At 38.8% G+C, this 127,362-nt stretch overlaps 2 protein-coding genes across 5 annotated transcripts; one reads left to right on the top strand and one right to left on the bottom strand.

The window, feature by feature from the left end:
- Positions 1–10,139: 10,139 nt before the first annotated feature.
- Positions 10,140–15,569, bottom strand: esm1 (endothelial cell-specific molecule 1). Its single transcript, XM_017713621.2, has 3 exons — positions 15,160–15,569; positions 12,950–13,090; positions 10,140–11,859 (listed from the first exon to the last, which is right to left on the bottom strand). The coding sequence occupies exons 1-3, from the start codon at positions 15,467–15,469 to the stop codon at positions 11,759–11,761; spliced, it is 552 nt and encodes a 183-aa protein (XP_017569110.1). The 5' UTR covers positions 15,470–15,569; the 3' UTR covers positions 10,140–11,758.
- A 2,754-nt stretch (positions 15,570–18,323) lies between these two features.
- On the top strand, positions 18,324–121,548 carry LOC108436580 (probable E3 ubiquitin-protein ligase HERC1). 4 transcript variants are annotated; one of them, XM_037545768.1, is made up of 83 exons: positions 18,324–18,608; positions 26,472–27,085; positions 27,501–27,641; positions 27,854–28,099; positions 31,525–31,620; positions 32,953–33,135; positions 34,693–35,004; positions 37,159–37,255; positions 38,776–38,919; positions 39,909–40,036; positions 40,448–40,592; positions 41,247–41,418; positions 41,906–42,040; positions 44,359–44,524; positions 45,046–45,171; positions 45,613–45,831; positions 46,420–46,572; positions 46,841–46,973; positions 47,375–47,566; positions 48,017–48,229; positions 48,683–48,856; positions 49,957–50,071; positions 53,059–53,185; positions 53,707–53,875; positions 55,200–55,497; positions 56,232–56,316; positions 57,129–57,177; positions 58,611–58,726; positions 59,364–59,486; positions 59,627–59,827; positions 60,737–60,857; positions 62,221–62,461; positions 62,971–63,137; positions 63,256–63,417; positions 63,733–63,830; positions 63,916–64,014; positions 64,218–64,385; positions 65,789–66,028; positions 66,288–66,371; positions 68,127–68,346; positions 68,692–68,992; positions 69,728–70,035; positions 70,436–70,954; positions 73,553–73,754; positions 75,532–75,689; positions 77,544–77,627; positions 79,035–79,227; positions 79,399–79,526; positions 80,174–80,382; positions 80,831–81,099; positions 81,537–81,589; positions 81,712–81,897; positions 82,450–82,624; positions 84,404–84,653; positions 85,700–85,916; positions 88,244–88,506; positions 89,196–89,320; positions 89,502–89,626; positions 94,225–94,449; positions 97,377–97,504; positions 97,864–98,063; positions 98,750–98,864; positions 99,316–99,447; positions 99,541–99,642; positions 100,075–100,248; positions 102,337–102,642; positions 103,234–103,299; positions 104,320–104,445; positions 104,957–105,095; positions 106,062–106,243; positions 107,649–107,804; positions 108,793–108,915; positions 109,905–110,007; positions 110,435–110,604; positions 111,649–111,784; positions 112,650–112,816; positions 113,736–113,905; positions 114,166–114,331; positions 114,475–114,551; positions 115,326–115,578; positions 116,741–116,893; positions 117,156–117,461; positions 120,144–121,548. In XM_037545768.1, the coding sequence occupies exons 2-83, from the start codon at positions 26,510–26,512 to the stop codon at positions 120,327–120,329; spliced, it is 14,460 nt and encodes a 4,819-aa protein (XP_037401665.1). In that variant the 5' UTR covers positions 18,324–18,608; positions 26,472–26,509; the 3' UTR covers positions 120,330–121,548. The 4 variants fall into 4 exon arrangements, with proteins under 4 accessions (XP_037401665.1, XP_037401667.1, XP_037401666.1 ...); XM_037545770.1 differs by having other exon boundaries at positions 69,752–70,035; XM_037545769.1 differs by having other exon boundaries at positions 53,707–53,860.
- Positions 121,549–127,362: the final 5,814 nt, after the last annotated feature.

Consider the following 127,362-nt stretch of genomic DNA (forward strand, 5'->3'; position numbering starts at 1 on the left):
TTTCACGATGGACCGAAAAAAACACCTCCATTTACTTTTTATGACCCTAAAATTGAGGGTGTATTTCCACCTAGTGTTAGATCAAAAAACTACACATGAAAAGAAGTTTGAGGCATAATTCTCTTTGCAATGTTTAAAGGGGTTCTTGTACTTACAGCCCACTTTACAGTTGGTATGAGGTTCTTCTGATCAAATGCTGTCTTAGTTTTTTGTCAAACATGGCTTCTGATACTGTGGCCAGAACTCTATCTTTGACTCCTTTCCAGACTCATATTACTCTACAATCTTCTTTCTAAAGGCCTTGGACAGCTCTTCTGATTCAGGCCTGATGATACCACACACTTCAATAACAAAGAGCAAACCGGAAATCTAAGGTTTAAATAAGACAGATTCCTTCAATATATTCTCTAACATAATCATTAGCTCCTGATCGGGTGCTCTTGATAAGAATTTGACCCAGCAGGGATATGTGTGGTTGAGAATTTACATTTTTCACATAATAAAATTGCATTTCTATTTATTACCTTTGTTTAAAGGGTGACAGAAGTGTTGATTTTAAGTGTCACTTGTTAAATTAACAGGTGGCAGCAAACCCACCGTTATACCCACTGTTTCTCCTACAGAAAAATGGTCTAATAGACAGAATAGTATATATATGCATATATCCATTACTCCACCAGTTTCTTTTCAGTCTTCCCATTATTTGTCCAGCCCCACAGGTTGAACACAAATGAAGGTGGAGACACTTGTGTTTTTGTCCTTGAGGGATTTTAAGCGCATAATCATCATCGTCATCTTTAACCTCTTAGTCCAGATAGGGTCAAGGTAGCAGCTGGGAGAACAGAGAATCCCAGACAACCCTGTCTCCCGCAAATTCCTCCAACTCATTCCGGGGGGCCCCAAGCCACTTCCAGGCCAACTTGGAGATATAATCCCTCCAGCAGGTCCTAAGATGACCCCAGGGTCTTGTCCCTGTAGGCTGTGCCTGGTACATCCCCACCCGGAGGCATCCAGGGGGCATCCGGATCAGATGCCTGAACCACCTCAAGTGGCTTCTCTCAATCCCTTCCTGGATTGGGGCCTTGCCGTGACAGAAGGGTTTGTGTGGTCTCCGGATCTTCAGAGCTAAGTCGTTGGGAGCAAAACGCTCCTGGTAGGACCTCCTAGGGCGAACAAGTTTGGAGTGAAGACCCAGACTACCTTGATTAAAAAATCCTCCATAAAAAAAGGACACAGAAAACCATGCACCCTGCCCTAGAGAGGGTTACCGGGATCTATCCCTGGAGCCAGGCCTGGGGGTTGTGCCGAAGAGGCAACATGGAAGGACCATGTGGGCCCCACCACCCGCAAGGTCCAACATGGACCCAAAACTAATAGTTTAAAGGTATGCATATGTGTTATTTGTGTTACTCTGTGTCATGGAGCCGGGATGTTTCGTGTTGGGGTGGGTCACCACAGCGTGGAAGTCTATGGCTAGTGGTGACCTTTCCTGTGAATGCTTTTTATGTGCCTTTGTGCCCTGGTGTTTAATAAAAGAGCAGAAGAATCATGGCTCCCCTGCGTCTTACTCTGTGCTAACACCACAGCATGCTGTCCTAGACATGGTCAGAACAAAAATCCATAGAGCAATAGTAAGGATGTATGAATCAACAACATAATTTGCAACTGGTTACAGTTCAATTGCAGTCCTTCAAAAAGTCATGATTTTAATTTCCTTTGCTTGTGTGTTAGTAGGCCTAGTTCATGTCTAGGTCTTCTCAACACATTAAGTTATACAAATGTTCTTAAATATGACATAAATCAAGGTGAGCAAGTGACACAACGTGCAACAAGTAGTTTAGGATTAGATTCTAGACCAGGATGTAAAACTGGGTTGCTTCCAGGACACAGCTCTGCAGAGATGAGCATTTTCCCTCTAATAAACCTCCGAGTTCAGCTTATGAAGGCCTTGCTAATTAACTGATGAACTTAAACCAGTGTGTTCAATGAGGAGCAATGCTAATGCGGCATTTAAATTATGACATGAGTAGACAGACAAATAGACAATTAAATGCTTTTTCATGCACCACCAGTGGCAACAGCAGAATGCCGTAGCGGTCAGTGGATGGTTCTGCCAAGAGTTCAGTGTTCCCAACGTTTTAGTTAGACACAGCAGAGGAATAATCCATAGATTTTTTTGCTGACATATAGGAATCTTCAGAGTTGAATTCCAGATGTACTTTTTCATGCATAACAACAACAAAATACTTCAACAGAAATACACTATTAGAACTCACATGTTCAAAATATTTTTAGGATATAATATTACCTAACATAACACCAATAATGTTATCACCATGGCAACGTTTACATGGCTGCATCCTAAGAACAGTCACATACCATCACCAATTCTCCTTTAAGGCATGGAACATTTGATACCCCTGTTCTGAACCACAGAATCTGAATGGCTTATTTTACATACCATTTCTGTGGGGTCTAACAGTAAGGAGGAGGGAGCTGCACAGTGCCTTTTTAACATCAAAATATGTTTTCCATAATAATTTTGGTTAATTTTTGGAAAGTTATTTGGTTTTCAAAAAAGAGTGCACAGGAAGCAGAAGGTAGAAAGCAAATGTCAACATGAAAGACCAATTCCTGATATTTCAGACAATTTATGAATCTTTTTTTGGCCCTGAAAAAAAGGTCATACCCTGGAGAAAAAGGGCATATGGTCACCTCATACGATTCATGTATTACATTTGTAACTATATCACTGATGTCACTGATAGTGTAGTGTGGTTTCCAAAGCTTTTCTTTGTACAGGGCTGGAAAACACAGGCCTAGCCTACACTCTTAAAAAAGAAAATGGTTCTATATAGAGCCACAAACACTCAAAGAACCTGTGTATGACTAAAGGGTCCTTTATATCATGAAAGAGTTCCTTAGATTGACAAAGTATGTGTTGTATATGGTTCTATATAGAATGTTTTTGAAAGGGGTTCTATATAGCACCCAAAAGGGTTCTTTTATTGTTAGGATGTCAAGCTTGTAGCAATAGAAGAACCCTTTTTGGTGCTATTTAGAACCCATCTCAAAAATGTTCTATATAGAATCATATACAACACATTGTTCATCGATCTGAAAAAAACATTTCACCATGCAAAGAACCCTTTAATCATGCAAATGGTTCTTTGAGTGTTTGTGGTTCTATATAGAACCATTTCCTTTACTAAAGAACCCTTACAGAGCCATCTTTTTTAGATTGTTCATGGTCAGGATAAGGAAAGGGTATAGTAACACATTATTTGGATAGTCCACTTTAGATACTTTGTAGATGCTTAATTTAATTTCAAGTTACATTCAACTATATATCTGCTAAACTGACCATCATTGTCTTGATCATCATTGTCTATCTCTAAACCTGCACTAACCCTAACCCTAACCTTAACCTCAACCCAAAACCTAAACCCAACCCTTTCCCTGGTCCTAGCCCTAACCCTGGTCAAAATCCGAACCCTTACCCCACCACTGTTTAGGATCAACAGATAGTTAGTTAACAATTTGAATATTTATACATAATCTACAGGGGCCTGTAGTGGACTATCCAAATAAAGTGAGAGTGAAGATAATGATTTGGAACATACATTTTTCTATAATCATTGCCATGGCTCTGAGTATCCTATAAGAACAATATGTATAACACAGGGATCTAAATGGAGTTGGGTCTATTTTAGTCCTCTAATGCTGCTATTAGTCTATTCCTTCTTGCTGATGATGCTTATGACTCGCCTCAAGCTTCCACTAGATGGCCCTAACTGTGCACATCACAGGTTTCATGTTTGATTTCTGAGCACATTGTATGGTTGTCATTGTGTAACAGGCATGTTTGAAAAGACAAAATATTTCCTCATATAACATTGTGAAGTCGTTTAACCTAAAAGCATGCATTCTGAAAACATATTTGTTTTCTATTTTTCTTGCACCTCAGGAAAACCTCAGAGCAAAAAAAAGTTTAATTGTGAAAATGGTCTGTATCTTTCTTATTTTTGGACATGTTTTGTACCCCTTTTTTTCAAAGTGCTTTAGCACATTGGTCATATTTGTGGTTGTATTAGCAATGTATTACTTTGTTACTTCTCATTGTAACACAGCAAAACTAAATCTACCTAAAACCATGAAAAAAATACAATATTACCAAATCAAACACTGAGCTAAACAAAACACTAAACAAAAGAATGGACTTTTAGGCTGGCAGCAGCGATGATGTCCTTGGAGCAAACAGGCTCAGTAAAGCTCACGCAGCAAGAGTGACATTCATATAGACAGTGATAAAGTGGAATGTAGAGTGGGAGTTGCGGCTATAAATGACACAAATCAGATTCACATGTCTAAAAGTTTGTAGACTCCTGCTTTAATTGATTGAATTAATTGATTACATTTTTACTTTTATGAGTACCCTTGCTCTCGGAAAAAAACACTGAATGAGCAGGTGGCTTTTAAAAGTCAAGGTAAAGATCATGATTGAATGGTTATGTCAGTTCAACAGCACTGATCTTGAGTCTTGTGTATGTTTATTGGTCCTGCTTGGTTCTTGGTAAGTGTGACATAGCCCACCCTTTATTTGTGCACATTAGATCAACAGTATGGTGCACTTTTGGGTATGGAACCATCCCTGTGGTTTTATGAGGTTCCCACCAAGCCCACCTAATCATTGCTGTGATGTTGTATATGCTGCTGTGTTTGTCCCCTGCTGTTGTGCTCAATAAAAGAGCATTTACTTAAAACAAAAAAGAGCATTCACTGAAAACAAACAAAGAGCATTCGCTGAAAAAAACATTGTATCATGTCTTGTTCTCCATTGATACCACACTGGTGTCAGAAGTAGTGATAGGGACCAGGGCTCACCATGTCTACAACATGAATGTAGCCATTTAATTTACTATCCAAAATCACCAGTAAAACTATACATATTTTCTGAGGTTTTATATGCAATGTTGAAAGTGGTAAATATGTGCTAACTAATTGGGGATTATTTTCTCTCTCTTTTTAGACAAAAAGCTTCTCAAAATTATCATAAAACAATGTGTCTGACATTAGGTGGGGTATTCATATTCACTTCATGTAATAACTTCATGTGATGGAGCTTTCAGGGCCATTACCCTCTTTGGATGCTTTTCATCACCACCACTGTAACAATTTTGACTCCCAAAGTTTCTCTACAAAATTTCTCATCAGCTTGCTTTGAATGACTTTGTTTACATGTAAACAACTGAATTATGGAGAAGATCTGCAGAAGAGAACATAAAACAATCACATGACATTTCACTCCACACATTAGGATCTGGTTTCCACACATTAATAAGGTGTGACGATGCATTATTTTTATTTATACAGGATGTCACCAGCAGGGCTCCATAGAAATCCTCTATAGCTCTGCCTTTTTATACTGAATATAAAATGTTATAAATCTAATTTTTTACCGCTTCTTTTAGGTTATTTGAAACACGCAAAGTAGCACAGTTTTGGTCAATATCATAATAGAATTTGTATATACGTTTATCTGCTCTAACAGTGCTATAATCTGAAGTTCTGTCCCGGATTTTAACAGGTTTACAAGATATTACAGAGAAGTGTTTAAAACATAGACATTTGTATGTACCGTATATTTGATGAATCTGTTGAGATGGAGCTGATATAGAGATTTGTTGTCTTCACTGTATTGTTGAAGGAAAAACTCACCTATAAACCTATACCAAAGCAAACTGGTCACCCAAATCTTCAATGCGGTCTGTTGGGTTTATAGCCTTGACCTGAGCATAACCTTCAACCCAACCTTGAACTTGTTACAGTAAGTTTAAGCTCTACCTGCTTTGCAGATCACTGACATTCCTCTGATAAAGAGAATTCCATTGTGTTAGGCATTCTTAGGGTGCCACAGCATCCAGGTCTGCGTGCAAAAATGCGGCCATATAGCCATCTTCAAAGCCAACCTCGAGAACTTGCTGGAAGGGAGTGCAGTGGAATTCCACTCCTCTAATCAGTTATTTTCACCGCTCAATTATTCCCAAATTTAGATATCCGATTCATTGTTTTTCAAGCAGGGGACCCAGACGTCGCTTCATTTCCTAGAAGGTCATGGCCTGCTGCTTGTGCGGCTCCTCGTTATGCGCAGAACTGGGACTAATAAACAAGTGGATAATGTCAGAGGCAGGGCTGCAGGCTTTGCCGTAAATCAATCTTATTTACTGGGTGCTGCACACACCTTTGTTTCTGAAGGGCGATGTTGACGTGTTTGGGGAGTGCGATAATGGGTATTTCTCACCATGGCCTTCCTGTTATTGAGCGCTGCCTCTTTGTTTGGCTGCTCTTCGGTTCTCTGGGGAACAAACGGGAGCAAGCGTGATCGAGAGATTCCAGCAGCAGCACAGGGGATCAGCATTATCAATGCCTCACCTCCACTCACTGCCTCTCTTTCTTTCTATCTCTCTGTCCTTCTCTCTCTCTATCGTGCCTCATGGCATAAACTATTGTTCTAAAGTAGATGTACTTGTAATCTTTGTTTTGAACATTTCAGGCATATGGGGAACAGCATGAAGTTATTAGATGATACATAATACACAGGATTGATCTATTTCCAGTAAATTCTTGTCATTTTATATACCTTCAGACTTGAATTATGAAAGAATGTATTAGTTTAGCTTCTATTAATTTGGGTGCTCTTTGATGAATTTTATGTTTTGTTGATTTTGTAGTGAAGTGTAAATAAGTGAACATCCTAGAAGATACTTCTGCACATGTTAATACACAAAAGTTTGTTTGCTGAATTCAACATATTGAGTAAACAAATTCTAACATAAAACATATGCAAATGCAAAGGTTATGGCATTTTGTGTTTTATGTCCTCTAAGTACTCTGTAGAGAAAAGCCCAATGTCATTAGTAAGAAAGAAAGGTTTTGTTTGATTAAATATTGATCTAAATGAGCAAACATTTCAGATGCAAAGATTAATATTTAATCAAAACCTTTCTTATATATATATGTATATATATATATATATATATATACATATATATATATGCAGCAAGTGTCTGAGTCTGTACTGCTGAACGCTGCATTGTGCCAGTCAAATCTTATACAAACACCAAATCAATGCTTATTACATCCAAGCACAGCTCCTTCCAGACTGACTGGCTCAAACCCTGATTCTGAAGTTCTAAAACAATGTGTTTGATGTATGTATTACTCACCCAAGGACATTTAAATACTTTTTTCAAGAGTTTAATCAAAAATCAAGATTCTTTGTTTTCTTTAATGTAAAAAAACAAAAAAGTAAGGTCTGTTGAGGAAATAAGGCATGAAAGGGAGGAAAATCTTAGCAGAGAAGCTGTGAATAGACTTTCTTTAAGACAAGCAATATCAGGAAGGAGATGTTTTTATTGGAAATGTATTATTTATTTGATAAATTAATTAAAGCCCAGATTACTCAATGCAAACTTTTTTATATGCACAAATGTATTGCTCTGTTTACACTTTTATGTGAACCTCATCAATGAATCAGTTAAAAAAATTGAGTGCTATGAGATGCATTTATTTATTCATTCATGTTGTTGGTACACTTTCAGTTTTGTCCAAGTTTTGGCCAAGTACAAACATATTTGCAGCAAATGGAAAATAAAAAGTGTACAAAAACCATGTGTAGTGACCATGTGTAACCAGCATTATGTTGAATGAAAAGACACTATTTCAGCTTTTCCAGTGGCAGTCAGTGTTTGCAAACTGGCCATTTAAAAACATGAATTAGTCCAGTAAAGCTGCGCCTGGCCATAAATAAAGCCCTCAGTGACCTGCAACGTGTAACATCTTCCTGGCTAATTACTGTGAGCTGGTAAATAAATCCGCTGTGTGAAGCGCTGTGTGTTTTTCCCATGTCAGTGAAGCTTGTTTATGCTTAGGTGTTTAGATTTACGCTCTGGGAAGGAAAGTCCAGTGATCGGCGACTCCGGAAGGTGTGCGTTTCTTTCGGCCTTGCCTGTCCTGTGACGTGTGTCACTTGACAAATTCCAGGAGTTTTTTCTCCTGCGACGCAGACACAACAACAACAGGAAGTAAGGCCATTTTCACAGGTGTCAGGAAGCACAGGAAATAAACAAGTGGGCTGCGGGAACACAGCCTCGTTCGAGGGGCTCGGTGAGGTGTGGGCTCTGCTGGGTATTTATAACCTTGGGAGGGTATTTTTGGACCTTTCTGATCAAGGTGCATCATGTTTAACTGGTGAGAAAGAGGAAGTGAACCGGGAATGATGGGCTAAAACCCTGTGATGCTGAGACAGTGTTTGAACTTCAGTCAAACCTCAGAGGGTTTATTCGTTTATGTTATGGTTAGGATTAGGGTCGGGGTTTAGGGTTAATTTTAGAATTAAGTTCAAGATCAACATCAGGGATAGAGTGAGTGTTAGATTTTGGGTTTAGGGTTAGGTTTTGGTTTTGGATTGAAGTTAGGTTAGGTGAGTGTTAGGTTTAGGGTTTAGGGTTGAGAATAGGTCAAGTTTAGAGCATGTGCTAGGTCTAGGGTTTAAGGTTAGGTTTAGGGCAAAGAAGGAAGGAATCAACTAGCTTCGTAAATTCCGCAAAATTCTAGGGGCCCCACCGAGTTTCGAACTAGGGCCGCTGAGCGGAGACCCGAGAGCGCTGGCCCATTACGCTACAACCGGCTGGAAGTAACGGGGAAAGTTTTGGATGGTCGGGGCTTCGGAGCTCTGGAGCTCCATGGTAAATTCCAGCCAAAAAAATAAAACGCCCGCTGGCCCTGGTTGCGAACCCGGGTCGCTAGACCCTTAGTCTGGAGCGATAACCGTTCCGCCACCGTGGTTTGGAGATCGCACGAAGCCACAAAGCCACAAAGCCACGAAGCGCCACTTAAATTCCCTAATTTTGGCCCTAATGGTTCTGAGGGTCCCCGCGACCCTGACGGAGAAGCGGATTAGAAAATGGATGGATGGATGGATGGATGGATGGATGGTTCTGAGGGTTTAGGGCAAAGAAGGAAGGAATCAATTAGCTTCGTAAATTCCACAAGATAAAAGGGGCCCCACTGAGTTTCGAACTCGGGCCGCTGAGCCGAGACCCGAGAGCGCTGGCCCATTACGCTACAAACGGCTTGAAGTAATGGGGAAAGTTTTGGACGGGGCTTCGGAGCTCCGGAGCTCCATGGTAAATTCCAGCCAAAAAAATAAAACGCCCGCTGGCCCTGGTTGCGAACCCGAGTCGCTAGACCCTTAGTCTGGAGCGATAACCGTTCCGCCACCGTGGTTTGGAGATCCCACGAAGCCACAAAGCCACGAAGCGCCATTTAAATTCCCTAATTTTGGCCCTAATGTTTGGTTTAGGTTTTAGATTTAGGATTGAGATTAAAGTTAGAGTAAATGCTAGATTTAGGGTTACGCTGAGATTTTAGATCGAGGTTAGGGTTAGAGTGAGCATTAGATTTAGGGTCAGGTTTAGGTTTCAGATTAAGGGTAGGGTTCAAATGAGTGTTAGATTTAGGTTGAGATTAGGTTTAGTATGAGTATTAGTGTACAATTAGGTTTCTGTCTTGGATTTATGGTTTAGGTTCAGATTTTTAATTTTAGGTTAAGGTTTTGGATTAAGGTATGGGTTAGACTAAGTATTAGATTTAGGTTCTTTTCAGGTTGAAGAGATAAAAACATGATTTAGGCTTAAGTGAAGTGTCAACTTTAGGGTTCAGGATTTAGGTTATCTGGATTGAGGTTAGCGTCAGATTGTGTTTTAAGGAAACATTTAGTTGAATTTAATAAGTTGCCACTGTAGATGCAAAACCTTGTATATCCCTGACTACAAATGCACAGGAGAAGCATAAAAGTTCTTAATGTTTAATGTAGATTTTTTTTCCAAGTATTTTTGGACCGTTTCTATTGGTCTTTTGGTCATTTATTTTTTTACACAATGTAAAGGGCAGCAGGCATTTTCCATCTTTTTCCATTTCAGCATCTTTTTGATCATTAAAGTGCTACTGAGCATTTATACAGATGTGTAACACAATACAGAAGCTTTGTGAGTCTTTTTCATGAGTTCAAACAGCATTTTCAATTACATATTCATAATGTGGGAATTTATATCTATGCTCAGCAAGAAAACAAAGCATTTTTTTTCTCATGTTCAATTTAATTGATTACTGAAGCCCGTGCACACTGCATCAGACCAGGATAGCAACATACAGTATCTTTACAGATGTCACAAAATATCAAAGGATTTAAATGAGGATCCAGAAGTGTAATTCCACACAGATTAGAGCAGATACAGAACTTTGCATGGAGGAAGAGAAAACACACACCGACATACAGGCCCTTAGTTCGTTTCTTCATCTCTTCAACCTGAAAATGCCTTCAGGACAAATTACATCACATCCAGTAACCAAACTAAAGTGGACTGGCTGATGCAATGATTCAAAGAAAGGTACATCAGCAGACTATGATTCAAATTAGTAAGTGTGTGGCTTCACATAATTATGAATATTTGATTATATAAATAATATAATACATTTACATTCATTGTATGCGTGCGTTCGCATGTGCCTATAAAAAAATAATAATAATAAAATAAAAATGACACCTTGTGACACCTGGTGACATCTACAGTGGATTTTTTCCAAACTTGTAACCAAACCTTTAACACAGTTTGCATGTAAACATACAGCAGGATCCAAACGTCTGTTGAAAATGATTCTAGTTTTCATTCTTTTCTTCCTCATTTTAACAAGAATTTATGAATTTATTAAGTACTTGGTTCCCCTTTTGCTTTAATGGCAGCAGATCAAATCTGTGTTGATTGAACACAAGCTTCAATGGATTATGGCCTTAACATGGTAAAGATCACAACATTGTTTAAAGGGGATTTCCATTGTTTTGTTTTTTAATTTTAATAAATCTCTGTATAATTTAATTATTCAGATGTAAACAGAGCCATTCAGAGTGGTTTTGTGTGAAGTGCTCCATTCTAGAGAAACTTACTGTGACTGAATCATTCACAGTGGTGGTGATAGGAACCAGATACACCACCTGATGCCTGAAACACTGCTATGATAGTTTTGAGATAAAGTAAAACTTATATTTCAAAATCCATTCATAGTGGAGAGATGCATGCAGGGCATTGTAAACCAAAACAGTAACCAGTATTTTTCAAATTTCCTGCTATTTAACCATTCTAATGATCCTAACGTGTGCCCACGACTTAGTAAGCCATGGGAACAAGATTATGTCTTACTTAGTTGTGGCCACACATTAGGATCTTAATCCTACGCCTTACGAAGTTGTGGATACACTTTAGTTCCCATGCCTTACAAAGTCATGGACATGGTTTAATGATCTTGCTTTACTTCCCATGCCTTAAGTCGTGCCCATGCATTCTTATTCATACAGGATGTCACCAGTAGGGCTGTGTATTTTGCATCAAACCACTAGAATTATTTTGTTTAAAACTCAGTGACTGAACATTTTGGAGTCAATAGAATTCCCCTTTAAACTGGAATAATGAGATAGAAATAGTGCAGACTCAGACTTTGAACCCCTCTGTATGTTTAAGCATAGATACACAAAATGCTTTGGCATAGTCTGACATGGTATTAACAACGTATCAAATATTGTACAAAAAACAATGATATAATATTTATACCTTTTTAAACATATTAAAATATATCCCTTTTCTGTCTTTAATTTACTATGCTACATGTAGACTGATTAGGCCAAGAGTAAATGGGGTTATGGTCAGCGGGGTGCGAGTTTTGGAGCAGGTGGCCGTTCCGTGTGTCCAGCGTCAGTGCTGCTGCTGTTGCTGCTGTCTCCATCTCCTGATGCCACCTCATTACCTGCAGAGTAAAACCAGCTGAACTTTTAATATGTATAATTTACACAATCTATATACAGTATCTGTCTATTTAATTTATTGTCTATTTATTTATATGATATTTTGCATTGTGTTAACATTTCATTATGAACGGACCAATAGCAATGGTCAAGAATTTCTATAATATTATTACATAAAATCTTCTCGTAAAATATCATTTAGACATTTGAGGTTTTGTTACATGTAATGTAGCAATAACTACACAGTGTTACACATAGCCTATGTGTCACTATATATACTCACTTTCACTGACTTTATGTACTCTGTCTGCCTTCTAGGTCCATTATATATAGACGGATGCAAAAACATTGGTCAAATGGCATGTTTTGTGGATTTTCTAAGTGCAAATAATATAGCATCCTCTATAGAAAACACACTTCTGCACAGTTTAATGCACCATTACTATTTATTGACTGAATTTAATATATTGCTTTGAGAAAACTAAATGTAACAAGACAACATCTAAGGAAAAAAATTAAACTGGAACATTTTTAGACATTTAACATTTATGGAAGATGTGTTATGCCATTTGCCATTCCATTTGGTCAAGACTGTAGCCCATGTGTTGCTTCACAATTTATAAACAACCCCCTACTTTATTCACTGTGGGTCAGTTTCTGACCACAGGACTACTGCTGGCTCGGTATTATTTGTGTGATGGATCATTGTCAGCACAGCAATGACACTGACATGGTAGTGTGTCTAGTGTTCCGAGAACACACGCAAATGTCTAGCCAAAAGTGGCTCTGTGGTCAGAAACTGACCCACAGTGAATAAAGTAGGCGCTTGTTTATAAATTGTGAGGCAACGCATGGGCACTGCAACACTGACCACTGATGAAGGGCTACAGTTTCCAACTGTACATCAGCATAGTAAAGCTTCAGTAGCAAGACTGCTAATAACCCTGCGCAGTAAGTGTACCTTTGATTTCATGTGGATGTGGATAATATAGTTAAACACAGCAAAATCCATTTGCTCATTTAAGTCTTATAATGTACATGTAGACATACAAAAACACATATTTTGGAAATATATCCTAAAAGAAGGCTCACCTTCATGTGCCTTGAGCTTGTTGGTCAATTTTGTGAAGAATTTAAAGCTGAGGCACGCTCCAGTCTCTCTGTCACACAGCCCTCCACCTTTACAGTTGCAGGTTTTCCGACACTCAATGCCGTACGTGCCGTATGTGCAGTCTGGAGAAGAAAAGAGAAGTGACAGTAATTGATCATCAGCTTCATTATTCTTCATTTAATAGAATAGAATACAGATTCAGTCACTGCGTCTCTCACAGGAGTGAAGATGTGAAGATTTGCAGTGGCATAATTCATGATTTATGTAGATGTCTACAGTATGTGTACTACATACATTACATGATTTGCTATTAGCAGTAGGTACACATGCGTTAGACATATGATTTAGACAGTAGTTAGTGCTCCAAAATTTATGTACATATCGCTGCTGACAGAAGAAAATTCATATCTCCATTTTTGTCATTTTTCAGTTTTTGCCGTAATTTTAAAATGCCTCTTGCCCTTTACATTGTGTGTAAATTTCATGAAGAATGGACCAAAACAAACAGCTCAAAATACTTGGTTCCATTGACTTACATTTAAAGTAAAGGAGGTTTTTTCCTTTTGGAGACACAAGGTTTTCTTCCCACAACAGCGATATGGTTGTGTGTGTGTGTGTACATGTATGTGTAGACATATATGTATGTATATATATATATATATATATATATATACCGTTTTCCTGGAGGATAAAATTTACTTCAATAGTCATTACAGTTTGTTGCATGTTGCATGATGCTACATGACCATGTTCAGTCTCAATATGCACAACAGTGCCTCTGTTTAATCCTCCTTGTAAGCTTGTCCTGCTTGTATCATAACTGCACTATAATCTGGGGCAGACCAGAGGAGGATAGGTCCCCTTTTGAGTCTTGTTTCCTCTTGTGTTATTGTGTTTCTTCCACATGCTCAAACAGTTTTTCATTTCACTCTGTCCCTGAGCAATGCTTAATGTGGGGCTACACAAACACCTGCACCTATATTTTCAGGGTGTTATTATTGTTCTGAGGATTTTCTCCATCACACCTTTGAGTTTATTGCTTCCTTTTTAACAAATAACTCATGGTTCCCAAATTTGTGGTTAACACAATGTTTTACATGATGGCATTAATGCAGTTCCATTGTACAGCACTTCAAAGGGAGTGTGGATTTAGGCCCCTCTACCCTCTTTTGCCAGTGTTTACAATGGATTCAGGCATTCTGAGACACTTTAAGAAACGTGTTTCTCCTAATTTCAATTTAATAAAAGAATGGCTTTATTATTCAGGGCCTGGTGTGGCCCAATGTGATGTTCCACAGTCCAAGATGAGTAATAACTAGTTCCATTTACATAGCCAGAGAAGAACAGCACCTTATTTCAATACCTATGTTGATAGATGCTGTAGCTCATGTTATTCTGTGCAATTTATCGACTACCCTCTACTTTATTTATCGTTGTTCAGCTTCAGATGTTCCACTGCGGTTCTGTGGTGAACTGAAAGAGCCTCTAGACCTGATGCTTACTCCTTCTACTTGAGTCATTATTCCATTGAAGTAACATTAGGCTGGTTTAAAGCAGGACAGTAAGTTAAATGGAAATACACTTTTAAAACAGTGTTAAAAAACACATCCTGTCTCTAACTAGACACATTGTGTTCATTTGTCACTTTTAACAGTTTTCTTTAGCACAGTATAAAGTATAAACTTTATAAATCCACACTGAACACCTGGAGAGGAGCGCAGACTGGGTAAAGTTTAGACAAGACTGTTAAAACTGAAAAATGTGCTTGAAAGAACCATTTTGCAGGTTTCAATCAGAACTTTATGCAGGATTATCACCCCGCTGTATTTTTACTATATTTCTACTGTATTTTTACAGAACCTGGCAAATCATACAAGATTTAAAAAAAATTAATAAGATAAGATTTTATCTTATTTTTAATTTATTTTTACTGTGTTTTCACAGCAATTGTACACAGGTTTTGACCTGTTTTACAGAATTTATACTGAATATTTAACAGATTTTTATAAATTCGTAAACCGACTAACGGTTTTTAATGTATTTTTATTCCATTTTAATATCATTTGTAGCAGAACTTTTACTGTATATATTAATTTATTTGCATTTTCGGTGCTAAATCTGTATATAACGCCGAGTCTTCCTCCCTCTCTCTCTCTCTCTCTCTCTCTCTCTCTCTCTCTCTCTCCGTTACCTCTGCACACTCCGTACTCCTCTCCATACTCGTCTTCATCCTTGTAGAAGTGGCAGTACAGTCCTGGTCCGCACTTCACGCCGTGCATGCCGGACACGGTGCGGTAACACGCCTCCCCGCGTCGCGCCGCGCACACCCTGCAGCAGCCGCAGTCATCCAGCACCGTGAACGCGCAGCGCGCCACCGTGGTCCCGCAAAGATCCGCACGGCAGCGCTCCGGGCAGCTCGTGGCGTACTTGGCGCTCGCGCTCCACGCGAGACCCCGCGGCACGAGCGCGACCAACACGGCGGAGAGAAGCACGTGCATCATGATGGAGAATAGAGGGATGGACGGGTGAAGGCGCTGAGTGAGGGCGGTGGAGCGGTTTTAAGCACGCGGGGTGTTTTTTACACGTGGCCGCGTCAGTTTCCTCAATCCGGTGTTTGCCAACCACCCACCCCAACATCCTCCCCCAACACACCCTGCTGCCCACCCACCAGCAAGCCCACCATCAACACTCTGCCCCAGTACCACCAAGACACACCAGCACACCGCCCCCCCATTAGCAGAAATCCGACCTGGAAGTGCAGCTGGAAGCTCGACAGGAATTGAAGTTCGTGCAAAAATGATGGAGTTGTTTCAGTTTAGCGCTGTTTGTTTGAACCATATGTTAACCCCCTAACCCCCCCCCCCACCTAACATCCACCAATACACTCCCCCAACATCCACCAATACACCCCCCACACTCTCTCACACACACACACACATGCACACCCCACCCTCCAACCACCTCCACGAGTTGGTCACCCGTTCCTTGTGTAACATGTACATAAAGCAAAAGGGGAAAATAATATGTACACATTTAAATGTATATATTCCCCATTTTTGTGCATTTTTTCACTTAATTTTGCACATTTTAAATGTCCACTATACTTTAAATATCCAAATACCTGAATTAAGTTATTGAATAAAAAAAACCCCCACCAAATTCATAGATTTCACTGATATTTATTATAACCTCCTGCAATACTGTTGCACTATTGGAATGAATTGGAATGATTGCTGTTTTGATGATTGGCTGTTTCTATATGTATATAATCAATTATTTATATGTATATCATAATAATCTATTATTATTATTATTATGACTGTATGTGTCTCTCTGTCTGCCCTGCGATGGACTGGCGACCTGTCCATGGTGTATCCTGAGTTCCGCCCGATGACCGCTGGGATAGGCTCCCCGCGACCCTGACGGAGAAGCGGCTTAGAAAATGGATGGATGGATGGATATTATTATTATTATCTCCATCACTATGCTTGGAATGACTTCGTTCCTCAAACTCCGTGGCAGAGCGGCGCATGCGCTGTGCGCGCTATTCCTCCCATGGAGTACTGATGGAACGTTCACTTCAGTTTACCGAACCGATTCTTTTACACTGTCCATTTAAATGACTCGATTGCCTGATTCAAAGATTCATTGATTCAAGTCAGCTTCATTCTCATCTCCTCCATGTACCACGAAATCAAACTGGTCTAAGAACAGTGTGAGACAAGGTTGGGGAGGGGAGGGGTGAGAGGAGTGAAATTTAGAAGCCGAATAGCTCACTCTGTGGCTCAACAGAGCGTAGCATAGTGATGCTAACATGTTTGACAAGAGTACTGAAATCTGAACAACACTCAAGCATAAACATTGTAATCGTTGTAACAGCAGAATAATGATTCAAGCAGCTGTAAAGGCAGCTACCAAAAACAATTTGAGTAAACCTTATAATTCATTACAGAACCGCAGTGGACTTCTATTGTCTCTCAGCAGAAGAGCTGAAGTTTGCTAGGCTATATTCTTCTCATGTAGAGACATTTGTGATTCAAAATAAATCACAGGAATGTAATACACATACCACAAACATAAAAGCCAGCTCTGTTTACACAAAGAAAGTAAATTAATTCATTGTTATTGCTCTTAAAGTACAGACGTGCTACCTTTTTCAATAACTTTAACATGTTTCCTTGAGACTGGCGACCTGTCCAGGGTGTATCTTGCCTTCCGCCCGAAGACTGCTGGGATAGGCTCCAGCTTCCCCCCGCGACCCTGACGGAGAAGCGGCTTAGAAAATGGATGGATGGATGGATGGATGTTTCCTTGAGGTCTTCTTGTGGTGTGTAGGTGGTTTTGTTTACCAAAAACAGTCTTAATCCATTTTTATATCACAATTTCCAACCTCTTTTTATCCCTTAGACTTTAAAAAGCAATTTTTTGTTACTGTACATTTAAGATTGATATATGTAAATGACTTCTGTTCAGACTGACTGCATCATTCAAAAAGTAGTCCACTCCCTATATTGGGGTGCACAACTCCAGTCCTGGAGGGTCAATGTCCAGCACAATTTGGGTTCCAAAACACCTGATAACACTTATATACTTATTGCAAGGTTAAGTGGGTGTATTTGAGCAGGGAAACCTCCAAACTGTGTTGGACACCAGCCCTCTAGGACAGGGTTTTGCGCCCCTGCTCCATATCATCAGCATAAATGAATGAAGATAAACTGCTATTGACAGCTTGGGTGAACATACACAAATGCACTGATTTTCATGACACTACAGTGGATTCAAAATGAGCTATGTTTGCACCTTAGTTTGCATATATGGAGCGTGAGGGGATGAATGAAATGTTTTGAAACTTTAACAATGTTTACATACTACATCAAACTTTTTAAATTTAATAAACAGTGAAGAAAAACAGATGGCCTTGTTGTCTATATTGTGTAATAGGTCGTTTTGGAATAAATTACTTGAAACATGATATTATTGGTTAACGTTAATAGTCCCCGCCCACTGGTGCGCAGTGACGTATTCAAGACTCAAGACTTTTCAGAGGCAGGCTAAAGTAACTGTATTTACCTTATTTAAAGGTTTATGGGAAAGCTTGAACATCTCAATGGCCGTTAATTAAGTCAATATTACTGTATAATGCTTAAACTAGAAACTATAACATGTATTTGTGGCTATGAACAGTGATCTCGAGCGCTACTAGCTGTCTCTGGGCTCCTTACAAATAAGCAGCACCTGATAAACCCAGAGACATGGTTATGTAACATGAAAGTTCATTCAGTTGGACTTGTGAATCGATGTGTTGAGACGAGTCGGTTCAAAAGAACTGATTCGCTCAGAGTCGTTCATCGCTGCCATGGAGCCGCTATTCATGGCAACAGTCACGGCTGTTCTCACTAAAGCTACCGGCTAGGTAGGGATCAGTTAAGCCTCGTTTCAACAGCAAAAGCCCACAACTATATCCTGACATCATTAATTAGCACTTGTGGCTAATATTTACGCTCACCTAAACCACATATAGCTGGCTTGCCGCCGGAAATGACCCGTTTGTAAGAGCCGTTCCTGGTCTGTCAGTCGGCTAACCTAGCTGTTAGCTAACTACCGAAGTCTGACTGGGTGTGAATGACACAGGGACGAGAGGTAAGACTGGCGGTGGGTTTTTCCTAATATTGGCTAATTTTGAGAGAAATATTATTGGGGATATCTACCTAGTTGTATTAACCGCTTTAAGGAGGTTCACTGAATTGTGAATTTTGAACTGTCACTTGTCATTTGCTGTGTTTTTCGTCCATGTCTCCTAGGTTATAACTTAACCTAGCGTTAGCTGTCTTGTTTCTCGTAGTACAGCTGTCATGCTATTGCTTCATGCATTGCAGGTGTGCCTTGCATCTCGCGTCCAATATTTCTCTGACAGGTTCAGATTGTGATTAGATTTCTCTATCTCCCCAGTCTGGGGTCGGGATTGGACTATGTGAAATGTGACAGTGGTCGCTGTGTTTCGGTGTTTGTGCTCATCTGCCCAACTGCGAGTGGGTGAGAGGAGCAGGGTTGCAGCTGGTGTGCTTGTTGAACATGGAAAATCGTCTCTGCACCCACATAAGCATAAAGAGAATGAAAAATGACATCAAAATGGTTGCATAGCCTGACCTTGCGGTTAGCATAGTTGGCATGAAAGATATTACGCCAAATGAGCCAAAAATGACAGTGTTTTCCGTCATACATAGTATGTAGGAGGGTCTCCATTGGTGTAGTGTAGAGTAGCTATGCATGATAATAGTGCTGCTGTGCTGGTATAGAGTCACCGTAGCTGAAACAGTTAGCTAAGCTAGGTATTGCGATACTAGTCTTGTGTTGCGTTAACTAGGCAGTCTTCCCAGATGTGTGGTTGGACCACAAGTTGTTTTTTTTTTTTGCCCTGCTGTACTGATGTTGCTTTGATAGTGAGCTTTATGTCAGTTCTACTATATAAAACACATTGTTATGTATCTGGAGATATTATGTATTAAGACTATACAATACAGTATATATACAAGCTTGTCCACTTTGCTGCTTTCCTTTCTATTTACATCACCATGTTAAGGTGGGCGATGTGGCACAAATATGATTTCATTATACTTGAAAGCATTTTCATGTTATAGAGCACAGCTCAATAATCTTTTTTTCTGAGGTTTGATAAGTTGGAAAAAGGCCATGTAGTGGACAATTAAAAAATACAATCAAACACTAAGAAAACAGTGATTTGTATGCAAAGCTTCACATACTGGACTACAGTAAATCCACTTAAACAGGGGTAATTATGCTCTCTTTGTAACATGTAATACATAGTGGGTCAGTATTAAAGTTAAGGATATCCACATTGTTTATTCTCCATAGAAAAGCATTGGCAAGACAATGTAACATTCTCTGGACTGGCGGAGCTCCATCCAGCAGCATTGGGATGAATTGGAGTGTCTCTTGTAATCATCCAACATCTGTTCCAGTTCACTAATACTCTTGGGGCTGGATGCAATTAATTCCTATCAGCAATGTCCGAGCGTGTGCACTGCCTAGTACTCACCAGAATAATGGCACTTGAAGAATTTGGTATGAGTTGTTGTGCTCACCTTCCAATGTGTTCTGTAGTAGCAGCCTACTAAGAGAGCCCCAAGCTACATATGCAGCACCATATTTGATTTCCGAACCACGTTACTGGTGTAAATCCTGATATTTTAGGATAAAAGTTACCGTTAGTGTTTTACTGTAGGTGAACTTGTCTTTGGTGTGGTGCTTCCCACAAGGCCGAAGACCTAGCTGTCACAGTTGCAGAATCTTTGTCAGGTGTTAAAGCATTCTGTTCTTCATTCTGTCTGGCTCTCTTAGCTTGTATTGGCTTGCTGTTAATAGTGTGCAGTAGGCTCATCCTGCTTCAGCTCTGTGGGTGAATGACTGGCGTTTGAACAGCTGATTGCTCTTGTAGATACCTTCTTCAACCAGATCAGACTCAGATCATGTTTAGTTTAGCTCTCTGAGGCCAGTACATGGGTTATCTGCACTGGTTGTTGTAATTAACACATTGTAATTCCACAATTTTTAAAACCAGATTGTGTTTTTAAAAGTTTCTGTTTTTCTCCTTATTTTCCTTCATGCATATACTTACTGAGAGAAAACAAAAATTCAGAATGAATGACGATGTGCCATTATACACAGTTTTTTTCAGGGATGACTGATGATAATGGAATCAGCAGATAATTGCTTAACAAAATATTGGCATCAAACAGATGTTTAGATTTTTGTACTCAATCATCTACATTTTATGCTTACCTCAAATGCTAATCCAGGTGGATGTAACCCAAGTTTTCTACATTTTATAAATGTTTATGTGTTGGCTTCAGCAGATTTGTACATGAAAAATATCAGATGTCGTCATCCTATTCACATATTGATGGATCCCTAGTATTTTTCAAACATAGAAATTCCCAATATATATAAGCACCATCCCATTATTGATGTTAGAAATTTGCATTTAAAACGCTACAGGTATGTACATGTATTATCCTATACATGTAGTGTTTTTTCTTAATCTAGTTGTGATAAAAAGATCATTTCTAAATTAATTTATTAGATTAGCTGTTTCATTTTTGCATCAGCACACTTCTGTGAGCCATCATTTTTATCCTTTTCTAAAGTATTTTATTCATGTTTTTTCTTGTGAAGTACAAAGCTTGGTCTCTCTCTTATTTTTCAAATATGATCTCAAATTCACTGTTGCTTAATCCATCCATCCATCCATGGATGGACTGTTGCTTAATATTAGATATTTATAGTAATGTGGTCTTGTAATGACACAGACTGTAAAAATATATGGTTATTAGGCCTGTAATGAAGTTAGTCCTGTGAGACCCTCATTAGAGTTTTTAAAAGATTTTTGTACAGTTTTTTTGTGATTAAATAAAAAATATAGATATTTCTTTTAAAGGGTCCTTATAATGAAAACCAAATTTTGTGTTTGATGTAGTGTGTAAACTACAGTATTTCCACTTATTCGGTTAAAACTCGCCCTTTTGTGCTAAAGGTATAGGTTATTTACATATTATATTCTTATAGGCACAGTAACAAAAACAGTTGTTTAATTCTTAGGGATAAAGAGAGAAAATGGTCATGCAGAAATGAACGATGCCACACCATCAGGTGTGGACTTTTGGGAAAATATTTAATCCCATAAAAATGTAGTGTCTCAAAATACTTGTATTATTGAATCAAATAACTATCTGTATTTTAGAAGCAAACCCCCCCCCAAAAGTCTGTTTCACTCTGATGTTGTATTTACATAAACTGTGCTGCGGTTTATGTTTTGAAAAGATTCTGTTTTTCCACTGTTTAATTTACTTTATCCATATGTTAAGATGCAGCCTTAATCTGTGTGAATGAGTGTGAAGCCAGTGGAGATCTAAACTAGTCTGGGCTCGTCCCGTTGTGAAAGCTTTGAGATGCTTGGTGTTATATTTTTATACATTAGGAAACCGTATAGCAGCAGTGGTGCAATAAATTCCTGGTACAGTGATAAGCTGTGGGCGAAGAGAGAAGGAGTGACATCTCCAGAAGTGTCTGGAGCAAAGACTGCTGGGTCATGTTCCCCTTGGCTACTGACCAGGGGACAAGAGGAACTCTTACTAAAGCTTGAGAAGGGCATTGGGTCCACCGACTGGACACAGACGAAACAGAGATTCAAGGCTGCAAATGACTAGTCCTGATAGCCAGCTGCAAAAGGATAGTTAACCTGCAACTGAAACTGAATACATTTGTATTCGCTGAGCTTAAACTTTTTAGTGTCTTCTCTTTCTCAGTCATTTATTGACATATAACGTCTCTACTGGATGGTTTGAAGTAGGTGTAGTGCTTTAAATTAGGCTAACTTCCAAAACAGATTGCCTTTCTGACATTACTTAAAATGATCTGGGACACAACGGTCCTTCATAGATGTTCTGTGATTTTCATGTTTTTAGTTAGTTTTAATTTCGGTTTAGTGTATTTTCTCATCTTGACACCACATAAAAGGTCTGTAACACATTGTGAGGCCAGTTGTCAACCCCCTGTTTCAGTACCAGATTAAAGAAGCCCTTGGCCTTGTAATTTCTACTCAGGGGAATCCCATCTTGGGGGCTGTTCTATTACTGTATGGCCTTAAGTAAGAGGTGTTAGATAAGTCCTCGGAGGGGTCGAGGGATCAAGTGAACACCAGTGCTGACTTCAACAGAAGAGCTTGCCCACAAATCATTGCAACCATGGCACATTTCCCTTTTCAAACCAAGAAAACAACAGTGGACAAAGGTGATAATAAGCCATAGCAGTAAACTGCTTTAAAATGCTTAACATTTCAAATCTTTCTTTAACCCATCATTTTATAACCCAGTTAATGTTTTGGATGAGGGTTTATATGTGTTTCTAGATTTAAGGAATTTAACCACTTTTACATGTAATGATCATGCCCACAAATGTTCAGGTTTTTTGATAGTGTTATGTATAAATGAGTGCCATAATTCAAATGTGGGTAGACTAAATCGTGTTTGAGGTCTAGCTGCTTCATATTCTTGAAGCAGGATTGAGAAGGATTTAAAGAGCAAAAAAGTAATACACCTTTGGTAATGCACCTGTAAATAAAAAAGTATAAACTTAAGCTCTAAACATAGATTCTGAATATTGGCTGAACAAGCACTAATTGGTTCAACAAAGCACAGTGTCTTGCTGAGTTTTCCAGCCCTAGTCTTCTCTCTCCTCACTGGAGAGCCCATCTAAAATTGTGTCCTCCTCTAATCGTGCAGAGTAGCACTTGGCTTGTGGATCGATGGAAGCTCCAGCCACAGTTTATCTGGCAAACTTAACAGAACATTGGCAAAAATCCTATAAAACCTAATGGGAAATTGAAGCATTCTTTATTTATATCCCCTGCTTAATGTTGAGTTTCTAGTTTAAAATGCTATGTAACTGAGCTGGCCTGTGTTGGTGTAGCTGTTAAAACAAGGCAGGCTTGAAAAGACACCAGAAAATTAGTGAGGTCAGATCCTGATGTTGGATTATACTTCTGGATCACAAATGCTACTCCAACTCATACTATGTATTGGATGGGGCTCCATCACAGTTCCACTGCTCCCCAACCCATAGTGGCATTAGACTCATGTGTGGCTGTTCCAGGAGTGTCCGAATGAGTGCTCATATGTGTGCTAGAGACAGACAGATAGAGAGAAGTGAAAAGAAAGGAAGAAAGAAAGTGACTCAGAAGGTCAAAGGTTTTCAGTGCATGTCCATTGGGTTTATCCCAACATTCCTGTGTCACTGAAGCTGACAGGCCAATTTTTGCAATGGTGGCGACATCTGAGCAAACAAAGACCAAATCAGCAGAGAGTAGTACACACTTGCTGACTCCTGAAATATAACTGTGCTTTCAAAAGACAGCATTCACTAAAACATAGAGGTATGGCTGAAGAGTGCTTTCAGCCCTGAATGTTTTGCAAAACATTTTAGCTTTTGAAACATGTAGTGTGAATAATGCACTATGATGGCAGTCAAAATGTGGCAGTTCACCAGTTCTCTCAATGAGGAATGTAAATTAATAATTGATTAACTATTAACCTATAAATAAACAATTGTTTGACCAATGCAAAATCAGTTAAAAATGCTCAAACAACAATTTCTATTTGTATAGGTGCATTGAGCCAAAGCTAGACATCATGGCATTTATGTGCATTTTAACTTGGTCTAGTAATGTGAATTAAATGTAATTCTATAACTAGAAACGTTTCTTTAACCCATCATTGTATAACCCAGTCAATGTTTTAGTATTTGGTCTTTTAATATTGAACATTATAGTTGTCAGCCCCTCGGTTTCAGCAAAAATATGTTTAGTACTGTTTTGGGCCATTTCTTCATATACATGCTTATGCCAGTTTCTACCCATCAGTAATACAGTCCACGGTCCATTAAGGAAACACTTTTTAACATCTTGGTACCTTAACCTCTTCAACACTTTGAGACCATGATATATATTCTTCATAATTTTCATATTTCATAAGCTACATTCAGAAAGTGGGTGTTACACAAGAGCTGTAACGGTCTTCTTTCCAGTCACATAGATGGATAATGTAATTTTAAACCCTTATAATAGAAGAAGCTGAGCTCAGAGTTTTTTTGTCTACTGAAAATCAACCCATTTTTCCATAAATGTGGGCTATAAACTATAAACAGATGGTATCTCTTCAGTGATATACTCTGTGAAAATTAAGTTTATAAAATAATACAAAGAGCATCTAAGATTTTGGCTTTCAGCAGTAAATTGTAAGCATATAGCAATATGTGTATGATCATAAAACATTTTCTGTTAACAAAAAAAAAAATAAATAAATAAATATATATATATATATATATATGTATATATATATATATATATATATATATATATATTTATATATATATATATATATATATATATATACAATGAACATTTGTTTCTTTCTTGCAGTTACTGAATAATTTGCCTTGCGATTTGGTCATGTAAATTCAGATGGAAAAACCAAAATATACCCTGGAATTCAGTTGATCTTTGATCTTTGCATTCATAAGCATGTGTATGTTTCTAGTCAGATTTTTGATCTGGACGTTTTGATATTATAATTGATATTTTAATGGGTCCTTGATTTTAGCTTCACTGGTTAATTAATGGCTCAGAAGAAGTGCCAAAATTTGCATGTTTGCTCAATGATAAGCCCAGCTCTTAGGTGGCTCAAAGAAATGAAAGTAGTATCCTCTTTGCAAGTGCAAGCTCTGTAGTAATGGATTAATAGTACGTTGGCTCATGGGTGGCTTTTTGAGAGTTGAGTAAGCTTTCAGAGAGCTGAGTAAGCTGCAGACGGATGCTGTGCCAGATTAAGGTTAAATCTAGTGTCTAGTGCGTCAAAAAGCTAATTGTATGAGGCCTTGTGTCCTAATTCTTCATCATCAGAACCATCATCATCTCCTTTGCCTGATGGAGGAAATGTAGTCAGTTCATAGGTCTTTGCATCCAAAAGAGTTTTTTGGAGTGTGCCCCTGACTCTCTTTGTATATGCTGTAATTGGGACACAAAAATTTGTTTGTTCCAAAATTTCCTACTGTAGGGAAATCTGGAGTGAGAATTTGTTCTTCAGAATTTTTTGTCCTGCTTGTTGTTCACGCTTACATTTTGGACCTGTTTAAAGAATCTTGAAAACAAACACGGCTTTAGTTGTTACACATGTTGTTAGCTTTTACAAAATCCTGGTGCTTTTATAAGATTCATACTTTTCTACACCCTACTTGTCTTATTTATTGTAGTGTATTATTTATTTTATTTATATTTTTATCACGCTTCAACTTTTATACTGTGGTCATTTTATCCTGTTGTCGGCTTTTGTTTCTTGTTAATTGTAGTACTGTGCTTCCAGAAGTGCTATATTTTGTTCTTCACAAAACACTTTGAATGAGAGGAGTGACAGTAGTTGAATGACATATTTAGTTGCATATACTTTGGAATGTTAGAGTTGTAATTTATTACCATTGTAATTTATCATTTATAATCATTATTTTAAAAGAAAAATAGAAACTGTAAATAAATTGGTGTGTATATATATATATATATATATATATATATATATATATATATATATATATATATATATATATTTTTTTTTTTTTTTTTACACTGTATTGTGCATTAAGTCTTGGTTCAAAAACACAAAAGCACTCACACATTGGAGTAAATAGCCTACAAATGAATAATACATTGTGATTTTATGACTGTTTGTGTGTTAGCTTAACCATTTCACAGCCTCTCCTTCAGGAAGACCAGTGTTTAGAGTTACCATCCAATACCTAGTCAATCCTTCCTTAAGTTAAATCAGGTACTGTTGATAGAATTTAACAAGTCTATACGCCTGGAGTGCAAAAAGAAGTCAGGATCTGTATTCTAACCAAAAACTTTTTTAAAAAACAAAATAATTTTCTCTCCCTCCCTAGCTGCCTGTCCCCTGTGTGCATGAGGATAATGTGCAGCGATGGTGCCTTGTCAGACCCACGTGATGTTGAAGTGGCAGGAGCACTTGAACAGCTCCTGGGCGGCGGAAGACAGCGTACAGACGGCCACACGCTCTGGCGCCGCCTCGCTCTATGCCAAACTGCTCCACAGCAAGGAGGTGCTAGGCTTGGCACAGCCTGTGCAGGACCTGATGGGCCCACGGCTGCCTGACTTTCAATATGAATCTAGTGCCGAAGAGGAGAGGGAGGAGTACCTTTCGGCTCTGCTGCATAGCCAGCGCTGCCTAGCCCACCGTGTTCTCGCCCGCACGCCTTATGCCCTGTCCCTCCACCACAGGCTGGCTGTGCTCCAGAGGGTGTACTATGCACTCCACAGCAAGTACCATGACCGTTTCCGCACTCCGCCTCCTCCACAACCAGCCTCCTCTTCCTCCTCTGGCACAGAAGGGGGTGCACTGGAGCCCATTTCAGAGTCATGGCAGGTGGCTGGATCTCGGGTGAAGTCCGGCACAGATGTTCTGATTGAAATGGGTGTGCGGACGGGCCTGAGTCTGCTTTTTGCTCTCCTGAGGCAAAGCTGGCAGCGTGGGCGAATGGTAAGGGTGGGAATCATAGGGTAACTTAGTATAAGATAAGATACTATCACTCACGATAACAAGGGCAATATACACGCAATATTCGTATTGTAGACAAGCATGTAGTAACAGTTGTGGTATTATCTGGCTACTCCACAAGATCAGGATAATGATGAATGAGGTGAATATACATTGCACTCTTAGTTTCATGAAGCAGTTTATTCATCCCCTCATTGTTGTTAAACAGAAAGTGTGGGCAAATCTAAAGTTGCCAGGGCCCCTTTCATTTTTCTTTTGTTCCCCTTCTCAATTTCTTGAGCACCCACTCAAGGAGATAAGAAGTATTAATACTGTTTGTGTGCTAAGTGGTGAAAAATTTATATCATTGAAGAAAAATTGTGATATATTGCCAAAAAAACTTTTGTCCCAACTCTAGAGTCTGGAAGATGACCCACCTGATGTTGCCCTGTGTAATGAGGTGCTGGGCACTGCCTCCTCTGTTCTGGCTGCCCTGCCACCGCTCTCGCTGGCTAATGAGAACAAAATCCCAGCAGTGGGCTTGGATTGCTTGGCACAGGTATGATAACATAAGAGAAGCCATAGTAACATAAGACAACATTACACTGAGCTGTGTTAGGAAAATAAAATCTTAAAGAAGCATGAATCATACATTCTGAAGTAGCAAATGTAACAAAAACAAAATTTCTACATTTTCTTACAACAAAAATGAGATAAACATATGAACAGGACCCTACAAACATATACATTCATGAGTAAACAAATGTGAAGGTGAGCGACTTCCTGAAGAAGACAGCGGTGAGTGGTTCCTGGGCAGACCGGGCCGGACGGCGCTTGGCTCTTGAGCTCTTGCTGGGACTGGCCGTGCAGAGAGGATCCCTACGCTTCCTGCTGGAATGGGTGGAGGTGGCACTGGCAGCATCGGCTTCATCTTCATCCTCCTCCTCCTCCTCGGAGCCTTCAGGTGTGGGCTATGAGCTGATTGGTCAGATCCTGCAGCAGATGAGACAGTATTCGGTAAGTTTCAGTTTGAATTACTCAATAGGCCTGGACAATAAAATGTGAAAAATAGGCCTGGGAGATAATATGATAATGATCATTAAAAATGTTCTGGTATTAGTGTATTTTTGATAAAATGGTTGTTCTGTTAGAACCAAAGGCTTGTAGTTCAGAACAGTAGGTGGCAATGTGTGCCGTTTACTCACTAACTTGGGAGGGAGAAAAAATCTAGTCATTCATTCACAACAGAGCAAACCAGCGAGACTGTTAGCAGAGTTAGATTGTGGTAGCTGTTTTAATGGATGCCACCAAGGCTGGGTTTAAACCCTGAATGTTTCTAGCAAAGCACCAAGTCCTTTTTCCCCTTTGGTTCATTAATTACGATGCACATTCTTCCAATTCAGTAAAATCCTTTGGAGCTGCTCCTCGTCTCAGCCCCACCCACTACAGCGCAGGTTCATTGCTGTGGTAATATGCTAAGGTGGGATGGAAAGTTTAAATATGAGCTGGTATATCAGGTCTGTACTCGCTGATGCAAATAAAAAATTTTAATATGAAGCCAGTGCAGCAGTTGTATTCTAGTGACTTAGTGGAGAAAGACAGGAAATAAATAAGGAAAAGAGGAAAGTAATAGATATTTTCCAGAGATAAAATACAATAAAGAAGGCACGAGTTATGCGTATATGCAAAACTACATTAATGTTTTTTATTTTGTGACGTTGTAAATCAGCTTTTTCTTAAACTTATCCAAACAGAGTCTGCAAACTATCTGGTGTGTTTGGGGTGGTCAATACCTTATCCAAAATAATGTTAATCAATTAACACACATAGCTTCCTAATTTTAGGAGCATATGGTAACTTTAAATTTACAGACAATAGAGTTTGGGTAAAAATTAGGGATAATTGTTTCAGTGTATCAGGCAGCACCAGGGAGGGGCTTGTGGAGTTCAAACTCCAGATATCCACTAACCCTAACTCGCACCTGGCTGTGTTCAGTGTTGAAATTTTGTAGACTAACAAGGCAAGAGGCATGAAGCAAGAGGATATTGTGGCAAAAAAAGAGCACACACCCTCCGCGGTGTGGATATGTTTTGGTTTTCTTACATCAGATCCAGTGTACCAAAAAATGTTTTATTTTTTTTAAACAGGGTTGAAAATGCTGCTTAGACATAAAATTGACCCCTAGGTAATGCATGCAATAAATAACGAAAATTATTTGACATGTGAAAATGTATTGTGTATTAGAGGTGAGCAATCTGACAATATTTTAATTAATTTTCAGTTTTAATAAATGATCAATTTTGTTGTCGTGATAAACAGCAGGCTTTTCAGATCACATTGCGATTACATAATTAAGAAACCCTGAATAACCGCATACTTCTTTATAAAGAGAGTTTGATTAGTTCTTTTTAACTTGATTTAATGTAGTACAGTATGTAAAATGTTAAATAAAAAGCATTGCACCCAGAGGTTTTGGTGGATGATTTTAAAAGAGGCAGTTCCAGTGCATTGTATCTGAATGTCAAAATATTGTGATATTGCGTATTGTGAAAATGGCTTTAATTATCGTGAGATGATATTTTGGTCATATTGCAATCCCTTATTGTGAATAGACATTTGGCTAAATAGTCCAGCCCTGGTGCAGAGCCGCTGTAGTGGCAGCAGTGGTTTACTAATGTACACTGATGCTGATCAGATGTGTGGCTAATGACTAATGTTATGTAGTGGATGTTAAATGATATGTATAATGGATGCTGTATGTAAAATGCATGCACACACAAACCCACCCACAGTTATACCCAGTATAGAATTACAGGAAACATTGTTATTCTCAAGCTAAGTCCTTGAAAGCACTTGGTGTCCTCTATAGTTATTGGCCCATTAGTGCATTAGTCCCTTTACTTTTCTGTATAACATACCCACCCACTGCTGTGAATCTTACGGAGTGCAGGCAAGGCCCAACATTTCTCCTTATTCTAAATCTGATTTTGCCTTTTATTTGGCCAAGATTTCTTGGCTGCATGCCTGGTTCTGAAAGCCCCTGGCCAGAGCTAGTCTTGGCCTGCTGTGTGTCTTTTCCAGAGATTTATTCATGTCTTAATCAATAACAAACGCTCTGGCTGCCACACGGCTGTTTGTGCAGAGTTCAGATGCCTGCCACTGTTGTTCCCCGCTGAAGAAGCGCATTTTATAGAACCGAGTAAGAACAGGATTTATATATTGTGTGATAAGATACTGCTACAAGTGCTATAAGTGAAGAGTGTCCGTATTAATCACCAAGAAATATTTCTGTAACCAGTTCCTCTTTTGGTAAAATTGCAAACCTGCTTAAGCAGAGCCAAGTGTCTGGTGAATTAAACTGATATCTTGTGCAACTGGCATAAACTCAATTCTGAAAACGCTGAGTGATTTGTAGTGACAGATCCACTTTGACGTGATGCAGTATTGAATAGATATAAAAGGGGCATGCAAGAAAGGTTATGAGCAAGGATGGGTCAAGGCTCTTGATGTTGCCAAAAAATGCAGCAGCAAATAATCCATCTGTTTAAGTACAGTGTTCCTCTATCAGCAATTGAAAGGATTTTAGCTATGTCTGTATCTACAAATGCACGTTTAGACTGTGCTTTGCACAGTGGAAATCAAATATAAACAACATCCTGAAAAACAGCTGACTTCTCTCAGCTCAAGCTCTTCTAAAATCTTACAGAACTTTTACATTCACACATTGGAAATGTGTATTGTCTGATGGGTCAACCTTTTAGGTTGTCGATGGAAACAATGGGTGAGCTCATTAAACTCTTTGTTACCAGCATACAATTCAAAAGCCAGAGTCTGTCATAGTATAGGGGGTGTATTAGAGTGTAATTATGTTCAGCACAGCATTGAAGGCACCATTAATGTTGAAAGGTACATAGATATTTTAGAGCAACATATCTGGATACAGTGTCTGACTTAGTGGAAGAATGACAGAAAATTGCTCTTTTAAAACTGGATCAGTGTTTTCAGTCCCCAGATGATTAGTAAGTTTTGTTGAAAAGTTTTGTTGAAAAGTAACACTCTGAAACATACTTCTGTCTCCACTTTTTTGCAATGCATTGCATGCATCAATTGGAATAAGTGTATATTCATAAAAAGGCAATAAAGTTCGTATCAATTATTATGTTTGTTTGCTATTTTAATACAGGTAGATTTTATAATCAATTCTGTTTTTATTAGCATTTCCCATACTGTCCCAATTTTTTTGGAATTAGGTTTCTGCAATTTAGTAAAGAATAATAAAAAGGAAGACAGTATCAAATAATTGTTTCAATTATTTTGGTCATTTGAATGATAATCCTGTTTGATGGTTTATATTTGTGATAGAAACAACAATTGTTATAACATAGTAATAAGCCATTATAACAGTTTTTTGTTTGTTGTTGTTTTGCTGTTTATCCTCACAGGGTTTCCGTGGTGACTTTGTAAACACTCAGGTGCTTAAGAAGGACGCAGATGGACTCTGCAGTCTTTCACATGTAGCGCTCTGTCTCTTCGAAGAGGTGTGTGTGTGCTGTGTGCTTGGCCTGGATTAAGGCCTCCCACAGTTTCCTTATGTTGTTGCTTCATTTAGAAGACTTTGAGGATCTGACACATATAATAAACATTGCCAAAATCCTTGGCATGCTCTGTCAGGCGTTTCTCATACTTTGATGAGAGAATTTAAAGTGAAAGTTTAACTAGGCAGAAATTGATATGACCATTTTTTTGTATTTTGTGTAAAGTATGTGTCCTGTACATAAACTCTAAGCTTATTATTCAGTTAATAACCTAAAAGACTTGTCTTTTATTCCAAAGACCAGGAATGCCACTTCTGATGCAGCATCTTGTAGATATAGTGATAAACATTGTTTAAGTTTCAAAACCTTTCACGCCCAGTTCATACACTCCGTATATGTAAACTGTTTTGAATGAATCATTTTTGTGATGTCATGAAAAATTACTACATTTACATATACCCACCATTCAGTCTACAGCAGTTTAGCATTGCCGACTCACATCGAGGTTTTGAACTGGTCTGCCTTTTGAATGAGGCATCATTTATTACATGTATTCTTCTTAAAGACAGTAACAAAAACAGCTTGTTCAATGCTAAAGGATAGAGGTTATAAAATGATCATGTAAAAATTAACCATAACTGACTTTCATATAGAAACATACATAAATGGTGTCTGTGAATCTCGGGAGAAAATTGATGTGGGTTTTTAAATCTTATTATTCAGTAACTAGTAGGATTTAATTAGTAACAACTATGAAACAAATGTAGAAGTTACATAGTTATGAAAGTGACGAATTGAAGTACATTACTACATCTGTGAAGCACACCTACTTGCATTGGTGCCACAGCAGTCTTTAAAGTGAAATATGCTGGTTTAAAGACTAGAAAACCCCAATCTAATGATGAATCTTGAAGGTGGAAGTAAATTAAGAAAGACTATAAAATTGGTGTGAATATTTAAGGGCAGGCTGTTTGATATATATTTTTTTTAATTCTTAATTTTTTTAATTCTTCATCTGAATTATTTTTATGACAAGGACATCAATGACTGGTTGTGGTTCATTAATGTAAACTATCACCACAGATTTATTAACCTCTAGATCAGTGGCCATCAGTCATTGTGTTATGTACATTGCATCCTTTTTTGTGTTTTCGTACATATCCAGCAATTGTAGTGAGTGAAAACTGATGTACGAAAACACAAAAAAGGATGCAAAGTTGTGAATTTAAACCAGTGAGGCTGAGATGTTCTGTGCTGAATATACAAAATATTTTTTATGCCAGAGTAATTTTGTTGTTGTAATACAGTCTCTCCATTTTAATATGTGTGTTCTAGATTTGTGCCCTGGCGTCTAACTGCCTCTCCTCGTGCAGCATGGGCTCGTCCTCCCCTGGCTCTGAGGGCGATGCGGTGAAAGTGTATGTTTGGGGCAGTAACAGCAGTCACCAGCTGGCTGAGGGAACTTTGGAGAAGATCCTACAGCCCAAACTGGCACAGGGCTTCTGCGATGCGCAAATGGTGTGTCTGCCTGAGTGTGTATACGGCTCTGCTCCTCAGCATGCATACACATGCTTATGTATTAAAGCGATAGTTCAGTGAAAACTCTTCATTTACACAGTTTCCACCTTTCCTAAATGTAAGATCAACCAAGACATGTTTGGTGTCTGAAGATTGCTTCCTTAGTTTTGCAGTGGAGCTTTGAGGCTAACAAGTAATGAAAGCTAATAGCCACCAATGGTCAACATGCGAATTCCGTGCATGTGTAATCGCAAACTTGCCTCAAACTGCATTTTGCTGCTAAGTAATCCTGAATAATCTTGCTTATGTGGTTCCTGAACTCCTGTGTTCATACATTTTGTCCATTTTAAAAATTTCTATGGACAATATGTCATATTTTGGATGATTGATTACATGTAGTGTACAAAATATATATTTATTATAGAATACAGTATATATATATATATATATCTGCTAATAGTTGTAGGATCATACAGTCGTTTGCGAAATTTTTTTTTCTTGGAGAATAAATGAACACATCCTCTTCAGAGAATGCTTCTGTATATTTTAAACTACTGTTTATTTGCTGTATTTACCATATTGGGGGGAAAAACATGAAATGTGGCCTGTGCAAAAGTTATTGCACATTTTATATTTCATGTTTAATGGGTAATTTGATGAGGGGTGTTCAGACTTTTTACTTGACTTTTATCTGTGACCATGTACCCCTCCTGACCATGCTTCGTAGATTTAGTCCAAAACTTTGCACTAATGTTTTTGTCTCCCACGTCCAGATCTGCAGTGCTATCTTAAATGCATGGTCAGCAGTGGATGCTAAACCCTTCATCATTTTCATTGGATCCGTGAGCCATAGCTCTGTAACACTGAACCTTGTCCATGAAACAGTCATTAACCTTGCCCTAGTACAATTTGAACACAACAGACTCATCAGCCTCAATTGAATTTACTGATGCACACATGTACAACAATAATTTTTAAAAATTCAGTGAACATCTACCTTATGAGGTCATATGTAAACGTTGACTTACATTTGAGCACACATTTGTAAATCCTCAGTTGTTTAAATGTTTTGCTGCTATCTTTTCACTAAATTCTTTTCACTTGCAGACCTACAGTCTCTTTACTAAATTGAATATATTTGGGGGAAAAAAAGTAAAATATAACACATTAAGTGTGTTGTAACCTTTGTACAGGCTTCACTTTCTTATTTTCAGCAAATACATAGTAACCATGAGGAATGTGTACTTTTGCATATGACTGTATCCACACTCAATGCTGTTTCTTATTCATAATCATTTTTTTCTAAGCCTTTTAGAACAACATAACTTAAAAAATAGATCAATCCTAAAAAATAATTTGTTGTATAACTTAAAAAGAATTTAATCCTTAAAAAGAATTTGTTGAATAAGTCTTTTCCATGGTATGTTATACTCTGCTATATTCATGTTTATGGGCTTTTGTTACTACAAAGCATTATATATTAAGTGCTTTAACAGAGTGAGGGTTTAGGTTAAGGTTAGATCAATACTTCCCTAATATTCATCTGTCTCTTTACAGATTGAGGCAGGTCAGTACTGCACCTTCTCTGTATCAGCTGATGGCTCAGTGAGGGCTTGTGGGAAAGGCAGCTATGGCCGTCTGGGCCTGGGAGACTCCAACAACCAGTCTGTTCCCAAGAAGCTGGTGCTGGATCCTCCTCGCACCATGAGAAAAGTTTCCTCTTCCAAAGGCTCGGATGGCCACACATTGGCTGTAACTGCTGAAGGGGAGGTGTTCAGCTGGGGAGACGGAGACTACGGCAAGCTTGGACATGGAAATAGTGCCACACAGAAATACCCCAAACTCATACAGGGACCCCTACTGGGCAAGGTGAGGGAAAACAGTCCTAGAACTCATGGCCTTCTTTTTTAATATTAAATCTGTGTATACAGATGATACTAGCTCCAACATCAAAAACGGTCAAATAGTTTAGCCAGAAGTGAGCAAACAGTTGACAAATGCCAAATGCTGTTTTGTGGTGATCAGCAAAAGTTGGAGAGCCATAGCTTTCTCAAATGTTTTTAATACAAATTTCCTTATTTTCTATATTGTTTTACAGAAACCTCGCATATTAAAACTTTGCAGATTTATCAATAGAACATAAGTAAATATTTGTGAGAACTCCAACAGAAGACCAGGTATTCTGGAGAAACTCTATCCATATGGTCACCAGGAGTCGGAAAGGATGACACATACACTACTACTATTACTACTACTACTACTACTACTACTAATAATAATAATAATAATAATAATTATAATAAAAATATAATAAAAATTTCTCTTGCTGTGATGTTAGCACTCATTAGCACTAAAACCCTTCAGGTGTTTATACCACCATTGGGCTTAAATGTGTTTTAATAAGTGTTTTTAAAAGCAGTTTGGGAAAGAAGACTGTCATATGATTTAGGCAAAACCTGCTGTTCATACCAAGGTGGCCACTTTGATGAACAGAAATGTACCCAAAGAAATAACGTGTAGCTGTTGCATGCTAGCAAAATCTTTTTTTCTAACTTAATTGAATGTAATCTATGATTATTAAGCGAACATTACACAGAAAAATTCAAAATGTGCCCACGTATTTAATGTGTTGCATATTTTTTCTGTCTTGTCCTTATACAGAGAGAGCTCATGTTTTAATACATTAAAGACTGAACATGCCGAATGGGCTCCTATAGCCAATCCTCATTTACATATATTACAAACGGCACTATGTGAGCAGAAGGATGTGAGGGAGTGTGAAATGCAGCCAAGCTGTAGGCTGGCATGCTCTGATCATTGTAAAGTTACAGGAGTACTACCCAGTAAATAATACCAACATGTTTCACAACAAATAACATCTACTCAATACCAGTTAACATGAATTGCTTTGTGTGATTCTCACAGGCCCTCTGCTAAGCTTCATGAATTATTTGTAACATTAGCCTTTTTTAGGGATGTATTTTATCAAGGTGATCAATGGTGTTCGGAACAGGCTGCGGGCCGTTTAGACAGCAGTGACTGATGAGCTTTTTTCTGCTCATTTGCAACCAAATGGGTTTTTATCATTGCAAACTCTTCTGTGTAGCCTATACATGTGTTTGTGTGTTGTCTATCTGGGTTGTTTACTTAATTTGCTCACTTTCTGCTTTATTACCCTTTTTTAGCTTTTTTAGAACAGTTTATGTCACCATCCTCTAGCCTTTCATCAATAATCAGTCAGTTTTTGTCTAAGCTCTGTCTGCTCTAAGCCAGATGTTTTTGGGATCCTACCTAGCAGTGACAGTCGTACTAACACCCCACACACTGCCATGCCACTCACTGCTGTGCTGATAATGGTCCACCACATAATTAATATCTGGTCAGCAGCTGTCCTATGGTCAGAAACTGGCCAATAATGAATTGAGTAGAGGGGACCTCATACATTGTGCAGAAACAGGCATGCTGAAGTTGTAAACCTGAATTGTTGATCAACATAGATTGACATCTTGTACATCTTATATCCATATCTTGAATAATCTGGAAGATTCTATGTCAGTATTCTGTCCCCTGTGTACCTATTTCTAATTTATTATCTAGCTCAGACTAACTGCACATACAGAATGTGTACAACAGTACATTTCATAACTTATTACTGTACAACTGTACATTGGAATAGTGCAATATTAGTATATGTTGTGTATATGTGTATATTCAGAGTTAGTGTATATATACAGTATATATTTCTTTTCTTCTTAGATATTTATATTTTTTTTGTATTTAAATTATAAGATTTTTACTCACTTTCCACCTGTTAAAATGTGATGTGACAATAAACATGATTTGATTGATTTGATAAATTTTTTGGAGCTCATAAAGTGGGCAACGAATGGTAGTACAGCTTGGAGGTGTCTAATGAAATACTGAACTAATGAATGAACGAGTATGTTTGTTAATTTCAGCATATTTTTCTGAATGTATGAGAATGTATCTGACTGTGTGTGTGTTTCTTCCTCTTTGTGCTAGGTGGTAGTGTGTGTGTCTGCTGGTTACAGACACAGTGCAGCAGTAACCAACGATGGCGAACTGTACACCTGGGGAGAGGGCGATTTCGGCCGCCTGGGTAACTTTTTCTCTCTCTCCCTCTCTCGCTCGCTCGCTCGCTCGCTCTGTGTGTGTGTGTGTGTGTGTATATATATATATATATATATATATATATATATATATATATATATGTATGTATGTATGTATGTATGTGTATATATATGTATATATGTGTGTGTATATATATATATATATATATATATATATATATATGTGTGTGTGTGTGTGTGTGTGTGTGTGCGTGTGTGTGTGTATATATCTGTGTGTGTACAGTATATGCAAAAAAAAACAAACACTGTACATGAAGGATTTCATTCTATAATCCATAATGCTGTATATCCATTTGTAACAATTTTAGGTTTTAAAATTAATTACATGTTAATGGAAAACATTTACATTTCTCTAATAAATGCGCTTTTAATAATAATGGCAACAACATTTGGCAATAGCATATGTCATTAAAAAAAGTCAGAGGTGGTCTATAATGCGTTCTGCAAGGAAACCCTTAATCTTTAGCAATATTCAGACAGGCGGGACTGTGTGCACATGGAGAGGTGAGATAATGTATATCTTACTAGCGTTTGATGATTTTAGTCCTGCCATAATACAAATTGTCAGTAATTTTTACAGTGTGTGCATCCCGTTTCAGTAAAGATTATGAAAAAAAAGTACAGAAATAATTCCAGGATATGTTAATCCCTTGCAAATTGACATGTCAGTAAAAATTCTATTATATTCTGTGGAAACAGAGTTATGAAAAAGAGAGCATAGAGGCACTTGTGTTCTCTGTGGCTAAAATCAAGCCGATCGGTATTGTCCTGCATCAGGTGAACATTAAAACATGAACATTAAAACATGCAAAAAAATTATAAAATTGCAATTATAGTTTTATGCAGGGATGTTGACTATTGGCTGTTAATTCCCACCCAAATGGTAATGCTAAAGATACACTGCCTTCATTTGAGACAGTAACACAGACGCTTAGTATATCGTGGTTGGTGTTAAAGAATGGATCATTTAAATGTGCTGTGGCATTTACATCAAGATTTCTTATGCTGTACACATTGCTCAAACATTACAGACATCCTGTGTGTCTGTAATGGATTGGATAATGTCTTTGTTCTTAATAAAATATCCAAATTATTATAAACATTAACCCTCTTAACATTAACATTAAACTCTAGGGGTCCATGCTTCAATTCCTTATACTCATAGTTACAGAACATTTGTTTAATAATATTTATGACATAACAAAACTGGTTTTATAATGTAATGTTAAGTGGCTAACAGAATCTTCTTTATGCTTAAAAAAGCAATGCACTCAATGTAATGTGTACATATTTGTAATATATTTTGTTCATGTAGAAATGATACATACACTTTTGGATCATGTAAAGTCAAAATTAATTGATTTTATAATTTTTTTTTTCTTTTCAGTGTTTTAAAAAACATAAATAAATGGTAAGAGCTCTGTGACAGTTGGGATAAATGCCCATTCTCTTTTTCTTTCACTCTCTTTCACTGTCTCTGTTTTTTTAGGCCACAGTGACAGTCACAGCCGGAACGTTCCGACACTGGTGAAGGACATCAGCGGGGTGGGCCAGGCGGCGTGTGGCAGCTCACACACCATTGCTGTGGCTCTGGATGGACGCATCGTCTGGTCATTTGGAGGAGGAGACAACGGTCAGCTTTTACACTGCTGAATATGATCCAATTTACACAAATCACTCAGCAAGACTGAGTCATCTTCTTTGTGCATGTTTCCCACCAAAAACATGTTTTAGAACAGCCTTTAAAACAGTAATTAAAACATTTGTACATTTTATCTGTATTTAAATGCTGAAGCCAAAGTCATTAAAATGATTTAAAAAAATAAGAAAATATTTCATAATTTAATGTCAAATGAGTGATAAATGAATAGTTCAGTGAAAAATTTAATGATTGTAGTTTTGTAGATTGTAGTTTAATGAATAATTTTTTTTTCTTCGACAATAAATGCAGTCAGTTAGGGATGAGGGATGCATGATGCACTTTTTCATTTCATTTGTAATAATAGAATGGTCTTTATTGGGGATTTGCTGGAGGTTAGGGAACCAGCCCTGTGACCGAAAGGTTGCCAGTTCAATCCCCTGAGCGGGCAGTATGTGACTGAAGTGCCCTTGAGCAAGGCATCTAACCCCCAACTGCTCCCTCGCACTGCAGATAGGGCTGCCCACCGGTCCGGGCAAGTGTGCTCACTGCCCCCTAGTATGTGTGTGTTCACTGGTGTGTATGTGAATTTTCACTGCACTGATGGGGGAAACCACACATTTGAGAAACTACCTATTTAAGATTACTCAACCACTCAACACAGTTTGTTGCAAAGTGTTGTAATTAAGACATGCAGTTTGCACAATGCTAGTTGATGGATTGTTAGTCCCCACTACTTGTTAGCTACATTGGCCTTGTGGCTCAAGTATAAAACTAAATAGGCACAAAACCCACCTTTGCTGGTCAGCTACATTACGGGTAAGGGGCCAAACCACTGCTTTAAATGAGATTAAAATTCAAAGAGTAGTTGTAGTTAAACCTGCTGCAACATTGCTGGCACATTGGAGTCAATAAATCTGAGCAGGAGGTTCCAGATGGGATTCCCCTGAATTTTGAATGGTGTCTTTGTATTTGTTTTACAGGTAAACTGGGCCATGGAGACACAAACCGTGTGTACAGGCCCAAGGTTATAGAGGCTCTACATGGCTACATCATCAGGAAAGTGTGTGCTGGAAGTCAGTGCTCACTGGCTCTCACTTCTGCTGGACAGGTATTTTTTTAACAAAAAAATAACAAAAACAATATAAATAGTCCAGAGTTACTTAGAGTACAGTTTTGTTCCTTTAAAGTTCATTAAAGTTATTCTGGTATCACTGTAGTTGAACCCTGCTACGTATTGTTGACATAACCATGCCATAAACATGATATCATGATGGATTTTGTTGAATAAATTATGTTCTGTTACTATTTCCAGTAATTTTGATAACAGATGCCATGATGTTTCATATCATTGCAGCTTATGCCACAAGCTTATTTTTGCTATGCGCTCTGGATAGCTGTTCAGACACAGAATTGCAGGATTTTACAAAACACTGGTATACACTCATGTTTTTGTTTTTAATTTTAGTTTAGTTTTTAGTTTTCAGTCTGTGGTTTTGTGTGTATGTATTGTCTTTTTTAGGTGTTTGCCTGGGGCTGTGGCTCATGTCTGGGCTGTGGTTCTTCTGAAACTACATCTCTCAGGCCTCGTTTCATAGAGGAGCTGAGTGTCACTAAAATCATAGACATCTCCTGTGGAGACAGCCACTGCCTCGCACTGTCTCACGGTGAGAGGAGTGCAAGAATGACGATGTTACTGCTTGTTATTGACCCACTACACAACTATGACAGAGAGTTCATCAGGAATTAGCTGTGTAGTAATTATGGAATGAATGGGCTTTAGTAATTGGTTGAACTTGTAGCCCTACATTTAATAGTCGTCCTGTTCCAAGGCAATTCACAAAAAAGTAATAACAAAACCCACTAATAAACACAGTTGGGTGCCGTCTTGTTATTGTTATTGAGCGTGTCCAGAGGCAAAACTGTTGAACAATTGAGCTCTGACTTTTCAATCTAGACTGTCTGTAAGAATTTGATGAAATACGATATATTACCCTGAGCCATTCAACCAATTGAATCCTGACAGATTACATTACACTACTTTCTGTTGTCAAACTGAGAGAGAGTGTAGTGGAGTAGTGCTGAAGACTACTTAAGAAATTGAAGCATCCAGTTCTTGGAAGCCAAGTAATTGTAGAATTTAGCATTTGACCTGCTTTAACACATCTGCTTTTATGACATCAAACCTTTAAACAGATGTGTTGACCTGGGTGTGTTAGAGCAGGAAACATAAACCAGTAAAAATGAAACTGCAGCCCTTTAATAACTGAATTTGACAACATTGGTATATTTTATGTCTAATTTGTCACATTTTGTCTCAGAAAATGAGGTGTATGCATGGGGTAATAATGCCATGGGTCAGTGTGGGCAGGGCCACACATCAACACCAATCACCAAACCTAAGAAGGTGATTGGTCTAGAGGGGCTGTCAATCCAGCAGATCACTGCAGGAACCTCCCACAGCCTGGCTTGGACTGCTGTCCCCACAGACAGGTAATAACTGAAAAAAAAATCTGGTAATTGGATCATTGGTGCATAATTTACTAATCAGTTTTGTCCTATAATACCTTATGACCAAAATAAAATAAACAATATTATGTTTTTGTTATAATAGTATAGTGTATTGTATTATTCTATTGCTACTACTGCTACTAATATCATCACCACTACTACTACTACTACTACTACTGCTACTACTAATAATAATAATAATAACAACAATAAAATAATAATAATAATAATAATAATAACAATTTGGCCAAACCAAATCCATCTGGCCTATGAAACAAAATGTGGCTCAGTTCCAATCTGTTGCATCTGGCCCAAGTTCCTGGCTCTGCTGCATTAGTGTAATGGATACAGTTTCTAGGATTATGAATGGCAGTTCATTGAGCTCATAGCTCAGTCTGAATTATTCATATTGTGTGTGCTTTCGTGTGTGTGTGTGTGTGTGTGTGTGTGTCTGTCTGTCTCTCAATAGGCAGCTGGTGGCATGGCACAGGCCATTCTGTGTGGACCTGGAGGAGAGCACATTTACATACTTACGCAGCTTTCTAGAGCGCTACTGCGACAGCATCAGTGGTGACACACCCCCAGCTCCTTTCTCCTCAAAGAGGTACCACACAGACACACACAGTGGGGCCTGACCAATATATTGGTTAAAATTGACCAACATTAATGTCCCATGTCATTTTTTTTGATACCTGTGAAAATCTTGCTGATAAAACTACTTCTTCTGTACCATAATTAAGATACAGCTCTAGCATGAGGAAAATAGCTTATTTCTAAGGATTTAAATACTTTTAAATGGCCCATATTGTAGAAAGCTAATTTTCAATACAGTCTCTGTAAGTGGAAATAAGTTAACATATCCTCTACAAATAACAAAATTAAATATGGTGTTACAATTTCTATGTACATGCTGAGTTTACTCATTAGCTCTATGATAACATGTTATGGGGAAAAAAAAGAAACGAGCCAAACTACTAATAATTTCAGGAAGCTCTGCACCTGGTGCTACCAAATATTTGTCACTCTGTTGTTGTTCAAGAATTGTGACAGTTTACTGGAGTCTGTTTCACTTTTGACCATATTAAGTTATTGATTATAGGAATAACCTATAGTATTGATTTTATGAAAGTAATACTTTTTAGCTCCTTAAAATTGTCATCAGTTTCGGTGACATTTTTCAAATTGGCCAGGCTCTTCTCAGTACATACAGTGCTCTTGGGATACATTCTGAATACAATTTATGTTTTGTTTATTTATTACTGTCCTGAAGTACTAAAATTGTATTTATTTATTTGTGTCTGTCAACAAAATAATAACAACCAACAATGATGACCAGTTTTACTATTTGAAACCCATTTGAAATAACCCATTTGTTGTTTTATTACACACTTCTATTAGCTAAGAATAGCTGAACTGGTTTGCATTGAAATCCCTGTAATTACTGACTAATAAACATTAACATTTAATAAGCCTGGAACTTTAAGCGGTCAGTTAATTACTAACTGCAATAAGGTAGAAAAAGTACTTAAACTTTAGTGTTTTAAATGTTAGTCTCTCTTTCTTTTGTGAGGTTGGTATTTAGTTTTTTATTTAGGTTAATATTTTGTTACATTTCCCTTTTTTGGATAGCAGCTTGAAGTCTTCTCGCCATGGAGTGTAGAATTTGAACAGTTAATACTCAGCTGTGGATGTTCTCTTTCCATCTCTGAGTGTGGCGGGGATGACCATGTTTTGCTTTACATTTCAGTACAGTTTTCGCACTTTATTTCAGAATTTTCAATATATCTGCAGTCTATCTGAAATTATGTTCTTTTGAATAAAGCAGAATTTCCATGATACATTTATAAATAAAATTATTCTAAAAAAATGATTTTAGATGTGTCCCAAGACTCTTTCTGAGCACTATACATACAGACCCCACATAAAGGTCCTCAACACAGATGCAAACACTCACCACCTAGCAGCCTTGAGTGTAGTTATTTCTGTTTTTAACATCCCTTCTAATGTGTTACCACCTTTCACCACTCAAACTGTTTACTTAGTGCCATTTCTGTTGGAAGAAGATTTGTTTCTGTTGAAACATAAATAGTGTTCTCCCCTAACTATTGACTCTTCCTAAAAATAAGTCAAGAGGTGGCACTACATCATCCTGTGCTGAGTGGCGGTGTTGTAGAATGACAGCTGAAGCTCAGGCTCGCTGGCTCAATCCACTGCATTGCTGGGTTGCTGTCAATGTGTATGTGCTTTTACCTAATACAAAGTGAATTGTGTTGTCACTCTGATGCAGAATGCAGACCAGCTGACTGCCTGCTTTGGCATTTGCGCTATGAGTGGACTGTGGACTCTGTCTAAAAAAAAAATACGCAAAGGAAAGGACTCACAAGAGAAAGATGAAACACAAAAACAGAAATGTTGGCCACTTTAAATTTGCACCACTTGGAAGTACTTTGTTTATACCTTAATAAATTTACTATGCAGAAAATTAGAAAAATTGGATGTTCTCTCATATAGTGCCGCTCTAAATTATATTAGCTTTCTCCTTACCTAAGTGTAGTTGATCAGACTAGACATTTGTGGTGTCTGAAATTTGCTATTGTATTTTTACACAGAAGCTACAAGGTTAATGTAGATAAGAATTATTGGACGCTTGTGTACAGCAGTTGTGATGTGTGTAAGTGGCTCCTGACACCTTCCCATTGACTCTGTGCCCAGAGTGATGCCACTAATGAGAAACCCCTCATACCTGCAGACAAAATTGAGAAACACGCACACACACACACACACACACACACACACACACAAATATGGATGGAAGACACACACTCCTCCATAGAACATATGGCCCAATTCTGCATGAAGGTCAGCCCAAACTGTTCTTTTAACACTGACTCCCTTCCGTTTTTATTTCTCTTTCTCTTTCAGGGAGCATCACCAGTTTGTGTTGTTATGTATGAAGCTCTTGTCTATCCACCTGTCCTTGGCCCATGCAGGAGGCACGGGGGCTACTGTTCTCGGAGCTCAGGGGAGACCCCTTCGGAACCTCCTCTTCAGACTCATTGACTCAAATGTGCCCGAATCATTGCAGCAGGTTTAATGACTACTTTTCCAGTGTTAATCTCATTTAAAGCAGTTGTTTGGCCCCTACCTCAATCAGACATGTTTGCTTCTTTAGTTTTGTACAGCAGTTATAAGGCTAATGTGTAGTTAGAAAGTAATGAAATATTATAGTCACCTATTTAGTTAGTATTTCAAAATTTTGTCTGCAATTCCTTCTTGACTTCTTATTCAGTTATTAAAATCAAAGTTTATTACTCACTAATTACTATGAATTACCCATAATTACCCATAATACTATAAAAATACTATGTAACTATGCCTGAATTGAGTATAAGGGAATAATGAAGCTTTTAGATAATCTGTTAGATCACTCAGTAAAATGTCAGTATATTCATCTTGTTAAATGTTACTGTTTGCTGTTATTGACTACTTTAGTATGATAATGAATGTGTAGACGTCAATCACAATTTTGTGGTCTAGCAGTTTTAAATAAACAATTTCTTCAACTTTGATGTTAAAGTCGTGTGTGTGTGTGTGTGTGTATGTGTGTAGGCAGTGATGAACACATTGTCAATAGGAGCATCTCTCTTGCTGCCTCCTCTCAGGGAGAGAACAGAATTGCTGCATTCACTGCTACCTCAGGGCCCAGAGAGCTGGGAGAGTCTCTCTAAAGGACAGGTACACACATATCATACATTTGTTTCATATATGTTATATAGTAATGTGCAAAGTCAGAGATCACCCTTCATTTATTTAATTTCCGATCAAAATGACCAAAATGACTGTAGAAGGAGAATCAAAGGAAAATAAGTGAGAAAGCAAGTTTCCAAAACTGGACTTCAAAAAGTTATTAAAATATACAGGAGTAAAGGGATTCCTAGCTTCCTGATAGACCACCAAAACTGTCACCATCAGATAAACAGCACTTAAGATGCAATAAAAGGAAAGGGTGGACACAGTAAATACTTTAAAGAATTTATTATGTTTAGTGGTTGACATCTTCTGTGTAATTTTCTGTAACAAGCTCATTAAAAAACACATAAATTAACAAATCTACCTGTGTCTCAGTGTCTCTAGACTCTAGCCCTGCTGACCCTGTCTGTCTGTGCTCTTTCCCAGCGTCTGCAGTTGGACATGGTCCTAAACAGTCTCCAGGAGCAGAGCCATGTAGCTTCCCTTCTGGGCTACAGTTCCCCAGGGGATCTAGGTGCTGGCCTTTTGCCCCCCACACCAGATCGGCCTGTGGGCTCCTCTACCTCCAGCACTGAGGCCCCAGATCACCTTCACTTGGCTGAAGTCTTGCTTAAGACCCTCTTGCTGAGCATTGGATTCTATACGGTCAGTCTCCAACCCTAGCACAGGTTTTCATGGTGGCAACTTTGGCCAAAGCAAGCTTTGTTGATATAGAGTTTAAATTAAGAGAATAATTAAATGGGCAGCAGTAAATTTATTAAAGGTTGCATTTGGCAAAAAAATGAATGCATGTAAATTTCTTTTTACCTCAAACATAATTGGTCATCCAAGAGTAAGTCTCTTTAGGTTTGGACATGAGCTACAAGGCTAGCTTGTATCCTACCAATTAAATCATACTTACATCAAACCATGTCAAGTTGTTAAGTAATCTCAAACAGATTTCTGACACGGTATGTCTACAAACATGGGCAAAAGTGTCTTTTCTGAAATGTGTCTATACTTTTGTTCACAAATTAGCAGTCTCTGCCAGTTTGTTCAGCAGCAGAGATTCTGGCTAATTTAGTAAATGGCCTGTCTTGGAATAGTTCCACCACCCTGAGGGTGTTAGTGTAGGAGACAAGGGGTAAATATATGAACTACTTCATCTTCTGTTGTGGGTAATTTTATGACTGAAAGCTCTTGTGCTAATAAGCTCCTTTGCTGAGAGACTGTGCTTTGCTGCTGTATGTGTAGGAGCGTGCCTTTGGTGAGCTAGAGAAGAACAGTGACAAGCAGCAGTCCAGTTCAGCTCAGAAACAGACTGAAGCTCCATCTCACTTCCACCATCTGCTGTCTGCCCTGCACAAACACTTGCTGGCACATTGCTACATCTACACCAATACTGAGGTACATTCATGTTCTTGTGTTTGTCATTTTATATGGTAGTGTGGGTAGTTGATTGATTAGAGTGTATGCAGACTTCAACTGCAGATTAGCCTTATTGTTCTGATACCTTTTAATTAGAATTGATGTTTACTCTTATTGCTTTTGATGCAAGTCAAGTGTCAAGTAGTCTTTTGTCTGAAATTGTCAGTCCTTCATATAACTTCTATACATTGGAACCAATGCTTTGTATGAATGATGTGTCCATCAGTGTTTGTTTCTCTCAATGTAGGATGACAGCAGTGTGACATTGCTTCATAAACACCTGTGCCTGCTGCTGCCCTATGCTGCTGAAACTTTTAGGAGGTCCACCATTCTGCTGGAGGAGAGCTCACTGGATAAACATGTCATTAATAAGCTACACAGTAAGAAAATAGCACAATATAACCTCCAGAACAATATAATATCCAGAATGAAGTTATAATATCCAGAATAACAACATGTTGTTACATCATCGAAAAAGGAGAACACACCTTCTATAGAAGTCCATAAGATATCACCATCTACTGATGCACCAGTTAGCTCTAGTGCTAGTGTTAGCTCTGCTGAAAGAACAGGGGGCCCATGCTTTTGGAAAGGGATGTCCAACAAGCTTATATAGATATCAGATGTCCATATACTTTTGAACACATAGTGCATATTATGCAGGCATGCTATAACAAACAGATAATGCATAATTAATCATAATAATTGTCCCTAGTATTGACATTCATTGACACACTTTTTATTATTTACATTGATGAAACGTGTGTGTGTGTGTGTGTAGTGGTGTTGTTTGGCTCAGTAGCAGGCAGTCTCCTGTGTCAAGTAATGTACTCTCTGCTGCTGCTGCCTCTGGCTGTGGTCAAGCCTCTCCTGCCTCACCTGCTGTCGCTACTGGAGCATCTAAACGAGCTGAACTGCTACCTGCCCAACACCAGCCTTCTAGAGTCACTCGAGCTGGAGGGAACACCTCAGGGTAAATGCACCCCCATACACATACACGCAAGAAACATGCAGTGCATATGTGTGTGTATATAGCATTTTAGTTTGCTTAATTTGCTTTTTAATTCATTTTAGTTACAGGTCACTACCAATTTACAAATTTACCTATCTGAGAAGTTTTTTTGTGAAGTGATTCACTATGAGCCAAATGTATATTTCCAAAAGTACAACATGTTTTTGCAACTTACTTTCTATATATGGATTCTATGGACTGTGGAGTCAGTGGTATGTTTAGAAAATTTAACAGGGTTAATGCTGTTCATCAAACTGTTTTGTTTGAAAAAAACAAGGAAATTCAGTTTTCCATGATATTGGCCTTACTGGTCTTTCGGTGTCGATGAGTGGGTTCATTTGAAGCTAATGGAACTACATGCTGTCAGCTGTAAGATGACTAACACACTCTGTTTAACTCTACCATAACCAGAGATTTCAGAGGTGACAGATGCTGCTCTTGGAGAAGAGTCACATGACTGGGCATGGCTTTTGGACCTGGAGAGATCAGTGGCTCTGGCAATTGGTCGGTGCCTGGGAGGGATGCTGCAGGGCCCTCCCCCTTCCGTTCAGGAGAAGGCAGCCGAATATTGGCTCTGTAACCCACTCCTGAGGAATGGACTAGAGATGGACTTTGAACAGCTGGGTAACAAAATTCTGTTGTTTTGGGTGTGTGTTGGTCACATGATCAGGGTTGGTCAGGGGACAGGATTTTGGAACTGAGGGCCAGAATCAAGCAGAGTTTTGTGGTTTCCCTGCTCTAACACTCCAGCTAATCCTAGCAAATTACTGATGAGTAGAATCAGGTGTGTTTAAAAGGGAAAGTCACCAAACTGTGCAGGAATCCAGAATTCCAGGTCCCAAGTTCTCTACCTCCAGTATAGGTAATGGGGAATGACATGATTACTCATATGTGCATATACAGACCTACTTGGCTAAAGGGTTCATTTGCAAATTGCTGCCTTCTGCGATACCAGTATTGCAAAGGCAATAAATCACTATAGATCGTCATAACAATTAATAAACAATGTATTATGTAACCCAGTCTTAAACTGTAAATTAATGTTGTGGGTTGATGGAATGTTTTTGGATTATGCAGATTTAGCCATGGGCTGGCTGACGGAGGCGATATTGCTGGTTTCTGGAGATGCTAGGCTGGCTGACCTTCAGCTGTCTGAGGAAAATGCCACACTGGTGGAGTTGGCCCTTGGCTCCCCACGAGAGCCAGCTGCCAGTCTGTGGAGGAAGATGAAGGAGTATGCTGCCAGCAGAGGTGAAGCAGAGAAGGGTCATCATGACACTAAAGCAACAGCTGAGGGACGTTGATGCTAAAATAGCCACTATCGTTTTCTCTAAGAACTGAGATAAAAAACATTAGTTTGGCTGTTCTGTATTGTGTTTCATTCAAAAACTGTCCTGGCTGAAACACTTCTTATAACTTCAATGAGTTACAACTTGAATGAACAGAGCTAAACTGCTCTAGACTAAAAAGGTGAATATGTTCATTTTTAATGTCACCAAATCAGGTAATACAAAAGAGGTTGTTTTCACAGCTTATTTTTAACAGACTTTAAAAAATATTTACATACTTCATTAATATCAAAAACTAGGGACATTTTTGTTTGCCATGATATGGGCCCTTTAGTGGATTTGTTTTTGTTTTTCCAAAGGTTTTTCCATACAAAGGAAATTGCTTAAAAGCAATAACTTTATGATAAGAATTTGTACTGTTTTCACTTTACCTCAAGTATAGTGAATCAACCAAGACATATTTGGTATCCAGAGTTTGCTTCTTTAGTTTCTCACTTAAGCTATGACTCTAATGTAATAATGGAAGCTTATTCCCCACCAATCAGCATTGTGTGAAGTGTATGTTTAAAATTAGTCAAAAGTAAGCCTGAATTTATTTCTATTCTGTAGTCTGTTAATAGAACAGCATGTCATACGGTGACAAAACCCACAAAAGGGTGTCTATTTGAGATTACTTAACAACTTGTTGTGGTTTGAGGGAACTATGTGATAATGTAGGCATATAGTTGGCACAGTGGTTAATGGTAGAGTATAACCTTCCATTAGCTATACTACCTTTGTAGTTCCAATGTATAATTAAAGAAGTACTTCTTAAAAAAATAATAATAATAATAATACATTTGTGATAAAAGGAAACTTTTTTATTTTCTCAAAATAGTGCTTAAAATCGAGCTGGAGGGTCAAAATGGAGAGGGAGGATCTCAGTCCTGGCTGCTTAAAGGCTCAGAGAAAGCAATCTATTTGAGTAGATTATATTAGTAATTAATTTGTACTTATTGTGTTCACCATTCCTGTGTTTGTGTTGCTGTATATGTGTTACATTGTGTTTATGTGTTATTTTAGACTGGGATGGCGGAGCTGCTTTAGGGGACAGTTTGCTAGAGACGGCGTGTCGCTGTAGTCTTGCTGCTCTGCTGAAGCACACAGGGCTGCAAGATGATGCATACTGGCAGGACAGGTGAGTCTCTGCCTATCCACCATCAGCAGCCTCTTTATTCTTCCCTCCTCACACCTGTGTTCCTCAAATGATTAGAATGTACAGTTGGAGCAAGGGCTACACGATATATTGTTTGTTAATTGTTGGCACAATATTGGCCATTTCATTACCAATATCATAGAAGACTGCAAGTGCAGTCACAGTGGGTTTACTGTCTTTGCCGTTCTTGATGACTTTTATGCTAGTGTTTTGATGTTTCATCAATGAATTTTTAATACATTTCAAGGCCTGATTAATTGTGTAGCCTTAGAGGATGCAGCAGTGTAATCCATAATTGGAATGCTGCATAAATGGTTGGGCTGGTATGTGTGTAAGAAACATATTTTCAATCTTTAATGTTACATGATGAAAAACTGAAGTGCAGATGAGTCAAAAAGAGTGAGCAGAGACACTTTTTTCATGAGCAAATTGATGATAAATATGTCTGAAACATTTACTGAGTGACCTTTATCTCCATAATTAAATTATCATTTCTCTGTGTTGTACTTACTGCCCTTTTTCTGTCTTTTCCTCTGCATGCACACACACACTGTGTCCTTCATCTCCATAATTAAATGATCATTCCTTCTTTCTCTGTGTTGTACTTACTGCCCTTTTTGTCTTTTCCTCTGTGCACACACATTAGGAGTGCACGATATGGACTAGAATTGCGATGTGCGATAACATTGTTGGATATCCCGATATCGATGTGAAACGATAAATTCAGATTAAAATACAGAAATGTAGTGTCTCTCTGAACAGCAGCACGTTAATTTGTTTTGTTTTTTACTGTGTAATGAATCCAGAATAATTCCAAATATTTTGCAGGTTTATTCAACAATAGATGAAATCTAAAATTAGATAACACGTGTACAAGTAATAATAGTGCAAACATTTTGTGCGGTGCAAGGCTGTTCTCTCAACATTTAGTAATAATAAATAATAATAAAACAAATTAATAAATACATAAGTAAATAATAGAAAAATAAGGTTAAAAAATAAATGAAATAAAATACAAACAAAAGCTCTTTTCGGTAATAGCACAAATTTATTATAGCTAGAGCTCAGCATCACAGAAGCAACATAGCCAACATAAAAGCACAAAAACTTGCAGTTTTTTCTAAAAGGTATACTCTGTAAAATGCTGTTTGTCCGTACAACCTAAAAAAAGACATTAAAAGTATTTATTTAAAGTTGATTAAACACAGTTCAATCTTATTACCACATTAAGTAATTTTTAGGTTGAACGGACAAACCATTGTTTACGGGGTAGAACTCCAAAAACATGCCAACAGACCGCAAATAAGCTCAGCGATCCGTTTTCATTTTTTCTACTAATTCTCCTGACTTCTACCTAGTCTTTTTATTTTCCATTTAGTCACGCATTCGACTTTTCAGTTCAAAGTCCTGGTTAATGAAGTGAACGGTCAAGCTCACGTAGGGCTCCGTTGTTCTGCTGGACCACAGATCCGTTGTACACGCAAAGAATCCAATTTGCTTCAGTTCGGACTGTCCACTTCTAACGCATTGAGCATGCATCTCTGGCACGGCAACATGGGAGAAATGCCTTCGTGACGGAATCTTGTACCGTTTATCCACCTTGTTTAGTAAGTGCACAAAGCCTTCTTTGCTAACCGTTTTAAATGGCACCATATCTTTAGCCAAGTAGTGTGTGACGGCATCGGTTATTTCTTTGTGACGCCGTGAGCCCACGTCATATGGAGTTACGCTTTCGAACATTCGAGCGATGGATTTGTTTTACACCTGGAGCTGCATCGTGACAAGAGGTAGATCTAGCCGTGCTTTCAGACTTTTTTGCTGAACACTCCTCATACAGTTGTTTGTGGTTGTGTTTTAAGTGATGGTAAAGGTTTGTCGTGTTCCCCGTGACTGTAGCCACAACGGCTCGGCATTCTTTGCACAAAACCTTGGATTGAGCATGGTCATCTCGACTAAAACCAAAGTATTCCCAGACTACAGACATGCCTCCCCTTTTTGGAACCAATTCATCCTCACGCACGTCTTCGCTTCTCGAAGATTTTTCGGCACGTGGCCTGGCTGTGCTCATTTTTTTTCCGGACTAAGAAATCGCGTGTCTGATGAGCGCGTTCACCTCGCTCTGCCTCTTAAGTCACGTGATCATAGTCTGCAGCGCGAAGAGCTCCCTCTATTGCTGGACGCGGATAATGCACGCATGTGATGCAATTTGAGTTTGCTGTTATTCAAGGCGTTATCGTGGCTCTTTCGATGTGTTTATCGTGAAACCTCATATCGCGATAACGATAAAAATACGATTAATCGTGTAGCCCTAACACACACACACACACACACACACACACACACACACACACACACACATATTCCACTCTCTTCTTCTCTCTCCCTCCATGACTGTACTGTACTTCTGTTGTCTGGCTGTCTGTATGATAAATGCATTAGCTATAATGACTCATTTGAAAGAGTGAAAGGTCTGTGGATATAAACTGGCAGTTATAAATTGATATAAACAGGCTGTGGTAGGAGAACTTGCTATGTCTTCCTTGTTATACTGGCTACAAATCCAGTGTTTTATAAAGGATTTTTCAAAAAAGCTGGATAACTTAAGCCAGTGTCCTGTTTGGTAGCATAGGTTAAATTTTATTGGCCTCCTCCTCATCCCCTCATCCCCCTGTAGTAAATCTTTATTACTCACTTACAAATGCAGATGTTTTTTTAATGAGGCGATGCTAATAGTAAGCAAGTAGCTTCTGTGTGCATTATTGAAAGAAAAGGAACTGACAAGACCCCACACCATATAATCTTCATTTCACCAATTATTTCTCAAAAACAGGATAGCAAAGAAAGTAACCCTCAACTGGAGCAGCAGGGTGTGAGGGGTAGGAGTCACATAATATTGTGATGCAAAGTATAATCCTAATTTTTGACCAAGTACATACATATTTTTTTTTGTTATATGTGTGTGATTGCAGGTATGAACCATGTGAGATGCTGATAGAGATCTATGAGGTGGTGTATAAAGTCCGCACTACTCTTCTGTCTTTAAAAGAGAACATGGCAAATGCAGCCAATATCCAGCCTGCAGCAGTTACTAAACAGGTAAACACTTCAGCACATTTAGTTTTTAACTATTTTATTATGGTAACTGTTTATTCATTTAAATTTGTACTCCTTCCTCATGATTTAAATGTATGAATGTGCAAAGTGTTTTGTTGTAATGCTGCAGACAAACTAAGAAAGCAATACGTAATTTTTGGTATCCTGTTAGTCCATCAGTGGGAACGTTAATGATTAAATAAGAAAACATCAATACTTGAGCCTCCATGTATCAGTAATATTTTTTCTGTCAAAATATTGCAGTAATATCTATTTTTTCCCTCCCACCCCTAATCTGTAGTGTTGGACATTATTTTCTGAGTTGAAAGAAATATTGTATTTGGAAGTGTTTCTCTATGATCTCTATGAGTTTTTATGTGCAATGTGTAATTTGTGAAACATTAACATGATCTAGAGATGCTTCAAGAACTGGTTTCTGTATAAGTTTTTGGTTTGAAGATGAATAAGGACCATACTTCTCCTGATCCTACTTCTCTCTCCATGCTGTGTCTGTGACCCTGCAGGGTTCAGCAGGTTCTCAGAGCCCTGGAGAGGAGAAGCTGGAGCCCAGCAGCTCTTCAGAACAAACAGGGAGAGAGCCAGAGCCCACTGGCCAGAACACACAACCTGCCGAACACAATCAAGACGATCCCACTGAGGATGAAACCCCCAGCATCAGTATGTACCTGCCGGGTAAACACATTGCTTTTTGTGTTTTCACATTCACCCACACACAGGTTTCTAAAGTGTCAAGATGTTAGGTCGTCTATATATCCCACATGAATTTTATACCTATAATACCTTATACTTTTTATTTTGTGTTAAAGATTAATAATGAATGGATTTGTTTTAGGCTATAGCCTATATATGTAGTATATGTATACTGATGCAAACGTTTGGACACCTCATGTCAAATACATGTTTTGTTGATTTTCTATGTGAAAATAAATTGACACATCCTTTACAGTGGGGACATAAAAAAGGACATTTGCACAGTTAAGGGCATCATTTTCCAATAATTTCTTGAGTTTAACGTGTTGGAAAAAATATATACAGTGCTGTGCGTTAGTTTTAGGCATCTAAGCACATTTTTCAACAATTTACCTCAGCAATGAGTTGATCATAATATACATTAGAATAAAGTCATATTCATAATTAAAATAAATATAAAAACAACAAAAATTAACAAGAATTTCTTGGTTCCATATTTTTCTAATATCCATAAAGTCCACTATTTATTATTTATATGATGTATATAAATTAATCTATACATTTTGTTTATTCAAATATTAACCCTTTTCCCAGCAAATAAACACATACTACACAAATAAATAGATTTTGAAAATGTGTCTTGGATGCCTAAGACTTTCGCACAGTACTGTATATAAAATGCATCCTAACTTTTTACACTCCACATTATATATTTTCCTCAATATGTTAAACACAGCAAATAAATGGTAATCGTACATTTACCTAAAAGTGTTTTATGTAGAGGATGTTTTATTTTCTCTTTTACAGTTAACACATCATGTAAACATGTAATTTATCCAGAGGTGCCTAAAGCTTTGCTGAAAATTCACTTTGCTTTTAAAAATAGACAATGATGGAACCGTATTCTACATACATATGATGGAGCTGCAGAATATGTAGTCTTTTAACTTGCATGGAGCCTTTTGGCTGTTGAGGCTGTTTGTATGTGTATGTTAGTTTCTTTACCCAGAGAACACATAGGGAGTACACAATAATGTGCAAGAGTACATAATTTGTATATTTTGTGCTTTTATGTTTTTTGTGTCAAATGATTTGGGCAGCAGTTAAAGTGATGGTTTGGTCAAAACTCAGAATGTGCACAGTTCCTCTTTTATTACAATTACTCAAGACATATGTGCTGTTTAAAGTTTGCTTCTTTAGTTTTGCACTCTGTTCACATACCAAGTAAAATTGCGTAAGTTTGATTTTTTTGTAGAAATAATGCTTTAAGGCCCTGTGTTTCTGTGTCTGTGTGTTTGCTCTGCAGAGGTGCTGCAGTGTTTCCTGGCCACACGGGAGGCCATGCAGCTGCAGCAGAATGAGACAGTTTATGAGTCTTCAGGCACCAGCACTCTGCCCAGCAGTACAGAGAGTCCTGGGACCCCTGAGAGAGAGCCCCCTGCGCGACCGTGGGACTGCCCTCAGAACACAGAACACTCACTCACCTTCCCTGCAGCCTGCCACCTGGTGGTCAGCCGGTGCCTGTTTCTGCTGCTGGGGGTCCAAGCAGCTTGGCAGGAGCAGAGCCAGCTCTTTGATACATACACTGAGAGTAACACAGCCAGGTAAGTGTTTGTGTGTTTATTCTATGTCTACCCCATTAGGACTGTCTACTGTACCAAGAATTTTGACCTTTTGTCACTTAAATTTGATTATGACTCTTTAGGTACTGATTCATTGAATCAAGAAATTATTCTACTTCTTGCACACTTCTGTAACCCAGAAATAACTCAACCTCTTTGCCATGAAGTCCATGTAGTTACTGAATAATAAGCCTTTGTATTATTTTATGGGGTTAAAGTCACAATACCCAATGACAAGCATCAACTAGAAGGATATAAATCTCCTCAGCATTGGAATGTGGAGCAGTGAAAGTTCTCTAGAGTGAACCTTTGGGCTGAGATGGAGTGATCCAGAACTAATCATCCAACATAAGTACCTGAGCTCACAAATGTTTTTGTGACTGAATGCCATAAAATCCTCACTGTGATGTCCCAACAAAGCCTTCCCAGCTCTATTATTAACTTTCAGAAGAAATGCTTAATAAGCATTTTTGGACATGTAATGTTTTCACACAATGGTGGAATATAGACAATAAAAACAATATTTTTTTTTTTTAGAATTCATTATAATCCATTCTGACATTCTAAAATCAGTGCAGTAATATCGCCACTTTCAGACTGATGTGTCACAGTGCTTTAATATATTTTGTACCTCTATTACTAAGCTTTTCTTAAGAACCACATGGCAATAAATCAAATGAAGATTAATTTATGTGCTCATATCGGTTTCTCCACAGAAAGTCAACATCCTCTTTTGAAGGGCAAGGCACTAAAGCAGAGTTTCACAGTTCTTCAGATAGTAGGAAACAGAGTGAGAGAGAGGTATGAAGAACATCTTACAAATTAACCCTTAAATGCATGTCTTGAAGTGACCCATGACCATTTTTCTTCCTCTCTGCTTTGTCCAGTCAAGTGAACAACAAAATATCTTAATGAATATATTTTATTACTGTTGTTATTTTCAGTAAAATGTTTTGACAATTTTATAATATCATGATCAGTGTGTTCATGAGCTGGATCATTAAAACCAGAGATATGTATGAACAGGTATTTAAGATGCACTGTCACTCTTTGCAAATGCTAGTGGCCACTTGCAATAGACACTTTAACAGTTTTTATTAAGTTAGGTACAATTAATACATTTCTAAGCTCTTCTTAGTTAAGCCTTACACTTAAGCCTTTTGCAGAACCATATTTTGTTGTTTGTCAACACTCAGTGTTTTCTATTACTTCCCATTTAAGTGGAAAATGCTAAATAATCTTTAAATGGAATGATTTTATACAGTTCAATAAAAGTAAAGGGGTGTATTAATGAAAGGTAAAAATTACTTTGGCCATGCTGAAGCAACATCTCCAGGTCGAGTAAGTTTTCCACTCGCCATTGCTGTTGCACTTTAAATAAGGCATAACCCAGACGGACAGATTTTCCAAGGCAGTTTAGTTATCTCTCCCCTTCTGCATTGGGTTTAATTTCTACAATAGCTAGTAAAATTTGTTAATCCAGTCCAGAGGACAAAATCATTATGTAACCTAAACCGAAGGTTCCTGCAATATGAGGTCTCCTCCTTAATCCAATGTGCTACTATTGTTTGATGTCATATAATAATTTTCAATGTCTGTTCTCTTCTCTGAAGGTGAATGATCAGTCTAGGAGTTCCTCAGGATCCGTTAAGAACAAGATGGGTACGTAGTGTGTGTCTAACAATAAGTTTTTTTTTTCTTTTCAGTAAGCATGTGGCTTCATATGACTAAAACATGAGTGAGAGTGCTTTTTTTCATATCTGCTTGACTACAGTATTGGACAGAGGGAGGACAGATTGAAATATATGTAATACGATATTGTTAGAAACATGAGAAAGTCATAATATCTGTGACTGTATTCACAATGTCAAATCAGCTTTACACACAGAATGTCATTTGTTTGAAAAAGTTATTCTTAATTTATATAAATATGTGTATAACTTCTGAAATCTTGCACACAAAGTTAGATTATTTCAGTTTTAGCAAACTTGCATACTTGTTCATACAGTCAAAATGGTCAAATAGTGAAAAAAAAAAAGTTTTGTTAAAATTGCATTTGTTGATATTTGTATTTTTTGTGAGGTGTCAATGAACTATTTGGCACTTATGTACCTTTTGAACAGGGCTGCAAAATAAATTGTATTTTTATCCTTATCACAATTTCACTTTCTGTTATAGACACGTTTTCAAAGGCTGCGATAACAGAATGAATCAAATTAACTCCCATGTGCAACATCAAAGTGACATAATTAGATTGGCAGGACTGTACCATTAGAAGCCCAACAAATGCTTCGCTCTACTGGGTCTGATCCCTGCTCTCCCAAGTGGAGAACGAATAGCCATTCAGCTGAACAGCCAAATGCAAAACAGCTACAATAGCTTCAGATGTGGTGACTGTTCTTACTCTGAGTACAGTAAAATATATAAAGCACTAAAGCCTTCTGTCACAATAAATCAGCATCATCAAAATTAATTTGGCTATATTTATTCATTTTTGAAGCTGTATATTAAAATAAAAATATACATATTTATTAGTTTGTAGCCTGATTGAAATAAAAAAAGCTGTTTAGGGAATCCTTACTGTTTTTAGACTGAAGCGCCTCATAGAATTCACATTTACATTTATGGCATTTGGATGACGCTCTTATCCAGAGCAACTTACAGTTTGATCATTTTGCACAAGTAGGTGAAGGTAGTGTTAGGAATCTTGCCCAAGGACTCGTATTGGTATAGTGTAGGGTGCTTACCCAGGGGGGGATTGAACCTTAGTCTACAGCGTAGAAGGCAGAAGTATTAACCACTACACTACACCAACCACATTTCACATTTTGCAGGTTACAAATTCTTCACAAAGGGGATCCATTAGCTTTTGTTGCTTCATAAGAGTAGTCAAATTGTTATAATGTACATCTATTGTTTCCTTGTTTAGCTTGTTTACATGGTTTTGTGAAGTGTTGTAAATATTTCACTAACTTGAAGTTTTCCTTTTGGTCACCAAGGTTAAGTTTATGTGCAGAGAGTAGCATTTAGATATGCTAATGTAGACATAAAAGGAAACTCTGTATAAAAATGTTTTTATGTGTGTGTTTGTGCAGGCTTGCCGCTGTGCTCTCTGGGTATCATGAAAGACGTGTGGGAGCGACTTCGGCAATGTATCAGTCCCAGCACAGTGCTGGGCTCAGGGGCTGTGGGCTCACCCATGCTTGACCAGGTCACAAACTACAAACATTAAAATTCTTCTTATATATTAGTGCTTCTCTAGATCGGCATTATTATTTTTAAGTCTTGTTGGACATAGACATTTGATTTGTTTATTTTAAGTGACTATCTCCAAAATCTGTGGTTTTAATCCAAGGCAATGTGTCTAGTTTTTACAGTCTGATGGTAATAATCATGGACTGATTGTAACTGAACCTGGATGTCATTCACAAATAGTGGTCTAACAGAATAATAAAACCTGCTAATGGGCAAAACTGTGCACCATGTTGCTGTTGAGTGTGTTCTGTGGCATACATAAAAATCTGGACCATGAGCTTCTAATCCAATCTGTGGAAAACCAATGAACCATTTGATTGGTTTATTGGTGTTCCACAGATTGAATTGGATTGGAAGCTCATGGTCCAGATTTTCATTATTACAAATTACAATACACAGCCTCCTGTAGGAAAACTAATCCAGTTCTAAAAAGCTGTAGAATGAGGATCTTTTCTAATGTTTTTAGTACATTTTTTGTCTGTAATTGAAATGTCCACATTCTTTGTACTATTTTTTGTACTATTATTTTATTCAGCAAAAGGCTACTTTCATTATAGATAATGATAATATGTATTAATTTGTAACTACAATAGGTCTTCCACTTCCTGTGCGGAAGCCTGGTCAGGACCTCAGTTTTGGTGGAAAGAGCAGCAGGGGTTCAGGCTGACCCCAGAGCCATCACTTTGGCCATGGCCCAGCAACAGCAACGAGCTGAGGTTAGTAGGGCTGTTGAGATAAATTTTGAATTAATTGAATGTAGGGATGACTTTTTCCAAAATAGTCTCAAGACAGTCTTCAGTCTTCAGATGTCTTTTCTCCATTTAAGCTTTGCTCTTTTCCCCCTTCCTCTGTGCAGGTGCGTCTAGAAGCTTTGTGTCAGATTTCTTCCTTCCTGTCTGAGATGGAGGAGAAGAGCAGTGGCAACTCTCTGGTGCCCCCACGGTTCCCGGGCCTGCTGCAATCAGTGCAGCTGCATTTCCTCTCTGGCTGTTTCGGACTAGGAGCTCCTGTCACAGGCAGTTTGGCCACACTCACTGACAAGCTGAGCCACTACACTGTAAGATACAAAAATTGTTCTGCAGATAGAACACTTTAACCCTCACTACAAAAACCCAGCCGTCACCACACAGGATTTCTCAATTGGCGAGATAAACAAAAGCCAGTCCTCTCAAGTAAGAGAAGGGCTCAGGGGCATTTCTTTTGAACAAATGTCAGTTTGGGCTTACGTTATCCAGCTTAACTGAGAAGTTCTGCTGTTAAAAATGTCCCTCTAGGACATTAATACAAAAAAAACTACAAATGGTCAAAATATATCTGCTTTGTGAAATGTCAATATTTATTTTTTTTAGGGTGTTCAATATTTAAAAGGTCATTCCACCATCTACAATGCAAATAGCAATTTTATTTACTATCCAAATTGAGTTATGTGTTTAAATGCAATGTAATGTTTTGTATTATAGAGATATAGTGTAGTTTCTTTTGGTACAATTTTGGCTTACAGTGCCGTGCATGTACCTCTCTGTTGTAAATGTTAAAAATATATATGTTTTTATTTTATGTCAGTGGTATTGTAAAACAATGTCTCAGGCATCAGGCAGCATATTCATAATCATTTCTTGTTATCTCTGTCTGAGAGGTAACTTTTAGGTATAAGAAACACAGACAATCTGGTTCCACGTCTGGTTGCCACTACTGTGAACAGTTCTGTCTGAAGTTTCTCTAGAATGGAGCATTTCACATTAAACCGCTATGGATGACTTTATTTGCATATTAACCACTAAATTATCTAGCAATCCAGAAAAATGAATTCCTCCCAAGTTTTAATATTATTACAATGGAAGTGTCTAAATTGTAAATATCATTCTACCCATGACACTGGCCTTTGAATGTTTAAATTCGTGCAAGCATGTAATGCCTCACTGAAACAGACCTATTTACAAACACGTGTGCGTGTGTACTCTTGCAGGCTGGCACTGAGTCGGCCTCTATGAGCGCCCAGAGAGAGCTCCAGGCTGCAGCACACACTCTCTACCAGCAAGTGGTCCGTGTGCTCAGGCAAAAAGTAGCACTGGAGAAGGAGCACAAGGGTAAGTCTAAAACCATTTCCATTATTTGTATTTTTTGATTGTACAGCCACACGGTTCGTACTTTTAATAAATTCAGTGTAGTGAAAAACAGTCCAATGTAGGTGAGACTATACTGGGCTGGCATTTACTTTGAAAACTGCAGTATGCTCATATGTTATTTTGGGCAGAGTTGTAGCACTGTATGAACCCTGCTACATAGCATTGACAACCCTGCCATAAACATGTAATGAAAGATTCAGTCACATTCTGACAGATTTTGTTCAGCAGTATAACAGTGTCATGACAGATGCTATAATGTTTTATGTTATGACAGCTTATGTCACATGCTAATGTTTGCTAAGTAATGTCGACATCAAACATTGTGACATCTGCCATGACAATTAAGGGTAATGGTAACATTACACTGTTGTATTACTAAACATAATCTTTCATGAATTGCATCTGCCATGACATGTTTATAGTATAGTTATGTACATATTATGAAGCGAGTTCAAGTAAAAAAAAAAAAAAAAAAAAAAAATATATATATATATATATATATATATATATATATATATATATATATATTATATAATATAAACAAGCCTTTACCACATTACAGCATGTTGTTGAACATGTGTGTTTATGTCATGTGTACAACAGCGATGTAAGTAGATAATAGTGGTGTAAAATAGGCTTTGTATACATATAGTATATACATATGTATATAGTTTGTATACTGTAGCTCATACTGTATCATTATAATGTACATCTATTGTCTTTGATATCAATTTTTCATATTTTCAGATCTGATCTTTCAGATTGGATCCCTAATAGATATGGCTTTACATATATAGGATGATATCTTTTCATTGCCACTTCAACTGGACCTCACAAATTAAGCTTAATTTGTGCCCTAAAATAATGATTTGTACTACTGAGACTGATGGGTGTATATCACAGGTTCTGAGGAATGTAGAAGGAATATATGGTAAATTAATCCTTACCCTTATTGTCTTTAATTTACAGGCAGTTCTCTGATAATCTTGTTGTTATATTAAAGTGATAAAATCACATTTAAACAGTTTTGTCTTTTACATAGAAGGTAATTTATCATCACACACTTGCCACAAACTGTGTTAAGTTGTTTAAGCTTCTAACTCTGTATACTGTATAATATTTGTTATATAGTTAAAAGAATAGTAGCAACCATTTTTATAAACCACATGGGTGGGTGGGATTTCGACTTGTATTACATGTCTGTTGCATTAGCCTTTTAAACTAAGGAGAAGCCATATTGGATGGTTACCTACATTTGGTGTAAAATCGTATAAAATCAATTTTTCCCTTTATCTATCAAGTTAAAAATTATTCCCCTCTGCAGGCTCTTGTCAGCACTTGCTCTTGGCTGCAGTGTTTGCACTGACCTTCCACTACCAACCAGCGGACCTTGTGGTGGTGATAAAGAGTGGCCTGCTGGAGCTGTTGGCCAGCATCACAGATAACTCCTGTGTTCTAGTCAGCCAGCGCTGGCTGGCTGCCTCAGTCTCAGGCAATATGCTGTTGGGTGGAGCTGTGAAGTTGGCTTCTGCCAGACTACTCCAAAGCCTCGTCATCGCAGCCAGGTGAGAAACTAGGGACTGGAATTTGAACTGTTTTCACCATTTGATTATACTAATTTTAAAATTAATAGTATTCCACTATCCCAGTAAGAAATTCTTATAAAATATTATGGGTCAAAGAATGAAAACATTCATTTGTTGAGTGCATTTGGCATAAGAGGTGTGAGATGCAGTGTCAGCCGCTTTTGTGTCCATGTTCCTGCAGCTTTGTGTTACACATTCAGACAAAGGCGATTTATTTATCTCATCTTCATACTTAGATCAGTTTAGACATCTGTATATTTGAATAGCACATGTTAAAGAACACAAACATTGGAGGAATTGTGTGTGTCCTGCACAAAGTTTGCCAATCTTATCCACAAAGGATATTTTCCTTTCAGTGCAAATCTCCATTCAGAGTCTGTTATGAATCCTTGGCTGGTAACTGGACCTTTGGTTAAATGCTTTAAGTTAAAAATAGAGTGGAAAATGGCAGTTTAGCACAAAACGAACATTTGTGTGTATTACTCTAGCTCCTGTGAAGGTGCCTTACCACTGGATGTGTCTCAGGCTCTGATGGATGTGATGTGTGAGCAGCTGCAAGGTTTGTTGCTCACTCTCCACCAGCAGGAAGCGCTGGAGAACAGTGCAGAATACGACGGAGAGCTTGATCCTAACACTAAAACTCCCAAACCAGAGAGTGAGTCGATAGTCTTTTGCAATAGATTTTTCTCCCTTCTATGTACAAAGTACCTTGTATTTGATCATTTAACACAGTAGTGTGACTCGCTGTGTGTGTGTTCACGATGTGACATTAGATGCAGAGGTGCCGCACAGTAGCAAAGTTGTGGAGTCCCAGCTTTCGGACTTCCTTGTCTTCCTCAGGCGCATACTATCGCTAAGGGTAACCAAAAGAGTGTCCTCATTCTCCAGGTGGATCGACCCACTAATGATAATCATCTCCTACCACAGCAGCTCAGGTAACAGCATTATCTGGTTTCAGTCAGCCAAAACATTGTATATTGATATTGGAAGTTCAGAGGCTAATGTAATTAAATTATGAAATGTAATTAAGTAATGAACACTTACCCCAAACATTAGTACTGTGTAAACTGCATCAGACAGTTGACTTAAACCATATCAGTTTGTTAAGCCACTTCAAATAGATTTGGTTATGTGGTTTCTGACACTGATGGTCTTAAACCATATTAAAATAGCCAAATGAGTAGCACCTTGAACACTCTAGTTAATCAGTTCTGAAGACTTTGTGAACTAATAGTGAATCCTTATTTCAGGTAATCCTCATTTCTATAATCTCCGCACAAAGCTGTTAGCCTTCCACATTCTGGAGGCTTTACTTCCAGCCTGTTCAGACCCGCTTCAGATGAAACAGGTGAAAAAGATGGTCAAGTGAAGTGAATTCATTCTCGTTTATTTGCAGTGATAAATTTTTATTCATGGTTTATTTTGTGTTGCAGATTGTTGAACAGCTGTTTGGGCTTTTATCCACCTACATGTGGGAGGAACCTCTGGCCATGAGGAGGAAACTAGAAAAGGCATCCGAGAACTCAAAGAAGGTACAGTGTATTTCAAACACGTTCACTAGATAATGATAAATTCTACAAGTAGGTAGCAAATGTAGGAACACTCACTTGTGATAATCTTTTATACATAAATGCTATTTCTTTCTGAAAGCCTTTTCTCTCCTGGTAGATTTAAGTATCATGTAATGTTTTATTTAATAATTAAATAATCAGTGTTATTTTTGGCCATATTTCAGGAAATCAGCAGTGAGGACGAATGTATTCCTATAGGTGATTTCTCCTTCGATCCTCATAAGCTGGTCTGCTGTTCTCTGGAGAGTGGAAATGTTCTCTCCCATGGCTCTGGAGGGAAAGGTTATGGCCTGGCCACCACAGCTATCACCTCTGGCTGCTTCATCTGGAAGGTGTGGAATGTGTAATACAGATCCTTTGGTTAAAAAAACAAAACACTTGATTCCTCATTTTAATTAAATAGTCAAATAAAGGTTTATTATATTACATATATTCTGTTGTAGTAGTACTATATTAGTATCTAGTATGAGCTCAGCAAATGTAGAAATTATGAGTTATTAGTTAAGCAGTGGTGGGATGGTGTTTAGATACATCCTTCATGTGCTAGCTTGTGTTATTGTTTAAATGCATGAGTTTTTGTATATGCAAGTAGTAGTAACTTATGGCGACTCAATACCTGACATAAATAGATCTATGCCATGACAGTGTAAAACTGAAAATTATATTGACAATATCAAAATAATTATAGGAAAAGGCTGCAATTCTCTCTATTCTCAGCAAAAGGGTAACTTTGGTTAAGAGCATAACATTTTGGCCCACATGCAAGACTTTCATCAGATGTGGAAAATAAACAAAATAATGCACCATTTTAAAAAGTTTCTACATGTCAAATTTGGATATACAACCTAGGTACATTATGTCCAAATGAGCTCACCCTTGAAATAGATTATATGGTGTTCTCTGAATCCTTATCCTCTATCCTCTAGGCTACTAAGAGATGAGGGGATGAGACTGTTCCTTTAGTTAGATGGCCACACCTGTTATTAATTTGAGAATCTTTTAAATGAGTGTCCTTTTTTGTTGTTTTTCACATCTGATGAAGGCCTTGCATGTGGGCAAAAATGGCATGTTTTTAACCAAATAAAGTCAGAGGATAGAGGGAGTGTTACATCTTTTTACTGGTGTTTTTTTATTATCAGTAGTACTTCATCTGTTGTTGGTGGAAGCACCTTTTTTCTTAATTTTTCAATAACAAAATAATAAAACATATTCAAGATACAGCATTGCCACTCATAAAGACATGCAAAAGTTTGAACACCTCCTCTCAATTTATATGTTTTCTAGGTGTTCTCTGTAGAGAATGTGTTAATTTATTTTCACATAGAAAATCAAGAAGACAAGTTAATTGCCCAGGGGCACCCAAATTTCTGGCCGTGACTGTATAGAAAAAATGGACAAGTTAAAGAGAGGGATATGTATTGTGAGCTTGAAGTCATATAATTTGGCTGATAATATCAGACACCATTAATGACACACAGTTTCATCAGTATTAGTAGCTGCACCACCACTGTGGGTTTAAGATATATTATACTTGAGTTTAACAAGTGTGACCACCAAAAACTGATAATCATATGTGACAGTAAAGCTTTGTTAATTTGAAACTAAACTATCAGAGTAAGTTCACACCTTTGTTGTTGAATTTGTTGTATCAAAACTCTGTACACAGTGTCAATCAAACAGTCTTCAGCAGATTTCAAGTTATCAAGAATATGCCCCCTGTCTCTTCTCTTCCTAGTTCTACATCACTAAAGAGAATAGAGGAAATGAAGGTACATGTATTGGAGTGTCACGCTGGCCCATTCGTGACTACAACCACCGCACCACCACAGACATGTGGTTGTACCGGGCCTACAGCGGCAGCCTATACCACGGAGGTGAGCTGGGCCGGGCTCTGCCCTCCTTTACCCAGGGAGACACCATCACCTGCATCCTGGACATGGAGGCCAGGACTATCTCCTTTGCCAAGAACAACAGGGTCAGTTTGGTTATCTGGATGTGATAAATGCAGACATTCAGTGATGTTGTAGTTTCAGTATTGAAAGGATGTTTCAGTATTTTATAAATGTTGCAGTGAAGATTTGTTTCTACATCCTTATTAATAAGACTCATAAATGGTTTGGATGTACAGTTGTAGGAAAAACCTTTAACTTCTGAAGAAACATTGCGTAATGGTTAGATGGTAAGTGCACTTTGTATGTGGATGTTGCTGAATATAGCGAATCTCTGATGTGCAGGAGCCCAAACTGGCATTTGAGGGGGTGGATGCTACAGAACTTTACCCATGTGTGCTCTTCTACAGCAGTAACCCAGGAGAAAAGGTCTGTCTGTCACTACTAATAGCTTAAAAGGAACCACACAGGGATGATTGGACTGTTTAAGCCCCTATAGGCTGATATATGGTGATTGTGTGTTCAAGAACCTCTGTAGGGAGACTGCCTTTGATTTTTTTTAAATGCCAAACAAAATATTTTAAAATAATTATTCATTTCATTGATTAGTTTTTGTCTCACATTTCTTTCCACTTGTTTTTATTGACATGTATATTGCTGAGAGGTTCAGTGTCTTTCAGTTTACACAAAATATATCTTTAATAGCTATTTCTTGAACCATCTGATTGGGTCTTTGTCATTCCACCTACAAACCCCATTTCTGGAAAAGTTCTAAAAATGTACTAAAAATAGAAAAGAAAAAAAAAGAATCTGTGATTTGACAATTCTTCTGAACCTTTGTTTAAATGACAAATAAGTACAAATAAATGACTATGAATATTTTTGATGAGCAACCGGATTGTATTTTAAAAAATCTTGAATTGGATGCCTGCAACACACTCAAAAAAATTGGGATGGGCAAAATAAGAGTAAAAGGTTTACAGAATATTCAGGATACACTGTTCTGAAACATCCCACAATAAGCAGGTCACTAGGTAACAGGTAAGAGTATCATGACTGGGGAAGGAGTGTCCATCAGAGGCTCAGTCTTTGCAAGCGTAGATGGGTTGTGACTCACCACTCTGTGCAAAACGTTGTGGGAGAATTGTTCAACAGTTCAAAAAGAACATTTCCAGCAAGATTGCAAAGAATTTAGGTCTTTGACCTTCTACTGTACATAATATTATATAAAGATTCAGGGAATCTGTAGAAATCTTAGTCCTTATAGTGCAAGGCTGGAAACCGCTGTTGGATGCACATGACCTTCAAGCCCTCAGTTGGTGTTGCATGAGAAACCATCATGCTACTGTATTGAAACTCTTAATATGCAAGGAGAAATTAGTAAATCAGTTCTATGCAGAAATTCTGCCATGTTCTCTGGGCCCAAGCTTATCTCTGATGGTCCAAAAGACAGTGGAAAAGTGTAGTGTGGTCAGATGAGTCCATGTTTCAGTTTTTTTGGGGGGAAAAATGGACGTTGAGTGCCAACAGATGAAATGGATCATCCAGTCTTTTATCAGTGAAAGATGCAAAAGCCAACATCTGTCATGGTATGGGGTGCAACAGTGCCTATGGCATGGGTGACTTGCATACGTGTGAAGGTTCCACTGTTATGGAAGTGTTTTGTTTTTTTTTGAGGTTTTTAGAGAAGCATGCACTGTCATTAACATGATGTCTTTTTCCGGGACATCCATGGTTATTTCAGCAAGACAGTGCCCGGCCTGCCTGCAGTCCAAATTTGTCTTTGTCTAATTGAAAATCTATGGCACTACATAAAGAGGAGAGGAGACAATGTTGACCATGGACCATTAAGCAGCTGAAGTATCAATGAGCAAAAATTTTACTTCCAAAGTTGCAACAATTAGTATCGTCTGTTCTCAAATGATCAAAAAGTGTCATTAAAAGGAAAGGTGATGTAACACAGTGGAAAACATGCCTCAGTCTTTTCTGAGTGTGTTGCAGGCATCAAAATAAATAAATAAAATAATAATACACAATAAAATAAATACATAAAATACAATAAATTCATACAATATAATAATAAATATAATTAAATAATTCATAGTTAGTCTTTCAGTCAGGAATTTCTCTCTCCAACCTTTGATAGTTTCAGTGTTTTTAACATAATTCTATTTCTCCTTGAAGGTGGCACTGTGTGATCTGCAGATGCGAGGCATGCCCAGTGACCTGCTGCCAGGTGACCCCCTGTGCAGTCCTCGGGCCACCGTACTGGTCGAGGCTACAATACAGCTCCTGCGGCGGCTTCACCAGAGTGACGATTGGGCTTCTCACATTAACCTGCACATGAGCCGCAGACTGGACCTCATCGGCCCCATAATGAGAGAGGGAGCCCACTGCAGACACGGTCAGTGTGAACAGCTGGGGAGAGTGTGGTTGGCAGTGTTGATTTCTGGGTTAGGAAGGGACATAATGCCAAAAATGTAACAACGTCTGCTGTGTTCTCTCTCTGTTTTTCTGATAATTTTGTTTTAATTTAAAAGACATAATTATTTCTGTTTGTTGTTTCAATCTTTAAAATGTTACAGCACCCTAATGTTGTGCCAGCCATTTCAATAATGTCTGCTAACCAATCCATTGTAACTGAGAGCTTCACATTATCAAATCTCGGCTCTTTCTTGTCTGTGAGTAAATGTTAGGACACTAATAAAGATTTAATTGTCTGATGTATGACGTGCGCTTTTCTGAGCAGGTCATGGCAGTAAGGATCAAGCAGAGTGTGGAGTGGTAGAGGGAGAGAGGAGTCCAGGGGAGACCTGGAAGAGCCCTGAACTTTTCTGTGGTCCCACGGGTCTGTCTGAGCCCCAGCTCGGCGTGCTGTGTACCGAGGTGTGGCCAGTTCTAGCCCTGATTGGAGGAGTGGACAGTGGGCTCCGGGCTGGTGGCATCTGCCAACACAAACCCAGCGGCCGGCGGGCCACTCTGTTAGGGGTCCTTAAGGAGGGAAGCCCCCTGGCTAAACTACAGTGGGAGGAGACCGATCTGACTGTGAGGTAGGCATATGTAACCCAACACACATGTACACAATACCACAAACAATAGTGTGCAAATGTTTGAATGTTTGATTTTTCTGTTTCAAAACTTATAAAAAGTAACAAATATATACTTTTTCCACCTGGAAAAACTTATTTAAGGTGCACAATTGGACCTTAAAAGCACTTTTTTACATTGCTTGTACCTTGATGAAGGAAAAATGTACCTGCACAGAACCTTTATTTCTAAAAGTGTAGTAATGCTTGATTACCAGTGTTCTTGACAACTTTGATTTCTTGAACTCTTAGAAGTCTTGTGTTATTACGGTTGTTTTGCCATATTATTTAAATTTAATTACAATTATAACTTATAGAGTTATTTAATGAACTACATTTACTCCTCTTATACTGACAAATGTGGTGGTTTAGAATTTAGAATAAGCCTTTTCAAAGAAAAATATTAATATCAGAGTGCACTGTGCTTTTATCAGCAACAATAGCTATGACTTCTAAGGGTTAATAGATCTGTGGTGTTTTAATTATATAATCATTCTCCTGAGAATCTGTTCAGTGTCCCTCTACAACTTCATTTCTTTCATTTTTCTATCATCTGTTTTCTTTCTCTTCATTTCTGCTTAATCATATTTTCCTTTCTTTGTTCTCTTTTTTCTCCTTTTCTGCTTTTCCCCCCTCTTTCTCTGTCTCCCCTCATCTCCGTGTTGCTGTGTGCCCTGCCGTGCTCACACTAATCTAAAGCTTCCTGAATTCTTGGTCACCCAGCGATACTCCTCTGTCGTTTCTGGAGCCGTGTGATGTGCCCCAGCTGGATGTTTCCCGCTGCAGTGGACTCACTCCTGCTGTTCTCTTTCACCTCATCCTGCTGACTGGTGTGCTGGAGGAGCCAGAACTTGAAGCTGGAGCAGGAACCAGAACGGGTGGAAGGGTCTCAGGGAAGTCCCGAAATAACTCCCAGAATAACTCTGAGGGTGGAAGCCGTAGCGAACTTGAGCAGAGACTGGATGAGGACATTGCACGTGTAATGATGCTGGAAGAAGGGGTGAATGGTAGGACTGGGCAATATTGGGGAAAAATCTTGACAATATTTTTTTTTTACATATTATTTGTTAGTGAGAACTGCTAATAATTTAGCTCAAAGAAAGTCATCAATATCATGAACCATTAAGGTGTTGATTCAGCTGCATTGATATTGGAATGTTAGAATCAATTTTAATTATTTTAATATTAAATTAATATTGTGCAGTAATTTTTTTAGCCATGTAAAAATGTACTTTTTTGAAAATAGTTTTCCATTCATGTTATTTATTGTATTCATCTTTAATTGAATTATAAATAGCAAGTAAATAAAAACGAAATGGTCAATTTAGAGATTTAATTATGAGATGGAATCATTTACTGAATACTTACAATCCATTTGATTTTGATCTGGTCATTTTATTTTCTTAGGCCTAATGACCACCGAAGAGGACAAAAACAAAGGGGATGAGAGAAAAGAGGTGCACCATAGTGAAGCAGAATCCCCCAGAACCCCTAAGCCCTCTGTAGAGGAGCAAGAGGGTTCCCCCTGTCCACTGACGCTGTCACTAGCACCAAGAACAGACCTTTTTGCTCTGGAGCTTCATGCCATCCGTGTATCCTACCTCCTGCTGGGGGCGTTGAAGTCCCTTGCTGTGATTCTGAATTGTGGGATGTTCACAGACCTGCTCTTGGTGCCTAAAGCAGAGACAGCAGCTGGCCTGGGCAGCCCTGATCCAGCCAGATGTCCTGCAGCAGCTCCTGGGGAGGAAAGTGCTGAGCTGCAGTCTGTTGTGCAGTTCCTGGTGCGCAGCATGGTGAAATGGGCTGTTAGACCGAGCCCTATCAAACAGTCTGTGGCTCTGGCAGACCTGGAGAGAGCTCAGGTCATGATCTTTAAAGGTGCCCTCTGCAGACTTCAAGAGGATGGTGCTGGCAAAGAGAACAAAGGTACGTAGATCACATTTTTTTCAGCTTTTCAGACATGCAAATGTTTAAACACCCCCAGTGAAAATAACGCATCCTCTACAGAGAACAGATATAAACATACCATTTTTCAGTACATCATACGTTTTAGTGCACAATTTCTATGCATTTGCTGTGTTTAACTACTGGGAAATTTTTTTTAAATAAAATATAAAATGTTTCATAACTTTTCTCCAGGCCACATTTTGGGTTTATTATGTAAAATCCAGCAAATTAACACTAACTGGGCATTAAAATGTGTAGAAATGTGTTTTCTGTACAGGATTAATGCTCATACTTTTTCACTTAGAAAATCAACAAAGCATGTAAAAAAGCATTTGTCTGTCAAAAGTGTGACTTTTCAAATCATTAAACCAAATAAGCATGTTTTAAAGCAGTGTTTCTCAACCCAGTCTGTTTTGTGGTGACCACTCATTTCAACAGTTCTGACCTCAGCTGGAGCAGAGCTAAGTCACATTAGAAAATCAAATGTAAACCCCGGAACACTCACACAGACACTAGAAAAAGTGTAAGATGGTGCTTTTGTTTACACATGCTTTAAACATAAATTTCTAAATTCAAGCAAAATATTCAGAGGGCTTTATTTTTGCATTTATGTTTTTCACTCAGGAGAATTTCATGCATCACCCTTGTCTGCACAGTTATTGGAAAATGGTAGATTGGGGCAGCTTTATTGCTGTTTTTGACAATACATGAATAGCAATTGATAATGGGCTCATACCGGTTATCTGATGTGTGATGTCTTCATCACCTGCAAACAAGGAGCCGTTCTCACAGATTTTTAGCCATGTTGGAAAGCATCCGATGTGCTTTTTATATGATACTCTCAATAAAATTATTCGAACCACTTTCTGTCTCCTTTTCAACTCTTACAAATCTTTGAATCAGGTAGTGAGGTCAGATAAGACACTGGATGATGACACATTGGATTGGGCCGAGGGTTTTGTAATGAAACTGGAGGATTTTGAATTTGTGTTCATGTTGTACACATATGAACGAATCTTCTCAGAGACCGATGTGGTCTTTGATATCATCCAGCAGAGGGCCATGGATGTTCTCTACTGCAAGAAAAGAATTGAGTCTCTTCTTGCTTTTGTCAAAGAGAAGATTTCAGAGGGGGCTTTCCAAGCTGTTTATGCCAAAGTAGCAGGTCTCACATCAGACCCACACGATGAGCCCATGAGAAAGCAACGTCTCTCCCAATTCCAGGATCCCCAGGAACGCTACAGAAATCTGTACTTGGCCATCCTTGATAATCTCATGGAGCAGATTCCTCTGCATTTTCTAAAATTTGGAAAGTTTGTGCTTCTTAGAATTAGTCCATCCAGGGAAGTTTGATGACATGAGAGAAGTGTTTCCAGAGGAGGCATTCCAGAGTGTCCTGAAAAGTTATGGCCAGTACTTTGATTCAGGGAGACTGAGGTCTGAATCAGGACTTACAGGGTAACAGGAGAAAGCTGTGTGATTTCTTGGTTTTTCTAAAAGACATGGAGTTGGACAGTGCAATGCCTCAGCTGTACAAACTGTTATCATTAGTGGCAACAACTGGAGCTACATCTGCAGGTGTAAAAAGGATCTTCTCTTGTTTAAAAGGTCTTAATTCTTACACCCGCAACACATTGGGCCAGGGCCGTCTAAACATCCTAGCTCTGCTGGCCATTGAGAGGTGGTCAAGTCCCTGGAAGAGACGCCTATTTGGTACGATAGGATCACAGGCCATTTTCTTGAAAAGGAACGAAGGGCAGAATTTATGCATAAATAAATTGACAAATTTTATGATGTAAGCCGACAGTGAGCTTCCCCTCTTTGAAAGACCAGCAGCCACCACTGGTACTTAGCGAATGAAAAAACACCTGAAGAAGGGGCACAAAGGCTAAAAACAAACCAGACAGCGATCATAAGAAAAATGACAATAATGAACTTTAAATCCAATAAAGCTAATTCTTACAAAAAGGGCTAAAATCAGCATAATCATTTCTGATTTGCTAAGGGCTTTTATTACAAAAGTGGAAACTGGAAAATGTGGGCTGCATGAGACTGGGCTTGATTCTCTGGACCTCTCTGGGTTTAAGCTTTCACACTCAGCCAAAGAACTCTCAGGGCTCTGGGTCTGGAAAAAAAGAAAAGCTTAAGTGTGAAAATGCCTTCTGTCCCTCTTGATTCTCCAGTCTCTCTGGTCTCTGCCGATGGCACCATGCACCTCCCCTTATTGGCATGCAGAAGGGGCACTCCACATGTGATTGCAGATGTTGGACAGCAGCGCTGCCTTCATGCTGTCACAAAATAGTTTAAGAAAGAAAACTGTCCACGCATTATTTAGACAAAATCTCCTCTTCATAACAAGAAAGACACTTTTTGAAACTGAGCTTTGAAGCTAAATTTATCCGAAATATAAGCACAGAGCTGTTTTATGCTAACAAAAAACCTTTTGGAATTATTACCTTTTGGATGATTCCAAAATGTGGGCACCTTTAAGACGTCTATCATTTTAAGGTTAATCCCAGTGCTTCTTTGGCAGTTGTTGTAGATGTTGTTAGCTCTGTGATCTTTTCTCCTTTGTAGATTCTGCAGGCCACGGCTCATCTCAGCCTGTATCAAAGTCTTCCAGTTCTGTCTCGCTGTACAGCAATGGTTCAGATGGGACAGCCATCTTTGGCCAATCAGCTTCCTCTTCCACCAATGACCTGACGACCTCCCTCCTCTCCGCCCTTCAGGCTGACGGCTTGGAAAACTTCAACCCTTTCCTGCCCATCAACCTCCTACAGTGAGTACTGCTTGGAGACTACAGTACTAAAAAAATACAGTGATCTAGGGCCATCTTTATATTAACACAATTCACCCTGCTGGAATTACATAATAACTACAACACAGCTGTATTTTGACTGAAGGAAACAGGCAGAAAAGATGAAAGTCAGAAAAAAAAGTCACACTCTACTACTATACCACATATTTCTTTTTCTGTGTACTTGAAATTATGATGTTAATGTTAATCCATGACAAATGACTAATTATTGACTATTAATATATTGATTGATTTCTAACCACACATCCAAGACAGCATACACATAATTAACTGTATTGGTGTCAAAATTAAGCAAATAAGTCAGAAAGTCTACATTTAAACATACTCCTAAACATAAAAACCATTTAACAGATAAAATGAAGAGGGCATCACTCTTTCAGAAATTAATTTTGAATTTAGTGATCAGTAGCTATTGTTTTAAACGATACACTGTCAATCTGCATTTTTATCAGCCAGATGATTATTTTCTCATTACAACTGAAACAGACCAGTTTTAGACTTGATGTTTATTCATTTTATAAGTAAAAACATTTCACTTTATTTTATAATGTATTGGTTTCAAAGGTTTGATTGTGATGATTATTTTCATCTTGTTTCAGTTTTTGTTTGTTTACCTTTTTTCCAGTTTACAGTTGTTTGTTTGTTTTTTTTGTTTGTTTTATTTTAGTTTACTCTATTATGCCTTAAGCACACACACCCACATGAACACGCTTCCAAAACACACACTCAATGAGCTCTGTGATGTGGCTGGATGTTTTCACTCCAGATCACTGTCAGACAGCGACACATCAGAGCCTCAAAATTACACTTCGTCAACTACAGGTGCGAATGAGAGAGCAGGTGAGTGTGTGTGTATGTGTGTGTGTGCATATGCATATGTGTCAGGTAGAGAAGACATGGCCATGTTTAAACTAACCTCTGTAACCTCAACAGCATGTTCACCTAACTGCTGCTGTACGTTCATCCTGCTTAGCAAAGAGGAGTTGAGCAAAAGGCCTCTATTCACACCATCATAAAGGATTTATACTGCAGTAGGCCCAAATTCCAGATTTAAGATTTGTCCTTGTCTAAAGTGATAGTTTGGCATAAACTACCCAGTTTTCCCCTAGTTTTAAGAAAATCTAGTTTTAAGATGACTATTACTGTCTTTTAACTATTTGTAGTAGCTACTTAGCTACTTTTGTCCATTTTACTTTGATCCAGTGCAGTGTGGGGAAACAACATAAGCAAATGTATTTAAAATTACTTTAAATAACAATAAAGTGTTATTTAATATTAAATATTATATATAATATTTAAGTGTGTGATGACTTAGGCTTTTATGTATCTTAATGCTAATTGGTGGGTTATAAGCTTTCATTGCTGGTTATCTGTATTAGTGTCATAGCTCCAGCGCAAAACTGAAGAAGCAAACTTCAGATAACAAACATTTATATGAGGAGAGGGGAAAATTACATAAAATAAACAATGGTTTCAGAGCAGTATTATTGTGTGCATTCAGGTGAAATGTGTTTATCAGCAATATATTTGCTGGTTGAAAATGAAATGTTAGCCTTTTCTTTCTAATGAGAATAATTAGTTCTCAGAGTGAGCAAGTATAGCCACTTCTGGCTAGATGTGGATTCTGTGTGAATTGCTGGTGTTAGCTATCCTTTGTGGTGTGTGTGTGTGTGTGTGTGTGTGTGTGTGTGTGTGTGTGTGTGTGTGTGTGTGTGTGTGTGTGTCTGGGCCCCTCCAGGCGGATGGTGCTGGCCCGGTTCCCCACGCTGGCTGGTTTTGTCCACAGCCCTGTGCTACCCCCTGGTCTCAGCCTGGCTGGCTCCGCCCCCTGTGAGGGATACACAGAGCAGCAGACCAGCTTCCTGGAGCCCTGCGGCCAGACCAGAACCCCCGTGGGTAAGACCAGGGGCAAGAACAAAAAGGGAAATGGGTCCAGTGATAGTAGAGAAGTGTCAAGGCTGCTTTGTAGGGCAGGAGATCCAGATCCTCGTCCTGTTGCATCCTTGTCCTACATGTTTTAGTGTTTTCCCTGCTCTGACACACCTGGAGTATATTCCACAAATTAGGATTTTTCAGTAAACTGGATAATGTAAAGGCAAAGTAAGGAGTATACAATAGAAGTGTCTGTATTGCTCCTCTCCTCCTAACTCTCAATTGCAAATATTAAAAACATCTCGCTGGTCTTAGACATGTTTATCGAAGTTCGTTTGGGGGAAAAAAAATCTTCTCAACCATAATTCAAAGTTAAAAGCTAGTGTCAGTTCAAAACTTTAGGTACTGCACTGGAGATTGCATGATAACAGATATTAATGTGATTATCACAACAAAACTCTTTTTCTTACTGAAGACAGATTTTGATTCTGCGTGAGATACTGGATTACAGAAGAAAAGTTATGTACGGTGACCTGTGACTAATGCAAGTAGAAGTTTCGCCAACATATCATACAAAGATGAACATTTACCATGGTTAGGTGCCTATGACATGGCAAATTAAGTATTGGTAGCATGTGTTAACTGAAGTAAATTAGCTGACAAGATATGCAGAAATAGCTTACCTAATTAATAAAACTTGCCTAGAAAAAAGGAAAGGAGTAATTAAATAAAAATGGGAAATAATGCTGTCTATAATATGCTCAAAATTCTAGCTAGCTTGTTCACTGGTAGTCACTCAGACTTGACCAAAGAGGCTTTGGTTTGTGTGGGAGAGGGTTGTGACTGTATTTCTGAGTGGTACAAAGGAAGCACAAGAAACTCATTGTTATATTGTTTTACATTCAGTAGTAAATTGATGCGGGTGTCTATGTTTACCAGCAAAAAACACATTAAGGAAATCAGCTCACAGCTTCTTCAAGATATGTAGCCAACTGAGGAAACCTCCTTTGTGAAACACTTATTAACTTATTAACAAACCCTTCCTGAAAGCCATCTGTAGCTTGGTAGTCCAGGAGAGCACAGTTTGCCTTAATGCTTACCTATGCAGCCATTTGTTACAAAGCATAACAGAATTGGCCAGTGTTCTCCTCCAAACGTGTTGAGCTGTCCAGTAATCTTGCATTAGCAGCATTTTAAGAAGTTGTAGTGGCACTTCAGTTGTGCCAGAAGCACATGCTAGCATACATGCTAGCCAGAGACACATATAGACAGGGAGGACTGGTCATGAGTAAATTTGGGAGATAGCTGCCTAAATAAATAAATAAATAAATAAATAAAGCAGAGTTAAACAATACAAATATATAGGGTAGGTCTACTGCAGAAACAGGGTTAGGAACCACTGGTGTAGGAGAGAAATTGAGTGTCTTTAAAAAGAACAGGCTTATTTTATGAACAATAGCTGTGTCAAAAAAGAGATTGGCTTTTATTTTGCCTGTCTGGCTGTTTTCATGTAAAACCTTTGAAATGTGAATGCTCTTTTGTTGGGTGGTTTGAAGGGGTATGTTACTAATTTACTCAATGCATGGAGTTAACCTCTGAACCTCCTCGCCCTTGCATGGGTTTCATTATTGATTTTAAAATGGCATATTCTAATATCTAAAAATTCCTGTCAGTCTGATTCATGACGAGATGTTACATTATTTCACCTGTTATTTTATCTATAGATTGCAATTATGATGACTCACTTGTCTTCTGTGATAGACTATTGCACCGTTTTCTCTCACTGATGTTTGTAGTTATTTTTCTCCCTTGTTTAGGTTGTGTTCTGCATGTTTTATTTCACTGTTGGATGGCTTCATGTTTTTTTCCTTCCTTCAGACCATCCCCAAATGTTTGTCCCTGTTCGATTGTTAGAAATGGGCTTCTCTGTGAGACACATCTACAGAGCCATGGAAGCTGCAGGTACCTCCAAGCTGTTTGTGATCTATGTTCAAACTATTTTTTTTCCAACAGTCTTATTCAGAGTCTTATTCAGATTTTTTTTATGACTGTTCTTAAAAGTGGACCTGCTCATATTCTAGCAATATGCTGCGAGAGGCTGCGTGTTACAGTGATTTTCTCATGGTTAAATGGTATATAATATTTAGGTATGATGTACAGTGGGGTAAAATCACTGTAAAGCATACATTTGAGTGGCTTAATCATTTTATAACACTGTACACTAAACTACACCATGCTCAATAATGTGTACATGTATATTGAGTATTAAACAACAACTTTGAATGTTGGGCAATTAGGTTTAGAATATAATTTTTAAATTAAATTTAAAGCTTACAATTATGTTGCGTTAACATGTTGGCGCTGGATAAAAATCCTTTTGTGCCTCATAGTGTCATAGCGGTACCAAACAATGTCATTGGTGAAAGTGGACGATTTTTAAAGGAAAATCCTTAGCAATATTGTTTTTTTTGTTTGTTTGTTTTTTTGTTTTTATTATTAATGTAAATGGGGTGGGGGGGTTTGTTGTGTAATACTGAGTTCCTTTGAACTTCAACGGTGAGATGTTTGGCATCATCCAGTTTAGAACTCTTAAAGAAACATTTTGCTTACCTCTGCAGTACGCTGCCTTTGCCACTGGTGATGACGGAATTGTCCATTGTAAACAACAGAATATCTGCTTTATCATTTACCACCTACCACCAACATGTAAACACTGCATTAGACACATAAGGGCAACAAGAGAGATGCAAGTGTTCTGCATTCCTTACTTCCTTCACATCATTTGTTTTCTTTATTTGCCTGTCTTCCTTTTGTTTGTCTTGGTTGAAACACCACATTATTGTTTTAATTGAGCCTGTGACCTCTTTGTCACCATCATAATTTGCTGTCTCTTGAATAAGTTGTTGCTTGGTAGTATAATAAATCATATTCTCCCCAAATCTTGGTCATATTGACAGAATAAACTCTGTTAGTGCTGGATTTAGTTTACCAGAGGAGCTACTGGAATCACTACCTAGATCTGTGTTGTACTCTAGTTCAAATCTGTATTGTTATGTTAATAATTCAGAAGATATTTCCTATAATTTGGTGAATGAGATTTTAAAAATTGCTAATGCTAATGGAATAACAAAATCTGATTATGCAGTATGTTGTTATTGTTATTGAGTGTGTGATGTGCATGCTGATGTGTACAGTCAAACTATGGTATTTTAATCCAGGCTTGGAGGAAAGTACTCGGATACTTTATCTTGAACACACAATACATGACACAACCCTCTCTGCTAAAATGAATCCAGCTTCTACAGAGTCTTTCTGTTTGTGTTGAATCTTTGGAGTGCTTTACTGATGGACCCTTGACTTGTGACTCAGGGGTCACGGGCGAGGTAGACTCTGCTATGATTGAGGTTTTGGCGAGCTGGATGCTGGAGCACCCACTGACTGAGGAACAGCACACAGGAGAGGGCTCATCAGCAGGGGGCGCCACTGATACACCTTCATCAGAAGGGCCAGAGACAGTACAGTGCCCGGAGTCTCCAGCTACACTTAGAGAACCCAGTGAGAGGTAGGAATATACACACATACAAAGAGCAAGAGAGCCTAAAGAGGATAATACAGATACAAACAGAAATACAAATACATGTTGTATGCAAAAGCTTGTGCACTACTGGTACTGAGAGATTGCTACTCATTATAGTTCCTCATATTTCTTTGTATGTATGTATATTTTTGATAGTCTGTTAGCCGGGCTGGATCTGGTGGAGAGAGAAAACTTCTTGGACGTTCATCTAACACGGAACAGGCCTCCACCAGCCCGAAGACAGCGCTCTGGCCTGAGTCAGCGCACATCCTTCAGGAGAGCAGGTCCACAAGCACAAATAAGCAAACCAGACTTAGAATCTTTAGAACAGTAAACCAATAAGCAGAGTTTGGACTCACTTGGTATATTAATATGATTTGTTGTCTCATGGACAATAATAATATAATATATAATAATAATAATAACTTACACAGGGAGGATTGCAGCACAAGACACTAGACACCAAAATGTATTATTAGGCATGTCATTCAGTATTTAAAATATTTTAGAAACAAAAAGGAGCTATTGAAATATGAATTACGTACTGTAAATATCTATTTACAACCATTTTGTCAAGATTTCTACCTCAAAATTTGTTCAACACTTGTCAAATATAAGGCGTTCTATGTATTAGTTTTAATATAACTTTATTGTTGTAATTGGTGCAGATATTTTAGAATCACAGCTCTGTTCATCTCTCTGTAAGAATCTACATTTTTTTACAGCTTCGTAGCTCCTTATTAATTACTGGAAGCCTGTAGTTGTGTATTCCTCATCGTTTTTGTACATTTACCTGCAACTAAACTTGTTGTATATTATAGAAAATGGATATTAAAAACTTTTGACTGGTAACGAGCAATAGATTGTAGATAGAGATAATTTTAAGTAATACATAACGTGATTAACATTTGTTCTTACTGTTGGTGTTTAGACTCTCCGTCGCCTGGCCCAGTCCCAGCCCTTTACAGACAGGAAATGGCCGTGTCTGAGTGGCCAGAGCGGGCGGAGACTCATCCATTTGCAGCAGAGGAGGAGTCTGAGCTGGGCTACATGGATGACCCATATCAGGAGGAGCCATATGAGGAACTGCTTACACCTGAATTCATCGCCTCTGAGAGAGACACACTCTGGATGGTGGAGGTGCTGAGCAACATCTGCTTCAGAATGGGCTTCTGTGATGATGATGATGATAATAATAATAATAACATCCTAGGCACTGTAATGACTATCACTCTTTACATTTTCTATTTTTTCTTCAATATCTCTTTCTTCTTTCTTTTTCCCTCTGATCTTTTTTCCTCTTTTTTCATACTTTATTTCCATTGCACTCCCTCACTCGGTTTCTGTCTTTTGCTTTTTCACTTTTTTTTCTCTTCATATTCTTTCTCTCTTTCTGCTCTCTTTTCATATGCACTCTTCATGCTTCTTCTCTTTTGCTCTTTTTACACTCTACCTGTTTGATTCTCTTTTTAAACTCTCTTCCCTCCTTTTTCATTCTGTGTTCTGTGTCTGTCTGTTTCTCCCTCTCTCTCTCTCTCTCTCTCTCTCTTTTTCTTTTTTTCTTTCTTTCTTTCTCACACACACACAGGCAGGAGAAGAACATACTGAAGCTCGTGAGATGGTGGAGTGTGAGTTGTGTAACACCCTCACTCTGCAGTTTAACACCCACATGAAGCGTCATCACCCAGGCTGCGGTCAGAGTGCTGGCCGCCGTGGTTACCGCAGCAACGGGGCTTACGTGGATGGCTGGTTTGGTGGCGAATGTGGCTCAGGTAGCCCATATTACCTGCTGTGCTCAACATGCAGAGAGAAGTACCTGACTGCTAACCTGGGAGACCTCAGCTCCAAACACGAAAGGTGAAGGACGTTTAGAGAGGTAGTTAAAGATACCTTATATGGTGGGAGAGAGGATAGCAAGGATAGTAAAGCTTGAGCTCTGAAAATCAGCTCTGTTGAAATAACTGCTTAAAATAATTACTTTATTCAGCTGTTCCAGTGTCATTTCATTATATGTTTAACTGAAGAGGAGAAAAGATAAAAACTCTACATTCACTTAGTTTGGTAGTAAACTGAGATCTCACCAAAGAAAATAAGTGAAATGATGATATAATAATTTTGCAACAGCATCAGGCTAGATTTAAGATGATTTCACTTGTTTCAAATACATCACAGTATTTAATGTTTTCAACACATCAGTGTTGTTGTATGACACTAGTATGAGTGTACCAGTACAGACAGTATGTATCACCCAGCTCTAGATTACAGGTTGTAATGTATTGATGGTGTTTTTTCAGAGCTAGAGGTCTGGCGTCTGATCTGATTGGCCGGTTGGACAGTACCTCTGATGGTATGTGTGCTTTTCTTCTGACCATTGGCTAAAGCTCTGCCAAAAACAGTGTTAGATGAATATGACATGACTAAAAAATGTATTGTTTATTTTTTGTTTATATCTTTGTGTGTAAACATTAGATGAATGGGACCCTGGACACCAAGAGGACTCTGACTCAGACAGACTGACTGGTTTGGAGGATTTTGGAGTGCTGTTGAGGCCTTTGGGGCTCAGTGAGAAGAAGCTGATCCCCGATCCCATTCCCTTCATTGAGCCCGATCCACTTGGAGCCAATGATACTGGCGAAAAAAACCTGCAGTACAGAGGTAGCAGTGATTGCTGATGCTGTCACTTATACCATTTAAAAGTTTGGAATTATTGTATTCAGTAATTTGAAACCAGTTTTTTTGCAGTTATACGACTAAGTTTTAATATTCTGTTCCTGCACAATTTCACAGGTTTCAAATAATTTGTAAGAAATGTTAGATGTGTCCACAAGGATGAACAGAGCTGTAGGGGATTCTAAAATGACTGAGAAAGTTGTATAAGATCAAAGAGTGAAGTTATAATAAATATAATATCAAGAATGAAGCTATAAATAATATTACTATCCAGAGTGACATTAAAATAATATTAATAGCCAGATAAATGTTAAAATAATATGAATATCAATGAACTGAATATCCAGAATATAACAGAAATATAACCAGAATGAGGTTGTAATGTAATTAATGTCCTGAATGATTTTTTTCTTAAAGTACTAGGAACTTTGATCTGACCATATTTTCTGAAGGCAGTTTATACAGTGAGAGAGCACTGCAGACTGTTATTTAGTGACTCTGTTTTCTAACATATTTTAATATTGTGTGTATTTCTAGGTGTGGTGAGCACAGAGCTGAAGGGCTCGACAGGTTTGATGAGTCTGGGGGAGCAGGCTGCATCTCTGAGAGAAGCTCAGGAGAGACTTGTGGCTCTGAGGAGAGTGACAGCCACCGCGCAGATCCTGCTGGCATATAGCATGGCACTGAGGGCCCTATCCCAAATCTCCTCTACGTAAGACACCTCTGTGTTATGCAAACACATGCTTAGGAACTATATAAATAAGTTTTATTTATATTATTATAATTTTTTATTCATTATTGTTGTGTTATTGGATGTAATGTGAGTGTGCATTTTAGAACTTGTTTTCTATCCCTGTAAACTACACTAGGGCTAAGGATTGAAATTTAACATCTTTATAGTACTGACCGAATTACATCAATACTATGAAGTATAAAATGTGATTTAATACTATGAGCCAATAAGTATGTTTGTTTCAAAACAATAATATAGACTGCAGAATGGATGTCTATATAACATTCTATAACATTGTATTATCGCCAGTGCTTCTTGATTAGTCTGAAGACAGAATTATAGTGTTACGATGTCAACACAGATCAGACGCTCACAGGTAAAAGGACAAGATTGAAGTTTACTTGAAGTTTTGATGGATGTACAGAGCGTGTAGTGAGAATAGGCGAGGGTCAGAACCAGAGAGCAAGAAAACCAAAACAAACGGGACATCCAGAGAGTAGACAAAAACCAGTCCGAGTTAAAAAACCAAAATCTCATACAGGATCCAGTGAAAAAAAAACAAAAAGGGCAGGTCAGAAATATGAAAAACAGGTCATACATGAAAGAACTTAAAAAGAACGCTCAGTACGTAACGAAAAAGGTTGGCAATACTTCGCAAAGTTCTAAAGCCCGGGCTTTATAGTAGTACCTGGCTAATTAGCTGTAATGAAAAACAGGTGTGACAGTTTAGAATCCTGGTGAGGCTGAACGCTGAAATGAATGTTCATTGGTTGATGGCGGTGAAGTAGGAGCTACATGGTCTCCCACTGATTCATGGGAGTTGGAGTCCTCTGGGCCATTCAAGGACTCAAGTGATCAGAGTAAAAAGGAACAGGTGGAGGAGGCATCCTCAGCAGAAGGCATGACATATAGAATAAAGAATTATACCCACAGTATTTATACCCGTGCATCTCACATTCTTTTCTTATTTAAACCTCACCAACTTAAAAAGAAGGTAAAAAATTAAAAAGAAAGTATTGAAAAAATATAGTTCAGGAATCTGTATTGAAATGAAATTGTCTAGTGGTATGGATGTCCATATGCAGTCCTAAATTTGACTGGGTCTTGGCTCACATAATGCTTAAATAAAAGCTTTTGTTTGAGAAAGTGATGATCTAAATCTAAAACAGTTCTAATACATAATATACACTTCCGTTCAAAAGTTGGTGGGCATCAATTTTAAAAATTATGTATTTATTTATTTTTAAAAAAATTTTAGATGTTAGTTTTCAAGCAAGAAAAGCCTGCAAATGTAGTTAGTGTATAGTGTACAGTATATAGTGTATAGTGTACAGCTGTTTTCTAATCTTTTGGTCATATTTAGCATCAACACTGAACTTCATGCTTATCATGTTGATATTTGGTATTAAAAGCATGTTTTGCCTAAATATTGAATGATTTTCCAGACTACTGTTTAAAGGGTATTTTGAAGTTACTGGCCCAAAGGTGGTTTAAACACCTGAAAGGTTCATTTTAAGGGGAAAAACTGATGGTCTTTGGCATTTTTTCCAAGATAAGACACTATTTGAGCCTTCAGTTTTGCAACTTCCTGCTAAAAAAAAACACACTACCAAAGAAGCATCTCAGCAAGTCGTTCATGAAAGTTATGTAGGAATACTTCGTGCCCTCAGAATTTCCACAGACAATGAAGATTTAGGGAAAAATTACACATTAGTTTGCTATTTTTCACTCACTCACTACTCTTTGTCTCTCTTTCAGTAGTTCAGTGTGTAATCAGTCCAGTGGGCTGGAGGCTCTGGGCCTGGCAGATATTCGAATCCTGGTGAGGCTGATGTGTTTGGCAGCAGGTGGGCGTGTCCACATGGATGTGGACCAGCAGGGCTCAGGACGGGGCTCTTTGAGTGACAGCACAGGCTCCACCTTCCTGTCCTTCCTCAGCTCTGCTATTGGCAGCTTGGTGTGCCACAGTCCTGCAGCCTACAGAGAGCTAGTAGACATATGCACTCAGGTACATGCAGACGCATACAAAGACATATAATTACACATATAATAACATATAATTAGATACTCCCTGTTATTAATGGACAATGATTATCAGAAATGTAATTATTGCAGATCTAACTGAACTTAAAGACGTCATTGCTTTGCTTGCATGTGACTGAGTATTTTCGTGGCTCTTGATGAGTGTTGTCTTTTTGCTAGCTCCTACCTGCTAAAATTTGTGTGTCTTTAATGTAAATTAAGTATTTAGGAGGGCATCATGGACATTGTTAGCAAATGAGCGAGTGCTATGTGAGCATGTGAGTAGTCAGCAGAAGCTGAGAGATCAGTTGTGCTCAAACTGCATCTTGTTTTAATATTGTAAGATGCTTTAAATGAATCAGACACAGAGTTGTGTTATTCTGGGGGCTTGAATCTGTGCTTGTTTCTACGCAGCTTTGAGGAATCAAGGCAAATACGTTGCCAAAACATAATGATGACATTAGATACATAGACACATCTTCCTCCACGTCTTTTTTAGTACTGAAATCAGCTTGCTGTTAGACAGTGACAGACATGATAGAAAAGTGCCTAGTTGGTCAAATAAGGTCCTAATGATGCCTCCTCATTGGAAAAGTTTTGTGGTGGAGAGAAGGTGAACAAGAATTATGAGCCCCTATATTTATTAGTTTTGTGTTGTATTAGCTCTGCCTTGAGAGTAGCTCTGAGAGTGAGTTTAAAACATTGAATTATTATTTTTATAATTTTATTTTTATTATTTTATAATAAAATATAATATATTACAGGAGAAATTTGAATTTAATTAATTCCTCTGTGCATGCTTGACTACTGTCTGCTCACTAAAAAGGCTTGTAAAGGCGATCAACATTCTTTACGTTGTGATGCTGTCACTCACTGTATTGTTTACTAACTATATCTCTCTCACATGGTAATTCCATATTTCGTTCTTGAAACTTTTGCCAGCTTCACCCTGAGTCTTCTATACAGACACTATGGATGTGGATGTATTTTGTCCTTTTAATTAATATCACAGCCCCTCTCTGTCACTCTTAGGATTTGATGGCTGCTGCTACAGGAATGAATCTTGGAGCCATTGTTGACCAACAGCAGAGCAGTCGCCTGAGCGCTGGCCTAAAGGGGGCACCACGGGATCCCAAAGAGTTCACACATCCCACATTTCTGGTCACTCAGAGCCTGGTCTCACTCCTGACAGAGAAAGGAGTCCGTTACCGCTATAGTGCGGAGAGAATGGAGTCCACTGAGTCTAAAGGTAAAACGGCAGCTAACACGAGCTTGATGATTCTGGATGTTCTCCTGAACATACTGTTTTAAAAGATGTTAAATGTAGAAGTTTGGGTATGTGCAAAAAGAATGTTTTCATAATAATACTACTACTGTTACTGCTACTAATAATAATTAGTCAAATAATAGTAAGTACCAAAAAGTGGAGGTTTTTTTATTTGCTGTTTTATTTATATATATATATATATATATATATATATATATATATATATATATACACACTACCGTTCAAAAGTTTGGGGTCACCCAAACAATTTTGTGTTTTCCATGAAAAGTCACACTTATTCACCACCATACGTTGTGAAATGAATAGAAAATAGAGTCAAGACATTGACAAGGTTAGAAATAATGATTTGTATTTGAAATAACATTGTTTTTACATCAAACTTTGCTTTCGTCAAAGAATCCTCCATTTGCAGCAATTACAGCATTGCACACCTTTGGCATTCTAGCTGTTAATTTGTTGAGGTAAGCTGGAGAAATTGCACCCCACGCTTCTAGAAGCAGCTCCCACAAGTTGGATTGGTTGGATGGGCACTTCTGGCGTACCATACGGTCAAGCTGCTCCCACAACAGCTCAATGGGGTTCAGATCTGATGACTGCGCTGGCCACTCCATTACCGATAGAATACCAGCTGCCTGCTTCTGCTGTAAATAGTTCTTGCACAATTTGGAGGTGTGTTTAGGGTCATTGTCCTGTTGTAGGATGAAATTGGCTCCAATCAAGCGCTGTCCACTGGGTATGGCATGGCATTGCAAAATGGAGTGATAGCCTTCCTTATTCAGAATCCCTTTTACCCTGTACAAATCTCCCACCTTACCAGCACCAAAGCAACCCCAGACCATCACATTACCTCCACCATGCTTAACAGATGGCGTCAGGCATTCTTCCAGCATCTTTTCATTTGTTCTGCGTCTCACAAACGTTCTTCTTTGTGATCCAAACACCTCAAACTTGGATTCATCCGTCCACAACACTTTTTTCCAGTCTTCCTCTGTCCAATGTCTGTGTTCTTTTGCCCATCTTAATCTTTTTCTTTTATTGGCCAGTCTCAGATATGGCTTTTTCTTTGCCACTCTGCCCTGAAGCCCAAAATCCCGCAGCCGCCTCTTCACTGTAGATGTTGACACTGGTGTTTTGCGGGTACTATTTAATGAAGAAGCCAGTTGGGGACCTGTAAGGCGTCTGTTTCTCAAACTAGAGACTCTAATGTGCTTATCTTCTTGCTTAGTTGTGCAACGTGGCCTCCCACTTCTTTTTCTACTCTGGTTAGAGCCTGTTTGTGCTGTCCTCTGAAGGGAGTAGTACACACCGTTGTAGGAAATCTTCAATTTCTTAGCAATTTCTCGCATGGAATAGCCTTCATTTCTAAGAACAAGAATAGACTGTCGAGTTTCAGATGAAAGTTCTCTTTTTCTGGCCATTTTGAGCGTTTAATTGACCCCACAAATGTGATGCTCCAGAAACTCAATCTGCTCAAAGGAAGGTCAGTTTTGTAGCTTCTGTAATGAGCTAGACTGTTTTCAGATGTGTGAACATGATTGCACAAGGGTTTTCTAATCATCAATTAGCCTTCTGAGCCAATGAGCAAACACATTGTACCATTAGAACACTGGAGTGATAGTTGCTGGAAATGGGCCTCTATACACCTATGTAGATATTGCACCAAAAACCAGACATTTGCAGCTAGAATAGTCATTTACCACATTAGCAATGTATAAAGTGTATTTGTTTAAAGTTAGGACTAGTTCAAAGTTATCTTCATTGAAAAGTACAGTGCTTTTCCTTCAAAAATAAGGACATTTCAATGTGACCCCAAACTTTTGAACGGTAGTGTATATATATATATATATATATATATATATATTTTTTTTTTTTTTTATTTTTTTTTTTTATGAAAGTGCTAAACATAACATAAAAAAGGTAATAAATACACTTTTCTTGTTGATAAAAACCATGAGTCTGTGTTAGGTGACAACATGGTTTGAGATTAGCATGGTATGCACACTGTTTGCACACTGCTGACTGTTGGGGTATAAACGTTCATTCCATTACTTACAGACAGAGGGAAATTGTGTTGTTTTTTGCTGAATTCTGTATTTAATTTCTTGTGCACTAAGCTTACAATTAAGTTAATAATCTTACTATTTAATGTTCAATACCTAATATAATTTGTACAGTAACTATTATGAAATGAATGTGTGGATGACAAACAGACCTGAGAGTTAAGGGGTGAACAGATCATATTTATCGTTAGCTTGATTAGAATGAATCATATTCATGCTCTTTTACAGAGCCTGGAAGCCCCCCGACCACAGCGCCCCCTCTTTCACAGAGTGCGCTGCGTGTGGGGCCTCTGGAACTGGCGAATGCTCTTGCAGCCTGCACTCTGTCTGCTAGGCTGACCAGTAAACATCGTCAGTGGGCAGCTCAGCAGCTGGTACAGGCACTCGCAGCCGCGGAGAGAGACAGCCCCATACGACCCCAAACCTACAGTGACATGGCTGGAGACCTGCGCAAGTGTCCACTAAGAAAACTGGAAGCTCACCACAACAGGGTACCGAGTTTATTAACACTGTTCAAAAGTGTAGAATCAATATTTTCTGTAGGCTAAAACCTATTTTGCTGAAGTAAAATGCATATAGTGATTCACATATGATTGTAGAATTTGCCTTTGGTTATGGCAAATATCCATCTTAACAATACTGACCTGTTAATTTAATTTCAAGTGCATCTGTGCCCCATACAGCTCCACCCTAAGCAAGGACAAGCCTGGAATTGCTTTTCTTGTACTGTAGGGCTGAACTATAATCAATAGCATGATATTGGCCTTTGTAGTATTGATTTACCAGAAGGCTTCATAATTTTTTTTTTTATGTTCTCTGAGCATCCTGACCGTTCATAGTTACAGCTAAGCTTCTGGGTGTTTTGATGAGTCAAGGCATTCAAGTTGTGCAATAAATGTGAACCATTTTGGTCAAAATAATAAAGGTCAGTATTACTACATCATATCACATTGCAATGACTCTTGCAATGTGTAGTAATATGGAATTATAATTATTATAATGTTGGCGCAAAAAAGAGCAGCTTCATACATTAAGGATTCTGAAAGATAAACTATTTATCATTTGTTTTGCTGTAATATACTATTTTCCTAAAGGTTACACGCTCTATAACTGGTCAGTCCCAGCTCACTGGTCCTTATGATTGATTGTCGTTTGTGTCCATGTATATGTCCATGTGTAGGTGACGAGTTGCAGTTGGAGTGCAGAGCAGAGCTTGTTGGCTACCGGTTCTCATGACGGGACGGTTCGCCTGTGGGATATCTCTCAGAACACAGCAGAGCTGCTACATACTCACAACTGCTGCAGGTATGCATGCAGTAATGTATTAGTCATCAGTTGCTGTTGTCCACAGAGAAATTTCATATTGCCACATCACTAATTTATTGTTTTGTGTAATTCATTTATGTGTATAATAAATTATTTTCTGTTCTTTTGGTGACTTTATGTATGTTTGTGTGTGTGTGTGTGTGTGTGTGTGTGTGTGTAGTGAGGCTGCTTCTGCTTCTGAAGGCTCTGTGGGAACTCACCTGCTGTCTCCAGTTATGTGGAGTACGCAAGGAACATATCTGGCTGCCTTCCAGAACAAACTCATCAACATCTGGACCGTCCGTGGTGAGAGCTGATACACACACACACGCATACACACACACACACACGCGCGTACGTATATGTTTGTTTCTGTGAATTGTGGGGACAATATTTCCAAGATTTCCATTAAATTCTTGGAGACTTACACAGACTTTATCCATATCTAATATTAGCATAACCCTAGGCCTTACCTAAACCTTACCCTAACCCTAACCTTAAAACATGTGTTCACCTTTTGTGGGCATTTTGGTCCCTACAATATGACATACACATATATATACACACACACACACACACACACACACACACACACACACACACACACACAAATGTACACAAGCCCACAGTCCAACCTTCTCACACACTGCACTTTAAGCCGTATGTTGAATTGTACTGTTCTGAAACTGTCTCTTCTTTGAAAACTAATGGCCTCCCATGCTACTTGGACAGATGTTATCCCCTGATTTGTAGACAAAATGATTGAAACAGCATATCAAAGGGATTGCCATATTTTGATTCCACAAATCCTTAAAACTCTTAAATGCTTTAGAGCAAAGCTTTATTTTTTAAAATTATGAAGCAATCTTACAAACATAGGGAATTTAAGAAAGATCAAGGCACAAGCACAGCCAAAAATAATGAAATAATAATGTATAATATAGTGTAATTATATTGTAAATATTGTCCAAAATTGTAGCTGCTTATTTCAGAGAAAGAGAAGCTTTGACTTGAAGCCAAGTGTCATTGACACTTAAATAGTTTTGTTCACTGACTTGATGAAAAAATAATTTGAAACGGTAACACTACAGTGTAAAAAGTGAAGACTCTATAGGTAAATTCTTACACAGTTTTTTGAGTTAACTCAGCTGGAGTTCACCCAACTCAAACCTCTTCCTAATTCGCATCAGTTCTGCATCTCAATTAAGTAAATAATTATTATATATTTCAATTTTAACGTACTACCCGGGACACTGTCCTTCACACAATCCCACCAGGCATTCACTCCTCTTGGGCAGATACAGAGAAACACAAGTATATATTTATTCTCTCTTCTTTACCTATTTGAAATACAGAACTTTTGTGAGTCACAAGGAATTTTTTTCACTTAATTCAAGTCCACTTACTTAAGTCAAGAAAAGACTTATACTTTGTAGTTGAGATTAATTTTCACTGTGAGGAAGTACTGAATATTCACCATATGGGAATTACCCAGTCACCCTTTTATCATACCTTAAACCTGATGCCTTTCAGCAAAATACATTATAAATGATGGTTATGAAGATTCGATCGGGCAGTGTCCAAAGGCGTGGGCCTTGGCGTTCTGATCCTCGGTTGCTGAAACTGGCTTTTGGAACTTGGAACGTTACCTCACTGGCGGGGAAGGAGCCTGAGTTGGTGTGCGAGGTTGAGAGATACCGGCTAGATATAGTCGGGCTCACCTCAACACACAGCTTGGGCTCTGGGTCCAATCTCCTTGAGAGGGGCTGGACTTTATTCTTTTCTGGAGTTGCCCATGGTGAGAGGCGGCGGGCAGGTGTGGGCTTTCTCATAGCCCCTCGACTCGGTGCCTGTATGTTGGGGTTTTCTCCGGTGGACGAGAGGGTAGCTTCCCTACGCCTTCGGGTTGGGGAACGGGTCCTGACTGTTGTCTGTGCTTATGCACCGAACAGCAGTTCAGAGTACCCAGCCTTCTTAGAGTCCTTGGGAAGGGTGCTTGAAAGTGCTCCTCCTGGAGACTCTATTGTCCTACTGGGGGACTTCAACGCTCACGTGGGCAATGACAGTGAGACCTGGAGGGGTGTGATTGGGAGGAATGGCCTCTCTGATCTGAACCTGAGTGGTGTTCAGTTTTTGGACTTCTGCGCAAACCACAGTTTGTCCATCACGAACACCATGTTTGAACACAAGGATGTCCATAAGTGCACATGGCACCAGGACACCCTAGGCCGCAGTTCAATGATTGACTTTGTAGTCATGTCATCGGACTTGTGGCCATGTGTTTTGGACACTCGGGTAAAGAGAGGAGCTGAGCTGTCAACTGATCACCACCTGGTGGTGAGTTGGATCAGGTGGTGGGGGAAGATGCCGGTCAGACCAGGCAAGCCCAAACGTATAGTGAGGGTTTGCTGGGAACGTCTAGCAGAAGAACCTGTCAGATTGATCTTCAAATCACACCTCCATCAGAACTTTGACCAGATATCGGGGGAGGTGGGGGACATTGACTCAGAATGGGCCATGTTCCGTTCCTCCATTGCTGAAGCGGCTGACTGTAGCTGTGGCCGTAAGGTAGTTGGTGCCTGTCGGGGCGGTAATCCTCGAACCCGGTGGTGGACACCCCAGGTGAGAGATGCCGTCAAGCTGAAGAAGGAGTCCTACCGGGCATGGTTGGCCTGTGGGACACCAGAGGCAGCTGGCAGGTATCGACAGGCCAAGCGATCTGCGGCTTCAGTTGTCGCCAAGGCAAAAACCCGTTTATGGGAGGAGTTTGGTGAGGCCTTGGAAAGTGACTTTAAGTCGGCTCCGAAAAGATTCTGGCAAACCGCCAGGCGACTCAGAAGGGGAAAGCAGTGTGCCACTAGCACTGTATATAGTGGAGATGGTGTGCTGCTGACTTCGACTGAAGACGTCATTGGGCAGTGGAAGGAATACTTTGAGGACCTTCTCAATCCCACCGACACGTTCTCCAGTGAGGAGGCTGAGTCTGGGTACATGGGAATAGGCTTGTCCATTACTGAGGCCGAAGTCACTAAGGTAGTTAAGAAGCTCCTTGGTGGCAAGGCTCCAGGGGTGGATGAGATCCGCCCTGAGTTCCTCAAGGCTCTGGATGTTGTGGGGCTGTCTTGGCTGACACGCCTTTTCAACATTGCGTGGACATCGGGGGCGGTGCCACTGGATTGGCAGACTGGGGTGGTGGTGCCTTTTTTTAAAAAAGGGGACCAGAGGGTGTGTTCCAACTACAGGGGAATCACACTCCTCAGCCTCTCTGGCAAGGTCTATGCAGGGGTACTGGAGAAGAGAGTCCGGCTTATAGTCGAACCTCGGATCCAGGAGGAACAGTGCGGGTTCCGCCCTGGTCGTGGAACACTGGACCAACTCTTCACCCTCTCCAGGATTCTGGAGGGTTCATGGGAGTTTGCCCAAACAGTCCACATGTGCTTTGTGGATCTGGAGAAGGCATTCGACTGTGTTCCCCGGGGTATTCTGTGGGAGGTGCTTCGGGAGTACGGGGTACATGGCTCTTTGCTACGAGCCATTCAGGCCCTGTACAAACAAAGCTGGAGTTTGGTTCGCATAGCCGGCAGTAAGTCAGACTCATTCCCAGTGAGAGTTGGACTCCGTCAGGGCTGCCCTTTGTCACCGATTCTATTCATAATTTTTATGGATAGAATTTCTAGGCGCAGTCAAGGGATGGAGGGTGTCCGGTTTGGTGACCTCAGGGTCACATCGCTGCTGTTTGCAGATGATGTGGTCCTATTGGGGACATCAGGCCGCGAACTTCAGCTTTTGCTGGATCGGTTTGCAGCCGAGTGTGAAGCGGCTGGGATGAGAATCAGTACCTCTAAATCCGAGACCATGGTTCTCAGGCGGAAAAGGGTGGAGAGCCCTCTCTGGGTCAGGGATAGGCTCTTGCCTCAAGTGGAGGAGTTCAAGTATCTCGGGGTCTTGTTCACGAGTGATGGTACAAGGGAGCGGGAGATTGACAGGTGGATTGGTGCTGGGTCAGCAGTGATGCGGGCTCTTTACCGGTCTGTTGTGGTAAAGAAAGAGCTGAGCCACAAGGCAAGGCTCTCGATTTACCGGTCGATCTACGTTCCCACCCTCACCTATGGTCATGAGCTTTGGGTAATGACCGAAAGAATAAGATCGCGAATACAAGCGGCCGAAATGAGTTTCCTCCGCAGGGTGTCTGGACTCTCCCTTAGAGATAGGGTGAGAAGTTCAGTCATCCGGGAGGGACTCGGAGTAGAGCCGCTGCTTCTTCACGTCGAGAGGAGCCAGCTGAGGTGGTTCGGGCATCTGGTTAGGATGCCTCCTGGACGCCTCCCTCGGGAGGTGTCACAGGCGAGTCCACCTGGGAGGAGACCCCGGGGAAGACCCAGGACACGCTGGCGCGACTATATCGCCCAGCTGGCCTGGGAGCGCCTCGGAATCCCCCTTGGAGAGGTGGTGGAAGTGGCTGGGGAAAGGGAGGTCTGGGCTTCATTGCTTAGGATGCTGCCCCCGCGACCCGAACCCCGGAGAAGCGGAAGATAATGGATGGATGGATGGATGGATGGATGGATGGTTATGAAGATTCACTTGAATCATGTACATTTAAAAAACGTTTTCATTCGACTCCAAGCATGATGCTATCAGGTTTCAAAATGAGTCAGGAGGGGTTGTTATGGTGTCATGATTATTCACGATGTCACTTTTGTCTTTTCAGTGTTCATGAATATCTGTTGATGCATAGAAATGCAAGTTTTGTTTACTTCTGCACTGTATATCTGTGTTTGTTTCAGTAAAGCAGCTATTATATTTCCATTTCAGTCAGTGATTCTACTTGAAGAAGGATGTGTTTGAGTTTTTCACTGGGAAATGGGGCTTTGTTAAGGTTGTTGTCCCTGCCTTGTTTCTTGCAGGCTCTCAGGTTCATGTGGAGGCGCAGCCTTCCTGGGTGACTGCCGTGTCATGGGTCCACAGCTCCAGCCCCTTCCCCAGTCAGGGCGCTTCAGGACAGAGCTCAGCCGAGAGCCTCCTGCTGGGACGACTCGATGGCTCCCTTTGCTGGATGGAGGTGTCAGAAGGAGAGGGAGGAGGAGTGAGAGTGGAGAGCACAGAACTACCTCACTGCCAAAGGAAAGAAGGTGAGAGTTATTACACAGAGTGCATTCATTCTTGCCCAGATGAAGTTGATTAGTGAAGACTTGCTGGGTGTCTGAAGTTTGTTTCTTTAGCTTTGCATGAAGCTAATATATATAACAAACAATGAAAGTTTATAATCGTCTTGATCGATGCTTGAAAGAATCCTTTAGAATTTTCTATATTTCTGGTAAAACTTCATCAGATTTTCACACAAGTCCTTAAAGTAGACAAAGAGAACCAAATTAAACAAATAAGACAAAAATATTAGACTTGGTCATTTATGTATTGAGGAGTATTTGTCTTTGTTTACTTTGTTTAATCTTTATCTACTATTGGGACTTGTGTGAAGTCCTAGTAGTATAGTGTGAAAATCTATTGTGGTGATTCAGAGTGGGCCATTGTAGAGAAGCTTATCAGCTCAGATGCTGTGGAGCATCCAGAAAGCCTACTAGTAACATCTGTCTTTCTCTCCCTATGTCTGTAAATATAAAAATATATAGTATACTGATTGTTGTTGTTAGTGTAATATCTCCATATCATTGTCATCAGTATATTTGATTTTCTACAGTAAATTAAAAATAAAAATGTTTTGCACCGCATGTATTTGTTTTATATATTGTGTGTGTGTGTGTGTGTGTATATATATATATATATATATATATATATATATATATATATATATATATATATATATATATATATATAATTTTTGGATACAGTTATACAGTACTACTAAATTTGCCAAAATCAGGTCGACAATATTCGGATTGTCTGCCATCGTGTGAACCTTGCTAGCTGGCTAATTCAGTCCGACCTAGCCAACAGTATGAACGATTGACTGAACGAACTATCCATCCATCCATCCATTTTCTAAGCCGCTTCTCCGTCAGGGTCGCGGGGGGATGCTGGAGCCTATCCCAGCAGTCTTTGGGCGGAAGGCAGGATACACCCTGGACAGGTCGCCAGTCCATCACAGCTGAACGAACTAATGAAATGAAATTAGACTCGAACAAGGAAATGTTGAAATTATGTTAAACTGAAACAAGGAAATACTATAAGTGTGTTTTATTAACACAATAAACATTGGAAATGCGCAAGTAATTTCACCAGGCAAACACCAAGAAATGGGTTGCAATTTGTCCTTCGATGTTAATAGGTCAAAATAGCTGTCCATCAAAACGGATTCAGCCTTTCGACTGATCCTCCAATCATCTTGCAGAAGCTCCGCGTCCAGACCCACCCACCCACAGCTCCATTCATCCCAAGAGACGCTCAGCGTCCAGGGGCGGGACAAAACCCGCTCCATGCAGTCCCGTTGAAGTGAATAGATGCTCAGCTTCTACGGGCAAATGCACTGACGCTATGTGATTCTGAACGAACTCACTCATCTTCGAGATTAATGTGCTCTAACGCATTTGTAGTCAGTGAAATGTTAACACAACTGAACATATTTGACCATTTAATTTTCATTTAATGTTTGACATTTTAGGGGAAGCTGAGCTTCCCTTGCAGTCTTAGAGAAATCGCCACTGCTCTATCTGTCGCTACTATGTGCCCTTGAATTATAACTTTTGAAACATGATTCTACAAATTTTCCGTCGTGCTGTAGGATCGGTAACATGTACACTCAGGTTGTAACTTCTAGTTCACCTTCAGGTTGTGTTCACGTTGTGTACTATTTGCCTTACATTGCAACACTCTGCATGTACCTCTCTGCCATGAAAGCATTTAAAAAATAAGTTTCAGGACCAAACTTTGTTCATAACCATTTTGTGTAATATATTTGTGATGTAGCTTTATGGCATTAAACACTTTAAATGCCTGTTTCCTATCACCATCACTGTGAACCATTCTGACTTTGTAATCATGCACAAATTTTTAAAAAATCACTCTTAGCTTGTTCTTGGCTATTAAGCTGGGCTTACACTACACCTCTTTTAAAATTAAAAAAGAGATATAAAAGAGCACAGAGCATCGCACACTTAATGTAGTTAACTGTTATCGGAGTTTCCTGTTATTTTGTCATGAAGACCAAAACTCTTGATGATAAGACAAAAAAAACAACACACATAAGTTTTGGTTACGAAAAGTTAAGTGACCCTTTTTATTCCCCTAACAGGAAAATTTCACCCCCACATTTTACCCACATACATGCGCACTAATGAACGCAAACACTAGGTGGCAGTGAACACACTTGCCTGGAGCGGTGGCCAGCCCTGTCCAGAGGGCCCTGGGAGCAGTTCATTTCACTGATATACTGTTGGCTCAGGGGATTGAACCGGCGACCTTCCGGTTATAAGGCTGGTTCCCTAACCTCCAGTCCACAACTGCCCCTAAGTGCTCAGCTTCCCAGATCTTCCCCACACAAAGTAAGACCAGACATACAAAACTGGACCAGACTTGGATATTGCAGTCAGAGCATGAGAAATATTTTACTACGAATTGGCTTGAAATTGTAAATAGTGATTATTTGCATGATCTCAATATGCAGCTCTGCCGTCTCCTCAGTTCGGCCCTCCTGGAGCAGAGTTCATGCATGTCTCTTGACCTTTTTTTTTCTCTCTCAAAAGTCTTTTATTGGCTGTTGCCTGAATCACTCATTCAGTTACTTTGCTGACCATCTCACACTACAAGACATCAACATTTTGAGTTGTGAAATTTTAGTTAGTACTTAAAAGTTTGAAAAAACCTGTGGGCCTCTGATCTTTCACACTACCACATCATCTTTTCTGAGTGAGGCTCATGACCTGAAAAATTACTTCATATTGTGAAAAATTGTTAAAAGGAATAAATCAGGGTTAATATCTGGCAAAAAATTGTGTAGTGTAATCCCAGGTTTCATTCATAATTCTCTCTCTCTCTCTCTCTCTCTCTCTCTCTCTCTCTCTCTCTCCCTCTCCCTCTCCCTCTCCCTCTCCCTCTCCCTCAGCTCCACAGTGTTTGTCCTGGTACAGTACTGATAGGCCGTTTGCCGTGGGATACCCTGATGGGAAAATCCTGTTAGCAACAGCTGAGTGCTACGACATGGAGCAACCAATACTGCTCACTGCTTTCCACGTGCGTAGAGTACTTCATTCTCCTAAACCCACGCACATCTGTGTGTATATATTACCATACACAGAAGAAACATCAGCAGGAAACAAATTTACTGAATATGTTCAACATGGTGTGCAACTCATGAATTCATTATAGATAACAGCTCAAAGATAAAGGAAAAGGTATTTTGTCTAAATATCCATGCTTTTTAAGGGGTTACTGAATAATTTACAGTAGATACTAATATTTCATGGTAATAAATGAACACTGTATTAATAATTTATAGTAGATTCTGGATTATTTATAGTAATTATTGAATGTTCATATTAGTTACTGAATAATAAGCCTGCAAGAGAGTAATATGTTTTTTTTTTGTGCAGGAAAGTGTGAGTGCTTTACGGTGGGACCCCACGGGTCACCTGCTGCTGTCAGTGGGCCGTTCAGAGGTGGTGAAGATTTGGGGTCGTGTAGGAGTAACATGGATGATTCTGCACTCTCTGTTCCACACTGGGACGGTTAATGTTGCAGAATGGTGTCCTATGCCCGGCCGAGGGACAGATCCGCGCCTCATGGTGGCTGTGTGAGTCCTACATACAGGCACAACACAGAAAGTTGGGCTGCATGATACAGACCAAACTCCATTTTGTGATAATGATATAGTAAAACCCATTGTTGAGTGAATGATGAAACATGGTTAAAGATTGATCTATTATTTTTTGTCAAAAAGATTTATGTTTGTTGTCTCATGAATGCCTTTGTTGATTAAACAAACCCACAGAAACACTTATCTTATATTTTTAAACACTTATCTTATATATTGGTCAAGATTCTGACAGCACACAGTGAAACCACAGAATGCTCAGAAATGCTTTTAAGATAAGATAAGATAAAATAATCCTTCGTTAGTCCCACAGTGGGGAAATTCACAGTATTACAGCAGCAGCTGAGTAATAGAAGTAATGTATCATATTGTTTATCATAACAAAATTTATCATTATATTGCCCACCCATATTGTTCTATTAGAGAGTTAATGATTTTAGTGTATTACATTAAAGTCCTGATGTAACCCATTATTGAATATTATGTGAAATAATTTTTGAGAATGTAGCATGTATTGCATACTAAACCACCAATGATTGACTGGTTCTACATTACTTTTGTTATTTTTTTGTTTCATTTATAATTGTGTGCTAAACCAAAAGGAAGCATGTGAAGTCGCTGTATTTTACATGCCATGTTTGTTTTCTTGTCTTGTTTCCTGTCAGTGGGTGTCAAAATGGTCTCTTGTATGTGTGGACTGTTCCACAAGGGGGCACTAGTGTCTCAGTGCCCAATTTCCTCTGTGCCTCTACCAGCCAGGAGAGGAGTGCTGTGGTCAAGGTCAGAGAGACTAGAAAGAGAGGCTTTTTACTTTTTGTATAGCTTTGCCTCCAGCATCCACATCCTCACTCTTTCAAATGCCTTTTCTCTTTTTTGCACTATTTTAATAGGTAACTCAGAGGACTATGCTTTGACTGTATTAACTCATTTTTTGTCTTTCTACAATTTGTAATTGTAATTTGTTTAATTAATTTGTTTTACTTTCCACGTAAACTGTAGTGTTTTAGTTTTCTGAAATTTAGCTTAACCTTTTGTGTAACTAAAATAAAAAGTACTTTGTAATGAATATAATTATTATTATTATTATTATTCATATTAGTAGTAGTAGTAATATTAGTATTATTATTGGTAGTAGTGATAGTAGTGGTACTAAAGGGAGGTGTGTGTGTGTGTGTGTGTGTGTGTGTGTGTGTGTGTGTTTGTGTGTGTGTGTGTTTGTTCGTTCCCACAGCGTGGCAATGCCAAGTGTGTGTTCAGACTGAGTGGACACATCACAGCAATAAAGACGCTGTCCTTTTGTCCCAGTGGACTAGCACTCATCTCAGGAGGAATCGGAGGTCTGCTCAATATCTGGTCTCTGAGAGTGAGTTTCTCTTCTCTTTCCTCCACGGAATAGCAAATTGATGTTTTTCTGACTCTCTGACCTCCCTCTATTTGTCTGTTTATTTTTTTTAAGGATGGTTCAGTGCTGCAAACTGTGGTTACAGGACTGGGCTCTGTTGTCTGTACCAGTTGGATACCTCATGTGGGTGTTGCTACCTGTTCTGGGAGGTCCAAGGTAAGAACTACAGTTCAGGCAGTAGTTATAAGACTGAAAAAATCTGTCATAACCACTCTTGACATCGGATTTTATCTCCCATGACATGTTTATGGCATGGTTATGTCATTGTGATGTAGCTTGGTTCAAGTAAAGTGTTGCCAAAAGTGCAAAAAGAATGCAAAAGAAAATTATGACTTACAGCAGCAACAAAATGAACTGTGCAATTCATCTTGGACAAACTATAATATTTATATATCTTTATAAGAGGCTTAAACAACACTATGGGGTTTACAAATGTGTGCTTGAATGTAAGTGAATATTTCCATAATATATAGTCCAAGTGTCCATGACATTTCTAAAAATGTGAATATCATACAGATGCACTATTACTAGAAACATTGCCTCCTCAAAATTGTTGCTCAGATCTATGATTTTACTGTTTCCTAACAGGATGTGTTGCTGATTCGCTGCAGTCCAGACTGGATCTCCCAGAACCATGTCCTGGCCTCCTGCCGCACTGTGCTCCGCTCACAGGGCATTCTGGGATTGAACCGCGCCCCCTGCATGGCTGTCTTCTTGGAGCGGCTCCCAGCTCTGTTACAGGAGCAGTATAACTATGAAAGGGTGAGCAAAAAAGCTAACCATTATAGATAACTTAAACAGCCAGAACACTGTTGTTGTCACCTTAGCTGTTTTGCAAAGATTAAAGCCAAGATACCTCTGGTCTTGGAAGTTTATTGTTGTTATCTTCAAAAATTGAGGAAAGTATGTTGCACAGCTGAAAACAGCATAACAAGCCATTTAAGCCTGAAATATGTATTTTTGGCCCACTCTTCTCATTTGTATTACATTATCTCATACAGTGTTGGCAACCAGCAAGTCTATTTGAGATTACGTAATAATCTGACAGGTTAAGATAAGTGTGTGGTGATTTAGGAATAAAATTTGTCACAGTTCACCAATTGGTGGGGTTGTAAGCTTTTGGCTGCAGTAGCCTTGTAGCTCTAGTGTAAACAATAAATGGAAAAAAATGTTGTTTCTGCATTTTACCAGCTGTAGATTTGCAGCATTAGTTGTATTTAGGGCATTTCAGGTTGAAAAGATGCCTTGCAAATTCCTGATTGAGGATTCAGTACTTAAAACTATTTATTTGGAGAAGCTTCACATATCAAATATGAATAAAAATATAATTGTTTTAGTAGCTAGGAGTTAGTTTGGCTATGATATATCTGCTTTCTGTACATTGCGGCATTCTGCCTCATACAGAAGTGACTTGGATCTACCCCAGACTTTATACAGGTTCCCACCAGTGAATTGGAAGTGAGAGTTGGAGGTGTGGGCTCTCTTCCAAAACACCTCCAGTGCCAGCACAACATATAGCCAAACTACTAACAGTGTGTTAGTGTACAAATTGACTATGAAATGCCTTTCATGTCATGGAATTGAACTGAATCAATCTGGGTTTAGGGTAACAGCTATTTCAGTTTGAGTGATCCTTTGTCCCATAGACTGTAGTAATGGGCTACTCACAATTTAGCCATATACATGTGGTACAGAATTAATTATTTTTCACGATTTTTTCATTCTGGAGCCATTAGGAAATAAAAATTAGCTGCATTAATTTCTCTGATATTTTAACCTGCTTTAGTTTTCCTTCCTAGCAGAAGCATGTGGATAAAAAGTATTGAAACATAACTCATATATACAAGCAAAAGTCCATATTTCTAAGCATATTTATAAACGTAAAGAACTTTTGTGTGGGCCTTTGCAAGAATCATAAGGTTATTTTCAAAAATAGTTACAGTATTTTTAAGTTCAGCTCTTAGCACTACAGCTAAAACAGTACATATCAGTTTGATCGATCACACATGTTTAAACTATGCTTGGATGATTTAAGGATATTATCTTTGCCATGTTAAAGGTTTTGACTTATGTCTGAGTTGAGATGGTGATTGGCAACAATATTTAATGCGCATGCATGATTAAGTGTGTGAAGTAAGTTTTCCAATGGTCAAACTCAGAGGGCTTACAAAAAGCACAACCCATACGTTTGCTGTGAATTCACCAAATTCACAGTAAAGTAAATTGTTTTCACACAGTGGCAAAACGTATTTCAAAGATATTTTAAAAAGCATTGTTTTACTTGGTAAAATTGAGAGAGGTAGCATTGCAGAGCTTGGAGGAAAAAAAAAATTGCTAAAGTATGTTGTGTGTGCATGCTGCTGCAAGTTCTACCAGAGAGGTCCCCAAATCCCCAGAATTTATGTAGTGTATCTTTAAATGAATAGTATTCCAATATCCTTATTAGAAAATATTTAATATTGTTTTTGGAAAAAAGAAGCAATGTTTTATGAAAACAGTCTTTGAAAAGTGACGCAATTTTGATTTTCCACATTAAAGGAAACCGCATTACATGTAGTTCTGATAGCAGCAAAAACAAAATGAAAGCAGCAACAAAATCCATTTTCATATGAAAGCAAAGGGACAGTGGATTACATTTCAGTGGGAAATGCACTGTCTGTGTTGTTTAGAGTGTGTGAGAAAGTTAGTTAGGACTGTTTATCTTGACTCTAGCTTATGATGGAAGTATAGCCCGTAGTAGTTTGTTTAGAAACACACAAGATAAAGCAATTTGTGACAGAGAAATCAAAAAGTAAATGGCATCTGATATTGTTGACATCGCTGACTCCAGACCTGTGCATCCCTCTTCAGAGTCATGTGATGGCCGGAGATCAGCTGGTCCACAGCAGCTTCCTGCAGAGCCTGGCCTGTCTGGCCGTTGGGCTGTCCCTGGAACAGCTTCTGAGTCGCCAGCCTGTAGCTCCTCACCACGTTGGATCAAGCACTGGGTCAGATACCCTCAGCGTTCCCTCTGCCCATTCTGAATGGAACTGGCTATCCACCTTTTCCATCACAGTGAAGAGCGCTGAGGCTTTTGCCCGTGGCACCGCCTTCCCCGAGGCATTCACTATGCTGGAGCTCCAACAGCCTGGGGCCACGGACAGCGCCAGGGCTTTAGTAAGTGATGGCTAAATAGACACCAAACCTTAAGTTATTATTATAAAAATTAGTTATTAACCACATCAGCTTTTTGGGTGAAGCGCTCTACCTGTCAAATATTTCTATATCAGTATTTTTAACAGTGCTGTCCTGGGAGTAATGCACATTTGATCCACTTGTTGTGATGTCAGCAGCCATCAGCACTCAAACCTTTAAGGTGTTTCAGCCACCTTTGGACCAAAATAGTTTCAATATGTGCTTTTAACAGCAGGTTGGACAAAAAAAACCTCAAATCAGTATTTAGGCCAAACCTGCTTTTCATACCAAAGAAGACACTTTGATTGACATGAGGCTGAGTAATGGAGCTAAATATACCCAAAGCCAAAACCTTTACACGCAACTAAAGAGCGATTGAAAGAAAATTCAAATTTCAAAAGAATCAAAGTTTTGCTCTGGATTGTATTGGTTGCTGTGTGAAATTTGTCAATCTGCTTTGTTAAAAGATTGATGTCAGTCCTTCAAACTAATTAGTCTCTTTCTGTTTTATTTCACCAAAGTCTATGTGGCTATAAAATTTAAATTCAACCCACTCTGTATTTTGATTTGCAGGACAACAGTAAGTGGAGCTTTATGATGGATGAGCAGCTCATGTTGTGGGCCACCAGCAGACCCGAGGTGTGTAGTGGTCTCTCATTCTTCATTGTCAGTGAGAGCCCTCCTGAAACAAGGCTAGTGCTCTGGCAGCGTTCCATCGCTAACCACTCACATGCTCCCGCTGTTCAGAGTTATAAATGCTCTCTCTCTCCATACCACTCAGCCTTAGGCAGGCCACACACTGACCTACTTGGTGGACAGTTGAAATGTTGTTGTTTTCCTTTCACAGAGATTTTAGAGTAGTTGGATTTGGCCTGGGTATTAAAACACTAATTGATAATAAGAATATTTTTCATATGTCAGTAATGTGCGGTTGAGGTATTTTAAGTAAAATCATTATGCAGTGAAGTCCCTTACTCTAGATCAGGCTGTAATTTTGAACAATTATGGTTTTAGTACATCTGGAGGCTCTGTGTACCTTTTATTAAAAGGGGAAGGAAAAGTCTAGACAGTTCCTCACAACAATACAAAACAGTGGGACGGTTAGCAGTTTCCCCACAGGCTGTTTTCAGTGTTGAAATTATTGTAAGTAGTGTAAAAATAAATAACTAAATAAAGCATGTCTTGGACACATGCCCTCTACAGTGCAGAGTAAAAAGAATATTTTTATTCATAAAAAGAAGTGTTTTATTTTCTTTAAGGTCTAAAACCCAATTCATAGCTTTAGTAAATGCCCATATTTATCAATAATTACAGCCGTTGAATGATACGAGAAAAATACACGATGATAAGACCAATTGTGCTTATAAGATGTTGGTGAAAGGTTTTAATCTGGTTGGCTTAAAACAATGTAAAAACACATTTTAAACATTCCACTCTTTTTGGAATTGTCAGTTGTTTTGATTTCTATTTTATTTTATACCACTGTTTACATGAAACTACATCAAACTAAGCTTTATTTACATTTTGGTGACCCCTTTATTTTAAATACAAGTCATCAAACAATGCTACACCTTGTGTATGATTTCACAAAGATGACACATGTACTGTTTTTCATTGCCAAGGTTGGATTAGTAAGTGTATTTGTGGGTGTGTGTGCAGGATTGGCAACAGGGTGGAAAGAGTGAAGTGTTCCTGTGGGGTAACGGACGACATGGGCAGCTTGCAGACGCTGGTACCAATGTTTCTGTGCCCACCCTTGCTCCCTCCCTCTCTCAGACACAACAGGTACGAAGCAGTAACTCTCAAATATGCACAATCACTGTGTTTCACAATCACAGTGTTTTTACTGTGCTGTAAGCATTTTGAGCAATCACAGTCCCAGATGAGTATGTCTGTGGGTGGTGACTCAGGGTATTCCAAAAAAGTAAATACTTTTGGTCTAAATAGTGGAGTCCAGTCTCTAACCATTTCACATTATTGATTGACCAAATGGGTTCTTAATGTTTTGCAGGGCATACAGTTGCAATATGCAGCAATGTAATTTTGCCCAATTCTTGCAGCCTTAATCTCTGCTATCTGTTATTTAGTTAAATTACAAGTTTGTTGATTTTCTAAGTGAAAATAAGTTAACACATCCTTTACAGAGAACATGCTTAAATGTGGCATACTCTGCATATTTAAGTGCACAATTTCTATGTATTTGTTAAGTTTAACATTATGGAAAAAACAGACAAAATAAATTTGTAAAAAATTCTATTTAAAGCTGACAGTTGTTCATTTGTGTTTTGTGCTTTAGGTGGTATGTGGACAGAACTGCACATTTCTGGTGCAGGCTAATGGGACAGTGCTCGCCGTGGGCGAGGGCAGTTATGGCAGACTGGGGCAGGGCAACTCTGATGACCTTTACACACCCACGGTCATCTCTGCACTGCAAGGTGACTTACCCTAAACATATACACGCTTAGTATTCCAAACAGTGACTAAACATTGAAAACAGTGACCAAATAAACAGTGCTGATTTAACAGATTTAATCATTTCTAATAAAATTCCAGCTCCTCTTTTCAGACATGCAAACCAGACACACCTAAAGTTCTTAATAAACAGTGCACACTGCTTATTAAATTACTCAAGACTAAATATTTGTTAAAGTTTATTTATTATAGTAACTATAGTTTGCATTTTAAATTCTACCACTGCATTCTTGACCTACAGTTACCGTTCATGCACATATCTGTATACACTGTCTGTGCACCTATGATCTTTGCACGTTTGACTTTTTATCTATTTTTATTTCCAGTGCACAGAGAAGTAGCCAGGCAGAGTTTTGTTATACTGTACAATCCTGTATTGGTATAGTAATAATCAGGTGAATTTAATTAAATTAAAGGAATACTTTGAAGAAAACTCCAATGTACAGTGCCTGAAGTTTGCAGGATATATAGAAATTCAACACAGCTCTATAGAATAACTATACAACACAACTACACAACTAAACTGAACACTCTTCTGTAGGACATGTAGAATCTTAACACTGTTTTATAGGTTATGTAGTAACACAGCATGATTCTACAGTAGAAACTGTTCTGTTTCCTTTATAATGACACTGTTCTACAGGCTATGTAGGTTCATAACTGCAGCATATTGCTCCTGTCAGAAGAAAACCTTGTATCACAATTTTTGCCGTTTTTCAGTTTTTGACATGTTTTGAAAATTCCTGCTGTCCTGTACATTGTGTGTGAATTTCATGAAGAAGGGACCTAAAGAAAGGTCCCAAAATAACATGTAAAAAAGCTAAAAAAAAAAAGTTTTTTCCCAACAACAGCTATATTTAGCTACTTACCAGAGGATATGTACTAACACTGTCCTACAGTACATATAATAACTTAACGTTGTCTTGCAGGTTATGTAGTAACTCAGCTGGTGACGTCATATGGTTCAGACGGTCACTCTCTGGCTCTGACAGAGACAGGCGAGGTGTTCAGCTGGGGTGACGGGGATTACGGGAAACTGGGCCACGGCAACAGCGAGAGACAGAGACGACCCAAACAGATCGAGGCACTGCAGGGAGAGGAAGTGGTGCAGGTGAGAATGTGTAGATCCATGTCAGACCACATTAAAATGCTGTGGGAGGCACTCTGCCTGTTTTAAATAACCTCAAGGTGGGATAACCATCCACTCCTCTTTTGTTTGTGCATTGTTGTGTAGCATGTATAATGCACAGTCAGTAAGAATCTACTCCTTTCTTCCTGGCAGTCTTCTGTTTTCAAGCCATTACACACCATTTATTTTGAAGTTTCATTTGGACTCCAGTGGAGCTATTGACATTCATCCTAAATGGTACTCTGCTGTTATCCCTCTTTGAATGTCCTTTAGCTCATTACCTCTTGGCATTTTCCAGTGCTGAAGTTCTTCACAACTATACATCATATTTTATATATAGCACCTTTTGTATATAGAATAGAACTCGATGAAAAACTTACAATGAACCTTTCCACCTCAGAAACATTGAACATAAAAACAGGCCTAGTCAGCAATAAAAATAATGAAGAACTATAAATGAAAGTTTATATCATTTTTAAAGGGTGAAAAAGGTAAAATAAAAATACAAACAGAAAATAAAATGAAACATTAACATTTATTTGAATGGAAATTAATTAAATCAGAAATTCAAATAGTTGAAGTAATATAAACACATTTTAAAAAAGATTTTCTGCAGTTAGAAAGGCTTACAATGCTTTGAATTGTATTTTGTACATTGTTATCCTGAGCTATGTTAAGAAAAATCATAAAATAAAATAAAATATCGTGGCTTAAATTAAACGATTGAGAATTGGAGCCTGAGTGTTGGGCATGATTAGTGTGATTAGACACAAACAAATGGTGTAGTGTAGTGGTTAACACCTTTGCCTTCTACACTGTAGACTAGGGTTCAGTCCCCACCAGGGCAAGCACCCTACCCTATACCAATAAGAGTCCTTGGGCAAGACTCCTAACACCACCTTGGCCTACCTGTGTAAAATGATCAAATTGTAAGTCGCTCTGGATAAAAGCGTCTGCTAAAATGCTGTAAATGTAAACCAAATCGCACACAAGAGTTCCAAAGCAGAGATTACATAATAAGCCTTGTTACTACCGTTGTACTTATCGGGAAGCCATTACACTCATCTGGAAAGCTGTGAACTGTTGTTATTGTCAGTAAGGACATTGTGTGGTCACTTTCTGTATTTTTCTTAAGTGCTTATTTCTGTCTTGCACCTCTGTTAAGTGTTTGGTTGTGCATATTAATGGGATATTATTAAATGTACGTACATAATTTATAAATCTGTGATGACTCAATAAAAAGACCCCTTAGGAGTCTTCAGCCAAAAGAAATACACCTTCATCATTACTGAAGCTGAACAATGTGAACATGGTCTTTCCCATGTATTTTCAGTGCTTGTTCTTCATCATTGCATGTACTCATAAATCGTACTTTTCTCTCCTGAAGCTGGCATGTGGTTTCAAACACTCTGCTGTGGTCACAGCTGACGGGAAGCTCTTCACCTTCGGCTGTGGCGATTCAGGGCGCCTAGGTCAGAGGTCAACTTCAAACAAGATGGTGCCGGAAAGGGTCACAGCACTGGAAGGCTACCACATTGGACAGGCAAGACAGAGAATTTTCCTCTTTAGGGCTGTAGGGCAAGACAGTATGGACAAATATACTAGTACTGTAATTGTATTGCTGTATATTTCACATAAGTAGTAATATGTAAAGATAAAGATATAGTTAAAGATTGACCTGCAATAGTTTGATTGAAAAAAAATTACTTTTTTTTTTGGAATACATGAATATCTTGATTCAAAACACCCACAGAGGCACTCTAGAACTGTGATTGGTAGGATGATCACAACATAGTGCAGAACACTATAATTGGTCAGAGTTTTATTTGCATATTACAGCCTTGTTGATGAAGAACAGTGTTTTGGTACATTTTTGTAAAAGTTATTGTTAAAATGCCATAACCAGATAACACTTTCACACTTGCTGACCAGAAAACGGCCTCTCAGATTCCTTTGGCAGAGCTTTTGGAAAATGCATAAGGCTAATTGTTGCTGAGCTATAGCTACAGCTGCTAACCAGTACTGTCTACTGGACACAAATCTGGGTGTATAATGCAGTGTACTTTGAAAGTTTTGGTAAAGCACTCTTTAATGAAAAGCACTGGATTTATGAAACACAAACTGCTTTGTACCTCTTGGTATCCAATAATGATTGTTGATTATGCTGCTGCTCAAAGGTTTAGTATCATTTATAATGTTAATAATTGTGTCTGATATTTTAAAAATGTAATATAATATTTCAAGGTATTGTAAGCAAAAAAAAGATATTATAAATATTAGCTGTAATTATCTATTTGTATTAATTTATGTCAAATTTGTCTGACTTTAAATTTGCCTCTGTTTTTCAAATATGAGACTTTACAGTTATAAATCATTGTCTGTAAAAAATTGTTTTCACATTGCTGAAAACATGCCAAAGCACTGAGTGCAGAAAAGCCAGCAGATGTAAAGTAGAGGAAGCATTGTTTACCCTGCTGTCTCACCTTCTTTTCAGATTGAATACTATTTAGATTGTCTCTGTTTCTGTGCAGGTGTCGTGTGGTATTAACCATACTCTGGCACTGTCGTCAGACGGGATGACCCTCTGGGCATTCGGTGATGGGGACTATGGGAAACTTGGCACAGGGCCTTGTACAGTCAAATGCTATCCTCAGGTACTGCTTATTATCTGCTATTAAAGCAATACTTACAAAAATCACATTTAGACAGTTGTCCCCTTATCCCAAATGTAGTCAATCCACCAAGACATGTTTGGTGTCTGAAGTTTGTGTGTTTTGTACTTTTGCAATGGAGTTATGAGGCTAACGTAGCTAAGAAGTAATGAAGCTTACACCTCACTGATTAAAACTGTAGCTAAATCTGAACTGTATTCGAAATGATCAAACACCTGCCTCAAATTGTGTTGAGTTTTAAGTAATCTCAAACTGAGCTTGCTTATGTGGTTTCTGACACTATATACAATGAACAGAATAATTTAGATTTGTTTTCAATGAACTGAACTAGAATTTGTTTATTAATGTGAAACCATGCAGAGTAACCAACATAAAGTAAATGTGCCTTTTCAAATGGTGTTAAGTACCGTGTATATCTTACCTCAGAAAGTGCTCACATATTCACAGATCACAGCATGTTAAATAATCTTTGCACAACCCTACCTTATGCTCAGAAATTAGTCCTGGGTCGGCGCTGCACTGTCCTGATCGGTTCACTGTGTCTAATGTCTGTTTTGTTTATCATATTTATAGTATTGTTTCTAGTCAAATGTTTTGCACACTTACGTCTGCACGTTGCTCTTTGTACTGCTTATTCTGTTTGTTTGATTTGAATATTTTAAATTAAAAGTCATTTTTAATTTATGTCTCTTGTGAATGCAGTTTGCTCCATGCTATTTATTGAATATTAACTTCATTACTTGTTAGCTACATTAGCCTCATAGCTCCAATGCAAAACTGAAGAGGAAAACTTCAGACATTAAACATGTCTCTGCTGATTGACTGCATTTGGAGGAAGGGACAAATTCTGTATATTTCTTTTTTTATTGCTTTAATGGTTAGAATGTGTGTCCTGATTGGCTAACCCCTTATATAAGTCTGATCTGATTGCACAGTTCTTCTGTCTGTCTGTCTGTCTGTCTGATGAATAGAAAGTGGAGACTCTCTGTAACAAGGGGCTAAAAAAGGTGGGCTGTGGAACTCACTTTTCAGTGGTGCTGGCTAAAGATGGGCATGTCTACACTTTTGGCCAAGGTATGTCAAGGGAAAATTCTTGATGCAACATCCTACATTATAAGAACAAAGCAAATTTGTGCATGTGCTAAGGTCTTTATGTCCTCATGGATTCATGTCACATTTGGTGAAAGACTGCACTGTATTTATGAATTTGTCCTGATCTGTATAGACAAATACAATACAATTGGCCTGTGTTACTTTGACTAAAATTATTTACTTTTCTTGGATTGCAAAACACCCACAGAAATGCTAATTTAGAACTGTTGTTGAACAGGATGATTACAGCACACAGCAAAAACCATGCACTTGGTTATATGGCTCTATTGCATTTTGCAGCCCTTGGCTATATCAATTTTGCAAAGGAAACTATCATGATGACTATTAACAAACAATACATTTAACAGCTCTAGTGAAAATGTGCTTGTGTTCTGTTGTGTTTCCTCAGAGCGTCTGATAGGGCTTCCTGACTCCATGCTGAAAAACCATAACCGGCCACAGATTGTACCTGCTCTGGAGGGCATTTTTATAGAGGATATTGCTGTGGGCTGTGAACACATCCTCGCTCTGTCCAACACTGGAGACGTGTATGCATGGGGCTGCAACTGTGAGGCTCAGGTACAATCTTACACACAAGTCTACTCACAGATACATTTATCAAATCACTTCTGCGTACACTTCTGCATAGATTGTGGCGAGGTCTTTTAACATGGTTTCAACACTGAATGGTCTTGGTTATTTGAACATATGAACATTCAGGCTCATCCTAGTATTTGTTGATCATTATCTGGTACAAACAGACAGAGCATGGTCCCACTGAAAGTTTCCATAATGTTTGGCAAACTGTAGGAGCTTGAGTTTGTTGGTCCTTGACAGAGGAAGCTTACTTCTGGCAACCTCCCCAAACAACTTGTATTTATATAGGTGGTGCTTGATTGTGGTTTGGGAACCCCAAGACTTAAGTTATTTCTGAAATTTCCCAACTGTGATCCTTGTAAATTCTTTGTCCAGTCGAACCATCCTCCTCACTATGTATAGTATAGACATACCTCTTCTTCCCAGCAAACTTTTTCATTATTGCCCTTATAGTGGAAATGGGCATTTTCAACTTTAGGGCTATTTTCTTGTAGCCATTTCCTAATTTGTGTAGCTCAGTAACTTTGCCATACATCCTTACTGTATTCTCTGGTCTTTGTCATAGTGATGGATGATTGAGGAAATTTGGCCTGTGTTTCTTCTCATATATATTCCCCAGTGAAACAGGAAGCCATGGCTGACCATTTAAGTGTCCCTTATAGTGAAACATGAATGGGAATATACTTATATTTCAGTCTTAGGAATTTCTAGGGATGCCAATAATTGTGGCACACATCAATTTATAAAATAAAGGTTAGATTTTGCCTAATATTCAGTGAAAGACCAAAAAAATAGAATAGGCAGTTGAGAATATATTTTACATCTTATTTGGCTTTTGATTACCAGGGAAGCCAATATCAATATCAGATATTTTCTTTTTGGAATGTTTGTAAAGAATGCACTTTCCTAGTTTCTACCTTGACTGTTACAGTCCATTGCTGCTGTTATTAAGTCTAGTACTGGGATTAAAATGTGCCAGAGAAATCTGTATTTGGTTGGGTTGTGAGATTTGTTTTGTGTTTGTAGTTGGGTCTGGGTCACTCCAGTCCAGTGAAGGAGCCCATGCTGGTCACAGCTTTACAAGGAAAAAATATCAGACAGATCTCTGCTGGCCGATGCCACAGTGCTGCATGGACAACCCCATCCTCTTCAAGGACTTCAGGTACACACGCGCACACAAACACTAACTATATGATTGACTATGTTATTTATACATACTGTATATGTTTTATACTGACTACGTATTTATGCATACATGCATTCTTCTTTTGGTGAAATTAGTTTTTTGGTTGAAACTGTTTTGCATGAATCATGCAAGTTTGATGAGCGTTTATGTTTTAAGGAGGGGGAGAGTCTATTGCCAACAGAGAGTTCTGAGATCAACACAGAGAGAACAATGAAATGTGGTTTCTCCAGGAAACAGTTCTACATTTATCATAGAACAGTAGCAGACAAGAGTGGGGACAGACAGTAAATGCTTTAAATACAGACAATAGGATGCTTCTAAGCCTTCTTCCGGATGGGAATGTTGTACACAGTCCATAGGATGGATGAGGAGAACACTTCCTGACACTGCATGCTTTACTTCTATACCATTTGTTCTAAATGTTTTTAATGGCAGAGGACTGGGCAGTCTTCACTACTTGCTGCAGTGCTTTTTCTGTGTGAGACAGACAGTGCTGCAGGTCAGAATGATTTCCCTGATGGTTCTAAAGAAGCAGGATGAATGTGCACAGGCCACCATGCATGCTGTACTGACACTGGCACTGACATTAAAATATACACACAGTCAAATGCACAAAGTTGTGCTCTTGCACCTTTTGAGCTTTTCATTTTACAAGCTCAGTTTGTACTAAGTTAATTTCCACCCTTATATTAGGGCTGCAACAAGATTAATCTAATGATTATTACTATCAACTCTTACCAGTATTCCAACTACTTTTTCCATTTTAACAGCAACAACTAGTCTTTCATTTCAATAACTAGTTGACTAATCACTGCCGTCCTGTTCTGTGTCCTGTGTACAGGTTCTGCAGGACTGCAGCTGGGTCTACCCCAGACCATCCCCCCTCAGTACAACGCTCTGAAGGAGTGCAGACCTGAGGAACTGGGCATACGCCTCCGAGTGCTCTACCACTTCTCTGACCTCATGTACAAGTCCTGGAGGCTGCTCAATCTGGACCCACGCAATCAGGTTTTAAACACCAACTGCAGTTCTGAACTTTGTACCCATGTGTTATGTATACCTCCCTCTGTCTTCATTGTCTCTTTGATGTTCTGATACTTGTTCAGGGGTGACAGATTGCCTTCACAGTTACACTACTGTTCAAAAGTTTGGAATCACCATTTTGAATAATGTAAATCCAATTTGGTTGCACATAAATGTAAAACTCCAGAAATACTTTCTAATACAGTTCATAAATTAGTGAGAGCTTAAACAATAGTAAGGGACAGCACTGTGACGTATTACCAATGATTGTAATATGATGCTAGTAGTCCACAGCTTTACAGGTTTCAAATAACTAGTAGGAAACAAAAGGGAATTTTAGGTGGGTGTCCAGAATGGTGAAAATAAATATAAATTATTCATTTTGGAATTTTAAACATTTAGAAAACTGTTTGAGAAATGGTGATCAAACACTGTGTAACAACTTGATATTGTTATTTTTTTTTAAAAATAACACCCCTTATTATCAGAAACCTTAACATATTTAATAAAACATCTTTAAATGACTTCAGCGTATTTTATTTAAGTTTATGTATTATCTATGATTAAAGTAAATAGCAAAAATATTAAAATGACAAGTGATTTCAAACATTTCAACAGTAATGTGCACAAGAAGAACAGGGGATCTTATAGAGTAGATGAGCAAATCTGCTGTATAAAATGTAGGTGTGTCTGAGCATTGGATAACAGAATGTCTTCTTATTGTATTGCCACTTATTCTCTGTCCACATGTGCTTTCAAATCTGTGTCCACCTTACTGGCTCTAGTGTTTCAAACATGTGGAGTGTTGGTCTTGTTAAGTGCTGCACTTTACTGTCTGTTGAATAATTGATCTGTGTTGTCCAGCAACTGACTGTAACCCTGCTGCTTTTTGGCCCATGTCCAGGTGCCTGCATCCCGGTACAGTTCGGGCACAGCTGCCATAGTGCAGGGTCAGCTCAGAGGACTTTTGTCTCCCAAAGTTAACACGCTGCCCCTGATGCGCTCCATCGGCCGCACCATGACCCAGGGCAAGACCTACGGACCACAAATCACGGTTAAAAGAATCTCCACCAGGTGCATTACTGATCAACAGGAAATAAGAAATTGTCATTTTTCTCAGTATTTTCAGAGAGTGCAGTGTTTGTTTGTTTACTGTCTGTCTTGTTCTTGGGATTGTTTGGATTATTTGGATTGTTCTTATTGTTTTAGTCATACTGTTGTTGTATGTTGTGTTTTATGTTTTTCATATCATACATTACAAAATATATTGCAAATAAAATGTTATTCTGATTTTTATTTTGATAAAATCTCTTACTTGATCCTCTTATCCACAGGGGGCGCTCTAGCAAGCCCATATTTGTGCAGATTGCTAAGCAGGTGGTGAATTTGAACCCCACTGAGCTGCGGCTGCCCTCCAGGGCCTGGAAAGTGAAACTGGTTGGGGAGGGGGCGGATGATGCAGGTGGTGTATTTGATGACACCATCACTGAAATGTGCCAGGTCAGTCTGAATCTGAACACTTTCACAAATCACTGTAACTACTGTAGAACCCAACTATGCACCCTGGAGAGAAAGTGTTATGTCTTAAAGTAAATCCACGAGACTCTATCTTTCTTTCTCTTCTCTACCTTTCTCTCTCTCAGGAGTTGCAGTCTGGAGTGGTGGATCTACTCATTCACACACCCAACAGTTCTGCAGATGTGGGCAGTAACACAGACAGGTACACACACTACTCACCTGTGTCTCAATGCAGGTGCTATGTACTGTATTCTGGACTTTTGTTGCCCTAGATTGTAACGTTTTAAGTAGTAACTTCTTAAACTGGCACCAATGGTCCATTTTCTACCATTTTGCCCAAACTTTCCTAATGAGAAAGAGTAAGAAGGCCAAACAATTTGACTGAAATGATCTTTTAAAACTGAAGACTTTACAGATATTTTCAATAGTAATGAAAATGACATGTTGTGATCAAAAACACTTCTTCTTCCCCTTGCTTTCCTGTGTTGGTCAGCGCAAAAGTGTTCAAACAGTTTGAAAAGCAGAAAATCACCCATGTGGAGCTATTTCACAGAATCTACAAGGATCATTAGACAAGACATTTGAAAACCCAACAGCCCATTTGTAATGCAGGATACAGCAAAACAGCAGAAGTAAAAAGAAAAGGCATCAATTTTAAAATGCCACAGTGGCAAAAATGCAAAGATTAAAAATAACTAAAAATATTGTAATTTGTTGCCGCTGTTGTTGAAAACATTGGATTTTGTAGCTCATACTATAGCCTTCTTATTGTGGTCATTTTACTAAATTTATTTTATGAATAGTCTTTATAAGTCTTTTTTTGGTTTTGGTTGTCCAGTGTTTCCTGAATTAAATTTTTTTTTGACAAGAATTTAAATTTGGCTGCATAGCAGATATGTAGTTTAACTGTTTTCTCATGACCCTGAGATGAGATCGCTGTTCTTTTGTGACACTGTGATGTGATTGGCTGTGGCAGGTTCTTGTTGAATCCTGCAGCCATCTCAGATGAGCACATGGTGCAGTTCCATTTCCTGGGCATCCTGATGGCCGTGGCTATCCGCACCAAGAAGCCATTGGACCTGCACCTAGCTCCTTGGGTTTGGAAGCAACTGTGCTGTATTCCCCTTGGGGGAGCAGACCTGGAGGAAGTGGATCTCCTCACCTACCGTTCACTGCAAGGCATCCTGCACCTGGATGACAGCAGCATCAATGAGGACAACTTCACTGTGGTGAGACACTGGAAGGCTTTGATCAGTCTTGTGCTGTTGTTGGGAGTACTTTTATAGTATATGTTGCTAACGTGAAGGTCACTCACTTAGGTCAGTGGTCATGAACAGAACAACTTCTAAAAAATTTTTCCAGCTTCCAGCTGTATAACAACAGACAGTGCAGTAACAGCACTACTTAGAACTTCATGAATTTGTAGAGTTAAGTCGCTGTTAGCTGGTCTTATATATATATATATATATATATATATATATATATATAAGTATATATATATATAAAAATATATATATATATATATATATATATATATATATATATATATATATATATATATATATATTTATTTATTTATTTATTATATATTTATTTATTTTTCTCATGGTTGTGACCTTTTTTTTTTTTTTTTTTTTAAGAGAGAGAGAACACTATGCTTTAACCGTTGTGTGGTGGTGGTGTTTTTGTTACTCAGTGGTCTGGTGGACCCACCACATTACTGTTGTTTTTTTTTTAATCAATATAGCCGTAACAATTCATGTTAAAATGCCAGAGGTTTAAAATATCACAAATGGCCAGTGTAGGGTTCTCCTTTAGCAGCTGTAGCCAGTCAGCAGCCTGTCGATGTGGTCCATCCACACACACACACACACACACACACACACACACAAACACACACACACACATATACATATACACACACACACACACACATGAACAGCAGGCCATGTAGGAAGAGAACAGAGTGAAGGGACACAGCACCTACACACTTTTGTTCCCTGCAGGTTTACCCCAACACCACATGTATAATATAAACGTGTGGGGGGTTTACAGTGTGAAGTCACTGAAAATGTTTTTTTATGTGTTCTTCACATAAAATGAGCAAAGGAAGGTAAAATGAGCAAACCAAGGAATCTGAGGTTCAAATAATAATAAATCACAATGTTTTCTTTTATACATTAAAACCACACTACAGTTAAACTTATTTGCATAGTACATATTTGAAAAAGATCATTTTTTCATGATATGGGCCATTCAAAGAGTTAGCAGTTTAGCAGTGTTAGACAAAAGTGTCAATTACTTGGTCTGCTGCTTACAATAATAAATACCTAAATACCCCATCTCTCTCTCTCTCTCTCTCTCTCTCTCTCCCTCCCCCTCTGTACCTAGATGATTCCTTTGGACTCATTTGTGGCTCACAGTGCTAATGGGAAGTTGGTGCCGGTGGTCCCGGGTGGGCACAACCTTCCTCTGACCTTTGGTAACAGAAATGAGTATGTGGAGCGGGCACTGGAGTACAGACTGCATGAGATGGACAGACAGGTACAGGTCTTCCCTATTGTGATGTTTGTGTTAAAAGAAGAGTTTGTTGAAAAATCAGATTTACACAATTTTCTCTGTACCATAATCAAGACATGTTAACTGTCTAAAGTTTGCTCCTTTAATTTTGCACTGGACAAGTCTTTTGTTGCTAACAAGTAATGCAACCTTTTTTTCTGTCAATTAGCACTGTAGAAGTTAGCATAATTTAATTTAATAAGATTTTTTTTCTGAATGCACTGACCTCATGACTGTATGAATGTAGGTTGCAGCAGTGAGGGAAGGCATGTCTTCAATCATCCCTGTGCCGTTACTCTCTCTGCTAACGGCTCGGCAGTTGGAGCAGCTGGTCTGTGGCCTTCCTGAGGTTTCCGTGGAGATGCTGAAGAAAGTAGTGCGCTACCGTGACATCACAGAGAGCCACCAACTGATTGTCTGGCTTTGGCAAAGCCTTGAGGAGTTCACTAATGAGGAGAGGGTGCTGTTCCTGCGCTTTGTCTCAGGACGCTCCAGGCTGCCATCCAACCCTGCTGACATCACACAGAAGTTTCAGATCATCAAAGTGGATCGTGTAAGAGTTTTTCAGCATTTATCTGATATTTTTCAGCACCATCAATGTAGAACTCCCATTAAAGGAACAATTCAGAAAAAAATGCAGTTTTCCCCCGATCACAAATGCAGTTGATCAGCCAAGACATGTTTGGTCGGTGAAGTTTGCTTCATTAGTTTTGCACTGGTGCTTCAAAGTTGATATAGCTGAAAAGAGTGAATTGAATGCCTAAATTATCTTACTTTTGAAATTCTTAACTAATCTCAAAGACTTGCTTATGTGGTTTCTGACATCTGAAAAATGGACAGATATAAATGATGTTTTTGGCTGATTGACTGTTTTATATGAATTTCTGCCAAGCTTTATCATTTGTCATTATTTAAACACAGTTCTGGGCAATATTACACTTTTCACACTAGGAACACTGTGCATTACTGGAATCCCTTTACTATTAATGTTCAGGCCTTGTATCATTCACGTTTGCAGCCCTTAAACGGTATGCGTATATTCACCTTTTCCTTGAAAGTCCAGTCATGTGAGCTCCTTGGCATGAGTGAAAACACCTCCTTTATTTCTGAGTTACAGTGTATCACCAAAGTGAGTACAGCCCTCACATTTCTGCAGATATTTAAGTATATCTTTTCATGGGGCAACACTGACAAAATGACACTTTGACACAATGAAAAGTAGTCTGTGTGCAGCTTATATAACAGTGCAAATTTATTCTTCCCTCAAAATAACTCAATATACAGCCATTAATGTCTAAACCACCGGCAACAAAAGAGACTACACCCTAAATGTCCAAATTGAGCACTGCTTGTCATTTTCCCTCAAAAATGTCATGTGACTCGTTAGTGTTACTAGGTCTCAGGTGTGCATAGCGAGCAGGTGTGTTCAAATTTGTAGTACAGCTCTCACACTCTCTCATACTGGTCACTGAAAGTTCCAACATGGCACCTTATGGCAAAGAACTCTCTGAGGATCTTAAAAGATGAATTGTTGCACTACATGAAGATGGCCAAGGCTACAAGAAGATTGCCAACACCCTGAAACTGAGCTGCAGCGCATTGGCCAAGATCATCCAGCGTTTTAAAAAGAGCAGGGTCCACTCAGAACAGACCTCGTGTTGGTCGTCCAAAGAAGCTGAGTGCACATGCTCAGCGTCACATCCAAATGCTGTCTTTGAAAGATAGGCGCAGGAGTGCTGTCACCATTGCAGCAGAGATTGAAGAGGTGGAGGGTCAGCCTGTCAGTGCTCAGACCATACGCCGCACACTACATCAAATTGGTCTGCATGGCTGTCACCCCAGAAGGAAGCCTCTTCTGAAGTCTGTACACAAGAAACCCCGTAAACAGTTTGCTGAAGACATGTCAACAAAGGACATGGATTACTGGAACCATGTCATATGGTCTGATGAGACCAAGATTAATTTGTTTGGTTCAGATGGTCTCAAGCATGTGTGGTGGCAATCAGATGAGGTGTACAAAGATAAGTGTGTCAAGCATGGTGGTGGGATTGTCATGGTCTGGGGCTGCATGAGTGCAGCAGGTGTTGGGGAGTTACATTTCACTGAGGGACACATGAACTCTAATATGTACTGTGAAATACTGAAGCAGAGAATCATCCCCTCCCTCCAGAAACTGGGTCGTAGGGCAGTGTTTCGGCATGATAATGACCCCAAACACACCTGTAAGATGACCACTGCTTTATTGAAGAGGCTGAGGGTAAAGATGATGGACTGGCCAAGCATGTCTCCCGACCTAAACCCAATAGAACATCTTTGGGGCATCCTCAAGCGGAAGGTGGAGGAGTGCAGTCTCGAATATCCACCAGCTCTGTGATGTCGTCATGGAGGAGTGGAAAAGCATTCCTGTGGCAACCTGTGAAGCTCTGGTAAACTCCATGCCCAGGAGAGTTAAGGCAGTTCTGGAAAATAATGGTGGCCAGACAAAATATTGACACTTCAGGAACTGTCTCTTAGTGGTGTACTCACTTTTGTTGCCAGTGGTTTAGACATTAATGGCTGTATATTGAGTTATTTTGAGGAAAGAATAAATTTACACTGTTATAGAAGCTGCACACAGACTACTTTTCATTGTGTCAAAGTGTTATTTCGTCAGTGTTGTCCCATGAAAAGATAACTTACAAGATACTTAAGATACAAGATAACCTAAAGATACTTAAATATCTGCAGAAATGTGAGGGGTGTACTCACCTTTGTGATACACTGTATGTGCAACCCTGAAAACTTAAGTGCTACAAAAAAGTTCCATTTTGCCCGAGATGTTGCATCACTTTTGTGCAGTAATAATGAGTAATTCAGAGTGAATTAATGTGAAACGTTCCATTTTAGAGACACATACAGTTTGAATTGTTCACAGTAGTAATGATAGGAACCAGATGTTTGAAGAGTTTAATGTCTCTAAAAGCTACATTACATAAAGTTATTACCTGAAATTGTTGGAAGTATGCTGCCTGATGTCGGTATTGTTTTGAGAAAAGCTTTATCCTGAAACATACTTTTTAAATCAGTTTCCTGGTGGAGAGGTACTGGATACCGGCTATCCAGGGCCAGAACTGAAGAACTCTAAGACTTAATTTAGGTGGCGGGGCTCCAATAAGTTATGTGTTTCATTCAAATGATTCAAAGGCTGTAATTGCATTTGCCTAAACAGTTATCTATTTATTTATTTCCTGTGCAGCCTGTGAACGGTCTCCCCACCGCCCAGACGTGTTTTTTCCAGCTACGTCTGCCTCCCTACACCAGCCAGGCTGTGCTAGCCGAGCGCCTGCGCTACTCCATCCACAACTGCCCCTCCATAGACATGGACAACTACATGCTGTCACGCAACACCGAACCAGCCGAGGGCTCTGACACTGAGTACTAAACCCTCCAGCCCTCAGCTTGGTTGTTATTACACGGGGGAAAAATGAAAGCACAAAATGCATTTGGTCTGGTCTGTTTTTGTTTTCTTTTTTTTTTCCAAATCGCCTCTGGCTCCTCTCTTCCTTACTGGTGCAATACAGAAACCTCTCACTCCTGCAGTACAGGACAAGAGTGCTGAAGCAATCCACTACTTTATTTATTCTTTATTTTTAATTGAATGTCTCTGCTTGGTACAGAATATCTGAAGTCTTGTCTGAAAAGACTGTAAAAAGACAAAAAACTAAATCGTTAAAAGCATTAAAAGATCTGTGCCTGGAATGGTTGCTGAGTCAGGTTAGCTTCAGCTAACTGAAAGCGAACTTTTAAAAACTGGGATAAGTCCAACAGGTGAAGTTACGAAAGCATCAGGCAGCTTCCTAATCCCAGTTTACGCCAAAGGATCCTTTACAGCTGTAACATGTGTTTGTTGCAGCTTCACGTCATTTGGGCTTGGTGATAAATCTTTTCTATGGGGGCATCGAGAGAGTGTGATTAACTACTAGTCATCAAATTGAAGCTTCCTAATACATTGTATCTCGAATGAATGTATACCTGCAAATGCCATGCACATATGCACTCGGGTGCATTTTTATTTGCCAAACAGTGTAACTGCTCTTGCATTATGGTACTACTTATTAGCATTGGATAGACCTTTTGTTGGTTCATTTATTTATTTTTTTGTGTGTAGAATTACATGCCGTGAAATGTGTGTTTTTTTTTTCCAGAGGGAGGTGGGGGTGTGTGTGTGGGTGTGTGGGAGAGAGAGAGAGAGAGAGAGAGAGAGAGAGAGAGTTTGATACACTTACTGCTCAGCTATAGGTCATTTATTGCAATCATGAGGTATCGGCTTCATGCCCCAGTACTGTAAGTAGATTGTGTTTGGATTGCTGTAGGGAAAACCTCTGCTTCTCTGTAGAGGCCTTGATGACTACTGTGTGCCGTGGTTTACAGTATTGCTAATTTATTCTCCTTTTTTTTTGTAAAAAAAACAGGCTTTTTCTTGTCGTAAAGGATTATTTGTCTGTGGTCAGTTCCACTGTGGGTGGTGGAGACTGAAGGGGCAGTGAATGTTGTAATGGTTTGCACATCAGACTTGTATGCATTGTGCTTGACTATACAAAAAAAATCCCGTTCATGATTATATTAAAAGATTTAGAGCTCCTCTATCATTACAAACTCAATTGTTGGCTTTTTTTGTTTGTTTGTTTCAGCGCAAACCGAGATGTCTGAAAAAGTTTCAAACAGACACTCGAAACATTTTCACAGTATACAGCACTGTGCAAAAGAGATGGCCCTTCACTTATTTAAATTCCAGCAAAAACTGCCATTAAGTACAAATTATTCACTTTTCTTAAGCTTTAAAGTTGATCAGTTTTTGTTAGTATTCAGCATGCTCGTGCTTTGTTTCTTCACAGTTTCCATTTTTGGGGGGAGTCTTGCTAACAGTTTTTCAAAGAAATGTGCAGAGATATTTTTGCACACCTCCAAAGTTCAGTCCTAGAAGTTGTTGCGTTTTCTGGTTCTCACAATCCAAGTAACCTAAAACACCTTCAGTGATATTGAGGTCTGGACTGTCAATTGAACTGAGAACAGCAGCTTCTTGGTTTAATTTGCAGTACAAATCCATCAAAGTTTTATTTAAGTGCATGTGACTGAGTATGGGTCAATCCCATTTCTTATTGTTAACCCTACTCCTTATTTTACTAGTGAGTTATAAGGGTAGTGGTTGAAATCTTCCCCTATGAAATGGCACCCTCAAATAAAAAAGAACATTACTTCATGAACAGGCTACTAGCTCTGCTCTACAAACGACCCTTCCAGTCTGCAGTGGTAGCAGAGGAGGGTAACGTTCAGCAACCTCACTGCTGGGCTTTAGTTACATTTAGGGAATCATGTTAGCTTCATTAGGCAATTATTTATTATCGCCCACATCTAGTTCTTCAGTGATATGAAGTTGAAGTCAGATTTTCACCAGCTTCTTTTTGGAAATTTACTGTTCCATCTTTAATGGAGCAGCACTTCAGGCGTCAGTACTGCTGGACTATTTAAGGTGGAATGTGAAATTTAGCTAGATACCGAGACAGTGTACTTTTAGTGACTTTTTTTTATCCTTGTTATGAAGAATAGAACCATAATACGTTGAAACAGCATTAAACTAAGATAATACAGTGTTTATTGTATTTTTAACAGAAAATATTCACATTTGTGGGTTTCTTGGGTTGCTTACTCAACCATCTTGCCAGATTTTCTTTTTTTCTCATAACAGTGTGCTTCTGAAAAAAACTCCATTTGGAGGGATATGTAGCCCTAACACTTTGCCCAATCTATCGCAACAAAAATCAGGACATCCTACTCCTAGACATGAACACGCAAAACAGAGGGGTAGGGCTAAATGTTAGTGGCAAGGGATAAAATGGGAACAGGCCAGTAAATGGAACAAGTTGCTCTGTTGATTTGTTATTGTTTTAAGACAATGAATCTCCTAAATGGTCACTTTATATAAGGAAACATGTTCAAGAAAGAACTTGCTATGGTTTACTTTTGAAAATGTAAGGTATTTTAAGGTAAAGTAAGGTAATGTCATTATAAAATGTTGAAATTCACTAAATGACTAACTTCAGTCACTCATGGTACTACAAGCAGTCAAGCTAATGGCTACTGAAAAGTCATGTTTATACTCTCTAAATCTCTCTGATTTAATCAGCCTGTCTTTTTCCTGATGTAACCTGAAGAGGTTATTTGTAATTCTTCAGTAGATGAGAACCCTCATAGTGGTCTGGGGAGACCTCTGTTCACTCTCATTCACACCGAACACCTCTGAATCCCCAACTCTGACCTCCAATGCTGAAGCTCTGTGTTTAGCCCACGCAATTACTTTAAGGTGCTATGAGGATGAAAACAACACTCTTTACTCCTGCAGCATGTTGGATGTGAATTTTAATGATGATGTAGAAAAAAACTAAAATACACAATCTGATCTGCTGTGTTTCAACTGAACTGGGTACAGCTGGCCAAAGATGATGTAATTATTTTTTAGATTTTGGATTCCGTGATGTTCCAACTAGCAGCTGATATCTGACTCTCATCCTTGAAATAAGGCTTCATCAGGTGTTCTTTAGTAAAGATAATAGTTCTATATCGTCATAGAAGTCTGTGTTATCTCCTTTTTTGTATTTCACTGTTTTGGATAATTTGTAAAGTCTAGTAACGCTTTGAATTCTGTTCTGAAATTGTCTAAAATTACTTTTTCTTCTCCTGTAAAGTCATCATTTTGATGCTATGAGGTTTTGTTCCTACAGCAATGACATAAAACCCTGGCAGCGCAAAGAATCATTTCAATGCAAAAATGGTTCTTTGCTCAGTTAAATCTGTCTCCTCTTTAAGCCTCTTATAATTATTGTTTAATAATTTTTAACACAAGTATTTTAGCTGGCTAGAATAGTTTTCTACAGTTGTATTTTTTTACAGTCAGATTTACTTTGCACCAAATCAAATGGGAATTGGGTGTGTTCCTCTGTTGGACTGAGGTAAGTACATGTAAATAGAAGAAAGTAGTCTTGATAACAACAAAACTTCTGATTGGTGGACCTTAGAATTGTTTGTCTGATGTTTAGTAATAAGAGTGGTGAGTAATGTTTGTCTGATGATTGGTAATAAGAGCTGTGAGTAATGTTTGATGTTTGGTAATAAGAGTGGTGAGTAATGTTTGATGTTTGGTAATAAAAGTGGTGAGTAATGTTTGATGTTTGGTAATAAGAGCGGTGAGTAATGTTTGATGTTTGGTAATAAGAGCGGTGAGTAATGTTTGATGTTTGGTAATAAGAGTGGTGAGTAATGTTTGATGTTTGGTAATAAGAGCGGTGAGTAATGTTTGTCTGATGTTTGGTAATAAGAGCTGTGAGTAATGTTTGATGTTTGGTAATAAGAGCGATGAGTAATGTTTGTCTGATGTTTGGTAATAAGAGTAGTGAGTAATGTTTGTCTGATGTTTGGTAATAAGAGCGGTGAGTAATGTTTGTCTGATGTTTGGTAATAAGAGTGGTGAGTAATGTTTGTCTGATGTTTGGTAATAAGAGCGGTGAGTAATGTTTGTCTGATGTTTGGTAATAAGAGTGGTGAGTAATATTTGTTTATCTGATGTTTGGTAATAAGAACGGTGAGTAATGTTTCTTTATCTGATGTTTGGCAATAAGATCAGTGAGTAATGTTTATTTGATGTTTAGTAATAAGAGCAGTGAGTAATGTTTGTTTATTCAATTTTGATAATAAGAGCAGTTAGTAATGTTTGTCTGATTACCCCATATGACGGAAACCATCAGGACCCAGTTTCCCTCGCCTGGATTAGGGTTACCAAGGCCTCACCCTGGAGCCAGGAGCTATCAATTTACCGGCGTTCTACATTCCGAATCTCACCTATGGTCACGAACTTTGGAGTAGTGACCGAAAGAACGAGATTGCGGATACAAGCGGCTGAAATGAGCTTTCTCCGCAGGGTCGCCGGGCTCTCCCTTAGAGATGGGATGAGAAGCTTGGCAATTCGGGAGAGGCTCGGAGTAGAGCCGCTGCTCCTCCACGTTGAGAGAAGCCAGTTGAGGTGGTTCGGGCATCTGGTAAGGATGGCCTCTGGACGCCTCCCTAGGGAGGTGTCCCAGACATGTCCGACGGTGAGGAGACCCCGGGGAAGACCCCGACATGTTGGAGGGATTATATCTATGACTGTTGGGAACGCCTTGGTATCCCTCTGCCCCTGCGACCCGAACCCGGATAAGCGGATGATGATGGATGGATGGAGTAATGTTTGTTTATCTGACGTTTGGTAGCAACAGCAGTCAGTTATGTTTGTTTACCTGTGTATTAAGCTTGAGCTGTGTCTGTCATGAGATGGGAGTTAGAGACAGCAGTCATGAAAAAAATATTATAATCATACACAGAAATAACACTGAATTGCCAGCTTATTTGGTAGAATTATCTCATTGGCCGTTTTATCAGAAACACCTAGGTTTAAAATATAGGTGTACAAATACAGACTTTAGCCCATCTTTTGCTGCCCAATTGATCTGCCTGTCAGCGGAAGGAGAACACCATAGCACCACCGCTGACCAGAAATTGTTGGACCATTCTCAGCACAGCACTGACACACACAGAGCCAAAATATCCAGTCAACAGTGGCTCTGGTCAGAAACTGTTTCAGGGCTACAGCAGTGGTTCTCAACACTGCTTTTGGAGAACCCCCTGCCCTGCACCCAACATACCTGATCCAACTAATCAGCTCTTTAACATGGCCTTCATGATTTGACGTGGGTGTGTTGGGAACAGGGGCACTACAGGATGGCAGTTGGGAACCTGTGGGCTGAAGAATGGCTAACACAAAGCATGCATCAACATATGTGCTTCAGTCTCTTAACTGTACACCAGCAAGATGGCAAAGTGCACCTATATAGTATAGTAGGTGTGCCTGATAAAATGGCTGATGAGTGTAGGTACAAGTTGCACTGGGTGGACCTAATAAACTGGTGACTAGATGTAACTAATACATAGTTTTTCACTGTTTTATTATGGATGGCAAAAGCAACTGATTATACCAGTTATGCCAATTATGCAGGTTGCTTAATTAGTAAGTGAGAATATGTAAAGAGTGGCCTGTAGCTAGCCTGGGCTAGTCCAGGAAGGCAGCCAGTCTGTCTGTCTAATCTACACTCCACATGCAGAGTGATCTGATGAGCAGAGAGGCGTTTAGCTATCCTCCCCGAGATGCTATCATTTTGATAAATTGCGCGCGGCAGAGGTCCAGTGAGAGCGGGGAAAGTGATGGTGATAATCAGTATCCTTGACTTGCTCCAGTGAGTTATGGAGGAAGGTGAAGCCCTCGAATGATGACTGAGGGAGAGAGAGAGGGAGAGCGAGAGTTCTCCAATCAGAGAACACTGCAGAGGAGGCGATGTTTCTGTCATCCTGAAGGCAGGGGTCCAATCTGAAGAGCCCCTGCTATTGCATTTTTTGCACAGAAAGAGGGCTACTCTTAGATGTTTAAAAAGCAGATTGCACCTCTTCACAATGTTTTAGAGGCGTCAGAATCAGTGAAAAAGGTTTTTTTTTGTCATTCTCTATTTGCATTATAGTAGCTTCAGCTATTATTTCCAGAATTAAATAGTGTTAACAGTTTGAAAGATTTGATGTAGTAAATTGAATCAAATATACCAGTTGTTCATTAACCATTAACCATTAAAACATAACCATTAGCATTTAACCATCAGTTATTACTCAGATAGGCACAAAATCACCTGTTTTTGGTTTAGAAATGCAAAGTTATTACTTTCTCTCGTTTCCACAAGCTTTCAGAACAGTGTTGTATCAATTCATAATCAACAGGCCAGTGATTCTAGCTGTGCTCAAAAATGTCTCATACAGTAGATCAGGCTGTGCTCTGTCCTCTGCCATGGTGTATATATTTATTCAGTTAATATATAGGGGCTATTGAGTCTGGATGCAGAAAGATGATAAAAGACAGAAGAAAGCATATGCCCCCCCCCCTTAATGTAAGATAGTGTGAAGAAATATTTCATTCCAAGCAGTTTTGGATAATTTCTTTTGGTCTGATATGTTCTATTTGATTTACATTGAGTTATACTGGCTATTCTCTTGTATTGGCTGGTTCTTTAAATTGGATCAAAATTCTAGTGTGTGACATTAAAGCAGTCAGCCACGAGAGGCAGTGCATTACTGCGATTTTATCACGGTAGGGGAAAACTCCCTTCTCTGTGATAAAATCACAGTAACACACAACCTCAAGTGGCTGATTGCTTTTATAAAACGGCTGCCATCGTTGCCGTGGCATAGTGATATACAATTCAGTTGTTGTGTTTACAACAGCTTTGAACGCGGCTCAGCCAATCAGATTTTTGGTCCGGAACTATCCATTACCAAACTAACCATTAACTCCACTCAGACTACCACATGTTGTTTAGAAAATGCAAAGTTACAATTACGTTTCTATG

Source organism: Pygocentrus nattereri, chromosome 16, assembly GCF_015220715.1.
Source record: "Pygocentrus nattereri isolate fPygNat1 chromosome 16, fPygNat1.pri, whole genome shotgun sequence".
NCBI classification, from domain to species: Eukaryota; Metazoa; Chordata; class Actinopteri; order Characiformes; family Serrasalmidae; genus Pygocentrus; species Pygocentrus nattereri.

Bases quoted from the DNA above. Each gene is read 5' to 3' on its own strand.
- LOC108436580 (XM_037545768.1), top strand. From the start codon at position 26,510: ATGGTGCCTTGTCAGACCCACGTGATGTTGAAGTGGCAGGAGCACTTG. The intron at 40,593-41,246 runs GTGAGAGGAGTG...ATTTTGTCTCAG, and splicing joins CTGCCTCGCACTGTCTCACG to AAAATGAGGTGTATGCATGG. The intron at 75,690-77,543 runs GTAAGACCAGGG...TCCTTCCTTCAG, and splicing joins CCAGACCAGAACCCCCGTGG to ACCATCCCCAAATGTTTGTC.
- esm1 (XM_017713621.2), bottom strand. From the start codon at position 15,469: ATGATGCACGTGCTTCTCTCCGCCGTGTTGGTCGCGCTCGTGCCGCGG. The intron at 13,091-15,159 runs GTAACGGAGAGA...TTTCTTCTCCAG, and splicing joins GGAGTACGGAGTGTGCAGAG to ACTGCACATACGGCACGTAC. The intron at 11,860-12,949 runs GTGAGCCTTCTT...TTTACTCTGCAG, and splicing joins CAAGCTCAAGGCACATGAAG to GTAATGAGGTGGCATCAGGA.